Source organism: Euprymna scolopes, chromosome 14 (assembly GCF_053919585.1).
Source record: "Euprymna scolopes isolate OS-2025 chromosome 14, ASM5391958v1, whole genome shotgun sequence".
NCBI classification, from domain to species: Eukaryota; Metazoa; Mollusca; class Cephalopoda; order Sepiida; family Sepiolidae; genus Euprymna; species Euprymna scolopes.
The window spans coordinates 1,478,972-1,623,150 of record NC_136495.1 but is presented as its reverse complement, the minus strand read 5'-3'; the positions used below and the strand labels follow the sequence as shown (position 1 = coordinate 1,623,150).

General features: G+C 34.6%; 1 protein-coding gene across 1 annotated transcript; it reads left to right on the top strand.

Annotated features, from left to right (window-relative positions):
- Positions 1–140,337: 140,337 nt before the first annotated feature.
- LOC145293327 (uncharacterized) lies at positions 140,338–140,853 on the top strand. Its single transcript, XM_080139969.1, has one exon. The coding sequence runs from the start codon at positions 140,338–140,340 to the stop codon at positions 140,851–140,853; it is 516 nt and encodes a 171-aa protein (XP_079996095.1).
- Positions 140,854–144,179: the final 3,326 nt, after the last annotated feature.

The window sequence follows — 144,179 nt, the reverse complement described above, 5'->3', positions numbered from 1 at the left end:
AAATCTAACACGCGTGCAATCTTTCAATGGTGAAAGCAGTTTGAATAAAAAGTTGTCTGAAATATACCCGGAGTCTCTTGATCGTTTCTTTGGAAGAAGTGCTCATTTCAACTTTAGTAGGTTCGCCAATCAAGCCCCCAGATGAATGAAAGTAATGTTTTTATTTGGCAATATGAAACACTCCAAGCAAGATGTTTCTTCCCTTTCTTCTAAGGAATGGTTTGTTTATAAAATGTTATATGCCCTGTTAAAACTGTATCTAGATGTGTAGTATATATTTGTAAACAGTTATACACATATCTAAAATCAACTATTAAACACATAGACGACGTAAAGTAGCGCAATACATACACAAAGTATATTATATACTTACGTTCTTTATATATACAGGTACTTTATATACACGCCTTACACATACGTATACACACGCTATGTAATAATGCTATACAAACATAATTCTAAATATTAGCTCTCATGTCAAAGTAGCAAAATGGATTTTTTGCATATTTAATTTTAAAAAAGAAAAGAAAGACAAAATATCGTGGGGTGGGGGCGATTAGAAGATAGAAAATACAACAATAATACAAAAGGACGGGAACAAGCAGGGTGAGTTGGAGAAACAGTGTAAAACGCGAGCTTAAATATCAATCGACAAAATATCCTTAATATCCTTGAAATAAAAAGGATCGAACGCTATCAAATACTGTATTTTTGTAGTGTTTCTCTGAGAAATAGATAGATGGATACCCTTGCTAGGTAAGGAGAGCGATAGATAGAAAGAGAAATAAATAAAGAAAGATATATATATATATATATAAATATATTTATATATATATATATATATATATATATATATAAAGACAAGGAAGGGAATAAGAAGCTGACGTAATATATTTGTCAAATGAATTTGTTTATTTTATTCGTTGAATGTTTGGAAATAGTTTAAATCCCGCTTCGAAATGGTTAAAGGTCAAATTTCCCCAAATATGAACAATAAAATGAGAATAGAAAACAGAATATAATAGGTATTACACTTATTAAAGGACAACTGTATTTTAAAAAATTGTTTTTATATTGCGTTTAAAATAGTGTAATTGTTATGTCTTTTTAACAAGCTTTTTTCAAACTGTGTTCTTAATTATTTTCTTATCGATTAACTTGGTTGTCTAATTGGTTATCCATTAATTTATTTTGTCTAAAAAAATCCTGTTTGTGAATATAAATTTAATTGTGCTGTAGTAGCAAGCGGGTCAAACAAGTTTTTAATAACAGTAAAATTGCAGTGACTGTGTTATATCATTTTTATCCCAATTCTATATCGAAGAATTTTCATGCGATTTCATCTGTTTTCTCATCATTTCCTCATAGAATGTCTTCTTCTTGAGACTACTTGCTTTTACTTTCCTGCTTAACGGAATTACAAATGTTCTTATAATATATCCTATCAAGATTAATACTATATATTCTGAGATATACGTCATTATTAGCTCCAGGTAAAAGTAGTACTCTAGGCGTCCTTGTACAGCAGATATTGAAAAATATTGTTACTTTGGGCCATCTGTAATAATAACCTAATATCTAAATGCGCATTCCCTTTATTTGATTTAATTTATGGTTAACGAAGTAGCCTCTGTTATTAGACAACATAAAACATTATCTACTCTCAACAAATAATTATATACTATTAATTAAAGGAAACTGTGTTATTCACATCAAGTAAGACTGTATTAAATGGTATAAGTATGTAAAAAATATTTTTTTGTTTGGGAAGATCTTAACTAAGTATACACCGTTTTGTTGAGCACAACAGTCATAATTAAGTCTTACACCCCCTACAATGATTATTATAGGCTAGTATTTAGTATAAGTGTGTTCATCTGTCTGCGAAAATGCTGAACAGCAATTATTTATCTATTTAAATTTCTGTTTTTTCTCCTCTTGTGAAAACGAATTTGTGCGCTAGATTTTTTTGTTGGCTTATTATTATTCAACATCATAACCTAACTTTGGTCATTGTTCTCGTTTTTCAATTAATACTCGTATTATTCTCCCTAAATATATGTTCATGAAATTTTCTTGACTAATGCATTACTCCATAAAAAACTATTTATTAATATGCTGAATTGCCTTCATATATACGATAGTACAGTTCTGAAGTTTTTAGTTGAGGCTTGATTGTTTCTATTTTTTCTTTTGATCAGACAGTTGCTCTCATCTTGAGTTTTATTTACCAAACACATTTCACAAATAACACTTAAGATCATAACAATAGTCCGATTAAAACAATAAAATTATATAAGAGCTTTATAGTGTGAAGTAAGAAAATCTGCCCTGCTAGCTTTTGGCTAAGAGCAATCTTTTCATCTGGCCGGGCTCCTTGCCAAAACCAATGCCATTATCTCTTTTAAGATGTCCCTGTCTTCCATCAGCGACCTCAACTCTTCAAGATCACATGTGCAATTTACTGGATAGATATGGATCTAGGTCTTTCTATGCTCGTTGGCTCGATCTGTGGAGTCCACAGCAATAACTTTCTCACTAACTCTTGCTTTCTTTACAGGCAGTAACCAGCAAATCGTAGATGTCGCTTTTTGATGGTAATATATATGCCAGGTTTGCTACTTTGTGGGATGATCTTTCCAAGATATATGTAACATTGATTGTAGAATACGGGTGTACGTGTCGTTTAGCTTTCTTCCTAATCATTTGGTAAGTGCTTCAGTTGTAGCACCATAAAAAAGGCAGACTTCAGCACTGATCTGAAAGACTGCCTTTTCACTTTGTCAATTAGTCTTGAAGTCCATATTGAATGCAGCTTATTCACTATAGCCTATTGTTTTAGATGCGAATTTGGATACCTATCTCCATAGAACATGTGTGTCTGCCCAGGTACATAAACCCAATTACTTCTTTCAGCGTGTATCTAGAGCTTTGATCTCACCCTCCGCATTGAAAGTCGTATACTTTGTCTTATCCGCTTTAACAAAAAGACCATACAAAAATTAAATGGCCCTCCCAATGTCTTTTGTATGTATCACCATAAAGGAAGATTACACGTGGCTACCTCCTATTAAAAGGAGATCACCCTTTGTCGCTTCCAGTTATCAGGAACATATCAATCTTCTACTTTTATTGTCGTGGTTACTTTTGCGTGCACCAAAAAATTCGTGTGATTTTTTGCGTATTTATCGCGATAAGTTTTGTGCTTTTGTTTTGCAACATGAAGTATTTTTTTAACTAGGGTAGGGGTTGACCCTGTTGTGTACATCTTCTTGTGGATTCAGGACTTTCCATTTCTTCATCATCATGTTTGCTGGGCAGTGTTACGAGATTGCCCTTGTTTACTCATAATTGGTACTTGAAATTGTCGAAGACTCTTGAAAATTCAGGATGTTCTTGCTATGCACTTTATGAGATTACTGGCAAATATTAATGAATTCAGATACAATAACAGCTACGGCAGGAATTAAAATACACCCTATAAAATCCTGATTGGCACAACTAATGAATTTTTAAAATGCCATCTGGACGTGTGGGCACGTTAAAAAAAACGTATGCAAAAGAATACTGTTTAAAACTTTTTAAAAATACCACAGAAACGTATGGATTGTTTCAGAATTGTTTTAGACCATCTTGCATGAATCGAGCGCCAGTTTTGTGAGTGGCATAAGAGATTCAAGGAGGACAGCGAGTCTGTAAGGGATGATGAGAGATGTGGATGGAGTGAGACACGTCAGAACACCAGAGTTGATTTGCCAAACAAAGCATTACATGGATAAGGACTGTAATGTGTTCGTAGAGACACTAAGTGCACAATCTGATGTCAGTGTGGAAATAGTACACACAATTACTCGCGAAGAGTGAAGATGCAAAGGATTGGTGCGAAATGACCAAGATGGGCACCAAGGCAGTTCCACCCTCTCTTATATAGTCAACACGTTTCTCCCTATTATATTTGGTTATTATATTTGGTTATTCCTCAAACTCAAGGGAAACTCTAGAGGCTTTATAAGACAATTAAGGAGATGAAAAAAGCTTACGAGGGTCATTGGCACGCTCACACAATACGTCTTTCATAGAGTCTGCGAGAAGTTGCTGAAACAGTACAAGGGTATTGCTAAATTACTCCGAAAAAGACCAGCGTTTAAGTGTGCACTGTTAATAATTTGCCTATACGAATAAAGTCTGGAAGCATATTGATGGCACCTCGTATATATTTTATAAGATAAGCAGATGTTCCTACGGACGTGAACTTACTATTCATAGACATTGCATTTGACATTAAGCGTGCATAGAGAAAAGTGACTTTTTTCCAGATGTGGTAGACATCAGTATTTGCTGTGGATGTTATATTAGGAGAAATAGGTTGTTCGTGCAAACTCGACCAAATTTCATGTGAATCAGTAAGGGTTAGGGAAAGCAAATTAAAAAAAAAAGGCGTCGATAACAACAGATATATTTTCAATCTCTACTATAATGTAAAGGTTACTTTCTGTGTGTGAGTTCATAGGTTCCGAAGCTGCTGGGCCTACCTTTTGTATATTTCACACAAAGCTAATGTATATGTCTGGCAGTATTCCTATATATGTTTTTATACAGATATTTATGCGATAATATCCAAAATGGGAAAAAATCCGATCTTCAAAATAGTTTTTCTTTCTTAAAGATAGAAAGGGATATTTTTTTTACTTTTACGTTACACTGACCAAGGCGAAAATAAAATCTTAGCAATGTGCGGGGGGGGAGTAAAACAATCAATCTTAGTAATAGTCCGTTGTTCTTATATATAAAATAAAAAAACATTTTTTACAGGAGAACAATTTACGTTACACCGGCGAACAGAAAAAAATAAAATCTCAACAAATCATTTCTTAAAAAAAACAAAAACAAAAAAACCGGATTAATTGCCATCTACAAATGGAATGATTCTATGTTCAACTCTTGGTTTACCTCTTGGTTTATTTTAATTTTTTATCAATGAGTTCAATTTACGATAAAAGAAAAAGATACATTTTAAATCGCCGCAACTCATTTCTTCATTTGCATATTTAATAGTAAACATTAATCAGAAGTGATTTTTATGCCATTCCTTGTCGAGCCAAAATATCAGCTGACGTGATATTGCACACAAAGGCAGACGGAATTTAATGAACCTCATTGCTAATATTATTATATTATTTTATTTTGCGAATTAGTCCACAGGGCAAATAATTTCTCGCAATATATTATAATCAATGAAGGATTGATTCTATAATAATGCATATGCAATCTGCATAAATTAAAATATCATGTTGAAGCATATTGCACGAACGGGCAACGCCGGGCGGTAAGCTAGTTAGATAATATAAAAATAGAATTAATGGAGAAAACATATGCACTACATGTGATGAAATTACATAAGAAATCGACACATAGGGCGAAGATACTAAGCGAACTCTATTATTTTAAATACATTCTAAAAGTAAACATAAGGATATTTTTTTTTACATAGGCATCACTACTTAGCAAGGTCAAGAGGTCACTCGAGGATAATAGTGGACAATTGGACAATATAGTAATCGTTAGGAATGGAAATTCGGTCAATTTCTTAACTTAAGTGAAACGGCTCATAAAAACTTGTTTACGTTAGTCTTGAAGACAATCATATTGTAGTCAGCTGGAAAGCAGGAAAACGGAAAACAATTCCATAGGCGTGCAGTTTTAAGAAAGAAGTTGGACGATTAATCGGAATCGGAATAGTAAGAATCGTGTATTTTGTGGGGAGTCGGAATCGGAATCGGAATCGCATCGTTAAAAATACCTTAGATTTACGATTCTTTCATTACCATCTCTTATATATTAAGTTGAACTGTTTGAAGTGAAATCAATGCTCTCAAAAATTTATGATGAAAACGTCATAGAACTTTTCATAACATATTTAATATGATGTACAAGAATTTTATTTACTACTCTAAAAGTAATTTTTATTTATTCATCTTAATGAGTTTCGACATTTCTTTGAATTTTTTCTTTTTTTAATTCTTCGAATTATTATTTTTTTTTGTTTTGTTACTTTTAGCTTAACTTGCTTTTATATTTCACCATTTCCTTTTGGAGTAATACATGTTTCTCTACATTAAAAAATTGGATCAATGATGATAAAACAATACATTCACTGATGGATGATGTTGACCAACGTATTGCAAAAAAGTCACTATAGAAAGATAAGCAACACAGCCTCAAAGTTGCAACAAAACACACTGCAGGAATAAAACAAAATATGATAATATTCGAAAAGAGGGGAAGTTTCTCGCAAACGGTAGATTACAGATTAAAATTTTAAGAATACAATAACTTTATTGAATACGGAGTTTTTTTAAGAGAGCTGAATATCTGCATAATTTAAAAACTGAAGATTAACGATAATCGATGTGGCTTAAAATCTGAAAGAAAAAGAAAAACATTACTCAAACGAATTATTAACAGCAATCCAAGAACAACATTGCTGAAAGCAGCTTACGTATTAAGTAAAAACTTTACACGGAACATCGACAGTAAATTTCAAATGGAAGTATATTTCGCTTCGGTGTCATAAGCAGAAGTATATAGCATTATATGAATTAAAAATAGTTACTAATTATTGTAGAAACATCGACATAGCTTTATAAATAAGTGACCCTGAAGAGTTCAGAAAATATGAAAAACTAAGAAGGAATAACATCATTCTTAACAAAACTAAAAGGATAGGAGAATACTAAAATTATTTATTGCCACTAAAATTTACTGAGAAAATTACTAGATGTTATTGATAACTAAATGATAAACGGTCTGTATCGGAAGAGCACATCCTTAAACCCATCTTTAACTTTATTTGACTAATAAACTCTTATTGTTCTGACTTTATTACTCTCCCCAAACCTCTCATAATCCTTAACAAACTCCTTGCCTTTCTTGAATCCCTTATGTCACCCAATACATGATACTTGATCCGTGCAAGTTTAAAGTATTGTATATGTTCCTGTAGCATTGTTTCCAAGTTAAAAACACAATTTTATTGAATATCGTTTTTCTTAAGTGTCTACACGTCGTATTTTGATATTCACCAGCGTGACGATGAGGCTTTAATATAGTGCATTCTAATCTCTGCTGTAGCTGTTCATTTGAACTTTAATTCATTCATATTTGTCATTCATATAAAAGGGTGTACAGCAATAACATACTGAATTTTTAAGAGTCTTCGACAATGTTAAATTCCTGCAAAATAAAGTCTGGAAACTTTTTGAAGGCACCTCGTAGATTTAGTTTCGTTCTACTTTAATGAACACAAATATTGAAACTGGACTCTCAATGATTCTTTTTAGTTCCATGAGGCATGTATTGCCACAAAAAATCAACTATCATCCGTCATTTGTTTAAAGGTATCTAAAACAAATCCGTATTATATAAGTGTGTGTGAAGATTTATTCATTTATATATATATATATATATATATATATATATATTGATATATATATATATATATATATATATATATATATAAATGAATAAATATTCACACACACCCACTTATATGATCTGTATAGTTTCATGTCGCTGTTTTTGCTTTATATACATTCATATATACATACATATACATACATATATACATATATATATATATATATATATATATATATGCGCATGTGTGTCTGTGTGTATGTGGATGTGTGTGATTTACGTGAGTATTTCAGTTTAGGTTTACGTGTTTATACATTTTCCAAATCCAGACTATTTTTATTCATTTTAAAATCAAGCTGCGGGCGATCGCTTGAAATGTGATGATTATATCTTACTGTCTGCTTTCTATTCTCACAAACAATATGTCATCTTATATTTCCAAAATAAAGTGTGAACGCAGACGGGATGCCTCGAGTAAATATCGAAAAAATAGTTTTTTCAACAGACAAGACTACCGGGATATTTGGTTGCCACTTTAATTTAGATGTTTCTCTTTTTGTAAACGCAGGTTTTATTTTTTTATTAGTTGGACTTCTTGCGATTCTTTCCTGGTAATAAATAACATAAATGTACTTGAAAAATTACTGCTATTTGATGGGCCCTCTTACTGATGTTGATCCATGGTTGGGACCACGGAAGGAAAACACGGAGCACGGATAGGGTGTAAGCAAGATACATTAACCAAAAAAGTTACAAGGATAGGACAAATTGTAAGCGGATCTTACTATCCAGTAGTGTGCGTTATGGGTAGTCGAATCCGCCGCCTACTACTAGTACTTCTGCTAATTCTACGGTATAACTAGAGGCTTACTGAGAGTGTTATTTCACATAGAAATATAGCACTGAAAGAATCTATGATAAAGTTAACTTTCGGCTTCGAAACCCTTACTAGTCTTATTTACGTAGTCATTTTTTTTACGTTTAATGATTTTGTAATCTGACTGATTACGTTCTGACGAGCTATATGCATCCTGTTTTGTTCTCTGATGTCCTTAAGATGTCGATATCACGGCATTATTCGAATTTCTGTATATATTAAATACAATACAATATGCCTTCTAACTTATGGCAAACATGTAAATTGCCTCTTAAATTGAAAGAGAACAAAAATGGTGAAAGATGGAAAGACTGACGAGAGAAAACACTAGCCAGACCTCCGCTAGTCTGGGCTTATTGCCACCCAAACCCTAGTGAATGCCAACAGCTGCTGCAAACTGGAAACAAAAGGTAAACGGCTGTTGATCTAACGCAAATTCTTTTGCAAACGTTATTTATAGAGGTTTAGAGTACTGGCAGTCTGTGGAGACTTGCAGTAATTACGAGCCTATAGAACGCCACAAGATGTCCTCAAAGAGCAATGTTGGATTTAGACTTTGATTATGCGACTATTCCTAGTGAGTAAATAATTATAATAATAATGTATATAATTATAAAACTCAAATAACCTTGTAACGGGTGTTGTAACCCAACATCAGGTTCATGACTTCCGGTTGCACATGCGTACATAAACAAATAATCAACACAGCAATAAAATGTAGGTTTTCAGCGTTCCAATTGTATTTTTTCGCGTTTAAATAATCCAAATAAACAAATTGTTTATACTTTCTGCTTTTTTTACATCGTTAATTTCCGTTTATGTTTAAGTTATTTTAACGCAATTTCTCTCACAAATGAATCTACTTTAACCCGTTGACAACAATAAGAGCATTTTACAACGGCGATTTACCCACTACCATCGTTTTTTAAAGTTATTCTCCACTTTTGATACACCTTTCTTAAAAACATTCATACATTTTTTCTACACTACCAACATAAATAAATAACCCCGAAAATATGTTTTTTTTTTAATTTGCGTTACAAATAAATAATCAACGCGACAACAAACCGTATTGTTTTACTGTGTACGTTTTCAGCGTCCCAATTGTTTTTTCCGCGTTTAAAGATATATAAAAATTTGAATTTTACTTAAAATATCTGTTCAGTGCACATTTATCTATAAGTATGGCAAATTCCTTCTAATTCAATATCTGTAAGTTTTTTTTTTAAATAAACAATTAAAAACAGAACGCCTCATGGAAATCTATATATATTCTTTTTTTCATTTTAATATACCTTCATAGAAATGTTTCTGTTATGTCACAAAATACAATTTTATTTACGTTACAAGTGTCATGCTTGTACATTAATTCCATAGCTAATATAACATGTTGACGCAACGGGTAACGGGTAGTCTAGTAATCTATATATGTATATATAGAGAACGATCTAAATAGAAATTTCCTATATACAGCTTCTCTCTACATTTCTCTAGCTCACTCATTCCCACTATATATATATATATATATATATATATATATGCGTGTGTGTGTGTGTGTGTGCATGTATATATATTATTATATATGGACATTCTGAATCACGTTATTATTTATTTACAAATTTTAGACAAACATTACTAAGGATTTTAGTTTTCTCCTTAATTGAGAATTAAATGTAAAATAATGGCGTGAAAAGGATAATGTATGGTTATGTTGATGAGAACGCAGGAACACTTGTTATATCGGAAACAAGGAATTCTGCTATATTCTAGAATGAATATAATTTGGTTTAGATTGATTTTGATTCGTATTCACTGAAGTAGTATCGTCTAGACTTAGTCATTGAGATCACCATTATTAGGTTTATTGAGAAGCTTACTAACATTGGTAGTTGGGAAATTTAAGTTATTTCTTGTAGTTTAGAATGTTATGATCATTGGCTCGCAATCAGATGGTTGTTCAATACGGTAAAAGAATATATAAAATCTTTATGGAGGGAATCAATTTTTAGTTGGCAGTATTTTGGCAGTTACGACCCATTTTATTGACGAAACAAACTGCCTTATTAATAATTTGAGACACATCAAATACCGTGGATTAAGCAATTACGATGTCAAGTTGTTTACATTACGCGGAACAGTACGAAAATTTCACAGTATGCGCAGTTCAGCATTGCCAACGTTTCCGAAGCTTTGATACGTGACGTTAAATGAGCTGGTAAACAGCAACACAAAATAAACCAAATACAATACGCAAAAGTCCAGCTAGATTCGTCACTGACAACTTTCTCTCTCAACTTCCAGCACGTCTCTCCTACCTGTATCTGCCAACAGACATTTTATCAGAAAAATGACCCCATTCCATTTGCATACATGTGCAGTGGAAGATGAGAACTCATGAGATTCTACGAGAGTACGCCTTATAAATCCATGGCTGCCATCTTTAATTTCTCTTTCTCTCAGATCCCATCTGAACGTAAGTCGTATGACAGCACGACACACACACACATACGGGGCGCTTTCCTCAATTCAATTCTACACTTCGCCCTGGTCTCCAGACCACACATTTGGCATGGTGAACGCGGTCGTTTGTTGCGGGCACTCCTACGAGCTCTCAGAAGATGTGTCAGAACCATTAGCATCAGCGTTAGAGCGTACAGCCATACACTCAGGCTGGACTTCTTCATCTTCGTCGGAGCTCTCAGAAGGGGTGCTGGAACTATCGGCATCAGCGTTGGGGTTCACAATTGTACCATCGCGGGGAATAGGTCAGATCCACAGGTAACCGTTGGATTTCACCATTACTGCTACTCTCCAACTGGTTCGTATTCAGGGCAGGCCGGATATCCTTCACATAGCGTGGGGTACCATCGAATAGCACGGCTTGCTCACTGATGATGACAATGATTCGCCCTCTTTAAAAGCTGTTGGTACATCGATTATTCGAAGGCTTAACCCAAACAGTGCCCCCTAACTCATACGGCCCTCGGGTTTCCTGCCGATTAGGCAGACGGGCATCAATGTCTTTGATGCGCACTCGATAGCAATGGATCGCATTGGTGAGTGCGCTCGCAGCACTCATGCCATCCTTTGGTGTTGCATTATATCTATAGACCACCTCTGCGATCGTGCATTGTTTTCTTGCCGCGATCCTATTCACGCTTCGATGGCACCGCTTTGCTATGCCGTTGTCACTTGGTACAGATGCACATCTGTGTCTGAGCTGGATCTCCCACTCGTCTACGAAACGTCTGCATTCCCCACCGCAGAGGGCCGTGTCATTGTCTGTAAGGACCTCTTCAGGCGGCCCCTTTCATAAAATATGGACTCCAATTCACGGATTACACTGGAGGAATCCTGTCTTATTAACGGGAGCCATATTGCAAACTTTGTCGGCCCACAATCGATCAGAGTGAGGAAGTGCTGGCTGCCGTAGTAGGTTATGTCCATACCCAGGCGGCTCCAAGTCGCGCTTACTCCCAGCTGACCTTTCCGCCATTTGGCCGGGGCGGGATCGATTGACCGGCATGTTTGGCATTCCCTGACTACCGCTTTCACTGCACTTTTGGACAACCGCACAAAATAATATGTCCGTCTAACCCCGGTATGTTCACTGAGGTGGTGTATCTTCCTGATTTCATCCGCCACCTCAATAGAGGCGGCACATAATGGTACTGGCTCGGCTTTCTTCTTCATGGTGTCATACCATCTCTGTGGCACCCAAGATAGCCTATCAGCAAGGTCGCAATTTGAAGTGACCAGCACCGCATCCACAGACAGTTTGTACTCTGTTACCAGCTTTTTTACGGTCTCCAACCTCCATCTGATCAGCATCTCGCTGGCTGCCTTAGTGCACACCTTAGTTTTGCCTGTCAGTGTGTCTGATATCCAGTGGTACATGCATAGTGAATCTGTGTGTATGCGTAATATCCTGACTTTCCACTGGAGTGCCAGGTTAATACGTTTTATCCCAGCATCGAGCTCTGCCAGGTTGATATGAGCAGCGCCACTCGCCGGTCGCAACCAGCAAGCGTCCTCAATCGGAGCACCATTCTTCTCCAACAGCACACCAATTGCCAGAGAGCTCGCATCCACCCACACATTTAGTTTGTATCCACACACCAGTCTCCTGCACGCACCAGTCTCCTTGTACAAATACTTTTTGTTGTTTTATTCTGTGCTTACCAGTTTTATATGGAGAACATAACTGAACTCACAAAAACAATGCAGTTGGCTTTGCAAATGCAACAAAATCAAATGTAATATTTACAAGAACAACACTTAAAACAAAGTAAATTATTACAAACTATATTAATGAGGGAAGTAGAAAAAATGTCAGATTACACACAAAGTAAATGCAAACTTATATCAGAATTTTTGTATGAACCAACAAATGGTCTGACTTTTCTAGCATATTTTAGAAAATATGAAAGCATTTTTTCTAAAATATGTCAGTCGTCGTTCGACGAGGAAAAATGTTTTATTGTTACAAAAACTTGCTACTCAGGAAAATACCAAGTATACAAATTTCAGTCTCCCAAAGAAACCTGAAGATATTTATTTTAAAGAAACAATAGATATATTATCGAAATTTGGGGGGGACGGAGGGGTTTATTTTATACGCATCATAAGTGTCTAAACATTGAGAATCAAGAGCAGGAGGATTGTTTTGCTTATGAAGGAAAAGTACATGTCAAATATGAATTATTTAGGATAAAATACCGCAAAGAAGATATGTTTTAATGTTTAATATTTGTTCAGGGTTTAACAGCCGATAAAAATAAAAAGAGATCCGTTTAAGGATATTATCAATCATGAATGTAGATACTGAGATAGCTTTACAAAACGTTACGGAATATTGTTAAAAGCTATTGAATTCAAAACACGACAATAAAATATCGAAGAAAAAATATAGCCAAGGTACAAAGAGTTAAATAACGTGTCTACTAGAAAAAATACTATAGAATATAAGGAGGTAAAAATCACTTCACAAAAGAGTGGTACTTTGAAAAAGTATGCTATGAGTGCGGACATAAAGGTCACAAATCAACGGTATGCTAAACAACCCGTAAGCCTGAAAGAATAAATACCATCGGATCTAAAAAAGAATCCATGAATTTCAAGAAAAATATATTGATTAGCAGGAAAGTAAACTGTCTTCTGGATAATAGGAGTGATATATCCATAGTTGATGATGAAACTTGGAAGACAATTTGATATCCAAATTTACAAATACAAAAAAAATATCCAGAGGGGTTTCTGGAAATAGACTAAAATTCAAAGGTGAATTGTATACAAATGTGACTGTGAATGAAAATACAGCAACGATCAAAATGTATATCATACCAGGAAAAATTGTAATTTATTTCGCATCGACTTCATGATACTAGTCAATTTATGGGAGAAACCCATAAAATCGTTTTGTAGAAAAGTAAGTGTTGCAGGGATATACAATTCCAACCTGCCAGAAAAAAAAATTATAAAGGGTTTAATTTATTAAGAGTTTAAGATGAGCATTTTAAAATGTATTTTCTGAGGGATTGGGCTGTGAAATTTTAACTAGAAGGACAAAGCTTAATCGGTTATCAAACCTTAAAGGAAGGCTGCATTGTTTAGCTGGGAACATAAGATAAAGAACAAAAGACACTCAAAGAAAATGGAATTATTTTAAAAAATGGACTACTCTTAGTGGGCCTTACGCACAGATCAAAGTATGTTCGGATTTCTACATTAAACAAAATGATTGCTTAAAAGATCATAATTATCTGCTCCCTACACCCGAGGAATTTTTTCTAGGTGTAATGGGGGGAATTTTTTCTCAAAAATTGATTTATGAGGCATATTTGTAGGTCATGGTCTAGGAAGATTGTTTAAAATACCTAACAATAAATACCCATCAAGGATTATTAGTTTTAAAACAGTTCGAAAGTAAACCCAATTTATTCCAACAAATTATGGATACCACGTTAGTAGACCTAGATTTGGCAATGGCTTACTTAGACGACATTCTAATAAGAAGCAAGAATTTTGAAGAACATAAAATCCAGATTCGTGAGGTATTCGAGAAAATAGTAAATTACAGATTCAAAGTGGCTATCGAAAAATGTGAATTTTGTATGGACTAAATTGAATATTTAAGAAAATAATTGATCAGAAAGGTACTAGATTTAACTCATATAAGACGTAAATAATTAGCGATATTAATAGACCGGACAATGTAGAGAATTTGCACTCATTATTGTGTCTAGCGACAACTATAATCCTTATATCCCAAATATGCATGCATTAAGAGCATTAAGAGTTGAATGAATTATTGAAGAAGAAGAAAAATGGCACTAACCAAAAGAATGCGAGGAAGCATTCCAAACAATAAAAAAGTTTTAGTTATCGGATCTAACTTTCGCACATTACGATCTGAAGGAGTTAATTGTAGCAGCAGACCCGAGCGAGTACGGTTTAGTCGCCGTGCTTCTACACAGATTAGAAAATGAGTCTACTAAACCAATTACTCGTGCCTCAAGGGTTTTATTACCCGCAGGAAGAAATTACAGTCTAATTGAGAAAGAAGGTCTGGCAATTGCATACGCTATGAAAAAAATTTATAGATCCATTCATCAAATTTTAGAACTATTGTGAGTCACTGGCCATGGAACATATCACAACACCAATTCATAACCCTCGGTTTAACGGACAAGAGAAAGGTGTGTCGATACCGTCAACAGAGCATTGAAAAAGAATAACAACAAAGTTTTCTTTAAAAAGCTATTGGGCAGGAAAGATGGAATACTCTTAAAAGGAATCGGGAGAATGGTGTATATCATAAAAAGGCGCACAATTTCCTATAAAAGACATATAAACCAATTGAGACCAAGATACATGAAAACGGTCCAAAACCGAGAGCTAACACTGGAAGTGCTGTATGGCAATTTCCAAATTAGACCTCCAAACAACAAAGAAATACTAAGGGAACGATCAGTAACTCAGAAAACTAAATCGAAGAATTCACAAATGAAAACTGAAAAATGATAAGGAGAATGAAAAGAAAAAAAAGGTCGGAAGCTTTAATTCAAGCTAAAAAACAACTAAATGGTAAAGCCACATTCTAGGGAAGAATTAAGCTTGTGGAGAAGGTGTTATAATGGAATGATCTCGCACCCTTCCGTACAATAATGTATAGATAATGTAGAAATAATCCTCCTAGTTTTAATATTTATTGCTTTGAGCTTTAAATTCTGAAATGTTTTTTTTAAATTTTTTTTTTACATAGGCATCACCACATTATCAAGGCCCAGAAGCCACTCAAGGATAAGGGTTAAAGAGTGTACTGTAGAAATTGGTCAATATAGTAATCATTAGTAATGAAAATTTGGTAAATTTGATAACTTATATGGAACGGCTCATCAAGAACTTATTTACTTTAGACTTGAACACAACCATATTGTAGTCAGCCGGAAAGCAGGAAAACGGAAGACAATTCCACAGGCGTACAGTTCTAAGAAAGAAGCTTTGTTCATGGAATCTACGTTTAGGTTTAGACACAGATAAAGAGTGGGGGGAATTATTGATAGTGTTTACCGCTAGAGGAGTGTTTCTTGTGAAAGTTTGGCGAGGGGGGACCATAGATTGAAGCTCAGTCGAACACTTTCCATGAAAATAACGATACATCAGAGACAAACTCGCAACATCTCTTCTGTGAGATAGAGGTTGCAGCGAAGAGAAAAGGACATCTCCTACGAGGCTACGAAGTCTATTTTGAACTCTATCAAGGCAGGACAAGTCCTTTCTAGCAGCTCCTGCCCAGATGTGGCAACAGTATTCCATCTTTGGACGTACCTGGCTCTTATATAGATAGAGAATAGCATCAGCAGTGAGACATTTACCGGATCGATAGAAAGATCCCACCATTTTTCCAGCGGCCTTGGCAACAGATTTGATGTACGTGTTCCATTTAAGATCAGGAGTAATGGTCAAGCCCAGAAGCTTGAAAAATGTCTGCGCACTTAGTTTTTACAGCAAATGCTATATCTACACTATTGTTTATTTCTTTGGTAAGTTCTCCGTGTGGTATTTTTGAAACAAGCTACTAAAGTCATAAGTTGTTTTGAATTCTTTTTGTTTTTCGAAAATTAATTTAGGATTTCTCTTTAACCGGATATGAATTGTTTACCATCCAGAATAGATTTATATTGCTATAGACTTTTAATTTTCTAATGTGAATTTTCTATATATTAATACGATAGCGTTTATGTTCTTCTGTGTGTCACGCTTTCCTGCAAATGTTATTGGCTCAGATTTAAGAACACACGGTACCGTAATAATATAAAGAGTATACTAAATGTGAGTTAATATATTTGGTAAGTGTTTAATGTGATCCCAGGCATAATCTTCTCCTTATTTTCGAGTAGTGGGGTGTAATAGTCTAACGTGTTTACTTCCAGTGATGCCGTCATTATCTTCTGTTAAAAAGATGTATATAATATATTTATGATGAACTACATTGGCGGAAGACGTCATATTCCAAAAATCACATGGATGTACTGCTGATTCCAAAAATCAGGTAAATCGATCAGTGCACGCTAGAGGCTTATTTGTAAGATTCCAAACATCACGTAAATATGTCAAGTAATCCTGGGTTTATATTTTCGTCCTTGATATCCCCATGGCAGTAATTGCAAAAACTCTTCTTAAGTCACTGGAATGTTGAGACTGATACTACACTCAGAAATTCATGTTGAAGTGATGGTTTCCTAATCCTTAACCAATGAATATCTTTATGTATTAATTTCGAAAATCTGCTGAAACCGTTTATGATTTAAACATTACTTTATTTCGAGTATGTTTTAAACAGTAAGGTGAGGGATATGAATCAGTCACAAAAATGGCTGCAACCATTAACCTTTTAGACATTACTTTATTTAATGTATATTTTTACCAGTGGGTTGAGGATATAAAGGCAGTCCCATAAATGACTGAAACAGCTTACGATTTAAACATTACTTTATTTGATGTATTAAATAACAGTGGAAAGGCGACATGAAGTCAGTCCCGGGATTAGATGAGGTAAGTAAAAATGTATACTAGCAGAATACCCAGCGTCGCCCGGGATCGAATGAGATAGGTTGAAGATATATACTAGCAGCATAAGCGGCGTCACTCATGATTGGATAAGATAGGTTGAATATATATACTATGAGAATACCCGAAATTGATTGATGTGTTTGTAATGAAATAATTAGTCCAGACAATATATCAAAGTTGTTATTTTAGAAAGGTAGACCATAATGCAGGTTAAAATTATGAAAAATTATTAAATGTGAGTAATTAGTAACATATCCAAGAATGAAATGTGAGTAATTAGTAACATATCCAAGAATTATAAAAAATTATGAAATGTGAGATCATTGATTGGTGTGTTTGTAATGAAATAATCAACCCAGACAATATATAAAAGTTATTATTTTAGTAAAGGGAGTGATAAGAGGGTAAAATTATGAATAATTCTAGAAATTAGAAACATATCCAAGAATTATGAAAAATTATGAAATATGAGTTAATTGAGTGGTGTGTTTGTAATGACATAATCAGCCCAGACAATATATCAAAACAATTATTTTAGTAACGGGATATAATGTGTGTTAAAATTATAAAAAATAATTGTCTAAATTAGTATTACATCTAAGAATTATGAAAAATGATGAAATTTGAGTTAATTGATTGGTGTGTTTTTGTAATGAAATAATAATCCCAGACAATATATCAAAGTTATTATTTTAGTAAGGGGGATAATGTGGGTCAAAATTATGAAAAATGATTGTCGAAATTAGTTACATATTCAGGAATTATAAACACTGATAAAATGAGAGTTAATTGATTGGCGTGTTAGTAATTAAATAATCAGCCCATGCAATATATTAAAGTTATAATTTTAGTAGGGACCGATACAGTTTTAACAAAAGGGTAAGAATAAAATGGTGGTGTCGTTATTCATGTTTAACGCCCACAGAGTGCCCAGGAGCAATATGTTACATATGAAAGATGCAACTGTGGAATTTCCACAGGTCCTGCTAGTTTAGTTATAATTAATTTAATAAAAATAACTTTAGAGATAGTTTAATTCATAAGTTTTATAAAGTGCATTTTCGAAACTGCAATGATCCGACCACTAGCTTCATTTTGTTCATATTGCGTATCTAAAACATTCATGCTTCCCCAGATTTTATTGCTAAATTTTCACAAATATTGCAGTTATTCGAAACAATGCTATCAAATCCAATATTAGTTAATTTATAGATACCTCGAGTATTATCATAATTTCTACTTATAGCAATAATCATCGCATATAATATATTTTGCATATAAAACGATAATATTTGTTGCTTTGTCAATCTTTATCTGTACGTATTTGAAACCTCTTAAGTGCTTGTTTATTTCTATGAAGAGGATTAGGTTATTAGAATATTTTATCTGTTTAATGGTGTAACCATTTTATTCACGAATTTTTCATCTCTATTTCTTGCGTAGAATGTACACTGTGATCATCTATATTTTTGTCATATAATCAAACTATTTACTGCTTTATTTACCTTTTAACATATTTATTGTAATTAGACCATTTAGTCAAACAATTATTAATATGTAAAACAATTCTTAAGGAGTTTTATAAATTTAGCATTTGAACTATCTTCAGATTACTTGTACTTACACGTCTTTTCTCATTATTAGATGAAGGGGGGAAATCACATTCACATTCTAGAATATGCATAGTATTCTCTTTATTCATCTTTATGTTCGCTTTCACTCTTCATAATTAACACCTTTATTTCGTATGGTTTTCCCTAGCTTTAATGTAACTGTTGGAAGTTGTTTGTTTATTCTTAGTTAATTTGCTAATGGTTGCATTATTAATGGATTTTTATTTTGGATTATACACGCACACACACATGCATATATATATATATTTATATATATATATATATATATAAAGTAGATTAAGAAAATATAGAGTATAGTTACATAAGAACGTAATTATATTATCAAGTAAAAATGGTTAAAGAAAAATGAATAGGAAAGAGCTTCATTAGACTATGGTATTTGTAAGTTAAATTCGTCTTGTATGAAAAGGACAAAATGTCGGCATTATAAAAATGTAAAAAAAAACACAACATCGAATTTTCTAAGATTCAGATGAGAAATGGAAAAATTTTGCACATTAGAATTGGAAACTATTTTTATAGAGGAGATATTACAATGAAGAGTAAAGAGAGAAATAAACAACAATACCAACAGCTATGTATATATATATATATATATATATATATATATATATATATATATATATATATATATATATATATATGTATATATATTAGTCCTCGAGCGAAAGAACAGGAGACAAAATGTTTTAAATAATAATAATAATAATAATAATAATAGAATAACAATAACAAAGACTTTCGCTGGCGAGGACTACTATTGACCGTAACCAGTTATACACTCCTTTTGAAATTTTCATCTCTATTTTTCTCGTTATGTACTGAATATGTGTTTATTAAACCAATATGAAATATGTTCCTTATTCAATTTTTAAGATTTTGTATTCTGAAAGAAGTATAAAAAAATTAAGCTTTTGTTTAAAAAAATAAGATTCTCTTATTATTCAGACCTGTATTACAAAGAGGGGTGTGCAAAAAATGAGTTGTGGTGTGAGGAGAAATACAAACTGAAACAGAGAGAATATTAAGACCTGTAATAATACAATAGGGAGGTACAAAATGAGTTGCGGTGTGAGGAGAAATACAAACTGAAACAGAGAGAATATTCAGACCTGTAATAATACAATAGGGAGGTACAAAATGAGTTGCGGTGTGAGGAGAAATACAATCTGAAATAGAAAGAATGAGAGTTTAAATTATAATCTTAAAAAGGTAATAAGATACAAGTTAAAAAACATTTCGTCCGAGGCATGAAAGTTGTTAAACAAAATGTTTTTACTATAGACTTTAAAAATAAAGGTCCAAGATTCAATTTGAAATGTATTTATATTCAAAGTGCACTTTTATAAATTTTACAAAGTAAGGTATAAAAATGTAATTTAAATTGAATCAAAAAATTACCTTGGATTTATTTTATGTAATGTACATTTTGGTGCACTTTAAAAAAATTAGCTTTCATTTAGTAATTAATGATACGGATATAAAATTTTCAATAATAGATTTTCGTGATCGCTTACGGAATACAATGGCAGCGCCCGAGAGCTCAATTGATGAAAATAGAAACTGCAATGAGACCCATTCAATAAATAACTAAAACAAAAACAGTATTTTACATAAATGTATGATTTCTGTAGATAATAACTTAGGTAATAAATACCTAACAAGTGAGAGTAGATTTAATTTATGTTCAATGTTTTTGTTCAATGTTTTTGTTCCTGGTAATAATATTTAACAATTCTTACTTGCAATATATCGTAAACTCAATTTAATATATACTTGAAGTATCACATAGCAATAAATTTCATTTACTATTTCTTAATTCTTAGAAAATTAAAGTTAACTGCAGCACATTTTTTAATCACGAAACTTGAACAGCATCCTCTAATTTGAACGAAGTGGATGTTCAAATTATAGGAGTTATACTATATATATATATATATATATATATATATATATATATATATATATATATACGACAGCTAAGGAAGATAAAAAGTACAGTTACATAAGAACTTTATTATATTATCAAGTAGGAAAAGAGTTTAAAAATAGGAAGAGGAAGAACTTCATTATACTATCGTATTTAGAGCCTAAATGTTTCTCGTCAGTAGTGGACAAAAGGCCAGCATTATACAAATTTAAAAACACCAAAAAGAAACCACTTAATTTGCTAATATTCAGATTAGAAATGAAAACATTTTGTAGATTTAAATTGGAAACTATTTTTATTGATGAGATAATAGGATAAGGATAAAAGAGATAGAACACAGAAACAAACAAACAAATATATATGTATACATACATATATATATGAATATGTATACATACATATATAAAACAATATACGACAAAATAAAAATATAAGAATATAAAAATAAAAAAAATTAAAAAAACTATTTTACATTTACAAAACTCTAGAAGTTAACAATAAAGTTCTCACAAAATAATTTAAGACAAAATAAGTGGAGAATAAGTAACATAAAAGTAATTTAAAAAATCCAAAATTAACTCCAATTCTTTAAATATATTTCATCAGCAATTGTGTGCACTTCACGATAAAGATAGAGCCTTTTTTTACTTAGACATGTTTACCTTACTATTGAACATTTACTTCGCAGCTGATTTTTATTACTATATCTATCTATCTATCTATCTATCTATCTATCTATCTATCTATCTATCTATCTATCTGTCCGTGTATAAATCTCTGCGTCTATCTATCTTTCTATCGATCTATATAGTAATATAATTCTGCATTAAAATTAAAACATGTAGCAAATTGAAAAGGAATTGCAACTTCTCTCCAAGTATCGGACTTAGTAATCATTTCAGTATTTAATTATTTTATTTTGCAGTTCATTAGTTATTTTTTCTTCTCATACGTTATAGGCAGAATGAATTAAAAAGTTGTAATAATGATTACATGAATGATTCTGCGCTACAAAATATGTGCTGTAAGAATTGTGCATTTCAACGGACATCTTCAAATTTTTTTGTCATTTATTTATCATTGCTCTGTAGTTATATTGAGCTTCAATAAGTGAATGGACTAGCATAATATAAGGTGAAATATAATTAAAGAATCTTATTTCCCGAATATATATATATATATATATATATATATATATAACAAATACGTGTTACTGTACCTAATATAATTTACTTTGAAACATACCAGTGTAATAGTTTGGTGTTCCAACTTATTTGTAAGTGTTTATTTTTTCTCAAAAGTAGCGTATGGTAAGTCACAGTTTAGAAACCTAGAAAAAATATGAAATTTAATTAAATTGTAAACAGAAATAAAATTGCCAAACAAAAACAAATATAGCATCATTAAAGTCTCAATAATCGCCCAATAAATAAATGGACTTGCATAATATAAGGTGAAATATAATTAAAGAATCTTATTTCCCGAATATATATATATATATATATATATATATATATATATATATATATATATATATATATATATATGGTTTAAACAAAATCAAGATATCAAAGAATGGATTGATAGCTACAAATTGTTGATTTCATCGTTCCTTACAACTGTTTCAAGACCATTCGGAGAAATTCAAACCCTTTATCGTTCGAAAATTTCCACAAAAAAGCCTATCATCAGACGTTTTGAAAGAGAAACACTTTTACAATGAACAATATGGAATCCGTTTCCCTTTTAAGGAGAATTATCAGAAACTATTTTACATCATTTCTTTGCAAGGGTTTTTAAAGAGATTTTTATATTTACCTATTTTCGTATCTCTATTTTAAAAAAATTCAATCGAATTATCATATAACGTTGCAACCAATTACCTATCTTCACTTAATATATTTTACTAATATTACTCACTAATTTATTAAATTAAATTCACTTCTTTCTTTATTTATTTTATTTATTTATTTATTTTTTTATTCCGGACTAATCAACTATGTTCCTGTCATATTGTTTTGATTCTATGTTAGTTTGCTATCTAGAATTTGTTTTGTCTATTTATAAATATATCGGCATACTTATTCGTGTAATTAAATAAACCGGTTGTTATTTAAATTTATTCTATAAGGAGCATAGATATACTGTTACTCTTTATTCAATGCAATCTCATTTTTTATTAAAAAGTTTGGATTTATTCTTTTTTAATTTTTAAACATTTGCTTTCGTTCAAATCTATTTTGATTTACGGCTATCCGTTGGTTTTGACGTTGAAAGGGAGGTAACTCTATACATTATAAATTTTAATGCTTTTATCGAATTCTAATTTGATAAATTCCTAATATGTTGTTATGATTTATTAATTAGCTAATCATCATCGTTTGATTCTAGGCGAACCTGATCAAATTTTAAGTTTGTAATGCACATCTCTACCGGCATTACGATTTATTGCTAAAGTTTTAACCTAAGTTTGCCAAAAGGCCATAATTTTCTGAGGTTGCAGATGGCTCTAATTTTCTCTTTTCTCAATAATATCAATTCAGGATTAAAGTTCGTAAATGCTTATCTAATAATAAACATCCTATTAATAAATATTCTATTTATAAATATACTATTTAGCTCCATTCCGTTTTACTCCAATGAAAGTGGAGATCCACCTTGGGTTTTGAATGAAACAGTTCAACACAGAAATATTATTTAATAAGCTAGGATTTTTCAAGTTTTACTGATCTGAAAACAGTATTGATTAGTCGCCATTTTTCATAACTAATATTGTTTTTCTAGTGTTGAATTTATATTGCGAATCTTTGTTGAGTTGTTTTATTGATCTAAAATTCTTAACTATTAATCCATTGTCCTTATTTGTAATAATGTTTTCCTAGTGTTGACTTTTAGATTTCCGATTTGCTTACTGTTGCGGACCAGGATATAATACCCTAGCTCGCCACAAGAAAATAATGAAACGAATGAAATTGAAGGAAACAAAGACTCAAGTGATGGATAAGATAAACGTCGTTTATTTACTGTCATAACATGTGTTCATGTCCGCGCGTGTGTAACCAATGTTCATTGCGGGACTGGTGTCGTAGCAAGAAAAGGAAATGTGTGTTCATCTCAAGTTCGGGTCACTATCGTTTGTTCGCGCGTGGGAAGAGAAGTGAGTGTTCTAGTGGAAATTGGAATCATAGTCCAGCGTGTAGACAAAGACAAAGAATGGAGAGTTGACGCCAGTTAGCAGTCAGCTACGCGAAGGTGTCAGCTACGCGAAGGTGTTCTCAGGGACCAGTAGTAGATAGAGAGAGAAAGAGTATAGGTACTGCCTGTTGGCCTTTTGTCCCACATAGATAGTAGTAAGTGGGCGTGACGCACGCGGTCCGGACCGTAGGCCGACCGACTCGAAAGCTCAGCCTAAAATTTATACTCGTTTCCGGAGTGTCTTTTGCGCATGTGTATATTTTCTTTGAAAGCGGAAGTGACGTCGTCCATGTGTGCGCTCGTGTGCGCGTGTGTGAGTACATGTGTATACGTTAGCGTGTGTGTATATATACGTGAATGTGAGTGTATGTACGTGAACGTGAATATATGTACGTGTGTGGACGTGGGCGCGTATGTTTGTGTGCGCGTATGTATGCGACAAGTAATATCGCTTGCTATGTGAACGCGTGTTTTTATGTGAGGCTTGAAAAAGGTTCGCACATTACTAAATTTGAATCATTTATCAAATCTATTTTACTCCATTTTTAACTATTTAACTCCATATTAACTCTGGCCTTTCACTTAAAAAGGTTTTTTTCAGTTATTTCATTCTGACTTAAAATCTATTGGTATATGAACGTTTACCGAATGGTCAATTATATAAAATCAACAAAATTCAGAATAATATAATAAGATGTGTGTATATATATATATATATATATATATATATATATATATATATATATATATATATATATATATATATATATATACTAGCAAAAGTACCCGTCGTTTACTGGGTTCGAAAACAGCCTACAAAAATTGGACTCTGATTTATGAAAGTATAATAGGTTATGAAAAGGAAGGGTTGTTAAGAGATAGCTCCGTATTTGGGAGTATCAAAACCAAAGCAAAATATGATGAAAGTAAAAATAAAATAGATAAACTCCGTAATTTATTATACCATACCTGCTAACACTGAAACACTTATCATAATATTCTGTGGATCTATATAAAAAAAACTTGTTAAACTTTGTGACATATTTCCATTCTATGGAGGTCAGGCGCGAACGAACACCCTATAATTTTATTATACCATATTTCTTCAAACTGAAACATAATTATCAAAGCATACTTTGGCAGTTACATGTATTGAAAAAATACTTACGCAGATAGATATGAAAAGTTTTATTAAAGTGTGTGCCTATTTCCATTCTATGGAAACCAGGCGCGAACGCAGACCTCACAATTTTATTATACCATCCATATTTAAGTTAAAACATACTTATCAAAGTATTCTTATGTACATCTATACCAAAACACTTGTAAAGTTTTTTTATTTTTTAATTTTTATTTCAAGACTTCGTGGACCATGCGCGTACGCAGACCCCAAATTTTAATGAATCATTATTATGCCAGATCAAACATACCCATTCCTGTGTCTCGATACGTCTATCATTATATGTGATCAGTTTTCTCTAATAGTCAACCATATAGAAGCCTATTCGTGACCAGATACACACACAAACGTTCAGCTTTTTTTGGAAAATTTTCAAACAATATAATGTTTGAAATTGTTCGACTGGACATGGAAACCATTGTAACGTAAAATGAAATACACTTTTTGCTGCCATCAACACCCTATTTGAAGTCTTGAGTTTGCTTACACAGTATATTAATGCTCAAGTATGAAATATGATAATTTTGTAGCTTACTCTTTAAGTCAACTCTTTTTGGCCTAAAACTCATTGGTATATGAAGATTTACTGAATTACAAGAACTCAGTATATTACATATAAGTATATATATATATATATATATATATATATATATATATATATATAGAGAGAGAGAGAGAGAGAGAGAGAAAGAGAAAGAAAGAGAAAGAAATAAATTAAGAGAGATGTGTATTAGATTACAGAACTAATAACCAAGAATGATGTGTTTAGATAAAATAACAAGCCATTTCAATTGAAATGGTGATGATCTCTTAACAATGACTGAGCACCATACACTCGCTTCAAAATATTTCGAAAACTTCAAGCTTTAAACGTGACGTAAGAACGTTATACATTTCAACTCCACCAGGTCTTGGTTTGTCTCGATGCCAAACCCAGGGCCTTTGTACTGTCAAATATTAATACTGAAAATGATTCAATAAGGCAACTTGCTATACGCCTCGTGAAATCCGATCAGCAATAAGCGTTTCGAAAGTAAATATTTGACAGTTTGACATGTTATATGATCGTATGCTCTTGTCATCTTCATCATCTTCGAAATCAGGTAAATTATGTCTTGGGGGGTAGCCTTGTTTATTTAATTCTTTTTCGCCTTTACTTACTCTCACTCGTTTTATATCTTATTATTTAAATTATCAATGCGCAAATACTTATAAGAAAAGCAAGCACGATAACGTTTAACTATCTTTACATACAAAATCGTATATTACATTCTGTTAATTACATGAATTACTCATTTATAAAATGGCTAATGTTTTGCCATAAAGTACGCAGTAACAATTGATATTGTACAAATCAAGTAGGTTCATACCTTATGCTCTTTCGCTTTTTCGATAACTTTTTTCTTCATTTCTTAAGTTTTAAAAGACATGTAGGAAGAAAAACCGAGAATGAAGGTGTATGTCTGCGATGAGTATTTGTAGTTCGAACTTCCTATTGAGTCTCCTATTACTTGCATCTACATTGTTGAATCGAGTAATCAATTAATCTCACTTACCGTCATTCCCCTACATCGTAATTGCGTTTTCCAATTGGCATGTTTGTCAATTTGTCAAAACGATATCTTTCACCGTTCTTATAATGGGTTTCATGTTTTATCTTCCTTTTTATATTATTTGTAGCGATCATATTTCGTCTATAATAACGACTATTTCTTGAAATAAGACACATGTCGCCATTTTAAGATGTTTAATTGAATTTATCCTAAATACCATTCTTATCGTGTCCCTTTATTTAATAGTATTCTCTAATAGTTATATATATATATATATATATATATATATATGCATAAATATCTATAATATATATTTATATATATATATATGTGTTTTGTATTTGTGTAGATTCGTAATGTTACTGCATAGAAACGAGGTGTCGTCGTTTTTCTAAATATTCTTTTGGTACTTGGACTGCTATTAAGTAAATCGAATTCTTTGTTATTCGAACACCCATTTTTTTTTTTTTTTTTTTTTTTATTCAATTTTCACCCCAAACAAGGCACAGTGCCACTTTGAAGCAGGGGGCTACTATTAGGGAATTAATTAGCGGGGTCATTATGAAGGGAGAAGAGTAGAAAGATGTTTGTTAACATTACACTTGAACTTCTGCATATCATTGCAGTTGGGAAAGCAGAATCCCGGAAGGGAGTTCCAAAGACCCGCAGTTCTGGGGAAGAAACTATTGGAGTAAAAGGCTTTCTTGCACCTAGGGATCTCCACTGTAAAGGGATGAGACTTAGTAGCTTGTCGGGTTTGTCGGGGGTAGTTACGTCGGGGAGGTACAAGTGTTTGCAGTTCGTCAGAGCATTCACCATTAAAGTATTTGTAGAACAGGCAGAGGGATGCAACATCTCGTCGATGGGACAGAGGTTGAAGCCCAGATGACAGTTCAGGACCTATCAGGTTTGCGACTCTTTTTTGAACCCTGTCCAGGAGCGAGAGACAAGCAGCAGATGCACCAGCCCAGATGTGACAACAGTACTCCATACATGGGCGAATGGTTGCCTTATAGAGGTATAGGATACTGGCAGGCGTAAGTAGTTTTCTAGCACGGTAGAGGGAGCCAACCTTCCTTGCAGCAGCCTTGGCAATGCTCTCAATGTATCTATTCCAGTTCATATTCCCTGTAAACGTTAGGCCGAGGAGTTTAAAAGAAGTACTTTCAGGCAATGTGTTCTTGGCCATTGCTATTGGTGGTAGAGAAGGTTTCTTGTAGTTATTGAAGGAAACAAGCTTAGTCTTAGCAGCATTGAATGAGACCAACCATTTTTGTCCCCATTCCACTACGGATTGGAGGTTGTCCTCTAGTGTTTCTGCCATTTTCTTGGATATGTGTTCATTTGTTTTCCCCTCATATCTGTTATAGAGAGTGGTGTCATCGGCAAATATACCCATCTCCGAAACAATATTATCAGGGAGGTCGTTTATGAATATCAGGAACAATAGAGGTCCAAGGATAGACCCCTGAGGCACTCCCGCATTTATGTCATATTGCTTGGATGTACGTCCGTCGAGGACAACTTTGATTTTTCTATTACTTAAGAAGGATTTAATTACGTTATGAATTCTTCCAGTGATTCCATATGATCTAATTTTCCTTAGAAGACCATCGTGCCATACCCTGTCAAAAGCCTTAGATATATCAAGGGCCACCGCTCTACCCTCCCCCGTTTTATCCAATGAACGGTATATACGTTCAGAAACTACAGTTAAGATATCTGCTGTTGAACGGGCTTGCCTGAATCCATATTGTTTGTCAGTCAAGAGTTTAGCAGCTGTTAGGTGCTGGACTAGGGCTTTATTAACTAAGGACTCAAATATTTTGGCGAAAAGCGGGAGGAGGCTAATGGGGCGATAATTTAGTGGGTCAGTTCTTTCACCAGAATTCTTGAAGACTGGTACCACAGAGGCGGTTTTCCAGCAGTCGGGAAAACAAGATTCGTTAAGGCATTTATTGTAAAGTTTGGACAGAACTGGAGCAACCTCGGCAGAGCATTTTTTTAATAGCACAGCCGGGATGAGATCAGGTCCACATGCTTTAGAGGTGTCTAGGTTTTTTATAATAGCATGTACCTGAGAAGGGGTGATTTTCAAGTCGTCAAGTGTGGCGTCTGTTCGCAGAGGAAAATCAGGGAGTGAGTGGTGTACCGAGTTCAGTGTGGAGTTTGAGGCAAACCGACTGGCAAGCAGATTAGCCTTGTCAGTTGCCGTGCAAGCAACCTCATGATTGTTTGTTAGTGGGGGAATAATTGACTGTCCATTATTAACTACGCTGTTGTAGATTTTCCAAAAATCCCGGGTTCCTAATTTCTGTGCTTTAGCCAATGGGTGCAGATTTACAGGCAAAAGTTGCACTTGGCCTCTAATTTACCTGTTATTCGTACTTTTGAGCGGGGGCCACGTTTCGTTTGGCAGTTACATATATTTTCTGCTTGTTTTATTTACATTTTAATTTATACTAGTGCATTTGTTTATGAATATGTTTTTGTATCATAATTTTAATTATCATTTTTTTCTATTCATGTTGCTATTATTATTATTTATTTATTGTGCTTGTGTGTGTTAGTATGCCAAAGTAAAGATTTGTTGCGTATACATACGATCATTTTTAACTTTTGTGAATAAAAAAATGTTGGTCTTCTTTAAAGTTTAAGGAAGATAATTTCTCATTCGAACATAATCTAAACGGGCCGTCTAATTTTTTACATCTGCAAGTTTACCGTATTATTTTCCACGCTACTATTCGTCATCGTTCACTTTCTTTGAGCTTTCAGTGAAAATGAAATGTGGTTAGCAAACTGTTCAGCTGTGAATAAACACCTATTTTTCTTTTCACCTCATATATTGAAAATGTTATTTGTATGGAGAATAATAGTTATAGGAAAAGGAATGTCGCACCAGTAAGAATTGTATACTCGCTAGGACGATGCCATCCAAAAAGCTAACATAGCGAGCAATTAAAAATAGATTTTCAGAATTTGAAAGATTATATAATTTTTCCACAACGAAACAAGGTCGCAGCTCACAAGAGCCATGACAGCCAACAAACCGTTATTTCAAGACTAAAGTGTCGCCCTTATTTACGCTTATCAGTTGGTGATATCTGAACTTGAGATTCGAAACTAGAGCAACTTGCACTCTAGAGGTGCGCTCTGCCACGTGAGCAAACTCGCCATACACACAAAAACGTCTATTAACTTACACAGATAAAGCAAACCCCGGCGAAATCCGACTATAGAACTGACGTACTGTGTCTGGAACAAGATACGTAATCATCCAACCAAGCTATAACCCAGGCCGATGTCTTACAAGTAGCAATTTCATACTCGCTAGGACGATTTCATTCAACAAGCTTACCTAGCGAACAATTATCAATAGAATTTTTAGACTACGAAAGATGATACAATTATTTCAACAACAATACAAAGTCGTAGCTCACAATGACCATGATAGCCAGCAAACTAAAAGTCCAAACTCGTGTTTCGCCCTCATTTGGGCGCTTCAGTAAGTCATATTCAAACTCGGGATTCGAAACCTGAGCAACTAGCATGCAAGGCGAGTGCTTTGCCACCTGAACTAACCATCACACATACAAGAATATATATATATATATATATATATATATATATATATATATATATATATATAATGCTAATAGTCCACGTATGTTTGGAGGATAGTGATTTAAAGGTTATGAGGGGTTTTTTGAAGCATGATAAACGATGTTATTTTTGTATTGAATATTTTTATTGTTATTTTTTTATATTTCAAGCCGACCTCCACTCTTGGTCACAAAAAGTATAGAAATGAAAAAGAAAACGAAAACCGTTGAAAGAACTGGAAATTTGTAGTGTGTACAGCATTCATTCGTAGCAATTGTGTTAAAAAATGTTCACGTGAACTATTTTAGCCGTTTGTGGAAGAATATTGTGTTTTTTAATATTTTTTTTTAATGTTGCAACGTAAAAGCGTTTAATTCAAACGGCAAAAATGAGACGCAATTGATTATAATATGTATTATGGAATTGAAATGAAATTATTAAACGGTAAAAATAATGTAATTAATAGTTATGAATAATAATAATAATAAAACTACTGAAGAGGGCAGGGTTTAAGACAATGTCGGCTTTTTTAATGGTGAGTAAAGTTCGTCTCTCCCTCAATAAACATGTGACACAGGACAGGGACGAACATAAATAAATAAATGAATAATAATAATAAAATATCTGAAGAGAGCTGAACAAGGCTTGGAACGCGTTATAAAAATATTTTAAAATATTAAAAACATAAGAAAAGTCTGAAAAAACCTACAATTATTGATGGGTTCACTCTTTTAAATATATATATATATATATATATATATATATATATATATATATATATATATATATATATATATGATGAAAATAATGGAAATAGTATTCCGACAAAATAGAGAAAATAAAAAGGAACAAACCGTATTATGTGTTCATCAACGTTTCGTCTTTATTTCGTTCAGAGGAAGTCTCGAAATAAAGACGAAACGTTGATGAACACATAATACGGTTTGTTCCTTTTTATTTTCTCTCTCTCTCTCTCTTTCTCTCTCTCTCTCTCTCTCTATATATATATATATATATATATATATTTTTTTTTTTTTTGTTTTGTTTTTTTGAAACGGTAGATTCGATTAATATTGGCTTCGCCTCGAACATCGATTTTGTTTTGTTTATTTATTTTAGAAAGTCGCCCATGATTTGTTTGGACGTATATATATAACATTTTTTATTTATTTTTAAAACAGTAATCTACGTACACGCGTGTTTCGAGTTAATTATCTATCATCAGCGTAGCTCAACTGTTTCTAGGGATCGAACTTCATACCATGTTTCCACAGTCCAGCACCCGTTAGGCCACAAACCCTAGATGAATTTACTGTTAATTTTAATCGCTTATAACTTTAGATTTGTTGTTGTAGATTTTTTTCAAGTTCGACCCCTAGAAACAGGTGAGCTACGCTGATGAGAGTTAATTAACTCGAAACACGCGTGTACGTAGATTATTGTTTTACAAATGATAAAAATAAATAAACAAAATTTTATATATACGTCCAAAAAAATTAGGGGCGACTTTCTAAAATAAATAAACAAAAAAAAATCGAGCTTCGAGGCGAAGCCAATATAAACCGAAATTTTCGTTTGAAAAAAAAAAACAACAACAACAACAACAAATCTAAAGTTATAAGCGATAAAAATAAATAGTAAATTCATCTAGGGTTCGTGGCCTAACAGTTAAGGCGCCGGACTATGGAAGCATGGTCTGAAGTTCGATCCCTAGAAACAGTTGAGCTACACTGATGAGAGTTAGTTAACTCGAAACACGCGTGGACGTAGATTACTGTTTTAAAAATAATAAAAATAAATAATATATATATATATATATATATATATATATATATATATGTGTATATTACTACTTTAGAAAAGATTCTGAATATTTTCACATTGCTATATGAAAAGTATGCTTGCAAAATACAAGTGTTATCATAAATGAATTTTAGAATTTCTAGCGGCTGTAAAAATCGTTGAAAAACACTGCTCAATCACTGTTTACATTTACTTACACTTCCAAGTACGCGAATTTTCTTGGTTGTTATTTTTATAATTAAGGCATGAGTATTCATATAATCTTACTTTTTACATTTTCTGTAAACCTGATCTTATTTGATTGACCTAAAATGATATGGAATATATACTCATATATGTATTTAAGATTAGGATGATGGAATCGTAATATTAATATATATATATATACATATATATATATATATATATACATATATATATATATATATATATATATATATATATATATATATATATATATATACTAGCCAAAGGACTACATTTTAACTTTCGACCTCGAAATTACCTTATGTAATATTAATATATATATATATACATATATATATATATATATATATATATATATATATATATATATATATATATATACTAGCCAAAGGATTACATTTTAACTTTCGACCTCGAAATTACCTTATTATAAACTAGCGGGGGTACCCGGCGTTGCCCGAGTGTTTGTTTCCGGGACGGGGGGGAGTTTTAAAAAATGTTATGGTAGGTAAGTAGGAAGGATCAAACCCGGAGTCATGAGTAAAAGTAGGAAAATAAAGTGTGGAAAAAAAAAACATCTGCAACGTTAACGGTTCGGCCACCAAGAAAAGTCCATTCCAGTTGTTTAGGAAAAAAAAACCCACTATGGTATGTCGGCGCGAACGTGAAAATATAATGTGAATTGTCCAGCACCCTAACCACTACGCCACAGAGCACTGCAGCTTAGTTTAGTGATTTTAAATAACTTAACATGATAGAACTACGAAGCCAAACCGGTGTTCTCTTCTCAACTGTTCCTTGTGAACGATCTCCAAACGGTGTTAAGTGGTGGCAGGGGGAGGAGGAATTTTTAAGAGAGAAAATATTTTACCACTTCCATTGATCTTAACCGATTTTGGCCGTGACTTCTCAGCAGAAAAAGTATAGAAATCTAAGATTATCGAGGAATTTGAGAACTAATAAGCCTATAACAAACCTCAGATATTGTTCTGCCGTTTGTGCATAATGTATTTGCATGAAATATCTTGATTTTTAATCCTATTAAGGTCAAAATCCCACGGGAAAAAATGAGTTCATTTTATTTATATATATATATATATATATATATATATATATATATAGGGAGAAGATTAATAAACACGTTTAAACCTAAATGAAATACTGCTTACAACAGTAAAACATAGAAAAAAAGTGTAATTATAAAGTTATGTATTCAACTGGATTTGACACTATGTTTTATCGTATATAGTTTAACATCTACAGTACCTATCCGCTTATAAAAGTTGTTAATGTTATCAAGCATAATCATATTAAAACGGATTTTCCCTGTTTATTGTATAAAGCGCGACGTGATCTATACTTTGGAGAATTATGTCCCTCGTCATCTCTAAGTTTAATTATGCCCTTATCTATGGTATTTAACTTAAAAAAATTAAGTCAAATTCACCAGGTAAACTTTTATTGGATGTTATCATTGGAAATATTGATAGCTAGGGAGGCCATTTTAAGTCGAGTTTATTAACGGTTTCTTTACATGTGAGTGCGTGCTAATCTACTATTATATAAAAGTTACTTTGTGTGTGTGAGAGTTCTTTCCTCATAGGTTCCGAAACGACTGAGACTCTCTTTTGCAAATTTCACACAAAACTAATTTATATGTCTGGCAATGTACTGAGATATGTTTTGTACAGAAATTCATTCAATAAGTGTAAAACTTAAAAGAAATTCTACTTAAACATAGTTATCTCTTCTTATAGATAAAATAATAATTTTTGCAGTGGAGTATTTTACGTTACACCGGCTATAGTAAAATTCAGCAAATTATTTTCGAAAATCGGAAAAAATCTTAGAAATAACCTTTCTTATAGATTAAAACAATGTTTTTAACAGGGGAATATTTTACGTTACACGGACCAAGTCTGATAATAAAATCTCAGCTAATCATTTCTTCTTAGAAAAACAGATCTCTCGTTATCTATAGATACAGCTCAGTGGTAAAGCATTCGACTACAGATCGAATATCCCCTATTCAAGCCGGGTGTTACTTACCATTTTATTTTATATTATTTTTTATTAATAAATTAATTTACAATAAAAGGAAGACCATTTAAAATCGCCGAAACATTTTTTTGCCTTTTTTAAACTAGACGTGACTTTTCTCAGAGCGTTTATAGTCAAGCATAAATATCAGCTGATGTTATACTGTAAACAAGCGCAGAGAGAATTTCATCTACGACATTATAATTATTAATAATGCTTTATCCAATGTTTCCAACGGGCAAACGATTCCTCGTAATATATAATACTCAATAGATGATTTATTCTATAATAATAATAATAATAATAATAATAATAATAATAATAATAATAATAATAATAATAATAATAATAATAATAATAATAAGATTAATAATAATAATAATAATAATAATAATAATAACATTAATAATAATAACAATAATAATAATAATAATAATAATAATAATAATAATAATAATAATAATAATAATAATAATAATAATAATAATAATAATAATAATAATAATAATAATAATAATAATAATAATAATAATAATAATAATAATAATAATAATAATAATAATAATAATAATAATAATAATAATAATAATAATAATAATAATAATAATAATAATAATAATAATACAGACTCAATCTGGTTAAATTAAAATGTCATGTTTAAGCGTATTGTACGACCGAGCAACCCCGGACGACCAGCTAGTGTAAATTATAAAAAAAGGAAATATATCATTTAAATCATTAACATCAAGATATCTTGTTGCTTTATTAATTTGTAGAGTAAATGAGTTTTCATGTCTGGATGGCACCAACTTTGGAGAAATAGATCCAATACAGACAGCAGTGGACTATCACTAATAATGACTGCCCTACTGATTAGTGACTAGAAATAACGCTCATGGTGAGTGATGTTGCTCGAAAAGTCAAGGCTGCATGTATCTTTCAGAACCCAGTTATTTTATTTATTCAACTATTTACGAGAAATGTATTATAAACTAATTTATTTATATGACGATTTCAAAGAAAATCTCGGACAAATTAATCTTGTGTCGAAAAATTTATCGACAACACGCAATGTTATCCATCACAGATGTCTAAAGTATAGAGAATTGGTGCCAAAGAGTATACGATTCAAATCGATCTGAAATGGAATCACGATTAACCATTTGTTTGGAGCTTTTATCATAGACGCATCATCGTGTTATCACCCGTGTTTCTGGCAGAGACCGGTTGAAAGATATCTATGTAGGCATTAATCATTTAAATATCGGTTATAATATACGCAGACTAAGTCGACAAAAGCCAATCACGTCTGGTTCATATCAACAGAGAAGAATGCCACTAATTCCGCTGCATTTATAAAGCTACCATTGAATTTACAAGAAACAAAGGATAATTATGTGAAGCATGAATTATTTGATTTAAACCGGATCAATTCAGAATTTGATCCTAATTAGAATAACTGATAATAAGTTAGGATGCAATGCAATGAAAATATTACATTTTGCTAACATATTGCATTCATTGCTTGACTTAATCTTCGTGCTGATAAATTATTATCAATTATTTTCTCTGAAAAGAATTGCATATGCAGACATCGATAATTTCTAGAAGTCTCGGCCTTATTTGTAAGTTTGATTAATATCCGTGCTTTAATAATTTACTACCTGTTTTCTATCGATCGAATCTAACATCGGCCCTGTGTAGAGGAGTAAATTCTGTTGTATTTATAGGTGGCTATTTATTTGTAAACGTATTTGAATATAGCTACACAAATAAAAAATAACAACAAAAATTTTGAAGCAAAAAGGATAAATAAACTTTTTGCAACAAACCCAAGAATTGTCTATAGGAGCCTCGTTAAAGAAGAAATAAAGGTGAGCTCCCCACCAATACAAGAAGAAGTTGAAAACTTCTGGAGGCCACTCTATGAGGACACTAAAGTACATAAAGAAAACAACTGGATAAATACCATCAAAGAGGAGTACAAGGAGAAAGAAAAGATACCAGCTCTAAAAATTACCAAGGAGGATGTATCCTGGAAGGTAGCTCAATGCAGTAATTTCAAGACCCCCAGGAATAGACCAAATACCAAATTTCTGGCTGAAAAAACTGAGCGCACTTCATCATCACTATGGCAAGGCATTCAATAGAATCGTCAGTGGAGATGAAGAGCCGCCTGAATGGCTTACTGTAGGCAGTACATCACTTATTCCCAAAAACGAGGACACCCACACGGCAAGCAAATATAGAGCAATCTGCTGCCTCACAACAACCTACAAGATCCTAACATGGATAATCGCTGATGGAACATACAACAATCTGATTACTGGTGATTACCTTGAAAGTGGGCAGAGGGGGTGTACGAGGAAAAAGCTAGGCGCAAAGGACCAACTCCTTGTAAACAGAACCATATTAGAAGACTGCGGAAGAAGACAAATAAATCTGTCAATGGCCTGGATTGATTACACAAAGGCCTTTAACAGTATACCTCATTCCTGGATACTTCGCTGTTTGGGGTTGTGCACACTGATATTACATCATTCCTTCAAAAACAAATGGTCAGATGGTGCACATCAATTACATTACGGCACACAGAAGGAAGGATACAGACCCCAAACATAAAAAAACGAGGAATATTCCAGGGAGACAACCTCTCACCACTCCTTTTCTGCCTCACAATGGATCCACTAAGTATCCTACTTAAGCGATCCAATGCTGGATACAATCTCAGCATGGGCAAAAAGAAGGAAGAAAATAAAAGAGTAAACCATCTACTCTTTATGGACGACTTGGAACTCTATGCAGAATCCGAGAAACAACTTGTCTCTCTGATAGGCATTGTTAAAATTATACAGAGGACATCTGTATGGAATTTGGATTCGACAAATGCGCTAAGTGCACCATAAAGAAAGGAAGAAAGACAGCATCAGAACATCTTAATCTTGACAATGGCTCTATTGAAGACCTTGAAGAGGATGCTGTCTATAAATACCTGGGAGTAGAGGAGAATAAGACACTTGAATATGGAAAGATGAGAGAAAAAGTGCAGGGATATTTACTTCAAGCGACTTAAAAAAATTCTCTCATCAGAACTATCACCAAAAAAAACAAAATTTCTGCCATCAATCAATTGGCAATACCCGTTGTCTCTTATGGATTTCACATAATCAATTGGCCACAAAACTGCATCAATAGTCTTAATGTAAAAACTCGGAAAATGCTGGCCCTTCATAAAGTCATTTACGAACATCAGTGCATGGACAGGCTTTACTTACCACGGAGAGAAGGTGGTTTAGGCTTAACTGAAATAAACCATGCATACCGAGCTTCAGTGGTAAGCATGGGCCAATATATCAAATTTTCTTCTGACCTGAAAATAAAAAATGGTGAATAAACATCACACCAAATGTTTGCCCCAGCAGACATCAACTACAAAGCTCGGTGAAAATTTCAGTGTTAACACACTGGACAACACAATAGAAGAATATGACAACCCAGCAACTCTAATCGCCCGAAAGAAGAGAAAGGCGTATACAAAAAGGAAGCTGAAGACAAGACTAGAAGGATGGCAACAGCATAAGAGAGCAGGCAGGTTCATGGAAGAACTGAACCAGAGCCACATTGACAAGGAGGCCTCACAACAATGGCTTAAAAGTGACAAATATCCATTTGATGAAGAACGATTAATTATGGCTGCACAAGACCAAGGCTTATTCACAAATAGATTTAAGAAAATGGCTGGTCTACAAAAAAACGACCAATGCAGATTCTTTCACACAGCTGTTGAAAGCCCAAGCCACCTAATGTCTGGATGCAAGCTCCTTCTAGCCGATGGTCATTCCACTGCTCGCCACAACAAAATATTTAGATACTTACATTGGAAGATCTGTGGAGAGATGCAACTAGATAGGTCGTCGAACATCTGGGAACATGATCCACCACCGATAACATCAAATGGAAAAGTGACAGTGTTCTACGACTGACATACAGGCATGCAGATACATAAAAGACAAGGCCATGAAGCCAGATATAGTAATATGGAACAAGCCCGAAAGGACTGCACTCATTATCGATGTCACAGTTCCAAACGACTTTGGCCTTAATAGAGCAGAACGGGAAAAGATAACAAAATATCAGAACCTTAATAATGATCTAAAAGCAACATGGTCTCTGAAAGAAATAAACATCATACCAGCTGTGACAGGAGCAGCTGGCATAATAAAAAAAAACCTTCAAAAATACTTAGAAGCAATCCCTGGAAAACCAAGCTGTAAGGAAATACAAATACAGCCATAAAGTGAAAAGTGTCTATTCTTAAAAGAGCCCTCGGATATAAATTTAAACTATAATATAACCTAGTGTTAGCCCCAGGAAGGAGCCCCTTGATCTCTTCAAACTAACAAAAGTAAAAAAGAGATGAATATATTAAATATTATAAAACACCTACATACTTAACTAGCTGTGTATATATAAATCTGCCTTCATAGGATTTTGAAATAATATAATTTAGAGAGCGCATAAATAAAGATGGATTATAAGAGTGTTGTATAATTGTGTCCTCTTTTTTACAATTGCTCCTCATTATATCTTTATATATATATATATATATATATATATATATATATATATATATATATATATATATATATATATATACTAGTATGCGTACCCGGTGTTGCCTGGGTTGACAGGAAGTTTTCATCATGGGTAACGTAAATACCCCCACAACAATTTCCAAAATAAAAGAACGGATAAAAACATGTAAACGTAGTCGCCCCCAAAAAGAAGTATCTGATACCATCTCGACAAGATATTTCGGCAGAAGGGATAGCTGTCCTAAGAAATTTCACGATTTTTTTAACATAAAAAATAACGTTTTTAAACATTACTGCGTGTGTTTAATTCATATTTTGGTAAATATGTAGTTTAGAGGCGTAAATTATATGCCAGACAAAAAAATATGAAAACTATTTATTTTTATATAAAACACATTGTTAGACCCAAAGGGTGAAATAAAACCAGGAAAAAATTAATTTTTATTATTTTTTTATCATTTATATTTATTAGTCGTGGCCGCTATATTGCTTTTAAAATTTGGCCTTTCTAAGTATTGGCAGATTTACCTTTTAAACCTCTTTCATGAACTATGTTTTTCGCAGCCATATTTTTTTGTAATGTAAGAGCGTAAAAAAGTCAAAATTTGGCCTTAAAAAAGCCAATCTTTCAAACCTAAAACCGTGCAAGGCGTGCACATTTAGTCTAATAAAAAATGATAAAAGACATAAACATGTTTTTTTTTTGTTTTATTTCAGCCTTTGGGTCTAATTTATATAAAATAAATAGTTTTTATAATTTTTTGTCCGTCAAATAATTTACGCCGATAAACTACACATTTACCTTTATTTTTTGTTAGGCCACTTTTTTTACTTGCTTTTTTGTAAATAAAGGACATTTTTGATTTGCTTTTTTTAGGCGCATGCTTTTCGATTTGCTTTTTATTTGTCGTTTTATGTTTCTAATGTAATCCCTAACCCCCCAAAAAATGAATTTGTCATATTTTGGGTGTTGTTTTGTTTATTAAATGTTTAGGTGAAAGTAGAGAATGGTCTCATAAAATAATTAAAGTTATCGTTATTTTATGTTTCCAATGTAATTCCCGCCCTCAACAGAAACACAAATTGTATTTGTAAGATTTTGCCCTCCCCCTCAATCGCCAAACTTGAAAAAGTGCTAGATGTGACATGTCTCGTTGAAGGCTTGTTGGCCAAAGATTATGCTCATTTTACGTTAAATTTATATAGAAAAGTGATCCCCCATTAACATGTTATTTTATTTTATTCAAAATTTCTTCTCTCATAATATTTATTAAAGCTGTTTAAATGTATTAGGCTGAAAAAAAGTAGATCTCCATTTTTTTAGAGGTTAAACGCCGCTGGGTTACGTCGTATAAAATTACCTTTTTAATTAAAAAATTGTTTATAATCGATGAAATTAACGCAAAAAAGAAAAATGTGTAAATTGTGAAATGTAGGGTGTGCATATATGTTCATTGTTTTAGGTATTAAACGACGCCCCGTTTAAGGAATAAAATAAAACAAACAAATTAAAAATTTTCAGTTTTTTTCGTAAGAGCTTTTTTTAATATTTAAAAAAAAAACAATAAAAACCAAACATTTTTCTATATATACGGACTTATTTTTCCAGCTAGAAACTTGATTGAAATTACCAAGTGCTATTTGGTGAACGTTTTTTCTTTTGTATGGATAGCATTTAGGGGCAAATAACTCTACAAAAAATTTAATAAACGGTCGCTGTTGGAAATATTAATTCAGAAATAAATTAAATTAAGTATATTATCAATATAATTGTTGTTTAAAATTTATTAAATAACAATTTTAAATAGGATACTTAAAATAATTCTCTCACTAAACACCTGTACTAAGATACCGCTATTTAGTAAAATCGAGTTTTCTTAATGTCATATGCAAATGAGGTGATCTCTTAATTGTATATTTTTGAAAGTATAATACTATATATAGATATAAATGAAAGATTAAAGGAAGACACGTTTTGTATATATTAATCAAATTGTGAACAAACAAACAAACAGACATATATATATAATTATTTACTATATTATTTATTATATACCTACAGACAGGAATGGTTCATCCTCATAGGAATCAACAATGAGGGGTGTCACGATTAATACCGATCAATATATTTGAACCCACAACAGAAGCCATCTTAGGCTTCATTAGCAAGGCCCTAATCAAGTCGGCCACCATTAACAACTTGTGTTTCATCCTTGCGGGAATCATCAGTGCATGATGTCACGATAAAGACCGGTCGATAAATTCGAACCCGGCAACAGAAGCCATCTCAGGCTTCATTATATATATATAAAGAAACACCAATAAACCTAGAACCCCCTTCTCCAACGTAGACCCCTACTACCAGGTCTCCTTCTCCAACATCAGGGGTCTACGTCCCAAAATTCCAGAGGTTGAAACACAACTACAGGAGACGAAACCGGACATATTCTTTCTAAGTGAAACTGGCATAGGGCCAGCCACTTCTCTAGACGAATTCATAATTAAAGGATACTCTTACTTAACATCTAAATCTGACCCCCAAGATCCCCATGGGCATGGAATATGTGCCTACATCAAAGATGGCTTTCCATGTGGTAGGGATCTCTCCAGAGAAGACCCTAATTTACCTTACATGTGCTTCCGGGTTGCACTAGCTTACACAACTGCATTTATATTTGCCCTCTATCGCCCTCCACAACAGTGGGTTACTATCTTTAAGAGCATATCTGGGAAAATTGACCACATCCTGTCTGCTCATGCTTCGATAATATTCTCATTTGCAGTGACTTCAATGTCCATAACGTGGAATGGCTAACTAACTCAAATAAGACAGATGATTAGGGGAGGTTCTGTCATGACTTTGCCATTGCCTATGACCTCACTCAGAGTGTTCACGAACCCACCCGTGTGCTCGATACACCCGGTCAATATGCAAGTCTTCTAGACCTTTTCCTCACAACATCCCCTGAGCTGTGTTCATGTTCCGTTCTATCTCCTCTAGGATCCTCTGACCACTCCGTTGTAACGGTTAAGATAAAAATGAAATGTTATAAGTCTTCAGACGTACCTCTCCACCGTACTGTATATCGATACTCTATGGCTGACTGGTACAGCTTCCGTACATTCATATCTGACCTACCTCTGCATTCCATGTTTTAAAAGGGTGTGTCCTCTATAGTATCAGACCTAACCGAATTATTAATTGTAGGCATAGATCGATTCATACCATCCAAAAAATTCCAACAAAAACCTAACAGCCAGCCATGGTTCTCCCCTGAATGTGCAGCTGCCATCACGCACAGAAATCCTTTTTTCCATAGCTACCAACGTAATAGATGTACTGAGACTAAAGCTGATTTCAGGACTGCCATCAGCCACTGTAAAAGAGTAATAAAACAAGCAATAGAGCTATATGCTCAGTCTGTTAAATCAAAAGTAGCTGAGCAGTCGCTTGGTTCCCACCAGTTCTGGCAAATAGCAAACAGGATCTTGAACAGAAGCGTGCGTTCTGTCCCAACTATCATCAATGGACCTGAGGTCATCTTGTCAGCATCAGACAAGGCCAGATTATTTGTCAAGAACTTTGCAGCTAATTCTATCCTATGCGACAATGGCCTTCAACTACCTGTATTTCCTCCTATAACAGACAACACTCAATGCAACATACAAATATCTGTGCGTGAGGTCGCCAAGCTAATCAAGAACCTTGATTCCAGTAAAGCAACTGACCCTGATCGCATTCCAGTTATAGTGCTGAAAAAGCTCAAACCAGAACTTGCCCCCATACTTACAAAACTGTTTGAGCGTTACCCTAAGGAGAAGAGCTTTCCAACACCTTGGAAAACCTCATCAGTATGCTCTGTATTAAAGAATTCAGGTGAAAAGTCATCTCCCTCTCAGTACAGACCAATAAGTCTCCTGTGTGTCATGAGTAAGTTGTTGGAATCCATATTAATTAAAGAAGTAGTCAAACACCTCAACAGAAACAACCTTCTTAGTAACATGCAATATGGTTTCCGCTCTTCAAGCAGACGTGCTAACGGTTATATCACATAGGATTAGTGAATCTCTTGACAAAGGTTTCCTTTCTAGGGCAATTGCTCTTGACATATCGAAGGCCTTCGATAAGGTATGGCATAAGGGCCTACTTCACAAGATTTTCAGCTACGGTATTACTGGAAATTTTTTCTCAATCATTAAATCATTTCTCTCTGATAGGTTCATAAGAGTAGTGGTTGATGGGCAGAAATCAGAGGCCAACAGTATTAATGCTGGAGTCCCTCAGGGGTCCATCCTGGGCCCAATTCTCTTCCTGATCTACATCAATAACCTCCCTAAACACATACTTAAATCATTCGTTGACATCTATGCGGAAGACACGACCATCTATGGCAACACATCAAAGGCCGTAAATGACAAAGTTCTCTCTAATTCTCTCTATCCTCTGATCTTGAGCACGTGGTACAATGGGGAAGAGGTGGCTGGTCACTTTTAATTCATCCAAAACCAAGCTTCTATCTTTACATCATCAACGCTCTGATTCCCATCTGGCATCAATTGAAATGGGTGGCTCTCGTCTTGGGGATGCTGCATTTTTTGACAAGCTTCTGGGTTTGACCTTTACTCCTGATCTGAAATGGAACACGTACATCAAATCTGTTGCCAGGGACGCTGGGAAAACGGTGGGATCCTTCTACCGCTCCAGAAGATATCTCACTACTGATGCAATTCTCTATCTATATAAAAGCACGTCCGAGGATGGAATACTGCTGCCACATCTGGGCAGGCCTATCCTGCCTTGACCGAGTATAAAATAGACTTCGTGGTTTAGTGGGGGGTGCCCTTTTCTCTTCCCTGCAACCACTCTCCCACAGGAGAGACGTTGCGAGCCTGTTTTGGTTTATCGTCATTTCCATAGCAGTTGCTCGTCTGAGCTCCACTCCCTCGTCCCCCCTCGCCAATCTTTCACGAGAAACACCCGTCTGGCTGAAACTACTGTCAATAATTTTCCCCACTCTTTGTCCGTGCCTAAAGCCAAACGTAGATTCCATGAGCAAAGCTTCTTTCATAGAACTGCACGCCATTGGAACTCTCTGCCGCTTGCCTGCTCCCCACCTGACTACAACTTGGATGTCTTCAAGTCCAACATAAACAAACTCCTGACAAACCGCCCCCTTAAGTAAGGCACTCTATCAAAATCCCTAATACTAATGATTACTACAATACTATCTCATTGATTACTGTACACGCAATAACCCTTGTCCCTGAGTGGCTTCGGGCCTTGATAATTAGTGACCGTTTTTTTTCTTGAAGTGTTCGCGTTTTTTTTTTAACTTTTAACTTTTCGTATGCTCATTTACACATCTTCAGGAATTTATGTGAAAGGCTTGCTCGGAATTATGGATTCATATATATTTAAATAGTAGTTGGCCCGCGAGTGAAGATGCGAGTGAAGGTCAATGGATCTGCTGGCGGTTGTGGGGGATTAGTAACATGGGGAACAGAAGAGCGTGCCAGTTCTACGGGCAGTGGCATGAGCGGGTTGATTGTGAGTGGCGGGGAGTTATCCAAGGCATTTAAGTTCGTTGGAACTATTTTTGAATGCGACCTGATTTAGGGTAGATTTTTTAATTTTTATATAATATTTTGTGTGTCTTGAATTATAATTCATCTGAAATTCGAGGAGGGCAGTGATGCATTTCTTGTAAGTGTTGGAATATGGCACTCGATCGAACATTATGGAAGGTAAAGCGACGGGCTAATGTAGTATTTATGTCGGCGTAACTATTAGTTGCATTGTTTTGTTGACTAGAATTTCTCTTAAATTTGTAGGAGAGGCAGTGGTATTTTTAATGTTAATGTTAGAAGATGGCACTGGGTTCAACATGTGACGCAGCGTGATAATTTTGTGGTGGTATGTTCGACGTAACTATTAGTTGTAGTGTTGTTATAGAAGTTACATTCTCTCAAAAGGTGTTTAAATTGATAGATTATGTCGGAGCGTTCAAGTTGTTTTAAAGGCACCTCCTATATCTTATTAGTAAATTGTAATGAATTCTTTAATGTTTTTTTATTAAATTAGAAATTAAGGAAAATTCTTATAAACTTTATAAATTTCAATCTTGTCTATTTGTTCACGTCATGTGTTTCTCTTATGTTTGTTTCTTTAATATGTCCTGTCTCTTCTTAACTGTCGAATATTGTTTTTTTCTTTACTGTCTTTCATGTGTGCAATTCCCCATTTTTTCAGATTGAATACAGTACTGTACTTTATTGTGATTTTCCGCTAAAAGGCAATACATAGATCATTCTGAATAGTAAGATATCAATATCTTAGAAGTGTTTTATACCATGTTAAACGTTTGTATATTCACTTAAATAGATTCTCTTTCTTTTCATTCCTGACGAATTTGCATGAATAATAATTGTCTGTATTTTTGAGATGAGGTGTTTTCATTGATTGAGATTGTCGGACTGACTTCCTCATCTTGGTTGTTATTGTCACAACGTTTCGGCCGTTTTGCTCTCCGGCTTTCGTCAGGTGAACCGTTTGTTAGGAGTCTCGAACCCAACCCTTTATTATTATGTCCTAATGGCCGAGTGGTCCTAGACATTGTATCAAAGTTTACAGTTACCCAAAGGTGCTGAGTTCAATCCTGAACGAAGGCAGTGAAAAAGTAACATTGAAAACAGAGAATCAGCAACTATGTCCCAAAGTCTAGCTGGAGTCCGAACATGGTACCTCCGTAATAATAATAAAGGGTTGGGTTCGAGACTCCTAACAAACGGTTCACCTGACGAAGGCCGGAGGGCAAAACGGCTGAAACGTTGTGACAATAACAACCAAGATGAGGAAGTCAGTCCGACAATCTCAATCATTGCATGAATAAATGCACCGAGGTCTTTCACTCACTAATCACTTTCTCGTCTCGAATAACTATATTAAACAGGGATTTGTTTTATTCGTCGCTCGGTTTCAAAAACTGTTAATGATTTTTAAATGATAATACATCAATTACGTTGCCTAATTAGTTTTATAATCTATCGTTTATATTTGTCAGAAACACAGCAAATGGGTCGTTAAATTGTAATTAATCAGTCACAATTCGGCATTAATAAGAAACAAGCTAATTTGCAAATGTTTAAATAGTGCACCTGCTAAGAATACCAAATGGAGAAAGAAGATTAGATCTGAAAAATCTCGATAAAGTAATCTCATTAAAAGATTATTATTATAATACTCCAAAGTGTGTCACTATCATTTCATTACATAGCTGGACAGACATGACTAATCTGGATTTGTTTCTCTTTTTTTCATATTTTATTTTTCGTCTTATTTTTATTGTTTATCATTATTTTCAATATTATCAGCCTTTCTAAACGTGAATTTGCTTTTGATCTTAATCATCTGTTTAAAATCTGCTGATGTTCGACGAATGGTTTCTTGCTCTGAGCTCCTTTACGGTTCATACATTTTCTAGTTTTAATTGTACGTTTTAAAATGTGCCAACATCTTAAAAGATAAGAGAGTATATATTATATGCAGACAAATAAAACTTTTCAAGTACCAAGTAACAAATAAATCAAGTCAATAAAGGAGTAAATAATATTTGCCATTAATTAAGGTGGATGTTGTTGAGACTTGATTTTAGAAATTATTTTTCACGTCTTTACATAAGTCGCTTTCATATTTACGTATGACAAACGATTTCCATTCAAATCTTGTATGCTTATCTCCCCTCTCCAATGTCCCTCCTCTGTTTCCTCATAAGGTGCATTTTTACAAAAGAATTTGGCATTCTGACAGTGTCAAACAATTTGAATTATCTCTTCTACACTCTATCGATACAGTAAAGTTGAATGTATCGGGGAATGAATTGTAAATCATCGGTTCTGATTAGAATATATTTACTATCTCAGTTAAAAATCTAATGCATTTCTTCTCAACCATTCTCTCCAATTAAGTCTCTATTAGAAGGAGACTAGCTTTCATTGTCTCTTATATATTATCTTCATAGAGTTTATTTTATATATTATTTCCATACGGTTTATTTTAAATTTTCAGTTCGAAAAAAAAACGCCCGTATGTTCATTTATACATCATGTTAAACATACCTTCTTCACAAGTTGTACTATATTCGAATCTATCGTTTGGATCATCGCATTTCTCGCCATATTTATTACATAACTTTTTTCTGCTTTTACATAGCATATATTATGAATGAATTTGCCAAACAAACAGGAATAGACGTGTAACTACATATTGAGAGACTGTCATATACTTATGTATCGTAAATCCCCGTTTAGATCATATGAAGAAAAACGTCAGAAAACTAGTCATGTTCTGTGTTTAATTTCCTGTAAAGTAATTTTCAATATTTTATATTTAGAATTCTTAACACTCAAAATTAGCAAACTCACAAATATCAGATATATCACATACATTTTCAATATGATTTTTACAGAAAAATATATAATAATTTTTTTTTAGTTATGTTTATATAATTTAATTTACTTTCATATTTTTATTCAGTTTATTTTTATACTGATTATACTTACGCTTTTTTGTATCTTCTAATCTTATAAAAATGATATTCAAACAATGGATGATGTATAAATTTAACAATCATAAGATTTTGATGAGTTTTCCTGTAAGATCTCTAGTTGCACAAATACATATATAAAAAAAGCTATATAAATAAAACCATAGACATATGTATATGAGTCTTTCTGTGTATAAATAATGGACCGCTAAACGCTTTCTGCTCACATAACCCATAAATTAAAAGGAACTAGTAATCATACACTTAATATAGTGTACGATAAGTAAAATGCTTGTTTGGATTGATAAATAACGCTTACAGAGTCGGTAAATTGAAATTCAAAATGTTTATTTAAACCTGTCGACATTTCTATTAGTTTGCGCATGCGCAAACTAATGATACCTAAAGTAGGTTAAATGTTATAACTTTCTTATCTTTCTGACAAGTTCGGTCAAACGGTAGCAAACGCAACTGGAGCGCTAAATATTTTCGTTTCGAGTCTAGCTGATATCGATAAATCACTTTGTTTTTCAAATGGGTACTCTACATTGGGTAGGATATAATATTCAATAGGAAATTGGCTTTTTAATAATAAATACGAAATTTGCATGGATTAAAATATATTAATCATATTTTTGGACTGGAAAGATCCCCAGTCAACCTTGCCAGTATTCAATAAAGAGCGATATATATCGATTGAATATATTTGACTGTTTTAAAAGGTGAGGACACACAATGAGACCAATTGACTTTTAAATCGTTTAAATTAGATTTACGCGTAAGTCGGTTATATTAGTGTAAAAATGTTCACAAAAATATACAGTGCAACATGATAGTTTACTGTAAGTTTAGTAAATTGTTCAATAGATTTCCAAATTATTAGTTATGATAAAGTTCCCTCCGATTCTTTCTCCTCTGATCTTGAGCACGTGGTACAATGGTGAAAGGAGTGGCTAGTTACTGTTAATGCATCTAAATCCCAGCTTTTATCTTAACGTCATCAACCCTCTGATCCCCATCTGGCATCAATTGAAGTGAATGGCTCTCGGCTTGGGGAGGACATGTTTTGACAAGCTTCTGGGCTTGACGTTTACTCCTGATCTGAAATAGAACACGTACATCAAATCTGTTGCCATATGTCTTAGTGACATATGGCCGAGTGGTCCTAGACGTTGTATCAAAGTTTACAGTTACCCAAAGGTGCTGAGTTCAATCCTGAGCGAATGCAGTGAAAAAGTAACATTCAAAACAGCAATCTCCTAGCTGAAGTCCGAACACGGTACCCCCGTAATAATAATAAAGGGTTGGGTTCGAGACTCCTAACAAACGGTTCCTCAGTTCGATACAAAACACCTGATGAAGGTCGGAGGGCAAAACGGCCGAAGCATTGTGATGATAACAACCAAGATGAGGAAGTCAGTCCGACAATCTCAATCAAGAAACACAACATATCTGTGAAAATATCTCCACGACTACCGCCAATACTTCATTATGTTTCAAGTATAGCTTGTGAGGCAATGTCAGCATCGATTGAGAATATCTTTGGAGTTGGCAGTTTTCCCACATATTTACCAGCGATCGGGTATAGGTAATCCCTAGGCATGAAGGTTAACTGATGTTTGAAAGATATTTTAATAAAAAAAAAAGTTTTTCAGTTCATGTATTTGAGGTCACTCCGTGTGATTGTGTTGGTTTTTACACATTCCCCCTTGTTTCATGCGCCCTGACTTACACTGTAGCAACTATCGCGTGTGAACATTTTTGATAGCAGCATAGACTTTCTAATCTTCTTTTGCTAAGTAAACACTATCCTTTATCGATAAAAACACCATAATCGTTTATAGTTAAGCAATTTGTTGATATGTTACTGGCAGCACCACATATTTACGAGGGGAATCATACACTAGATTAAATGAATAATTAAAAGAGCACAAACTCTTGTCCAAGTAATTGTTTTGTTTTGCGCGGGAAAACATTCATGAAATTTGTAAACATCTATGCATGCAATTCGGAATATACATCCCGAGTGAAGTCCAGAGAAACTAAAAAAGAGAACAACAAAAACATTAATGGAAATAATTCCATCGTGTAGTTATATTTCAATTTATAAACCGAGGATTGAATACTGAATTCCATTCATTCAAACATTTATTTCCTGATTTTGTCTCCTAACTGGAAAATAATAAGCCCATAACGTAAGGCATTACGCCGGGAATCTTGATGTAATTACTTCAACGTGGGGAAGAAATAACTCATAACAAAACTATTTAAATGCAGTAGGTTTATAGATATGCATCACTATCTTTCTGCCTTTTTTTCGCTTCTTTTCCTTCTCTTCCCTCTTTCTCTCTCTCTCTCTCTCTATATATATATATATATATATGTGTGTGTGTGTGGACGTGCGTGTATATATATATATATATATATATATATATATATATATATATATATATATATATTATTGGCCAGGTCATGTCATATGCTACTGGTACCATGTAACCCATTACTACCTGCCTCATAGTCGGGCCACCAGCGACTAAACTATCGCCACCAGACTTGTTTGGTGAGGAGGGCGACTAGTCTCCCTGGAGGATTAAAAACAAGACCTTTCAAAGGGCGAATGAACCCTTTTCGGGGCCAACGGCCAACTAGCTCCGTGTATGTTTGTGTGTATGTATATATGTGTTGAGGTGGAGAGGGCTCCCGTAAGCCGCGGTGAAGGCGACCTTTCTAGGAGAAGCAAATCTTTGATTTAAAAAACCATAAAGCGGGAGACCATTATCCTCATTAAGCTGGTCTGCAGTTTTATTTGTTGCTGGCTATCTTGCTCTTCATTGTTGCTGGATCTCAACATTTTGAACCGAGAGAGAGACTTAGCTGTCGTATAAAGCTAAGACTCTGTAACATCATCTTTGTATAGATACTCCCTCAGGTATTTGAGCTCATGGTCTAAGTGTCTGGGAGAGTGGCACTCGTCTGACAAGACGTTGCAATCATCAAAATGTAATATAATACTTCTAAAAGTTGCAAATATCATTTTTAGGTGGTAATGCATTGCGTTTATATAAGGTAACCATTACAACAGTGTTTATTTCACAAAAAACAGATTTGCAAAAAAAATAGATATCAATTGAAATGGTCTATAGTGAGGAGGGCTAGCACATATAAATCGTATAAAACAAAAAGATGCAAGCTATGTATTATTGGAGTTTACCACATATCAACATATGAGGGTATTTACTAAATAAACCTTACCTTTGTCATTGAAATTTGGTTTATGGTCTTTGAGGGCAAATCTTATTTTTTTTAACCCCTGGCAAATTTTATATGAACATTTTTAAAAAGCGATATTACACAGAGCTTTTATGCAAACACTATTTTACAAATTTAATTATAAATTCTATGACCAACATCATAAAATGAAGTTACAAAAAGTGCTAAAATAAGGTGATTCTATATAGTTATATATATATATATATATATATATATATATATATATAACTATATAGAATCACCTTATTTTAGCACTTTTTGTAACTTCATTTTATGATGTTGGTCATAGAATTTATAATTAAATTTGTAAAATAGTGTTTGCATAAAAGCTCTGTGTAATATCGCTTTTTAAAAATGTTCATATAAAATTTGCCAGGGGTTAAAAAAAATAAGATTTGCCCTCAAAGACCATAAACCAAATTTCAATGACAAAGGTAAGGTTTATTTGTCTTTCCATCTCTGATATTTGCAAAATGAGCAAAAGAATCTTAGATAGAATCATCACACATTTTGTACAAAAGTTTAAGTATCGCTATGGCAAAATTCTGACTCGGTGTATAATTGGTTAAGGATAAAACTAGCCTTAACTTTATTACATTCGATATAAGCAACTACTACCAATCAGCTTCTCCTATTCTTTTAAATGAATCCTCATTTTTTTTTCGAAAAAGCACCAAGGTTTAACAATCTCAGAAACTAAACTAATTCTATTGGTTATACATTCTCTCATACATTTTGACAAAAGAGCTCTGGACTAGGAAGGATACTCCCTAAAATGTTGATATCTTTATAGGATTCGTCGGACCCTTAACAGATAACAGATCAGGTGGGGAGTTACCTGTTAAAAGAAGTAAAAATACATTTTAAGCAGATCAAGGAAGATCGATATAGGAACCATGTCTGTTTCGTCAAAACCTTAAATCTAGGGAATATAACAAATAACTCAAAGTCTTCACTATTTCTTTAATAATTTCAGGCTATCGATATCAGTTGAACGTAATAAGAAACCCTCTAGGATATTTCTATAAACCTTAACTCAGAAAAGTCCAGCTCCTTCCAGAAGCCAAATCTTACATTTCTCTACGTTCATAATTCTCCAATTACCCTCGCTCAATAAATTAATCTTTAATACCATCTATCTCTAATAGAATCTATAATCTGTCGACTGATGAGAAAACTTTCAATATCCTGCAAAACTAAGATACTCTGACAAGATAAATTACAACAATACAAAACGTTTATATTCAGTAATAACACAAAATATTTCGTGTACTAAAAAAAACATCAGTCTATTAGCAATAGAAATAATAACTTGAACTTTTTCATTAATGAACACTCCAACGAAACCCCTACTCACAATACGTCTTGCCCAAGAAAAAGAATAAGTAGAAAAATAACATCTGGTTCAACCCTCTCTTCAGCTCGAATGTAAAAACAAATATCAAAGTGTTCTTCAAAATTGTTGAAAATCCATTCAAATACCCGCATAGATATAGCCCTTTATTCAATAAACACACAATCCAGATCTCATATGCTACATTGCTTAACTTAGCATAGACAATTATATCTTCTAATAAGAAGAAAATCAAAGAGGATCCCGCAATTTCTTTCCTCATTAACCACTAAAGCTAAATGTAATTGCCAAAATAAACGTGAACGCCCCCATGAGAACAACTACATACATAAAGATATGATCTATTCTTGCACCGTAACCAAAATACCCCAAATAAACTCTTCCATCCGGTTGCAACCTAAAACTCCACAAAAGTCGAATAATAATAAAATAGATCAACATTCGCCTACAATTAAGCTACGTAGAGATAATACAAATAGTTCAATGAAGGTTCGTCCTAGACTTTGCCCTTAACAGCTGACAATCAACCCCACCACGAAAACACCAACTCTCCTCCCATAACCTACCCTCAAAATAATAACCGTAGCATTCACATCACTAACAAAAATAACCAAAATGCACTAAAAACATATACTTATATAGATCTCAAATAACATGTAATCATTTAACAATACGGGCACGGAAGAACAACGAAAATTTCTAGCAAAATTAATAAAATAGCTTAAATCTAAAAGCATGCCTTTCTCTATTACATGAACAATTGGTAATTCCAAATTCTATTAACCAGATTCCGAAATTAGTCGCCTGTGCTTATCCAAGTCAGTTAGCGCAATGACTGGCTCACAAAATATCGCTTTGGTCAACACTAGAAGTCGGTTGCTATTCCTATGCAAGCATGATACTAAATACAAGTATAATAAGTTTGAAATCACCTAGCCTCACTGGCACCCTTCCACAGGCTAATAATAAACACTACTTAATCCCCAACTTATTTCCGACTTATCTTAATTTAATTTATATTAAATAATATACTGGCTCTTAATTAGCTTTACTGTCATAATTGAATATATCTCCAGAACATAATCTGCAGTCTTCGTAGCTATCAAACAAACCGTCGGCTTATATTGAGCGAACGGACTTCATTACAAAAACGACGAACGATGTAACTTAATAAATTCATAACTTACTAATTTTTATTATTTACTTTTCTTTTCTTACTGTTGTTTATGTTTTAGGGTGATTTTACATGAAGTCCACCTCCTCAAAATCATTAAAATTGACAACTTTTACAGGTTTCCTAGTACGCTGACCACTGAAAATCTCGATTAGATTTTGCGGATAAAAACTGGCGCGCGATTAATATTCTACTTCTCTGTGACCGGCGTGTTTTTTTATCCGTGTATTCGTGTGTTTGTCATCTACCTAATTTTTGCCGTGTAGCAGTAATTGTCAATCACAAAAATTCACGTAAAAACGAAAAAGATCAAGGTATTTTATTTTGTTTATTCAAGGTTGTTCACGGGTGGACAGGATTGTCTGCTTGTGTTAATGACGATCCCGTCTCTATGTGTATGGTGAATGTATTGGATGGTAAAAGAATTGAAAAGCAAAAAAATCACATAATGACGAAAACAAAACGGTATATATCAGCGAAAGAATGCAGATTTATTTATATGAGAAATATTAAGAATACAGATAGAAAGAATGAGAGTTCGTTGGGATAAAAGTTCGTTGCTTGCAATTGCTGCGAGAGGCTGACGGTTAGTCAAGACCGCTGTTGGCGGCCGATGTCACCAACAGGAGGGACTTTTCGGTACATGTTCGCTGCTCAAGAGTTCAGCGGAAAAGAGAGAGAACTATGAGAAACAGGAAGTCACGTGGCTAGGTTTCTCTCCGAGTTAAAGGGTGACAATCGAATTAGTCCGGGAATTTCTATTCCCACAAGGTTCTGTGTATTTTGTCGGCATAATCTAATAAAAAGAACGCAGCAATGTTCTTGAAGGGGGAAATAAGTATCATTGCGACACGATACTTGATTGGTAGGTTAGTGTTCGTCTATTATGAGGATACCTTTAAGCCGAAAACTTATACTTTAGTCCTGAAGGGAATTTCTTCAATCAAATTATTGTATATTAACATGTCAGCCCGGCATTGCTTGGGCCCTATGTACTGTTCATAACAGTTCCTAAATCTCAGTACCTCTTATGTCAAATCTTAAGTCTGTAGACTGAAAATTGACGGAGGTATTTGTTAGGGAAATGTAGACATACAGACACAGGCAGACAGACAATTTCAATTTTGTATATATATATATATATATATATAAATATATATATATATATTTATATATATATATATATATATACTTTTTCTATGCCATGATGATAAATTGAAGAAAACAAATAGTATATAACTCGCGTATTGTTATTAAGCTAACAAATGAATGAATGAATAAAAAAATAAATAAAAATATAAAATAAATAAATAAATTCCACACCTTACCAACCAACCAACCAACCTTGTTCTCCACGCAGCTGAACTTCACGCCCTGATCCCCTTTTTTTTACTAAATAACCTTCTTTTGCTGAAAGTTTATTTTCGTTTTTCATTCAGAATTCCACTTTTGAATATAAGTGTTGTTGCCTAAAGAGGTCTCTATTTGCTAAATACTAGAAGACCGAAATATGCTCATGACTGTGTAGCAACAAATTACAGCTTGTGTAAAGACAATTTGAAAATGTAGCTTGCTCCACTTCCGTGTTGAGCACTCTTGTATTAACCTCGTTATATTTCACTGGTTACCCTACCTTCGAAAAATAGCAATCTCAAATTATATATATATATATATATATATATATATATATATATATATATATATATATATGAACAAATGATTAATAAAACATGTTAAAAGACATCTTGAAATAGAGTTAAAAACATATTTAATTTTAAAAAAGGAAACACAAGATAAGTGGATAGTCCTTAATCCGCGGAGTTTCGAAGAAATACTCTCCTTCTCATCAGAGGGCGGGAATTAGCAAAATGCATGATCGGATTTTGCATATAAAAGTATTTAATAAAACTACAAGTAAGTCACAGATCTTACTTGGTTAAAAAAAAGGGTGAGGTAAGGGGAACAGGAGGCAAAATAAAAATAAAAATAAAAAGATTTCACATGAATGGATAGTCCGGTGAAGGGTAAAAATCCTAAAATGGTAAAATTCAAAACGGTAGAATTTAAAATTTCAATCACATAGGTAAATTCCAAATGGTTCAAAATAATCCAAAAGGCAGAGTTCCTTGGAAAAAGCGCAAATGGAATGAATTCCAAATCATTAAAAGAAAAGTACTGGAGAGAATATTTAAAAACACGTCTGTCAAGGCTGAATGAATTAAAAAAAAATGTATATATATATATATATATATATATATATATATATATATATATATATATATATATATATATATAGAAGCGAGATAGGACACAGATTAAAATCCGATGAAAATCCTGATAGATATTACTAGAGGTAACGTTTTCAGGGTGATCCTAGCCAAAAAGGAAAAGCTCAATATTTAAGAATAGAGCAATATATGAATTTAGTTGTTAAATTTAAATTCTGAAATCAAAATATAGACACACATATTCCAGTTAAAAATTTTATTGTTTGACAAAAGGAATATATAGAAGGGGTTATATTAATTTCCTTAATCCATGATTTTCAATAATGGCTCATATCATCGGAGGAAATTTCATTTCCTCTGATGATATGAGCAATTATCTCACTTCCTCTGATGATATGAGCTATTATTGAAAATCCATGGATTAAAGATATTAAAATCACCCCTTCTATATATTCCTTTTGTCAAGCAATAAATTCTTAACTTGAATATATGTGTCTATATTTTGATTTCAGAATTTAAATTTAACAACTTAATATATATATATATATATATATATATATATATATATATATATATATATATAACCATAGTATAATATCTGTTCCAACACCTCGCTCCCTCCTCAGTCAGTGGAGGAGAACCCCCTCATGACTGAAACAACTATCATCCCTTCTATCATCCCCCTCCCATACCTATACGCCCTCCAATGACCCCCCTCTGGGGAACAAAATCTTCCCCACTCTAGGAACCGATCCTGGGTCTGGCCATACCCATATGGGGAGACAAATAAATAGAAACATTTAAAAATCACCTATTTTAAATACACCCCTCTTTCTAAACAAACACAATATAAGGAATACCCGAAAAGACTAAAACGTAAATCACAATACTAAAATCCAAGAATCCCAAAAATAAATATCAAAATAGAATGAAAGCACCCCTACTCTTATTTCAGAAGAGCTAGTCCTCCCTCCCCACACATACATATTAGTAACAACCTCGGATCACAGCCGCCTTCCTAAGGAAGCAAATAACCCCAAAATACTATAAAACAATACACACATTCCCAAACCAATAAAAGCAAACACACACACGCACACACACGTGCACAAACACACAAACACAAACACACACACCCTATCCCACCCTAAAGGAAAAGAAAAAACATTAGGAGAAAGAGATAGCGACTACAGCCAGGTCAACGGTCTCCCTCATAAGCCCAATAAAAGAGCAATAAAAATTGAGCATGCCAATGAATAATAAACACTTACAAGCCTCCACCCCTTGGAAAAACTTCAAATTAACTACGAAAATCGCTATTTTTACATCTCCAACACATTTGAAAATAATTTCTGACGAGGGCGCATCACAGAACGTCTGAAACGCGCGTAAAAACGATTTCAATGACTTAAAACATGATTACAATGATCCAGACATAATTCTCAATGAAAAACCAAGACACGGAATAAAATAATGTTTAAAAATACACATTGTTGGTGACTACTCCCTTATTTATATATATATATATATATATATATATATATATATATATATATATATATATATATATATATATAAGGTTATATACTTGTCTGTTTATCTGTCCGTCTGTCATTCTGTCTGTCTCGATATTTTCAAACTGTGTTTCTGCCGAAACTAAAAATTGCAGAGCAGCGGCGCTAGGGGCACCAAATGTTAGATTTTTTTTTATATGGGGGTCACTAATTATCAAGGCCCGAATACCACTCAGGGATAAGAGTTATTGCGTGTACAGTAATCAATGAGATAGTATTGTAGTAATCATTAGTATTGGGGGTTTTGATAGAGTGTCTTACTTAATGGGGCTGTTTGTCAGGAGTTTGTTTATGTTGGACTTGAAGACGTTCAAGTTGTAGTCAGGTTGGAAACAGGCAAGCGGCAGAGAGTTCCACTGGTGTGCAGTCCTAAGAAAGAAGCTTTGCTCATGGAATCTACGTTTGGATTTAGGCACAGTAAAGAATGGGGAAAATTATTGACAGTAGTTTCAGCCAGACGGGTGTTTCTCGTGAAAGATTGGCGAGGGGGGACGAGGGATTGGAGCTCAGACGAGCACCTGCTGTGGAAATAACGATAAAACAAAAACAGGATCGCAACGTCTCTTCTGTGGGAGAGAGGTTGCAGGGAAGAGAAATCCCTCACTAAACCACGAAGTCTATTTTGTACTCTGTCAAGGCAGGATAGGCTGTTTTTAGCAGCTCCTGCCCAGATGTGGCAGCAGCAATCCATCCTTGGACGCACTTGGCTATTATACAGATAGAGAATTGCATTAGTTGTGAGATATCTTCTGGAGCGGTAGAAGGATTTTATAGACCGTTTTTTTAATGGTCCTTAGCCAGTTAATAGAGTTTAAAGGGGTAAAAAATGGGTTCTAATTAGAAAAAAATGTGAGACATTCTGTACATTCATCTTAGTTTATTTTAAATTCACAATTTTTAATTAAGTCATATCTGTGTAATGTAAGTATAATGGTACCGTCACCAGCTTTAAATGTTTCTTTCGGTTTCGATTCTAGCTGATGGCACCAAAATACTTTTATTTTACTTAGAAATCACGACTCTATATTAATATATACGAAAGCTGGACAAATTAAAATATCACATTTAAGCGTATTTTACGACTGGCCAAAGCCAGGCGCTCCTCCCCCTCTAGTCTTACAGATATTTATATATCATCGTATATTTATATGTATGAGAGATAGGAAAATCTGTACAACAACGTATTTATCTATGCGTATATGTGTTATTCGCTGGATTGTATATTATCATGATCTATTTTGTATAATTTTGAAGATTTTAAACCACTATAATATATAATTAAATAGACTATGTCTGTTCGATATTATAAATCATTTCTTCCTCATGGGTACATACATCTATTCTTGTTCTCTTGCAGGTATTTGTATTCCTCTATAAAATAAATCAATGCGCAGCTGTCATATCCGTGTAGGTAGCTCGGAATAATTGATTTCTCATTATGGACCCTAAAATAGAAAGAACATCTCTTAATACAATTCATCTCCGTCAGGAATAAACGCTATCTGCACATGAATAATTGGATGTGGGTGAGTCGCGTATTAAGAAAAAAAGTTCCTGAAAGCAAACTGTTTGCTTGTTATATGGGAATGAGTTCGATCTTCGATCGATGCTCTACACACAGGATTGTCTTTTTGAATATTTGACTTTATGACCTAAATTATGATGTAGATGATTAACAAATATCTGTTGTTAAATTTAGCCTAATGATACTATGTTTCTAACCTTATGATAGTATGATTATAAGGCTTTATACTATGATTTTAAGACGATGATTTTTAGACCATATACTATTATTTTAAGACGATGACTTTAAGACTATAATTGTAGTCTAGTGATACTATGATTTTAAGACTTTTTCACTATAATGATCTTTCATTATAAAATTCAATAGTTAAACTACCATAGATAATTTTTTATTTCATAAATTTACCTTGATTATTATTAGGGATGTGACAACAGCATATTCTTTTCATTCATTCGTCTTTTGAGTATATATCCGTTAATATCTTATATACATATAGACGGATGTGATTCTCGGTTGATAAAGTGCGTCAAACTTTGTCAGATATATACTCGAAAGAAAAAAATGAACAGGATATTCCGTTGTCCTAGCTCTAAGTATCATACACATTGCTTGAAAAAGAGGTATTTATGAGAGTAAACGGAGAGAGATAGCGGCATACTGAATGTAAGCAATGGACAGTATCCTGAGGATATCGGGCATCCATCCAGATACTGAACGTATGCGTACAACGCGTTTTTAAAATTAACACTCACTTTATTTATGCCGTTATATTCAGTTATTTATAGCTGAATTAGTTCAACCAGGTCGGAAAGCGATTATATAATTATACTCGTTATGCTTGGAAATCTAAAACTTATATTATCGTTGTGAAAAATTAACACAGGAAATAATAAGAGGGACAACTGAAATTAATATCCAAACAGAGTTACGTAAACTAAACAACTACTACGTCAACGTACTAAATACAGTGCATGCTAAAAATAGCACCAGTTTCATTATCAACGCTCTGATCCCCATCTGGCTTGAATTGAAATGGGTGGCTCTCGTCTAGGAGAAGCCCCATGTTTTGACAAGCTTCTGGGGTTGTCCTTTACTCCTGATCTGAAATGGAACACGTACATCAAGTCTGTTGCCAAGGTTGTTGGAAAGATGGCGGGATCCTTCTACCGCTCCAGAAGATATCTCACTACTGATGCAATTCTCTATCTATATAAAAGCCAAGTACGTCCAAGGATGGAATATTGCTGCCATATCTGGGCAGGAGCTGCTAAAAACAGCCTATCCTGCCTTGATAGAGTACAAAATAGACTTCGTGTCTTGGTGGGGGGGATGCCCTTTTCTTTTTCCTGCAACCTCTCTCCCACAGAAGAGACGTTGCGAGCTTATCTTTGTTTTATCTCTGGTCCCCCCCCTCGCCAATCTTTTACGAGAAACACCCGTCTAGCGGAATCCACTGCCAAAAATTTTCCCCACTCCTTATCTGTGCCTAAATCAAAACGTAGATTCCATGAACAAAGCTTCTCTCTTAGAACTGCACGCCTGTGGAACTCTGTTCCGTCTGCCTGCTTCCCACCTGACTACAACCTAGATGCCTTCAAGTCCAACGTAAACAAATTCCTGATGAACCGCCCCCTTAAGTAAACACTTCATTATATCTCCACACTAACGTACTGTACTTACAATAACCCTTATCCCTGAGTGACTTCCGGGCCTTGATAAGTCGTGAACACTGTGTAAAAAAATATTCATAATAAAGAACATTTATGCTAACCTGTATATTATGTTATGCCATATCCTTACAGTTGTTTATGAAAATCAAATTATTCCATTTACCGATTTCTTAACTAACCAATGATGAGAAGTATCTACTCTTACTGCGATAATACTTAATCAACAATATCAATATTTGTGTGCCAAGTTTTTATTTAATGCATTCATCAGATACGTTTTTACCTATGGATCTTTGCAGGAAGGAAAACTCTGACACTAAACCTAAGGGGAGAGAGGCCTCTCCAGCCTTGGATGACAACCTTCCTAGAGCTGGTAAATCAAACAAATTACCGGTTTGCAAACCTAAATGTCTTAAGGAGCAGATAGGCACTGTTTATCGACCGACTTCCACACTTCTTCTTTGCATACTAGCTAGACGCAAAGGTACTCTCACAGGGATTCCAGAGAAACACTCAGTGGTCGATCTTGTTTCCTTACTAGGGCAATGAACGTCGTTTTCTCTGCTCTCGACACATTCCATCCCTCTAAACTCGACGCTTGGGAGTACTTGAGTGCCAGTGCAATTAGATTGGGTTGACCTTCGTCTGATGGGTTTAAGGTACCGAATTGATAGTTTCCGACTGGTAGTACAGGTGCCCTAACTCTTTGGTAGCGATTAGAGCGGCTGCTCCATCAACAGTTGTTTAATATCGAGATGTTTGTAGCGCAATGTCACGCATGGAAAGAGACCCTGCACTCATCCTCGGTGGGCTTTCCTGTGGCCACAATCCTAGTAGATAAAAGATTAGCTAATGGTCCACTTGTGTTGTGTCCACTGGTTTTCTACATAACCACTTGTTCCGCACCCCTTTACCTAAACTGAATCTCGTTAAAACACAAAATGATGACAGTACAATCTAAAAATAAGCTTAAACCAGGCTTCAACTCAAACAAAACCAACTTGCCTCCTTCCTTGAGGCTTGGATTTACGAACATCCGTGGGCTTAGAACTAATTTAGACGTTGTTGAAGCAATTCACTTAGCAAACACCCCAGGTATCGTAGCACTAAGTGAGACTAACCTACACTCCTCCATTCCCTCTAACTACATGCCTGGATATCTACCACTCTGTCGTAAAGACTCTGACAGACATATGCACGGACTTGGAGTCTATATCCGAAATACCCTCCCCTTGACTAGAGAAACAAACCTAGAACCGGACAATCAAACCTTAATCTGCTTTTGACTTAACATGAAACATAACATTAGCTACTTTTTTTCTCTACCGCTCCCCCCTCGACCCAGTACTGCACCCTAATAAACAAAATCTCTTACAGCTTAGATACAGAACCCTCCCTCGACACTAGCGCACAAAAGCATGTATCTTGTGACTTCAATGTCCACCAAATAATTTGGCTTTGATTCTCTGCTTACACAGACGCAGCTAGTGGCACAACACATAACTTTTCTATATCTAATTCTCTATCACAGATAGTTTCGGTTCCAACCCGTTTCCCAGACCGACAAGAACAACACGCATCACTTCTAGATCTGTTTCTGACCACAGTTCCTGATTATTTTATAACGAATGCTCACGGCACACTTGGGAACACTGATTATTATTGCCTCCAACTCCACACTGCACCCTGGTAACAACCCGCTCGCTGACTTTTCTTTGCCGACAAACGTCAAACTAGCCGATCTTAAAATTACCCCTTCTAAGTTGCATGCTCTCATAAAAAATCTTGACACTTCAAAAATAAATCCTGGCTGTGCTATTAAAAAAATGCTCCGCCGAAGTAGCTCCAGTTCCTCCAAACTTTACAAGAAATGCCTCAATGAATTTAGCTACCCTGATTGCTGGAAAACTGCTTCTGTGGTACCAGTTTTCAAGAATTCTGGCGAAAGAACTGGCCTATTAAATTATTGCCCCATTAGCCTCCTCCCACTTTTCGACAAAATATTTGAGTCCGTAATGAACTAAGCTCTACTCTATCATCTTACAGATGCTAAACTTCTGACAGACCAATAATATGGATTTAGGCAAACCCGTTCCACATCAGATATCCTGTAATCTCTATACCACTCACTGGACAAATCAGAGTGGGTTGAGCGGTAGCTCTAGATATATCTAAGGCTTTTGACATGGTATGGCATGACGGTCTCAGAAAAATCAGATCATACGGTATCATTGGACGAATCCTCAACTCAATTAAATCCTTCATAGTTAAAAGAAAAATCCAGGTTGTACTTGACGGCCGTGCATCTAAACAATATGATATAAATGCAGGAGTGCCTCAGGGGTCTATGCTTTAACCTTTATTATTCCTAATATTCATAAATGACGTCCATGATAAAATTGTCTCTGAGATGGGTATATATGTTGATGACATCATGCTCTATAACAGGCACGTCAGGAAAACAAATGGACACATATCTAAGGAAATAGCAGAAACACTACAGGATGATCTCCAATCTGAAGTAGAATGGGGACAAAAATGTATGGTCACATTCAATGCTGCCAAGACTAAACTTGCTTCTTTCAATAATTACAAGAACTCTTCTTTACTACCAATAGCAATGCCAAAGACTATTTATCTGAAAGTACATTTTTTAAACTCTTCAGCCTAACGTTCACAGGAAACATAAGTTGGAACAATTACATTAAGAGCATTGACAGGACCGCTGCGAACTAGGTAAGTTCTCTCTACAGTGCTAGAAAGCTACTAACGTTCGAAAGTATCCTGTACCTCTATAAGTCCACTATTTCCCCATGTATGAAGTATTGTTGTCATATTTGGGATGGTGCATCTGCTACTAGTCTCTCGCTCCTAGACAAGGTACAAAAGAGAGTCGCCAACCTAATGTGTCCTTAACTGACATCTAGCTTCACCCCCTGTCCCATCGAAGATATGCTACATCCTTCTGCATGTTCTACAAGTATTTTAATGGTGAATGCCTCGACGAACTGCAAGCACTTGTACGCCCTCGACGTAAATACCCGCGACAAACCCTACAAGCAGCTAAATCCCACCCCTACACAGTAGAGATCCCAAGATGTAAGAGAGTCTTCTACTCTAGTAGTTTCTTCCTCAGAACTGCTAGACTTTGGAATTCTCTTCCGGGTTCCTGCTTTCCCAACTGTACTGGCATGCAGAAGTTAAAGTGTAACGTGAACTGACAACTCCTGCTCAACTCCCTACATAGTAACCCCTGTAACTTAGCTCCCTGATAGTAGCCGCCTACATCAAAGTGGCAATGTGCCTTGTTTCAAGTGAAAATGTAATAAAAAAAAACTTTCGATAAATAAGTTTTGTATAGATTTAGAAATAAAGTTCGTCCCACAGTCAGCTGTTAAACTTTTTTGATATCAGATCTATTTTGATAAATATAGGAGACCACTTCTGAATTTCGGCATTAATTATAATTAATTTTCGGCGTAAATAAGAAACATTGTATATAATAAATGAATATAATATACATTTTTTATATTATGTTTCGTGAACACCAAATTATTTACACATATTTAATGTGAATAATACAATAACTCTGATCCACTGGAATATAAAAAAATCTCACTTGGCTACATTATAACTAGGGCTGCGACAACAGCATATTCTTTTCATTGTTTTTAGTCTTGAGTATATATCCGTTAATATCTTATATGTTCTTTTTATAAAGACGGATGTGGTTCTTGATTGATTAAGTGTGTCTGTGCCGGATATATAACCGAGAGTCAAAATAATGAAAAGAATATTATGTTGTCATAGCTCTAATTATAACATATTACTTTTCTTTCGGGTTTCATTTTGTTTCTCTCTCTCTCCTTCTCTCTCTCTATCTATCTATCTCTCATTTCCTCTCTCTCTATATCTATCTATCTCTCATTTTTTTCTCTCTCTCTCTTTATTTCTTTTGCCTCATTTTTGTTTTTCGCTACCGAAATTATTATAAAGAATGGAAATTATACACATACTTGAAGGTAGATGACTTTATAAAAGATGAATGACAGAATCATGGCAAAACTCCTCTATGTTCGTTACGTTAGAAACAATGGCAAAATAATACGTAAACAGTTTTATTAGTGTATTCATAAAAAATATCGTAAATTATCTCTCCTGCTCTATCTCTTTTCTGTCACCTTTTCATCATCTAATGACGTCATCTAATGTGTACCTTACGTGCATCTTCTTTTTAAATAAATTACCTCACCATCAATCATTACATCCACCTTTTATTTAATTGTTGCTATTAAATAGAGCATAATTCAGTGTGCATAAACAACCAATAAGACAGATCCACAGTGTTCACTTAGCATGAGGTAATATATTATATAATATGGCACAATCGTTGTTTATCTCGAATTTAATACTATTGTAGCGCAACATTGATTATAGAGAAAAGCTAAGCAAATGATTGTTTATGAACATAGCTATTGCCGGTACATTTCCGTACATGTCAACGTAATTAGTCTAGACTATATTCTCCGATAATAACAAATGTTTCGTGCTGGAAGTGTTATATATTTTCTGCAAAATGCAGTTGCGTGCACCTCTACTGTAAAACTTACCAACAATGAAGAAAAATGTTTATTTTTAGAATAATAATGTGCCCTCCCTTGCGAGAAACGCAAAGTGCATATGTTTCCTCAAGTATTACACACACACACACACGCACGCACATATGTATATATATATATATATATATACACACACATATATATATATATATATATATATATATATATATATATATATATATATATATATATGCGCTTTCTCTCGTAGAAATGTCAACGAAATAACACTAGGCTTTTACAACTAAATATATATCTAAACGAAAACTGAAATTATTTCTTCAATCATATATATATATGTATATATATATATATATATATATATATATATATATATATATATATATATATATATATATATATATATATATATATACAAAGGAGTCACCATCAAGAACCGGATGCTACCTGAAGATAAGCGTGGTCAATAGGACAGTATTTTAGTAATTGTTAGTTGAAATTTGGTAAATTGGATTACTTAAGAGGATGACTCATCAATAACTTGTTCACGTTGGAATTGAAGATGACTATATTGTAGTCAACTGGAAAGCAGGAAAACAGAAGTGATTTCTACAGGCATGCAGTTCAAAGAAAGAATCTTTGTTCATAGAATCTTCGTTTTGGTTTAGGCAGAGATAAAAACTGGGGGGGATTAGTGATAGTAATTCCAGAAAGACGAGTGTTTTTCGTGAAAGTTTGGCACGGGGGACCATAGAGTAAAGCTCAGATATACACTTGCTATGAAAACATGAAGCTTCCCCAAGACGAGAGTCATTCATTTCAATCGATGGCAGATGGCGAGCAGAACGTTGATGATGTAAATATAGAAGTTTAGTTTTCGCTGCATTAAAATTAACCAGCCACTTTTTCTCCATTGCACTACATGCTCAGGATCAGAGGAAGAAGAATCAGAGGGTATGTAATCATTTACGGCCTTTGAAGTGTAGCTATAGACCGTAATGTCGTCAGCATAAATGTCTTCGAATTCTTAAGATGTGATATGGGGGATAATTATTGTAGATCAGGAAGGGAGTCGGTCCAAGATAGATCACTGAAGGACTTCAGCGTTAATACCGTGAGCTTCTGAGTTCTGCCTTCAACGAATACTCTTATGAACATTTCAATAAAAATGATTTAATAATTGAGAAACTGGAGCTGGAGATCTTCTGTAATTGATTTTATGGTATATCTTATAAAAGGCATTTGATATGTCAAGAGTAATGGTCCTAGAAAGGAAGCCTTTATCGACGGATTCTCTAATTCTATGAAATATAACTGTAGTACACCTGCTGTAGATTTAGCAGACTGGAAACCATATTGCATATCACTCATTGATGATGGTTGGGATAGAGAGAACGCTTCTTTCCAGGGTCCTTTTTCTTTTTTTTATAGTGGATGCTAGCAGTCCTGAAGGCAGATTTAATCTCAGCTGGCTTTGCCTAATGGATTGAGGGTACCGGATTGACAGTTCCTGGCTGCTGTTTCCGACTGATAGTACAGGAGCCCTAACTCTTTGGTAGCGCTTAGAGCGGCTGCTCCATCAACAGTTGTAAAATATCGGGATGTTTGTAGTGCCATGTCGCGCATGGAAAGGGACCCTGCACTCATCCCCGGTGGGCTTTCCTGAGGCCACAATCCTGAGGGTGAGGACAGCTGATGGTCTACTTGTATTGCATGTCTGGTATTCTGCACAACTACTTGTCCAGCACCCCCTCACTCATCCACCCTAACTGAAACTTTTAAATAAAATAAAATGAAATGACAGCTCAAGCAAAAGTTACGTTTAAACCAGGACCAAACTCAAAGAAAACCAACCTGCCTCCTCCCTTGAGGCTTGCATTTACTAATATCCGCGGGCTTAGAACTAACTTAGATGATGTTGAGTCATTTCTCCTTGTAAACACCCCGGATATCTTAGCATTAAGTGAAACTAACCTTCACTCCTCCATTCCCTCTAACCACTGTAACATGCCTGGTTATCTCCCACTCTACCGTAAGGACTCGGACAGACATATGCATGGACTTGGAGTCTATATTCGAAACACCCTCCCCCTAACTAGAGAAATAAAACTAGAATCAGAGGGCCAGGCCTTTATGTGCTTCAGACTAAATATGCAACACAATATTAGCTACTTGTATTTTCTCTACCGCTCTCACTCAAACCAAGACTGTACCCTAATAAACAAACTCTCAGACAGCATAGATATAGTACTCTCCCTCGATACTAGCGCACAAATACATGTATTTGGTGACTTCAATGTCCACCACAGTAACTGGCTAGGATTCTCAAATCACACAGACGTAGCTGGTAGCGCCACATATAGCTTCTCTATATCTCATTCCCTATCTCAATTGGTTACATTTCCGACACGTTTCCCAGACCAGCACGATCAACATGCCTCACTTCTAGATCTCTTCCTGACAACGGTTCCCAATGACTGTACAACAAATGCCCATAGCCCACTCGGGAATGCTGATTACGCTGTGATAATGGTAGAAATCAGCCTAAATTCTCGCCCTAAAACTGAAGACCCACTACTCAAAACAACGTGGTATTACAAAAAGGCTGATTGGGAAGCCATCAGGGAGCTCATCAGAGATGCCCCATGGCAAAATATCTTTACTCTTCCAGCGGAACAGTGTGCAAATGAGACAACTGAATGGTTCAAAACTGCTATTGAAGCACATGTTCCCGCACGGAAATACTATAGCAAGCCCCACTCCCCCCAATGGTTTACTTCTGCTTGTGTAGCTGCCATTTGTCAAAGGCAGCATGCGTTCCGCAGATTCAACCGACATAAGTCCAGCTCAAATAAACAGAAGTTTATAGAAGCTAGAAATAATTGTAAGAGAGTGATAGACACAGCTAAGTCAGATTACTCTGAAACCACCAGAAAGCGCATCGAAGCACAGAAATTAGGAACCCGGGATTTTTGGAAAATCTACAACAGCGTAGTTAATAATGGACAGTCAATTATTCCCCCACTAACAAACAACCATGAGGTTGCTTGCACGGCAACTGACAAGGCTAATCTGCTTGCCAGTCGGTTTGCCTCAAACTCCACACTGAACTCGGTACACCACTCACTCCCTGATTTTCCTCTGCGAACAGACGCCACACTTGACGATTTGAAAATCACCCCTTCTCAGGTACATGCTATTATAAAAAACCTAGACACCTCTAAAGCATGTGGACCAGATCTCATCCCGGCTGTGCTATTAAAAAAATGCTCTGCCGAGGTTGCTCCAGTTCTGTCCAAACTTTACAATAAATGCCTTAACGAATGTTTTCCCGACTGCTGGAAAACCGCCTCTGTGGTACTAGTCTTCAAGAATGCTGGTGAAAGAACTGACCCACTAAATTATCGCCCCATTAGCCTCCTCCCGCTTTTCGCCAAAATATTTGAGTCCTTAGTTAATCAAGTCCTAGTCCAGCACCTAACAGCTGCTAAACTCCTGACTGACAAACAATATGGATTCAGGCAAGCCCGTTCAACAGCAGATATCTTAACTGTAGTTTCTGAACGTATATACCGTTCATTGGATAAAACAGGGGAGGGTAGAGCGGTGGCCCTTGATATATCTAAGGCTTTTGACAGGGTATGGCACGATGGTCTTCTAAGGAAAATTAGATCATATGGAATCACTGGAAGAATTCATAACGTAATTAAATCCTTCTTAAGTAATAGAAAAATCAAAGTTGTCCTCGACGGACGTACATCCAAACAACATGACATAAATGCGGGAGTGCCTCAGGGGTCTATCCTTGGACCTCTATTGTTCCTGATATTCATAAACGACCTCCCTGATAATATTGTTTCGGAGATGGGTATATTTGCCGATGACACCACTCTCTATAGCAGATATGAGGGGAAAACAAATGAACACATATCCAAGAAAATGGCAGAAACACTAGAGGATGACCTCCAATCCGTAGTGGGATGGGGACAAAAATGGTTGGTCTCATTCAATGCTGCTAAGACTAAGCTTGTTTCCTTCAATAACTACAAGAAACCTTCTCTACCACCAATAGCAATGGCCAAGAACACATTGCCTGGAAGTACTTCTTTTAAACTCCTCGGCTTAACGTTTACAGGGAATATGAACTGGAATAGATACATTGAGAGCATTGCCAAGGCTGCTGCAAGGAAGGTTGGCTCCCTCTACCGTGCTAGAAAACTACTTACGCCTGCCAGTATCCTATACCTCTATAAGGCAACAATTCGCCCATGTATGGAGTACTGTTGTCACATCTGGGCTGGTGCATCTGCTGCTTGTCTCTCGCTCCTGGACAGGGTTAAAAAAAGAGTCGCCAACCTGATAGGTCCTGAACTGTCATCTAGGCTTCAACCTCTGTCCCATCGACGAGATGTTGCATCCCTCTGCCTGTTCTACAAATACTTTAATGGTGAATGCTCTGACGAACTGCAAACACTTGTACCTCCCCGACGTAACTACCCCCGACAAACCCGACAAGCTACTAAGTCTCATCCCTTTACAGTGGAGATCCCTAGGTGCAAGAAAGCCTTTTACTCCAATAGTTTCTTCCCCAGAACTGCGGGTCTTTGGAACTCCCTTCCGGGATTCTGCTTTCCCAACTGCAATGATATGCAGAAGTTCAAGTGTAATGTTAACAAACATCTTTCTACTCTTCTCCCTTCATAATGACCCCGCAAATTAATTCCCTAATAGTAGCCCCCTACTTCAAAGTGGCACTGTGCCTTGTTTGGGGTGAAAATTGAATTAAAAAAAAAAGTACATCTATTACGTTGGAAGCAATGAAAAGGGCTATTTCTGTGTGCAGTTGTACCAGCACATTCTAGACAGAATCACGGCTGACTGTTAGTGTTTTGCTGGAAATTTGTGTTAGTATTAAATGATCTATACCTACAAATAATCATTCTGTCAGGTCTGATACTATAGAGGGCAAGTTCTTTTAAACATGGAACGCAGATGTAGATCTGATATAATTGTCGAAAAAATATCCCAGTCAGCCACAGAATATTGATATACTGTACAATAGAGAAGTACGTCTTAGGTCTTATTACTGTTTGTTTTTGGCTTAAGTGAGACACTCGGGAACGCAGAAAATCCCAGTGGAGACAGAACAGAAGACAAATATAGCTAATATCATAATCAATAGAAAAATCGTGACAGAACCTCCCATGATCATCTGTCTAGTTTGAGTGGGCTAACCATTCAACATTTTTAACATTGAAGTCTCAACAGACGTGAATGAGTAGAAAGAATGTGGTCAATTTTCTCAGATATGCTCTTTAAGATAGTAACTCCGCTGTTCTGGGAGGGTGAGATAGATGGCAAATATAAACGCAATGGTGTGCGCAAGTGGAGCCGGAAACACATATATGGAAATTTAAGATGTTCCTACCACAAGGAAATCCATCGCTAACATAGGCACATATTTCATGTCCATGGCGATCCTGGGAGCATGGGCATGTATATATATAAATATATATATATATATATATATATATATATATATATATATATATGTGTGTGTGTGTGTGTGTGTGTGTGTGTGTGTGTGTGTGTGTGTGCAGCTTAGTAAGCTGTAATGTAAACAATTTCCGTTCAGATACAATATATAATCTTTTAGTCGCATAGTGGAAACACATTTAACGCAATTTCATACAAGAATACACATATTTTTATTCGTTGTAAGATAAATTGCATTAATCAAATTGAAATGTTAACAAATACTTAATAAGTACATGTTTTAATATACTCATTTGTGTCTGATTACAGTTTGGTAAATGTGCTGTCTATGATATTTTTTAATAATGTGTCATGATAATTTGATTACTTATGAGGAAGGTTTATAGCAAGTATTTATTGAGAGTAATTTAAAACCGGCTATGTGATTCTAATCATAACAAATAATCGCGTGGTAACCGGTACTGCAAATGATACTAATATGTAAATAATATCATTTCATGGGTATTAAATTTAATTGAAGGAATATGAAGGAAGATCAGAAAATGTAGTTGATATATTGCAAGGAGAAACTTGAAAGTGCAGCCCAATCGAACACATTTTATTGAAATCACACGCAACAATTAAAGACACATATAAAACTTTAATAAACACATCCACACACACACGCACATAATATATATATATATATATATATATATATATATATATATATATATGTATATTTAAAAGAAGCTTTGAATATAAAACAATGCAAAAATAAAAATAAAGAATGCAGTTTAAATTCCCGGAAGGAAAAAAAACTTTAACCTATCGCAGACTTAGCACCTACATAATGCGACTTCTAAAAAGTTTATAATGACAAAAGAGAATTCATTTATATTACGATGAAAAAAAAAGGCATTAACTAAAGTTGTTGAATAGAAACAGACTTAGCATTTGCATAAGCCGATTTCGCAAAAGTCTTCAATTTTAAAACAGAATTTAACTACATAAGGATGAAAAGAAAAAACCTTAACTAAAATTTTGTAAATAGCAACCGGGGCATCATTATATATATATATATATATATATATATATATATATATATATATATATATATATATATATATATACATATAAAGAAATTTATTACTGTGAGTGCAGAATGAGTTTACATATTGTTTCAACTAGAGGAAGATCTTCAAAGAGAGGAAAAATCAACTTGCATCGTCAGAATTCATAGATGGACTAAGTTATAAAATCAAATAAGAATGGAAAAATCGTAGATGAAGGGGAGTTAGAAAACTAGGGGGAGGTGGAGCGGAGAGAACGTTGGAATTTAAAGTAGTAGGAGTGTATAAGATAAGAGAGGGGTTTATAATTAAATATTAATTATGCGTTAATTCTTATAAACGTTTTTTAGTTTATAACGGTTTAAAATTAAAAGACGCTATTCATATTTATAACGGCATAAGTAACAGTTAATTTAAAGGATCACCATGGCAACAGGTTGGAGAGTTAATGTTAGTGGGCATGGTGTGGTGGGAGGAGGAAGGAACGGGTTGAAAATAGGGTTTAAAGTGATTTAGCCGGTCGGGGAGAGATTGAAAGATATTTATTGTTTATAAAAAAGGAAAGAAAAAGAAACGGAAAAATAGAAGGATAAATTAATGAATTATACGTTACAGGTTTATTTTGATAGTATAATGATAGGTAAGCATATCAGTAAGTAAATAAAATGAATTAAAAATTAAAATATTAATAAATAATTGTTTATAAGTAAATAAAACACACACACATACACACACACATAAATACACATACACGCGTACACCTGTACAACGTACGGAGGCACATCAATGAGGGGGAGAACACATGCATAAGTATATATAAAAAACACAGATACGTAAACATAAAAATATAAATATACATATATACATACATATACATGTATACACATATATATATAAATACATATACATACACGCACACACACACACACACACACACACATATATATATATATATATATATATATATATATATATATATATAAATTAGCCGGGCAGGTAGAAATTATACGTTACAGGTTTATTTTAATAAAATAAAATAGGTGAGAATTTCAGTAAGTAACTTAAATAATAGATTAATAAAATTAAGGAAAAATTTATGATAATAAATAACACACACATACAGATACAAACACACGCATACATATGTACAGCATATGCACATACGTTAATGGGGGAAGATCACATGTCTGAGTATATATAAAAATATATACAAAAATGCGTAAATATACACACCTATATACATATATAAAGATATGTATAAATACAAATACACATGCATACAAATACACACATACACACACACACACACACACACACACACACACACACACACACACACATATATATATATATATATATATATATATATATATAAATTAGCTGGGAGGGGAGGGATTGAAATATATTTTATAAATTATTTATTATTTATAATTTTTTTAATTTTCGGGCGTTGTAGTTGAAAGAAAGAGAGAAGGAAAATATGCGTATAAATTTATGAATTATAAGTTACAGGTTTATTATAATAATTTAGAGATAGGTAAGAATATCAGTAAGTTAATCAAATAATAAATTAATAAAATTATTAGGGAGATGTTTGTGATAAGTGAAAAAAACACATACACACAAAAATACACACACAAAACACATGTGGAAGATACGCAGACAAGTACAAATACATATATATACACATATGTATATGTGTGTGTATATATATGTATTTGTACTTGTATACACACATACACATATATACATATATATACGCATATACATATATACATATACATATATATACATATATACATATACATATACAACACATATACATATATATATATATATATATATATATATATATATATATATATATATATATATATATATATATATATATATATATATATATATATATATATATAAATTAGCCGGGCAGGGAGAGATTGAAAAAATTATTTTTTGTTTTTTATTTATTATTTATAATTTTTTGAATTGTCGGGCGTTAAGTTGAAAGAAAGAAGGGGAAAATAGGAGGCTAAATAGGTGAATTATTCGTTATAGGTTTATTTTGATAAAATAAAAATAAGTAAGAATATCAGTAAGTTAATTAAATAATAAATAAGAATTAATATAATTAAAAAGAAAATGTTAATAATAGGTAAATAACAAAAACAAAAAATACATACACATGAATACACATGTACAAAATATGTACACACATCAATGGGGGAGGAGCATGTGCTTGAGTATATGTACATACGCAAATACGTAAACATATGTAAATACGCTTCGTATTAAAAAATATGATAATTATTATAGAGAGAATTAGTGAGAGGTAAATATAAAAGAAAAATATATAATATATATTATATGTAGATGGTAAATTAAATAATTAATTAAAGTAGAAGGGAAGTAAATGATTAGTTGTTAACAAGTAGATAATAGACCGAGAAGCAAGTCAGAGGATACCAATTGTGATAAGAACGTAATTAAAACATTAGAAATCAAGATCTAACCATGGAAATAGCCAATAAGAAACTATGAGGCGAGAACTCTAAGTAATTGGCAGATAATAAGGATAGACATATTACCAGACGTTATGGGTTGTAAATGTGTGGTAGATATGACTGCGGTTTCGTATATGGGTGTATAGTATTCATGCGAAGGGGCTGTTACTAAAGGGGCTTAGGGGGTAAAGTTAGAAGGGGTTTGGCAGTTATTGTGATAGGAATGGTAAGGGTTGGGATTTAGGTTTTAAATAATGACATAAGGAGTGAGTAAGGCAAAGGGAGATGCAGCTAAAATGGTGGGGATAAATAGGTGGGGGTTCTGTGGAGGGGTTCTTTTAGAATGAATGGGGGACTATATAGTTTCGGTTGTAAATAGGGTGTGTGTAATTTAGGATTAAGTGAGTTGTGTGTTAGTGTTATATTTTAGGGGTGGGTTATAGTTATTTCTAGAAGGGTGAGAAGTTGTTTAAGAGGTGGGATTTATAATGTCTACAATTAAGTGAGGTTTCAGTTTTTTATTTAGAAGTTTATCTCTATCTCTAAAATTAGTAATCAGTAATTTTTCAGTTAAGCATAAATAACATGGGGAGTTTAGTGATTTACAGGTACTAGCTCTATTCAGAATTTCCCAGCTAATAATTGGGGTGAGGTTGTTTCGGGTAACTAGTAGATAGTGGTTAGTTAGTGAAGTACTATTGGGGTGGTTGGGGTTATTTAGGGAACATTTATGCACCCTAATTCTGTCTCTGAACGTGGTGCTTCAGAGGCCAATGTAAATTTCTTTTGTTTTGTGGGTCTTCATCAGGGGCAATAGTTGCTTTGTAAACCACATTTGTTGAGAGACAATTTTGTTGGAGCGGGCATTGGAGTTTGTTAAGGAAGTCACAGTTATTTTGATTATTGTTATTATAGTTGTGGTTATTTAGTATTTTACTGTTGTGTTTTTTCTATTTTATTTTCCAGATTAGTTGTGCAACTGTAGTTAAGCTTAATAGTGTTCTTATTAAAAAATTTATGTAGAATATTACTAGGGGGGAAGTGGTGATTAAGAAGCATGAAGAATTTTTTACCTAATTTAGTTTTTATCATATTATTATAGGGAGGGTTACACCAGAGGGCTTTGCGGGATCTGTTATTCCTATTTGTATTGTTGGGTTTATTAGGGTCCAAGTATGTGATATTAGGGTTGGGATATCCAGATTCCTTTAAATGAGTTAGATGAGTTTGTGCTAAGCATTTTTTTCTATTGATTTAAGGATATGTTTAATAATGTGTTTGGGGTGGTTGGACATAGGGTGTATATATAGGGGGTATGTATTATTTTTAGTGTATGGTTCATAGGTATTATTGGGAAGGTTAAAGGTAACATCTAGAAAATTTACTGTTTTTAAGTTGGAAGTAATTTCAATCTTTACATCCAAATTCTTCAATTCCCTGATGATGTTCTTTTTAATGCCTTCGCACTTTGGGCCGTTTGCGTTTTCATCAATGATAAGGCCATCATCTTTGTAAAGTCCCACGTTGTTGTTAGGGATCTTCCTCTAGTTGAAACAATATGTAAACTCATTCTGGACTCACAGTAATAACTTTCTTATATACTGCTCTGGCTACACATTGACCACTCTAGTCCGGTGTTTTCACCAGTGGTAATATATATATATATATATATATATATATATATATATATATATATATATATATATATATATGTATATATATATAATATACTGGTAATATATATAGCATATATATACATATGTATATATATATATATATGTATATATATGCTGGTGTGTTTTAAGTTAGATTTATAATAATTCATTTTCTGTTAAATACGAGGGACGTGCAATAAGTAATGCCCCTGACCCACTTTCAGTTGTCTAATCTAGATGAAATGTTCATGTGCAATGATTTATATCTCTACGGGTTATGGGGCAAATTACATCTCTGAACTAATTGTGGTTTCGGTTTTACAGGTGTTTGAACTAAGTCCGGTGTGAAATGAAGCCTGTTGAATGTCGAGCAGTGACCCGGTTTTTGTATTTGAAAGGACGCACACCACAGGAGACTTTTGATGAAATGAAAGAAACTTATGGTGATAATGCCTCATATGACCTTGTAAAACGCTAGCATCGTGAATTCAAACATGGCCGGAAGTCTGTGGAAACAGCTCCCAGACCTGGTCGCCCCTCTTCTGCCATTGATGAGGCATCTGTCTGTCAAGTCGAGGCTGCCATTTTGGAAGATCGGCGTATTACTATTCGCCAAATAGCTGAAGATGTCAAGATTAGTACAGGGTGTGTGGAAACTATCATTCATGACCATTTGCATATGCATAAAATGTCTGCCAGATGCATTTCTATGTTGCTCACACCATTTCAGAAACGAGAACGTGTCGAGTGCTTGAGGATGAATTTGGATATGTGCCAAGAAGATGAGTCAAAGTTTTTCAAAAGACTGATTACACAGAATGACACCTGGGTCCATCACTATGATCCAGAGACCAAAGCCAAGTCAACGCAGTGGAAACACTTGGACTCACCACCTCCAAAAAAGGCAAGGGTGCAGCCCTCCGCTTGCATGGCCATGCTCACAGTCTTCTGGGACCAGGACGGAGTAGTGATGACAGATTTTCTACCACACTTACAGGAGCCTATTATGCTTCACTTTTGAGAAAATTAAGTGAAGCTATCAAAATCCAGAGGTGGGGCAAGATCAGCAAAGGTACCCTCTTCCTGCAGGACAACGCCAGATCAGAAGCACGGGTGTGTGGTTAAGAAATCCTACCCCATCCTCCTTACTCTTCTGACTTTCACCTATTCCCAGCCATGAAGTTGTTTTTGAAAGGGAAGCGTTTCCCAGATGATGCAGCCTTGATTTCTGAAGTCACGCCGTGCTTGGAGGACCAACATGGGGTGTTCTACAAAAACGATCTCCAGAGCTGCATCAAACGATGAGAGAAATGCATTAATCTGGGCGGTTCCCATGATGGGAAAGACTAATATATGTGACAAGTTTCGTTGCTCTACTGCTATGGGAAGTGGGTCAGGGACATTACTTATTGCACACCCGTCGTATCCCATTGGCAATGTCTGTGAAAGTATTTTCTTGAGCTTTCTAATAAGTCAGCTAGGTGTACAAGTCAACTTGTCTTTAAATAAGACGATTCGAATTATAATTTTAGCAGCTACAACATTATTCTAGAAAGTTGTTTTAACACTTTGTCCTATTAATGGCATAGAGGATAAACACTGGTTATTTAATTTAGAAACACAAGATATGTAAAACGCGTATCCGGATCAATGTAAATTATTACTGTTCTCAAATTATTCAATGTAAATGAGCATAAATACATCTGACTAGAATATATTTCAAATCATATCAAAAATAAAATTCACACGCGCCAAAGATAAATAGAAAATCGTTCAAAGTTAAATGTTATGGAAATTCAACATCTGCTAAAATTCTTAATCCGATAAATTCTATTTGTACGTAATCGGTTGTCGATCGATAAAAATATTTGCAATAAAAATTAATATAATTCACAAGATACATATATTTTTGTTTTTTTCCTGTTAATAACTTCTACAATTTGTAGGATTAAAACTTTAGTTGAACATATGTTGCATATCAATACAATATATCGTCTTCCTGTCTCCCAGGAAGATTTGCAGTTTTACTCTGCAGAGTTCTATAAAGCTGCTTAAATTGTCTTTAATATTTAGATCAATAATATACATGGATATTAAGATAATTGATATTTTCATTATAATTATCTAAGAATCAGTTTTTGTTTTTAATTATAGGTAAATTTAGAACATATGTCATATCATCTATATTTACTTTTGCTTTAGTGTATCATTTTATCAATAAGAACTATGACACGTAACTTTGTATTAAATTGAATGCGTTTTTTACATCTTTGTGTTATTTTATTAATGCTTATATATAAAATACCGACTGCTTAACCGTTTAAATATGGGACTATATAATTAGTTTTGTATAATGATTGAAGCAGTAATAATTATGTCTATTTTATATTTTAATTATAACCCATTATTGCCAATATTATTAAAACTATAACTTTAAACAATTAAAACAATGTAGAAAATTATTACCATACGGAATGTAATACTAATTTATGAAAAATTGTGTTCAAGTAAATAGATTTTTTTTTAAAATTAGATAATGGACTTATGTCACCTTTATAAGTTTTTCATATCGTCCTTGATTTTTTTACATTTCTAATATTCATAATTTTAGATTGAAAATCGCATCAGACAACGGGTGCAGTCACTTTATGTAACGATATTAAAATTAATAAAACAATAATATTTCAAGAGAAAAATCTAGCCCAAGATAAGTGTTATAAATATTTATTCCTATCCAGATAAGTGTGTTCCTTTGCAAGAAGCATAGCTCATAGAATGTGTGAACTAAAAACAAATGAAAGAAAAGCAATATTTATGAAGCTTTTAAAAGTAAACCTACGTAAAATTTCTACTTTCTCATCTACTACGATAGGTGACAGATTATATAAATATGGTAATTTTTCATAGCAGTTTATTTTCTTATTGAAAATCTTAAAATTACAACCTGTTTTCATACAAAAAATCTACAATTGAACGAGCTAGTTTGATGCCGATGTCTGACATTGTACTTGAAATGTTACGGTATTGCAGTAATATACAATGTGGTCTTCAAATATTAGTGGAAATCTTATTAGTATAAATATTAATTAAGACATTTGTTCAGTTCGATCTGATCTGGGGCTGTAAAAATTACACATTCCGGCATCTACCACGTCTTGAAAAAAGCTTCGACTTTGTGGGCATCGTAAGTTAAAAGGTTAGACGGAAATGGATTCAAATATATGACTCACATAGTGATCCTGTCTAATTTCTACGTCTCCCATGTGTAAGAATACTTGAATATTTTGAATCTTCGGACTACTATTCTCAGGTTGAGTGTCATTTTTACGACGTGTCGTTTAATGTAAAGTCCGACTTTCTTCAAATGTATCTTGTCGAAGCTAAGAATGTTTGCGTAAAACTCGGAAATTTCGACGGAATTGAGAACAGAAAATTCTATTTACTTCGCGGCGGTAGCATGCTCTCGTTCCGTCAGCCGTAACGAGATAAGTTTTTATTTTCGGTCACTTATAATGAGAATTGAACATTCAACCTTCAAGAGAATATCACTTTTACAGTACCCTAAGTAAAGCGCCACGGACTCGAAAATTGAAATATGTGGAAAAGTCTTTCATTGTTGTCTTATAGTTATCGGGAAAAAATCACAAATATTCTTTCTGTGTATTTAATTACCAAAGGAAAATAGGTTCCTAATATGAAATTGAACTATCTTTTTCTGACAAGTGCGTAATACTAAGTAGGACTAATCTTTTTCTGACAAGTGCGTAATACTAAGTAGGACTAATGCTAATATGTATTTAAATCAGTCTAATATGAAAGCCTACGCATACATATACATATATTTGTACATATATACATAAACACACAGACACAAACACATATATACATATACAAACGTCAATACATACGATAATCGAAACAAATACAGCAACCGCCCAACCTTGTAGTCATTACGTATAATACATACACATGCATGCACATATATATTTTGGCATATACATCAAACATATATAAATATATATGCAGACATATAAATATATACAGGCATGCGTATACACCCATAGGGACATACACATATACTTATATTATCAAACAAATAAACTAATCCATAGCATTGCACATGCATAAAGCAAAGTGATGGACAAGTAGAGATATGAAGCTAAAAATGTATAACTGAATATAAATAAATATTGATACATCGATATACTCAATATGAGTACTAATATAATATACATAACAATAAAAAATAGTGCAATTAGAAGGTTAAGTATGACAAAATTAATAATAATAATAATAATAATAATAATAATAACAAAAATAATAATAATAATAATAAAAATAATAATAATAATAATAATAATAATAATAATAATATAAGTTACTGAAAAAAAGAAAACTGGATACGACAGGAGGTATGAAATTACCTAACAAAATGGAGATGAGGGCATTAGGGGACCAATACATATAAATACCTGGAAACAGATACCATAACAGCAACGGATATTTAAAAGAAAATTGGAAAGGAATACTTAAAAAAATTTACAAAAACTATATTATATAGCAAAACCCTAATAAAAGGTATAAATACATGGGCAGTATCATTAGAAATATACTCTGGATGGTTCATAGGGTAGACTAAAGAAGAACTGAGACAGCTTGTTTAGAAGATCAGGATACTGATGACTATTAAGAACGCATAACATCCGAAGGACGATGTTGACCATCGCTACGTGGAATGGAAAAAGTGCGATAGGGAGATAGTATGTATAGAAGACTGTTTAATGACACCAAAAAAGGAACTAGAAAAATACAAAACACAGAAAGGATTATTATGGCTGTGAAAGACACTGAAAATTCAACAAAATATAAGACAGGTAGACAAAGAATAAGATAAGAAAATAAAATACTCGAAGTGCCATTGCTCAAAGGCAGCATGCATACCGCAGATTTAACCGACATAAGTCCAGTTCAAACAGACAGAAGAGCATAGAAGCTAGAAGTAACGTTAAGAAAGTAATAGCGACAGCTAACAGAGAATTTACGGAAACCACTAAAAAACGCATCGAAGCACAAAAACTAGGAACTCGTGACTTCTGGAAAATCAACAACAGTGTAGTAAATAATGGGCAATCAACAATTCCCCCACTAACAAACAATCACGAGGTTGTCTCCTCAGAAACCGAAAAGGCTAACATGCTTGCCAGTCGGTTTGCCTCAAACTCCACACTGGGCCCTTCCAACCACCCCCTACCTGAATTTCCTATGCGGACAGACGCCACGCTAGACGATCTGAAAATCACCCCTGGTCAGGTGCATGCTATCATAAAAAACCTTGACACTTCAAAAGCATGTGGACCCGATCTCATCCGAGCTGTGCTATTAGAAAGTGCTCAGCCGCAGTAGCTCCAGTTCTCTCCAAACTCTACAACAAATGCTTTAATGAATCTTGCTTTCCGGGCTTTTTTAAAATGTTTTTTAATTACATTTTCACCCCAAACAAGGCACATTGCCACTTTAGTGTAGGGGGCTACTATCAGGGACAGCAACTACTGGGGCACTATGTTGGGATTTGGGCAGCAAGATGTCGGTTCACGTTGAAATTGAACTTCTGCATGTCAGTACAGTTAGGGAATTCCAGAGTCTAGCGGTTCTGGGGAAGAAACTACTGGCGTAGAAAGATCTTTTACATCTAGGGAGCTCTATAGAGTGGGGGTGGGATTTAGCTGCCTGTCGGGTTTGTCGAGGGTGTCTACGTCGTGGGGGCACAAGTGTCTGCAGTTCGTCAGAGCATTCACCATTAAAATACCTGTAGAACAGACAGAGGGATGCAAGGTTAAAAAAAGAGTCGCCAATCTGATAGGCCCTTAACTGGCATCTAAGCTTCAGCCTCTGTCCCATCGACGAAACGTTGCATCCCTCTGCCTGTTCTACAAGTATTTTAATGGTGAATACTCTGACGAACTGCAAGCACTTGAGCCCCCATGACGTGAACACCCTCGACAGACCCGACAAGCTGCAAAATCCCACCCCCACTCTATAGAGATCCCTAGATGTAAAAGATCTTTCTACTCCAGTAGTTTCTTCCCCAGAACCGCTAGACTTTGGAATTCCATTCCAGGTCACTGCTTCCCCAACTGTACTGACATGCAGAAGTTTAATTTCAACGTGACCCAACATCTTGCTGGCTAAATCCCTACATAGTACCCAGTAGTTGTTTCCCCTGATAGTAGCCCCCTACACCAAAGTGACAATGCGCCTTGTTTGGGGTGAAAATGTAATAAAAAAGAGAAACAACTGCATGGAAGATTCATAAGGATAAAAAAAGTTGAGGATAAAAAAACCTTGGGCATGAATACGAAAAAGGCCCGTAAACCGAGAAAGTAAATTCCTAATAATGGCAACACAAGATAGCTCGATAAGAACCAACCACATCAAAGCAAAGATTGACAAAACACAAGAATACAGCAAATACAGACTCTGTGGATAAATAGACGAAACGATTAACCGTATAGTAAGTGACTGCCAAAACTAGCCCAAAAGCAATACAAAAACAGGCACGACCAAGTGGGAAGAGCAGTACACTGGGAATTGTGGAAACAACTGCATCTCGAACACACAGACAAATGGTACAACCATAAGTCAGCAACAGTACCTGAAAACGAGAATCACAATATCCTATGGGGCATGGACATACAAACGGATACCCCCTCCAAGCAATAAGATCGGCTGTCGTAATAATTAACAAGATGAAATAGTTCTACCCCAAATCGTTGACTTTGCTGTTCCAACTGACCACGGAATAAATATCAATGAAAAGGAGAAACAGAACAAATACACAGAGAAAACCAGAGAACTGAAAGGGATATGGATGATTAAAAACTCAAGATATTACCTATAATGGTAGGAACACTAAGAGCAATTTCTAAAATATTTGAGAAAAGAATGGGAGAAATTGAAATCAGAGGAATGACTGGAATAGTACAACGGATAACAATAATGAAAATAGCTGAAATATTAAGAAATCGCTTTGAAAGCGGAGACTAATACACACGAGCTACATGCACGGGCCAGACGAACTGCTGCAGCGGCAGATCATGAAGAAGCATAACATGAAACGAAGAACATTGAAGATGCATATTTATAAGTGCTTCATCCCCTCCCCCATTCCCTCCTATTACCTTATTAATGCACATCGCCAAAACATGATGCCGGATGCCAATTAGCCGAGAATGGTTGAGGGGAATGGAAAGACCAGGAAGCGAATACTGATCAGACCTCTACTGGACAAGTGCGAAGATAACTGAGACCTTGGGGAGGCATATTGCCACTAAAACTCCAGTGGAGACCAATTGCCGCTTCTAGCGAGAAATCCGTGGTAAGCTACAGTTGCGATAATGCAAATCCATTTGCAAACGTTATCAGAAGAGGTGGAGAGTACTGGAAAATTGACGAGACTTGCCACTCAACTTCCAGAGAAAACCACATGCTGTTTTCAAGGAAAGAACTTTTATGACCCGTGTGAAATCTCCGCGGGAGCTGCTGCTGCTGGTGGTAATAATAATAATAATAATAATAATAATAATAATAATAATAATAATAATAATAATAATAATAATAATAATAATAATAATAATAATACAGAAGAATATAACAAAATGATATATGAGGCTGCTTATAAAAAAGAAAAATGTAATATACATACTGTAATCAATATTAAAAAAGGACAAATTTGTACATACGTATATCCATGTGTGTATGTGTAGGTAATTATGTAAATTAATTATTTCTTGACAATACTTATATGATTTCAGATGGCTGAGCGTTGTATTGAGACCTATTTACTGTGTGTTGAATCGGAGGATTAATTGGATTTCTTTTAGTTTGCATACTTTTGCTGGTGGGAAATTAAAGTTTACCAGAAGGCATCTAATATTGTCTGGTGCGTGTCCAGTAAAATTCGAGGGGCTCGCTAGTGGAGCGAAGAGGGCTTTTTGACGGATTGTTTTTTATGATTGTTTAGGCGGATTCGAAAAGGCCTCAGCGTTTCTGCAATGTATTCTCTATTTTTACATTATTTCAAAATTGCATTTTCACCTCAAACAAGGCATAGTAACACTTTAATGTAGGAGGCTACTATATGGGACATGATTTCAGTGGTACTGTGTAAAGAGCTGAGCAGCAAGATATCTCTTTACATGTCATTTGACTTCTGCATGTCAGTACAATCGAGGAAAGAGCCACCTGAAAGAAATTTCAAAAGTTTAGCAGTCCTAGGGAAGAAACTGTTAAAGTAGAAGGCTTTTTACATCCCGATATTTCTACTATGTTGGGTGGGATTTTTCTGCCAAACAGGTTTGCGGGGTGTATTTACGTCGGGGAGGTACAAAAGCTTATAGTTCGGCGGATAACTTACCATTAAAATACTTTTAAAAAAGGCAGAGGGATGCAACGTTTCGTCGGTGTAACAGTGGATGAAGCCTAGCCGACACTGCGTGACCTATTAGGTTGGCGACTCTCTTTTGAACCCTGTCTTAGAGTGAGAGACTGGTAGCTGATTGATCAGCCCAAATGCAGCAATACTCCATACATGAACGAATATTGGGCTTGTAAAAATACAGGATACTCTCAGACGTAAGTAACTTTTAAGCACGGTAGGGAGAGCTCACATTCATTTGCAGAAGCTTGGCAATGCACTCAATGTATCTGTTACAACTCATGCTCCACGTAAAGGTTAAGCCAAGGAGTTTAAACGAAGTACTTTAAGGTAATGTATCATTAGCTGTGGATGGTTACTTGTTAGTTATAAAAGCAATGGAGCTTATTCTTGGCAGCAGTGAATGTGACCATCGGTTTCTGTCTCAGATCCACACAAAGGAGGTCTTATTCTAGGGTGTCTGCATTTGCTTTGGATACGTGTTCGTTCGTTTTTTCCTCATGTCTGTAATAGAGCGTGATGTCTTCAGCAAATATACCCACTTCAGAGACAATTTTATCAGGGAGGTAATTTATGAATATCATGAGGAGTAAATGTCCAAGGATCGACACCTGAGGTACACCCACACTTATATCATACTGTTTTGTAGGTAAAATGGATATATATATATATATATATATATATATATATATATATATATATATATATATATATATATATAACTACTTCATTTACTCACATAAAATTAATATACGAAATTATAGATTTATGCGTAAACTTTAAGTATTTACTTCAAAAGTGCTCAATACGTAGTAGAGCTAGTTACTAATTTATAAAATATATATGGCGATTTAGCTACACTGAATTCAGTGTAGCTTAATCGCCATATATATTTTATAAATTACTATATATATATATATATATATATATATATATCCTATTGAAAAATTAAAATGTCATCGTTTGCACCTGATGAGGATGGCGGAAGACGTCTCGGTCTAAAAGAACTCTTTTCTTCGTCATATATATATATATATATATATATATATATATATATATATATATATATATATATATATGACCAAAAAAAGAGTTCTTTTAGACCCGAGACGTCTTCCGCCATCCTCATCAGGTGCAAACGATGACATCTAAATTTTTCAAAAAGAAACTTGGGGGAAGAAACTAAAATTAAGTTGAAAATTAAAAAGACATATTACAATTACCGTAAAATAAAGATGTAAAGAGAATGAGAGAAGAGAAAAAATATATAATGTTTCACGTGTTTTCAATCTATTTACATTATCCTCGCTTTGTAAAACTTCAGTATTTTCAAACATTCTTCGTCGGAATTCGGAATGATGGAAGCCATGTTTTATTTTAAATGTTGCGATATTGAACTGGAGTGGGAGAGGTAGAAAGTTAGTCTTCATTACAACGTGTTTGAAGTATAGCCTATGTAGTTAGCAGTATTAGAGATACACTCTCCTAATGGGCACTTAAATTGGTAAACTACCTTGTTTTTTATCTGCGAATATTGTTTGTACGATGTTAGTCGTCTGTAGTTCTTTAGAATAGATAATGATTTTTATGTTCTTGTCATCGTTGGGAGCTACGTATCGACGGATTATATTTTTTTTAGAATACTTTAATCAGTTTTGGAGTTCTTGTGTAGCTGATTACGGTAATAGATATAAATAGGTTGAGTATTTGCTTGTTGGATATTTGTAGCTTGATTTAAGTTGCTGATAGTTTTATTTGTTTACCTGCAAGAGAGTCTGGGAACTGGTTATTGACTAAAACCTGATTTATATGCTTTAGTATAGGTAAATAATATTTTTGTTTGAGGAAATCACCTTCGCAAGATGTATACGATTTTTTCTTATTGCGGTTTTATTACGAAAAGAACATTTACTTTTGTAATTTAAAATACAGGAATTAACGGATGTACGTATATATATATATATATATATATATATATATATATATATATATATATATATATATAAGCATTTGTATATCTTTGTATATCATAGACAATGTACATAAAACAGAGAGTAGAAAAGTATACATGTGCATGTATAAGTATACATATCTATAGTATATCTCTACAAGTCACCTAAACGGTCCAGGATATTATCGAACCTGTCCTGCCTGCAGGGAGGGGGCGCAATGGAGACGGATTCGAGAGTTTTCAGATCGTGACTCGATCGGCCTCCAATTAGAATTGAAAACAAGTCGTCCTTATATACCAACCTACATTCTGGATTTTCAAAAAAATGTCTAATTGCGGAATCTAAATTATTGTGGGTAGGGTTAAGAGAATTGTATTTATATTTTTATTACGAAAACCACAAGGTACATATTGCCTAATTCTTGTTTCAAGGAAACGCTGGTTCGCAGGACGTAGACAGCATCATACCGACATTGGAATTTATATATAATATTACGACTTTAATGCGAGGCATACTGTCCTTTTCCAATGACGAAAATGCAGGTTTCGTATTGAAACGTCTCGGGTATAAAAGAACTCTCTTCTCCATCATACATGAATTTTGTACCCCAAATGAACTTTTCTAATATATATATATATATATATATATATATATATATATATATATATATGTATATATATATATATATATATATATATATATATATATATATATAATTGAATTGTTACATGTTAGATGCGGCGGTTTTATAATAATGTTAGTTTAGCCTATTTAGAAAAGGGATGATGTATTTATGTGTGTATATGAGACATCGCTGTTAATTACATATGTAATTAACGTGTTGCTGTGTATCTTGTGTGCGTTTTCGTGAGCGGACAAGAATAGTTTAAAGATTAAGCAGTTTGTTTGCTTTAATGGGTTGAAGGTTAAATATGCACTTCATCGTGAGATTATTTTATCGGTTGCTATAATTTTTTTAAAGGGGTGTTGTAATTTTGGGCATGGGTTAACCGTAGTAAAAAAGAAATATACAGAGGTGGTTGTTGGTGTAATTTGTTTGTATTGGCGGAGACGTAATCTCTCATTTTATTAGTTTATTTATAGATTGTTTAATATACTTAACAGGGGTATTGGTTATTAATGAATTCTCTTGTAACCCTAATGATATGGTATATTTATATAGTGTAAGGGGGGCGAGCAGATGGCGCTTTATTCGTACGCATGAATTGTAATTAATATATTGTAAGGATTAACATGTGGTTGATGTAATGATTGATGAATGTACATGCGTTTATTATAGAGGGATGAGGTTAAAATATTGTTATGGGATATAGCAGTAACATTTCAGAATAAAATGGAATTAAATAAGTGTACCATGGTAAACTTTATAGTGTTATGAAAATTGTTGATGGATACATGAATATCTTTTAAGTTAGTTTGTCCATGTGAGAATATGAAGCCAATATCATAAATATATCGGTAATACTGAGAGGGAGTAAGGGTTAAGATTTTAGAAAGGTTAGCTTTTAGCATATGCATAAAATGTTGGCATAGCTGAGGGCCATTTTAGTGCATATGGCGGTGACTTTGTTCTAAAGATAGTTTTCGTTGTTTTATTTATAAAAGTTTTGTGTAACGATGAAGTGTACCATATATATACATATATATATATATATACATACATAAATATATACATATATATATATATATAATATAAAGCTGAATGCCTGAGTGTGTGTGTGTGTGTGTGTGTGCGTGCGTGCGTAATCACGAATAGGCTCTTATCTGGTGGACTATTTTAAAAAACTGATTACATATAATGATAGATGTATTGAGACACAGGAATGGGTATGTTCGATCTGGCAGAACGGTGGTTCATTAAAATGGGGGGGTTCTGCGTTCGCGCCTGGTCCACAAAGTATGGAAATAAAAAATTAAAAAATTAAAAAAAAAACCTTTACAAGTATGTTTGATATGGATGTACATAAGAATATTTTGATAAGTATATTTTAACTTAAATAGGGATGGTATAATAAAATAGAATTGAAATAGGCACAAACTTTAATAAAGACTTTTCATATCTATCTGCGTAAGTATACTTTGATAATTATGTTTCAGTTTGAAGAAATATGGTATAATAAAATAATGGGGTGTTCGTTTGCACCTCACCTCCATAGAATGGAAATATGTCACAAAGTTTAACAAGGTTTTTTAATATAGATCCACAGAATATTGTGATAAGTGTTTCAGTGTGAACAGGTATGGTATAATAAATTATGGGGTTTATCTATTTTATTTTTACTTTCATCATATTTTGCTTCGGTTTTGATACCCCCAAATTCAACCCAAATTTACAACCCTTCCTCTTCATAACCTATCATACTTTCATAAATCCGAGTCCATTTTCTGTAGGCTGTGTTTGAACCCAGTCAACGACGGGTACTTTTGCTAGTATATATATATATATATATATATATATATATATATATATATATATATATATATATATATATATATATATATACTATTATCCAAATTGAATATTGAAATCTATTTTATGGTTAAATTTTCTGAAAATTGGACAAAAAACCTATGTTTATTTAAGCATATATTTATTTCAGACCAATAAAAATATGTCCAAATTTGCTTACATTTGTACGTATAGTGTTCTGCCAGGATAGCTTCATTTTTGCTGTTCTGGGTGACTTTTTCTTCTTTTTTTTGCCTGATTTTCTTCCCTTAGGCCTTACTAGGACACTAATATACGAATAATATTTGATTAAATAAGACGAAGTTTTCTGTTTTTGACTTTTCCGGTGATTTTTCGACGCGTTCTCATTTCGTAAATTGTATATCTTCTTTCTGAGTCTTGTCATTTCGGCACTTACCTGAGGGCTTCAATGTCTGTTTGTTCCTAAGAGTACTTTTTCGAATTGATTTAATCATTTGATCTTGTAGTCCTTCCTAAGTTGTCTGTCGAGGAAGGAAGTATGAGAAAGAGAGATGATTTCGTCTGTATTTATTTCTGTGGAACTCTGCCGTTGTATATCAAATATAGGTACGATATGAAGTCATAAAGAAGGCATTCATCTAAGGGGAAAGTTTTTTATTACGTTGAATTGGGGAATGGTTCGTTGGTCATTTCTAATTATTAACTTAAGGGTTTTAAATGTTGTATGATCTATAACATAAATCTCACCTGTCTATTTAAATTTATATATGTATGTATGCGTGTCTGCCTAAGATCGGTATCGTTTTGAAGCACTACACTTTGTATGACAAATATCGAAAAATTGGCTAAAACATATATTTTTTAACGTTTAACTGGACACTTTTCTATAAGCAGGGATCGCTTTTTTCGCCGATATTTTCGAAAGTAATCCTCTTTCTTTCGATTGGCTAGCCTTAATTTAAACCTTCGCCACTGCCGGTTTGTGGTTTGTTATTGGACGCAACGGAAAACATGTCACGTTTATTTTTCAAGGTTTTTCCTTCTTCATGGTACGGGTTCGAGTTTGCCTGCTTACTACTACCTTTTTTTTTTTTTGCTCAGCACACACTTCCAAAATCCCGGGCAACGCCGGACACCCAGGTTATTATATTATCAATGTTACGTCGTATGTTAATGTGTTTTTCTTGCATGAAGTTGTAGTATGAGGTTGCAGTATTTATTAGCCAACTATTTTCCTGGTGAAATTGTTATTGCTTTGTGTTTGTTCTTGTTTGTTAGTCTTTTATACATCGATATCGCTTATTTCGTTAGATGCTGCTAGTCGATTAATACAAATATATTGATAATTAATGTTTAGTTCAAGTGTAAGAATGGAATGGATTTCGATACGTGTTAAAGATTTCCAATATTTCGTAAGATTCGCTTGCGAGGATAATATTGTCGACATATTGAGTGTATATATATATTGTTTGTGTCGTGGATCAGAAAAATTATATATTAATTTTGATGCTCGTCATATAATATTGTTGGAAGGTGAAGGGACAAGAAACCTTATCGAATTGTGCGTGTGCGTTTTATCTGTGATATTGAATGGGAATTTTGATTTTGTGACACGAGGCTGGGGATTTATTGGTGGAGGAGTTCTCGTAGACATAATTTAGAATGTTTGTTATATTTTCTTTTATGTGGACTTTAGTGAATAGGTCTTCAACGCTCATGAGGACGGTTATTCACATTTATAAAATTTGATTGAATAGGCTGTAAACATATATTTTCTTATAATATAGACCAATCCTTATTAAAGAAGCTGAATGTAATTACACAGCTATACAGAGAATAAATGACAAAAAACTATATTCCATGTTGACCATCTTATAATGTATTCCTTTAATTTAGTTGAGATACAATACAAGAGCTGTATAAGGCAACTGAATTAAAGGAATATTTTATAAGATGGTCAATATCATGAATTTTGGAATATAGTCTTTTGTCATTTATTCTCTCTCTCTCTCTCTCTCTCTCTCTCTCTCTATATATATATATATATATATATATATATATATATATAAGGAAATCCTAGAAAAATCGTTGATCTTCGCATCAAAATATAGAAAGATAAGTGAGCTCGGTAAGGAAACAATCATGCAAGCTAGACAGACCCTTTTATTTTTTGACGATAAAACATAGGTCAAAAAATCAAACCCCGAAGACCCCTTTGACATCGCGATGGGGGAATTAGACAGAGCGGATATCTGCGATTTGGTTGGACCTTTTCTATTGGAGATCATGAAATATAAATTCCCAGATCACTTTTTTTGATTATATAGAGATGATGGACTTTGCCTATCGCGTGACTACAATGGATGTGCACTAGACAGGCTTAGAAAAGACCTAACTGAATTTTTTAAGGAACTAAGCTTTAAAATAATAATACAGACAAATTTAGATAGAGTAGATTTTTTAGATGCCACGCTAGATCTCGAGAAAGAAAATACACAAACCCTTCCACAAACTAAATGAAAAACTTATTTACATAAATAAGGGTTCATGCCACCCACCCACAGTGTTTAAAAATATGGTAGCGAACATTAGCCAAAGGATTTCACGGCTTTCTTCGAACGCTGAAGTGTTCGAGAAAGCAGCACCATATTATAATGAAGCACTGCATCAAAGTGGGTTCAAAGAAAACATAAAATTTCAACAAACCCAGGATAATAGAGAAAATAAAAAACGAAAGAGGAAACGGAAAATAATCTGGTTCTTACCTCCGTTTTCATTGAACACTAAAACTAGAGTAGGGCATTTTTTCTTAGCCTTCTAGACAAGCATTTTCCAAAAACACATAAACTACATAAACTTTTTAATAGAAACACTGTGAAAGTTAGTTACTCGACAGCTCCATCAATAAAGTCGATAATATCCAAAGAACAAAAAAAGATAGATAACGCAGGCTGCTCTTGTAGGACCAAAAATAGCTGTCCATTGGAGGGTAATTGTAAAGCTGAATCCCTTGTTTATGAGGTCACAATAACGGAACAATCCACAAATATACCGGAAATATATATAGGTATGACAAAAGGCAAATTTAAACAAAGATATTACGCGCATATGAGCTCCTTTAGAGCTAAAACAAGGATGAATACAGCATTAGCTGCCCGCGCGTGGGAGCTTAAAGAAAAAAGTACACCCTTTTCCATAAAATGGAGAAAAATAGAGCATAAACCAGCATACGTCCCGGAATTAAGTCAATGCTCACTCTGTAACGCAGAGAAATACTACATCCTCCGGTCCATTCGCCTTTTAGTCTTCTATTATTTTACCTGTCCATATTTATCTTTTAATTGAAATATTCTAGTGTTCACGTCAATTTAAAAAAATTACTTCAAATTGAGGAGGCAAAGTCCGCACAATGGAAATTTGTTATTTAAATGTAAACTTTAGGACATTAATGTAACAGAAATACATCTGGAACTAGTTAATATGTAGTAGCATAGCACTTCTGCAACTTTTACAGCCTGCAATGCTTTGGGAATTCCTTGAATTAGACTTCAGCAATACCCCGAGGAAAGGGCATCCCATATTTCTTTAATTTTTGTCCAAAGTTCTGCCAAATTTGAAAGTTTATCATAATGTAGTTGTTGCTTGATGTGATACCATACGTTTCCGATAGGATTGAGGTCTGGAGATTGTGCAGGCGGATCCAAACACAGAATATCGTTCTCTTCCAGGAACTTCTTGACATTGCCAGCTATGTGAATGGGAGCATTATCCTGCATGAAGATGGGATTATCATTCAAATTCCGACCAAAGTAGGGTAGAAAATGCTCAGTCAACATATTAATGTACTTGGTCGAATTAATTCAACCTTGCAAGCGAACTATAGGCCCTGAACCATTGGTACCAATAATGCCCCACACCAAAACTGAACGTCCATCACCTTGCAGCGTTTAAACTGATCACCTAGGATTAAATTCCTCGTCTTTCCTCCGACGTACGTACTGCTTACCATCACTGCCTAGCCTATTGAACTTGCTTTCGTCGCTGAAAAGCAGTTTCGACCACTATGAAGAGTTATGATCTTCATTGCATCTGACGATGTCCAGAGTGCGCTTTCTGTTTTTTACAGAAATTATTATCATGCGTCTTGCAACATATCATCGGAAATTAAATTCCTTTAATATGTGCTTGACAGTAGAAAGAGAGCATTACTTTTCAACAAGATTTCACTGTTTTTTTGGATTTAGGGAGCCGTTTCAAATCTGTTTCTTATGTTGCGGATCTTGATAACATTGTATCTCCTGTTAGAAGTAACTCTAGTACGGCCGGATTTAGGGGCACCACGGACTCTGTCAATGTTTTGGTGCTTTTGCACTGTCTTTCTTACCGATTTATCATCACATTTGCATCTGCGGCCGATTTCTCGATTGGATAAACTAGAAAGGTGGAGATCACGAAGAGAAAATCGTTTCATATGGACTAAATGTTACGTTGTATAACCTGGAACAACAACAATTTCGATAAGAGATGCTTTGTTGCCTATTAGTGGATATTTTAAACTAATTTAGGTGCGATAATTTAAGTTGGTTCAAGCGAATTTGTTGCTGAGGACTTTCTTTTTGCCTCCTCTATTTGAAGTTATTTTTTTGTAATTGACGTGAACACTAAAATATTTCAATTAAAAGTCGCGTGTATGTGAAAGTATATGTGCCCGCTGCCTGCCGCTCACACAGTGTGTGAGAGCGTATGTCGATGTATATGTTCACGAGTATTGGTATCTGTATGTGCGCATGCACTTTCATGGATGCGTGGGGTGCAAGTATGCCTGAATCAATATGCGCATATGAGCCCGTATATTCGCCTCCTTGGAGGCAGGGGCGTCGATGTGTGTATGTATCTGTATATGAGCACATCCATGCCAACGCCCGCGTACCCAATTTTAGCACCTTAAAGAAAATTTGACGTGAGTGAGAGAAACGCGGGTGTCTACGCATGCAGGCGTACATGTGTGCATATATTTGCACGCCAGGGCGGGGATGTATGTGTACATGTGACCGGTTCTTTTAAGTATATATGTGTGTACCTGCGCATGTGTGTACCCGTGCCCGCGACCGCCAACTAACCCTCTCCAAACAATTAACAACAAAATTAAAACTAAAAATAAATAAACCGAATCATAGCCCCCCCCCCGCCTCCAAACATAAGCGAACACCCGACAGGTCAAGACATTCGTACCAAGAAATCATCTCACCAACGAGACGCATAAAAACTTTAACATTAAGACTCGAATTTTAAAGTAACCCCCTCCTCCACCTCCACATATTCCTCTCCCCTCCATGTATCCCTATGGCGTAAGCCACACCAGAAATGAACTTCCCAGACCCTCCCTCACAAGTTCCTTAAACCCCAAAACTAAAACATTATCGACATACCAAGCGCCCCCTCCCACCTTCCCCATTGTTCCTTTCCTCTATTTCTTCCACCCTCCTCGCACCCCCGACCTCATTCACTCTTTCACTCTCTCATCCCAAAATAGCGAACATTTCTGTAAAAGTCTGAGGATGCTACACACGGCCCAAAAAAAAACGGACAAGTAGCTGAAACAATAATGTAACTTAACAGAAAGATACGGAAATAAAAAATAAAAGGTATATATATATATATATATATATATATATATATATATATATATATATATATATATATGTATATAAGTTAAAATATCCTATATCTGTAATTATATATACATAGTAGAGTCCAAAACTAAGTGCCGACATTATAAAACCTATTTGTTAGAAATAGCAAATGTGAAAAGCTAAAATTTTTACAACTGGTAGTCATTATGATCCATAATAACATACTAAAATTTGAATCATTGCAAAGGATAGAAAAAGAATTATCACAATTATTTTTTTTTTTTTCAAAATAGGAACGTCCAAAAGTAAGGAACAGAATTGAGAAAAACAATGTAAACAGCCAAAAAAAAACAATAAAAATACATGTACAAACAATATTTAGTAAATAGGGCCTTACTCTCAATTACAGCAGCACATCTTCGACTACAAGAACGAATCAGTTCTTGAAAATCCTCGATACTAATTTTAGATTTTTCTTCTTGAAGCTTCACCCACAAATCCTCCGTGTTAGCGGGATTTCTTTTCATAACTTTCACTCCTAAGATCTTTCAAAGTTTTTCTATTGGATTTAAGTCAGGTCTTTGCGGTGGCCAATCCATAATTTCGAAATCTTGCCTGCTAACGTAACTCATTACCACTTTGTTCTTGTGACATTGGGCATTGTCTTGCATAAAGGTAGCCTATCGAAATCTGAATTCTGTATGATTGGCACAACATGATCTTGAACGATGTTTTTATAGCTCTGCGCGTTTACACGAGTTGTAACCGGACAAGAGGCGTTGTACTTTGGTTTAAATTATTTCAAATACCATGACGCTTCCGCCTTAAACTTGAAAGTTTTCCTAGTGCACTTTGTACTTAATCTTTCACCAATACGTCTCTTTGCATTGTTTTTTCCATCATTTCCGAATAAATTAAATTTGCTTCCATCTCTGGAAAAATACTTTTGCCCAATTTTCATATGTCCAAATTACATACCTGTTTGCAAACTCTAATCCCTTCTTATTCTTCGAACTAACAAGTTGTTTCCTCTCTGGGGTCGATTAAACACCCCCATTTCTTGCAGTCGTCTAGAAAAAGTCTGTCTTGACACATAACAAATGAGGTACTATTCATAACCCTTTTAATTTCTGCGCAAGAGTTAAAACGGTCCTTATGACATACACTTTAATATTCTCTTGCTGAAGAATTGCGGGGGCTGCCGGTTTTAAAAGCACTAACAATTTTGTCAGTATCATTATAGGCTTTAGCAACCCTGTCTACAACACTCTTGGAACGCTTCACTTTCTCTGATATCTCTCTAATGACGTGCTTTTCCTTGTGTAGCTTCACAATAACTTGTCTCACAGAGTAATCAAGATTTTGGCGTTTCGATGGCTGATGCAAGATTAACAAATGACTACGTAAGACTTTAAAGGAAATAAAGAATTTGAATACAGCATACTGTTTACATTGTTTTTCTCAATTTTACCCCTTACATTTGGACGTTCCTACTTTAAAAATAAATAAATAATTGTTATAATTCTTTTTCTATCCTTTGCAAATGATTCAAATTTTAGTATGTTATTATGGATTACCATTTTAGTATGTTATTATGGACTACCAGTTGTCAAAATTTCAGCGTTTTTGTTATTTCTAACAAATATTATGTTTTAAAATTGTGGCCCTTTGTTTGGACGCTACTGCATATATATATATATATATATATATATATATATATATATATATATATATATATAATTACAGATATAATATATTTTAACTTCGAATGATAGAAAATGTTCGTAAAAATACTGCTGAAACAGTTTTGAAAAAAGAGGGATTAATTTAAAATGAATAAGCATAAAAATAGATAGGCTAACCGATAAATATATTATTGCCTGACCTTTCGCAGTCGCTGACTTCAAACATGCACAAATTAGACATTATTCAATATGAAGTAAATATGTTTACCGTTCAGAAGTTGCAACGGATCGAATGTTCACGAGTCAAAAAAAATATATATTTTAGCTCCAGACGATGTAGTTTTTAGTCATTGATTTTTAAAGATCTACCCAGTATTTGCTCTTCTTTTATATATTTGTTTGTGCTTTTAACGTTGCTTTATCATAGTGCTTTCTTCATCTGATTTTTTTTCTTATTGAATCTGTAACTTAATACACAGGCATATTTTATCCATGTTTTATGGTTTCATTTTTGTTAGATTTATTTACCCTTATTATTTGCTTATTAATTTTATTTATCTTAATACACACACACACACACACATATATATATATATATGTTAATAGGTGTGCCTCAGCCTATATACTTAACAAATTTGCGTCTCAACCTATATATTTAACAACGTTTTGGTCTCAATACTTGTAAATATAGTATATAGAGAAATGAGACATTTGTAAACATTTTTAATCGGTTGTAATCCGGAAAAAAACAGGCTAGTAATGGATCAAAATAGCAAGTTTCGTGGTTCAATTTTAAATTCTGAAAAAACAACATATAGAACATATATTCGATTTAAGAATTTATTGCTTGACAAAGGAATATATAAAAGGGGTTCATCTGAATTCTATCAGTGTCTTATCTAGCTTATGTATATATATATATATATATATATATACATATTTATATATATATATATTGTTTTAAAAAAATCAAGACATCAAAGAATGGCTTGATAGCAACAAATGGTGTATTTCATCCTTCGTTACAATTATTTCAAGACCATTTGGACTAATTTAAACCTTATATCGTTTGTAAATTTTCACAAGAATGCCCTATCAAACGTTGTGAAAAAATACACTTTTTCAATGAACAATATATAAAATAAATAATTATAAATAAGATATATATATATATATATATTTACTTGATTTGTAAACACTCTTTTATCCTACTTCCGTTTAACTTATTTCATTTTCCTTCTAAAGTAATATAACTAGTAATTGTCTATCTTGTTTTTCGAACTGCCAGACATCATCTCAGAAAAAATACTTAACTTAGTGGCAAATAATATTTATTTATTGGATATGATAACATTATAGCATATTTTATAACCGATTATATTTAGCGCATGATTGATATATATCCATACAATATTTCGGGTAGAAGCATACAGTTTCGGCATTCAAACAGCTAACTGTGGACTTGAGATTCAACGGGAACATAAAAGTATAGGCGAACATCTTATCTTCTGGCAATAAAACTTCCCGATCACAGTGCTTATGAACATTTATGGTTCATTTCATAAAACAAACAATTTATATGTCAAAAACATAAAACATTTCATAAAACAAACAATTTGTATTTCGATACCCTATGACACAAATGTTACAAGTAGAACATCCCTAGTATTTTTATCACAAAAATTTAAATATTGCATAGGCCGATACCCTGTAGAATGCATTTTATTATTACTGCTAAACTCGGTAGTCCCCACATTAAACAAAAATTGTTTGAAAACAATGGTTTGGTTCCTGTAATTATATCCAACTAATTAGTGTGAAATAATACATTTACAAATGAACGTAACAACTATTCTATGAATATAGCTAGGAACATGTGCACAAAATAACCGGAAATATAGAAATCCTCTTCTTCCTCTAAAAGACATTTCCATATTGTCATTCAGCCAAGCAAACCGGAACGAGCTAAGTACTAATTTATTTTTTTTGTTTTCTTAAAATCTCATCTTAACTCCTAACAAATGCACCATGTTGCCTCGTTATAATTTTGTTTTTCTATTTGTTTTTGTTATGTATATTTTTAATTTTTGTCTTGCAAACTAAGATGAAAATTGTTACCCCTCTCCCACTTGAAATGGGTAAGAAACCTGCGCACGCATGCTATATTCAAGTAAACTAGCGATAAAAAGGCTAGGCAGAATTCCAGAATGTTCGACAAACCAGGAATTATTTTCTCCTATAAAGGAAGCTAGGACCTTATTTAAGTAGTATACTTAATATCCATTACAATAAGCTCACTTGTATTGAAATGTTGCTTATCTGCAAGCTATATCAAATCGCTGAACATTGTTTTACTTTCAATTTTATTTGTAACTTAAACGCAGTGACCATAGCTACGTCGCTAGGACTTTTACTGAGCCGTACCAAACTGACTGTATTTTACTATGAATCCCGACGCAACATACATAAATAGTTTTTCTCTCATTACGGTACAAACCCCTGCTGGATTCTATGTATTTCCAATATATATACTTTACCTCCAAGACGACTGCCTATGTCTGATTTGCATGTTAAATTAATTTTGTTCTTCTTCTAACTAAACTTTATTTGACTCTCAAAATTCTACTGTATTCTGTAAGTTTAACCCTCTACTGAAAACTAACAATCTGCCCTAATCCCCAAGCTGCCATTAACACACATACATTACACACGACTTGGGTGGGGGTCCTCAGTTTCAGCCCTTAACCTTAGCATGCTGACCGATTGGAAGTCATGATCACTAAACATCTGTACATTTCTACCCCTAAGACATGCACTAGTTTGTTCTTAACCAGGTAGATACTTACTGACTACGGTCTGTACTTAGATTTACAGCTATCTATATTACATAGCAATAGCTGTCTCTTCCTTAGCTTTGCAATTTTAAATACAAAAACTGAACGGATACTCTGTAACGCAAAATACAACTTCCTGATTTATAAACGAAAGCTGAAGTTATCCTTATTAGAAATGAAAACCCACTTAACACCCATAACACCCATACATTCGCATCTACTGGAAATCTCCCGATATGTTTATTTACTGTATTATACATAATGTAGACGCCATAGCGTATAATTTACTTCCACCTGTACTTATCAAAAATGACGTTACTTGTATCTATTGAATATACATAACCCTTTTGCCATCTAAAATATCCAGAGCTTGTACAGCAATTTTTAGTTAATTCGTAATATCAAGCCATTCTGTAACGCATTGTCCTATTCCTAAGCCAACATAAAATAAAAGAGACAACATTTTATTTTACTTTTTTTTTTACTTATTTATTTATTTATTAATTTTTCTCAATTATAAAGTTAAAGGAAAAACATTAAGCCATATAAACTCCTTCCAACAGACCTGTTTGCAAATATAGCTGCTTCCACTACATTACTTCCCTCCTCCAGTAACAAACAATTGAAATAGCAATGCCCCGTAATCACTTTGAGGAGTATAATCTCTCAGTAGATATATAACCTTTATAAACTAACCCAGTAACAACACTAACGAACCTCGCGGGGTCGCAGAAATACCAGGATAAGGACCCAGGCGCAGAGCAAACCCTCTCGGTACTGATGGACCTATAGATCTTCCCAGGTGATCCGTCTAGGTGAAGGAAACTCTGAACCTAAACCTAAGGGGAGGAAGACCTCTCCAGTCTTGGATGACAACCTTCCTAGAGCTGGTGACTCAAACAAATTACCGGTCTGCAAACCTAAACTGCTTAAGGAGTAGATAGGCACTGTCTATCGCCCGGCTTCCATATTCCTTCTTTGTCTAGGCACTGTCTATCGCCCGGCTTCTATACTTCTTCTTTGTCTATTAGCCAGGCGTAGAGGTTGAACCACTGGGAGTCGACAGAAACACTCAGTGGTCGGTCTTGTTTCCTGACTAGGGCAATGAACACCGTTTTTCCCCACTCCCGACACATCCCAACCCTTAAACTGGGCACTTGGGAGTGCTTGAATACCTTAATGCCAGTGCAAGCAGATTGGGTTGACCATCATCTGATGGGTTAAGGGTACCGGATAGACAGTTCCTGTCTGTTGTTCCCGACTGGTAGTACAGGTGCTCTAACTCTTTAGTAGGGCTTAAATATCCACCACAGCAACTGGCTTGGATTTTCTACTTACACAGACGCAACTGGTACCACAGCATTTATATTTCTCTATACTTCATTCCCTATCACAGATGGTTACGTTTCTAACCCGTTTCCCAGACCAGCAAGAACAACATGCATCACTTCTAGCTCTGTTTCTGATCACGGTTCCCGATGACTGTATAACGAATGCCCACAGCCCTCTTGGGAACGCCGATCATGCCGTGGTTACGGTTGAAATCGCCCTAAATTCTAGAGCCAAAACTAGAGAGCCACTGCTCAAAACAACGAGATATTATAAAAAGGCTGACTGGGAAGCAATCAGGGACCTCATCAGGGACGCTCCATGGCAAAATATCTTTTCACTTCCTGCTGAACATTGCAAAAATGAGACCATTGAATGGTTCAAAGCGACAATTGAAACATATGTTCCGGCACGCAAATTCTATAGCAAACCCCACTCTCCCCAATGGTTCACTTCAACTTGTGTAGCTGCCATAGCGCAAAGGCAGCATGCGTACCGCAAATGTAACCGACATAAGTCCAGTTAAAACAGACAGAAGTACATAGAAGCCAAAATTAATTGTAAGAAAGAAATAGCCACAGCTAAGAGAGAATATACTGAAACCACCCAAAAACGCATCGAAGCACGGAAATTAGGAACCCGAGACATCTGGAAAATCTACAACAGTGTAGTAAATAATGGGCAATCAACAATTCCCCCACCATCCAACAATCATGAGGTTGTTTGCTCAGCAACTGAGAAGGCTAACTTGCTTGGCAGACGGTTTGCCTCCAACTCCACACTGGACTCTGCTAATCACCCCCTCCCTGACTTTTCTTTGCAGACAAACACCACACTAGACGATCTGAAAATCACCCCTGCTCAGGTGCATTCTATCATAAGAAATCTTTACACTGCAAAAGCATGTGGACCTGATCTCATCCCGGCTGTGCTATTAAAAAAGTGCTCAGCCGAAGTAGCTCCAGTTCTCTCCAAACTTTACAACAAATGTGTTAATGCATCTTGCTTTCCTGCTTCTGTGGTGCCAGTTTTGGAACACTGCTTCTGTGGTTCCAGTTTTCAAGAATTCTGGCGAAAGACCTGACCCCGTAAATTATCGCCCCATTTGCCTCTTCCCACTTTTCGCCAAAATATTTGAGACCATAATTAACCATGCTCTAGTCCATCAACTTACAGATGCTAAACTTCTGACTGACCAACAATATGGATTTAGGCAAGCCTATTCCACAGCATACATCCTAACTGTGATTTCTGAACGTATATACCAGTTACTGGACAAAGCGAGGAGGGTAGAGCGGTAGCTCTAGATATATCTCTTTTGACAGGGTATGGCATGAGGGTCCTGTAAAGAAAATCAGATCATACGGCATCACTAGAAGAATACATAACATAATAAAATCCTTCTTAGATAAGAGAAAAATCCAGGTTGTCCTTGACGGTCGTACATCTAAACAATATGATATAAATGCGGGAGTGCCTCAGGGGTCAATCCTTGGACCTCTGCTATTCCTAATATTCATAAATGACCTCCCTGACAAAATTTTCTGTGAGATGGGTATGTATGCTGATGACACCACGCTCTATAAAAGACACGACAGGAAAACAAATGAACACATATCTAAAGAAATGGCAGAAACACTAGAGGAACACCTCCGATCCGTAGTGGAATGAGGACAAAAATAGATGGTCATATTCAATGCTGCCAAGACTAAACTTGTTTCCTTCAGTAATTACAAGAAACCTTCCCTATCGCCAATAGCAATGGCCAATGACGCTTTATCTAAAAGTACATCTTTTAAACTCCTCGGAAACATGAGTTGGAACAATTACATTGAGAGCATTGCCAGGACTGCTGCGAAGACGTTAGGTTCTCTCTACCGTGCTAGAAAGCTATTAACGTCTGAAAGTATCCTATAACTCTATAAGGCCACCATTCGCCCATGTATGGAGTATTGTTGTCATATTTGGGCTGGTGCATTTGCCACTAGTCTCTCACTCCTAGACAAGGCTCAAGAGGGAGTTGCCAATCTGATAGGTCCTTAACTGTCAGCTAAACTTCAGCCTCTGTCCCATCGACGAAATGTTGCATCCCTCTGCCTGTTCTACAAGTAGCTTAACGGTGAATGCTCTGACGAACTTCAAGCACTTTTGCCCCTCGACGTAAATACCCCCGACAAACCCGACAAGCAACTAATTCCCAGCCCTTCACAGTAGAGATCCCTAGATGCAAGAGAGCCTTCTACTTTAATAGATTTTCCCCAAGAACAGCTAGACTTTGGAATTCCCTTCCGACTCTCTGCTTCGCCGACTGTACTGACATGTAGAAATTCAAGTGCAACGTGAACCGACATCTTGCTGCCCAACTTCCTACACAGTACCCCTGATGCTTATGTCCCTGATAGTAACCCCCTACAACAAAGTGGCAATGTGGCTTGTTTGGGGTGAAAATATAATAAAAAACAATATATATAACTAGATTATAAACAGAAATTATAAAAATAACAGGAAGAATCTTAAAAGGATACGAATATGTATTATGGACAAGAAAATATAGAGAAAACCACTTTGATGTTACGATAGAATCTCTTGATCCTATTTGAATAATGAGTTGTATGTAAATATTACTATACGATGTGCTAAAGCGCTCTCCAATTTGTTGAACTGTATACGCCTTCATTGAAATAGAAACCAACCAGTAAACATTTTTTACAAGGTGATCACCACTTATCAAGGCGCGGAAGCCACTTTAGGATAAGGGGTATTGCGTGTATAGTACGTTAGTGTTGAGATTTGATAAAGTGTCTTACTTAAACATATAACATGTAATAAATAATTACACAGAGTTCACACCTGAAGAAGAATGAAGTTGAATTTAATATACGATAGCCATTTTCCAACATTGTAAAACAGTCACAAAAGATGATGGATCCGAAATCAGCCACGTACATTACGTTACATACAATAGATGCTGATACAGATTTTCATTTATGAAAAACATCTTTTTAAAATGTCTTTAAAAATAAATGAGAACGCTATTAAATATTCTGCATTTTAAGCTCATTACCTTACGTGCTATTCGTACGTTTAAAGTGTTTTCACTCATGAAATTTTAACACGATTAATGATTCTTCATTCCAGCTGCATAATCTTACATGCAATACGTGTCCTGAAAATTGTGTTACATATGAATGCTTGTGTTTTTTTAATAAATCACAACGATAAAAATATTCTTCAATGAATTCGCTCATTATCTGGTTGTCATTTTCATAGTAATTAATCATTTTTCCTTTCGCATACTATGGCACAGCCAATTAAGCTTGTCAAATGACCATATGTAGAACTTAAAAGGAAATGATTTGGGCGCTTGTGTGAAACTGAGATAACACAGGCATTGGTTGTTCATGCATATTACATTAAGCGGTTTTCACTGATTCTCACTAAAATTTAAATCACGAGAAGTAACATTTATTGTAATGTCCACTCGCAGAAATGAACTGACGTAGAAATGGTCTGTAGAATTATAATGAACCAATCCGTTGTTCGTGGGTTGGACCTAGTGATACGTGAAATGAATAGAAACCAATTGGTGATAAACAACACATTTCAGTAAAAATAGAGCGATCTTCGCCGTTACTCTTTAGGTTAATGGGGTCAATTTGCAGAGTTTTTTTAGAATCATCCAATAATCAACGGAAATATTATATATGTATATTAACGTATATATATATATATATATATATATATATATATATATATATATATGACGTTAAATTTGAACTCAACTTCAGATCAAAAGTCTCAAACTAAAATCCAACTCCAACTGTTCTCTTCTCTCTGCACTTTCCACACTGACGCCCAAAATAAACACGGCTCTTTTAAGGAGAGACCCAACCACATCTTATTTGCATAGCCCCCCTCTCGCGTCACATCACGTGATACTCAGTCCATAAATACCAGGGGGCAGCCATTTTTATTTTCTCTTTTTTTCTTTCCTAACACGAGCCGCACGAGGCATGAGGTAATGTTCTTTACTTTTAACCACAATATATATATATATATATATATATATATATATATATATATATATATATATATATATATATATATATATATATATATATATAAGAATATTTCCATTGCATAAAATTAGCCATTTACCTTTTTCTCTGAATCCTGTTTCTTAATTTCATTCTGGGACTTTCACGTGCGTATTTAAGTTGACCTTATTATTAACGCTAACTTTCGCGCTTTTTGTCTGGGTAATTTTGACCTTGCTTTTCAAATTTAAACTTTCACCGTTTTTCCGGGTTTTTTTTTTTTTTTAACCTTAATTTGACTTGATTCTTCCGGCCTTGGCAGACGTGTTTTAAATATTTTCTCCAGTGCTTTTCTGTGCACATTTGAACTTTTCTTTTAATGATTTTGAACTCATTTCAGTTGTGATTTTTTCCAAGGAATTCTGCCTTTTGGATCATTTTGGACCATTTGGAACTTACCTGTAGGATTGGAAGTTTTTAATTCGACCGTGTTTGGATTTTACCATTCTTGGATTTTTTACCCTTCACCGGACTATCCATTCATGTGAAATCTTTTTATCATTTTTCTTTTACCTCCTATTCCCCTTACCTCACCTTTTTTTTAACCAAGTAAGGTCTGTGACCTACTTTTAGTTTCATTAAATACTTTTACATGCAAAATCCGATCCCGCATTTTGCTAATTCCTGCCCTCGTATAAGAAGGAGAGTGTTTCTTCGAAACTCCGCGGATTAAGGAATGTCCACTTATCTTGTTCTTCCTTTTTTAAAATTAAATATGTTTTTAACTCTTTTTCAAAATGTTTTTTAACATGTTTTATTAATCATTTGTTCATATTATAAGCTCTATTTCCTTTTTTGTTTTATGGAGCTTTTACATCTGGTTGAGATTACTTTACTTGTAAATATTAACTCTTTAATATTTATAATATATTTTAAGTTTACCATTTTGATTACCTTGGTAAACTTATTGTAATGCTTATTTTATATATATATATATATATATATACATATATATATATAAATATATAGTAATTTATAAAATATATATGGCGATTAAGCTACACTGAATATTCTGCGTTTCATCCAACTATAGGATTCGTAAGGCTTATGCGCGAATTCTGTCGTTGCTTCTTGTTTTTATATATGTTGAGGATTTCTAGTTGGCCAATCAGCTTTCTAGTCTCCACCGCGCCCCTTCCTATCAGCCAATGGCCATGCATTTTTTCAAACAAAGTATCTGTTTTAGAACTAGGTTAGTGGTTTTAGGTGGCCGTTCTCCTTTTTTTTTATACATATAAATATACCTATGTGTACACAATAATGCGCATATATATATACATATATACATATATATATATATATATATATATATATGTGATCGCTATCCTAGAGTAAGTTTTATTTTGTGAACACAGTTGTTTGCTATTTCCCGCCTACAGTTTAATAGATTTTGAGGTTCTTTAAAGTACAGGATAGAAAATTTTTCATGGAGGCATAATTTACATGGGTCGTCTAGATGTCTGCATGTGGTAGCTTGTCTCCTTATTTTCCATTCGAATGGATAGCGATACAAAATAGCTCTAAAACTAACAATAACAATAGAAAACAAACAAATAAATAAATTAAATAAACATGAATATACTTAAACGATCATACACATACATGTATATATATATATATATATATATATATATATATATATATATATATGTATATATGTATATATATGCGTATTATTTCCCGGTCGTACACAAACGTTACATTTATAGAGAAAATGGGACATATGTATGCAAGTATTATGTTTTTCTTTTTAAACAGTTCACTTCTGAGACTGAAACCCAAACCTAAAGAAAGCGAGTCAAGTACAATCACCATTAGACACGATCCTTCCAAAAGTTTTAAACCTTATTATTCTTAACATAAATAAGCCGTCATGTTTCACAGCTGCGCATGTGCACTGGCGAAACAGTTTAGCATTGACAAAAAAAATCCGATGACTCCCACGTCGCAAATTTTAAATGTTTGTTCGTTAGAAGTTCTATTTTCATGAAAAAATGAATAATACGTTTCCACACGTCTAATTATCTTGTATATCATATTCAAGTACGTAGATTTTTTTTTTTTACACAGTGATCACACCTTATCAAGGCCCGGAAGCCACTCAGGGATAAGGGTTATTGCAAGTACATCCATTAGTGAGGAGATTTTATGAAGTGTTTAATTAGGGGGGCGGTTCATTATGAATTTGTTAACATTAGACTTGAAGACATCCAAGTTGTAGTAGAGGGAAGCAGGCAGACGGAACAGAGTTCCACAGGCGTGCAGTTCTAAGAAAGAAGCTTTGCTCATGAAATCCGCGTTTTGATTTAGGCACAGATATAGAGTGGGGGAAATTTTTCACAGTGGATTCAGCTAGACGGGTGTTTTTCGTGAAAGTTTGGCGAGGGGGGACCAGAGATTGGAGTTCAGACGAGCACCTGCCATGAAAATAACGATAAAACAAGGATAGGCTCGCAACGTCTCTTCTGTGGGAGAGGGGTTGCAGGGTAGAGAAAAGGGCATCCCCCACTAAACCACGAAGTCTATTTTGTACTCTGTCAAGGCATGATAGGCTGTTTTTGGCAGCTCCTTCCCAGATATGGCAACAGTATTCCATCCTTGGCCGTACTTGGCTTTTATATAGATAGAGAAAGATAAAAGATTCTTTGAGTATATAAGTTTAGAAGTGCACTCACTCGCATATATTCTCACTTGTATATATATATATATATATATATGTATATATATGTATATATATATGTGTATATATATATATGTATATATTTTTAAAGCCAAAAACAATGCGGAGGAAGACCGGAAAGGATGAAGTAAAAAAGAAAAACAAACAGATATAGACGAGTATGGCTGAATAGAAGAGGGTATAACCTTTGTTTGGCTATCATTCTTCACTTCAATGTATAATTATTTATTACCAGATTACTGGTATGTCCGGTGTATGTAAAGTCCGTGGGTGGTGTGGAACTTTGATTAATTTCGAGAGAAAGGTACCTCTCTTTTTCAAAAAAAAAAAAAAAGAAAAGACAAAAGTGGATTCAACATGGCAGACAGAGCGTAGCAGTCCTGCAGAAATATTTTATTTTACTTATATATTTATTGTATTATTTCTGTTGTAAGATTTGGTTATATATTTATATATATGTATATTTTTTTATATTTTATTTTATATAATATTGCATAATTTATTATTATTGTTGTTACTGTTGTTTTTTTATGTTTTTGTTTTTTTCCTCGTTTATCCGGTGCTGTTGTTGAAGTTTTTATTTATTTATTTATTGTGTTCTGTTTTTAGTTGTTTTTTTTATGTTTTTATTTTGTTTTACCTTTTATGTATCTGTATTCGTGTGCTGAGAAGAAGCCATCAAAATCTTCAACATATTTAACAACGCTGACCCCCACCTACAGTTCACCATAGAACACCCAGACAACTCCGGCTCTCTCTCACTCCTTGACTTCAAACTCAATATCAAGGAAAATGGCTCTATATACACCGAATTCTATAGGAAACCTGCCTTACTCCTCAAAGACAAAATGAGCTATGCACACGCAGAGATTATACGCATACGCAACAAGTGTACCAATACACCTGACAAAATGCTGCACACTAACAACTTCCTACACACACTCTCCATAAACGCTATCATAATTCCACCTTATCCTCACTCCAAAAAAGAAAAAAAAACGCCAACGCCAAGCTCTCTCTAACACCTGTTTCCTCAAGCTCCCCTTCTTCAATGATAGAATCTCCACTACTATCCGCAGAGCCATACACCACGAAGAGCTAGACATACAACTTATCCACACCGGCACCACCTTAAGACAGCACCTAACCCGGAGACACCCATTACATACACCCGACGCTTGCTCCTTATCAAACTGTCCCATCAAGGATACAGGCATATGCTTGCACACCCACGTGGTCTATAACCTGCAATGCACTATATGCAACAAATCATACATAGGGAGTACTACTAGACCACTACACCAACGCATTAAAGAACATATGAACACTAGCATCTCATCATTCCACAAACATATAATCTCATGCAACAGCACCAAACATAATATTCGCGTTTATATCCTCGCCTCAGTCAGAAACGTTGGAAACCTTAGAATTGCAGAATCTCTCCTTATCTCTAAACACGAACACTCCTTGAATAACAGACAAAAACTGAGCTCTCCCTTTATCTTAAATAAGGGTTAGACACTCCTCTATTCAGCCATAATCGTCTATATCTGTTTGTTTTTCTTTTTTACTTCATCTTTTCCGGTCTTCCTCCGCATTGTTTTTGGCTTTAAAAAATATATATTTCTTTACCAACAATGCTTCAAGCAAACTGCTACGTACTGATATATACATATATATATATATATATTTATATATATATATATATATATATATATATATATATATATACAACTACTTCATTTACTCACATAAAATTAATATACGAAAGTATAGATTTATGAGTAAACTTTAAGTATTTACTTCAAAATACTCAATACGTAGGTAAAGCTAGTTAGTAATTTATGAAATATATATGGCGATTAAACTACACTGAATATTCGGCGTTTCATCCACTATAGGATTCTTCAGGCTTATGCGCATAAGCCTGACCAATCCTATAGTGGATGAAACGCTGAATATTGAGTGTAGCTTAATCGCCATAAATATTTTATAAATTACCATATATATATATTGCCCTGTTCGAATATCTCGACCGACGTTAATCGTGACACCATGCACTGGTGATTCCCGAAGGATGAAACACCAGTGTCTGTAGGGACTTAATAATTATTATCGTAAATAATTATGTTGTCCCCATTAAAAAAAAAATCGTTTCTTAACGTTGAGCACATTCCAGTTGAAATCAAGTCGGTTACTTTAGTACGTATGTCAGATAATCACATAATTATTAGATCACTTTGACAGACGTTAAAAACATTTAAAAATAAATGTTTCAATTTCGACGATATTTCTCGCAGTTGGCGCTGGCCGAATGGATTTGGTCCTATCTAATAGAGTCAGAGAGTGCTTCGTTGCTGCGTTCGAATCTCTCAACCGGCTTTAATCGTGACACCCCGCATTCATGTATTAATAATGATTATAGTAAATAATTATATATATATATATATATATATATATGCTCTGTAGTTACATTGAGCTTCATAAATTAAGGATTACCATGAATGTGAAATTAAGGATTGGGATAAGTGAAAAAATGTATTTCCACAGAAATATATATATATATATATATATATATGTATATATATATATATATATACTAGCAAGAGTACCCATCGTTGACTGGGTTCAAAAACAGCCTACAGAAAATGGACTCTGATTTATGAAAGTATGATAGGTATGAAAAGGAAGGGGTGCAAATTAGGGTTGAATTTGGGGGTATCAAAAACAAAGTAAAATATGATGAAAGTAAAAATAAAATAGATAAACCCCAATATTTATTATACCATACCTGTTCACACTGAAACACTTATCACAATATTCTGTGAATCTATATTAAAAAACCGTGTTAAACTTTGTGGCATATTTCCATTCTATGGAGATCAGGCGCGAACTAACACCCCGTAATTTTATTATACCATATTTCTTCAAACTGAAACATAATTATCAAAATATACTTACGCAGATAGATATGAAAAGTCTTTATTAAAGTTTGTGCCATTTCCATCTTACGGAGGCCAGGCGCGAATGTATACCCCTCAATGTTATTATACCATCCCTATTTAAGTTAAAAGATACTTATCAAAGTATTCTTATGTACATCTATATCAAAAACACTTGTAAACGTTTTTTTTTAATTTTTAATTTTTTTATTTACATACTTTGTGGACCAGGCGCGTACGCAGACCACCAATTTCAATGAATCGTCATTATGCCAGGTCAAACATACCCACTCCTTTGTCTCGATACGTCTTCTATCATTATATGTGATCAGTTTTCTATAATAGTCAACAATATAGGAGCCTATTCATGACCAGACACACACAAAAATATTATATGTATATATATAATGCTCCTCACCTTGAGTTGAGCATATTGAGAAGTGATACACGAATTACCATTAGCATATAAGCGACGCTCTTTTTGTAAACAAATCAAGCGGAGGTATTTCAGACGATGCCAAAACATCGTTAAATTCACTACTCGTTCAGCAGCCGCCAATAGCGTAATGGTTAGGAGCCTTGACTGCCGACAGACGGTCGGGTTTCTATCCTGGCTTTAGGTAGTTGCATGTCTAGCCGCACTGATGAGCTGTGAAACAGCGAAACACTACTTTATGTGGATGACTATATACACACACAATCTAAGACAAATTGACGATGATTTATATGTAAAAGTTCTTGATTTCTATGTTTTATATTTCACGGGTATTTATACAGATTGGATGACAGTCCTCAAATTTAGGTTACTGTAGAAGCTCATGTTTGTAGAACATTCGTGTTTAATTATATCTCGTTTATAGTAGGCCAGACAATAAATTGATATAATGAACAAATATAATTCCATTCGACCGCATACAATGTTTATACAAACAGTAGGAGTTCGCTTACTCATGGCACAAGAATTATGCCTAATAGATAGAAACGTTGGTTATGTATGAGAAGATTAGTTTTAGATCACAGCTCAAAACATCTTGTCTGACAACGCCAAGCACTATGCTACAACAAAAACGAATGATTATAGATTGCTTAAGTTGAGCTAATTACAGCGTGATAACTATACTAAATTTGGGAATTCATACGTTTTAAAAATACATTTACATTCTTTTAGCTAGACATTATTTGTAATAATAGTAACACGTCTACGATTACGGTGTCAGTTATTTTCGTTCTACTTTCTCACAGCCTACTGTCTCCATTACTCATTAATGAGCATTAATATTAATAGTGACTCTTTTTTGTCCAATATTTACATAGAGTATCAATACACACTGTAAACCCACATGTAAACTAATAAACATTAATTTTATACGATTATTTCGTAATCTTTTCTCCTGTGAAATATTATCTAATTAACCATCAATTAATGCTAAACGTGAATTTTATTGTAAACGTCTTATGATATGATTTTTTGAACACCAATTTATATTTTAGCCAAATCTTGTAAAATATTTTTACTATATTTATCATACATAGATCACCACACAAAGCAGATGTGTATGTACTACACACATCGGTAGTTCAGAATAAACAAAATTTAAATGTAATATGTCTTCAAATGAACTTAACAGTATGTTCTAGTAATCAGAAACTATTAAGAACATTTTCTTTTCATTTAAAGCCTGTATAAATTGATATTACGTCGTATGACAGGCGACTGATGACAGTCGATGTGAATAGAAAAGTTTCTCTGTCATTCCGTCGCTTATAAGAACATAAGCATTTACAAAACCAAATTACAAAACCAAGTAAATATTATTTGACAGTTACATATAGCTAACTAACAAAAACAACGAACGGTATGATTGATTATAAATAAACATTAACGCGTGGTATCAGACGTTTTTTAGAGGACGAGGTAGAAGACAATGGCAAATAAACTTCTCTTGTCCCATGATTTTTCCATCTCTACTAATAGTTTATTTGTATTGTTATATTACATAAAAGTCACGTTGTGTGTGTTTTTGTGTGTGTGAGAGAGAAATAGTTCCTTTCTCACAGTGTACGAAACGGCTAACCCTATCCTTTGCAAATTTCACACAAAGCTAATTTATATGTCTGGCAGTGTTCTTAGATATATTCGTACAGAAATTAATCCGCTAAGTATCGAAAATCGAAAAAACATGATCTTAAAAATAATCTTTCTTTCTTATTATTGAAAAAGAATAATTTACGTTACACCGATCAAGAGAGATAATAAAACTTCAGCAAATCATTTCTTCTTTAAAACGGATTTATTATAACGTTGAGATATCGCCTATATTCGGATGTACTTCACCATTTATTTCTATTTTTTTTATTAATAAGTTTAATTTACGATAAAGGAAGAGGTACTATTTAAACCGAAAATAATTTCTTCGTTTTCCTATTAAAAAAAAAAAAAACATTAATCAGAAGTGACGTTTTCAGTGCATTCATACTTACCCCATATATAAGCTGACGTGATATTGTAAACAAACACAAATCGACTTTTTTAAACGATATTATCATTATTATTTTTAATTTAATTTATTTATTTATTTATTTGCGAATTAGTCCACCGGGCAAATTATTCCTCGTAATATATAATTATAAACAAAAATTTATTCCATAATAATATATACGCAATCTGCATGAATTGAAATATCATGTTTAAGTGTATTGTACGACAAGGCAGCTACTCATTAATAAACGCATAACATGTGAACAAGCTTTTTGTATAATTGTGTTGGATGATTAAATCTGCAAAAAGGGGATTAAGTAATCTAATATTTGTAGTTTTCCTCAAACAGATCGACTTCTTATTACATTTTCACCCCCAAAGATAGCACAGTGTCAACGTCAAGCAGAGGTTCGCTAGTCACAAATTGAGTCCAGTAGAGTTCGTTGTTCACAACACGAGATACACGTCGACGTTCTCTATTCGCATGTCTTAAACGCTTCGTCAACTCCTCCCAGCGACCCGCCTTTTATAATGTTTCGGGTACACCCAATTCGAATATACCACACGAGGTTGCTCGACATCTACATGTGACCGGAGGCTTTAAAAGACAACAGCCGCCATCTTGGACCTCTTTTTTTTCTTTTTCTGTCTTTCAGCCTGATGCCAAGACAGATTCTCGCCCGTTTCTGAGGTAGGTCCTCTCTATATCTATAACATTAAATTTACTGGATTCGTCTTAGTCACCGTAATAAATACAAATTGCATCATTTCCTGACAAACTACGGGATTGTTCTTACTCGGAAGATACGAAATAAAAGAAAAATGGTTGTTTCTATGTGTAAAGTATATCATTCTAGTTCAAAGTAACGTCTGTTTCGTATGCATTGTCGATTTTTATAGCAATCATCCGAAACTGCCCAACTGCTACTCGCTGTAGTCAGTGCAGTAAAAAAAAATACATATACTCAAACAAGTGCAGTATGTTTTATGCTTTACATCCTCTTATCTTTGTCTCTTCAAAACAAACAGTGAATTAAAAAGAAAATTTATTACATTTTATAAAATCATATTTTCAGTTAATTTTATAGCATTTGTAATTCGTAAAAGAAGGTTTATTTAAAACAGTAATAAAATAATACGTGTTTGACAGAAGAAATATTAACACTGTGTTTGTAAAATGTATTAAAGAAGATCACATAATAATTTAATATATCAGACCAAAATTTCACTTATACAACTGTATGTAGTACATATTACGCTAAAAACCAACAGTCGTTGTTTTATTTAAATGTGTGCGTGACATCAAAGAGTCAGATATGACATCAGAGCGGAAGTCCACGAAACTACGCGACTTCTGTGAGGAGATTTCTTAAGAAACTTCAGCCGGAGAAATATGTGCATGGCACGGACGCACACAGCGTAAATAGGCGTTTATCTATGATTCTATTCTTTTTATTCACACGCAACAAAAAACTTCTTTTTTAATAAATTGTTAATAAACAATTTTTCTAAACGAACCTCAACGTCTAACTGCTTTTGTTATCATGGGCTCCAGAACATGTGTTGGCGGAAGATAGCTGACTGTTTATACACGCATCGGTAATTAAAAATACAACCATATGAAATTATAGAAAACGTAAAAGTTACTGTCTGCTATTATTGTGTTGTACAAATATAGTAAACAAATACATAGTTCATATTTGCTGAAACAGTATAGTTTGTATCAATCAGTGGGAAGAACTCAAGATAAATATTATGTAGAAGTTAAGCAGCTGAATAAAAAAAAGTACACGTACATCAAGTCTGTTGCCAAGGTCGCTGGAAAGATGGTGGGATCCTTCTACCGCTCCAGAAGATATCTCACTACTGATGCACTTCTCTATCTATATAAAAGCCAAGTACGTCCAAGGATGGAATACTGTTGCCATATCTGGGCAGGAGCTGCTAAAAACAGCCTATCCTGCCTTGACGGCAAGATTATATTGAACATATGTATTAGACCAATTTTTAACCTGTTGTTGATCAATACAGCTGAAAATAATCTGCAATCTTCTTTCTCAATATTTAGTTAAATTAAGTGGTACACACAGAGTAGTTTCACGTTTATTCGTGAATACTTCTACTAAGAAAAGCAATACTCTTACTAATCGGTGCTTAAAAATGCGAAGAAAAAGATCGGATATGTATAGAACAGGAATGGAAATAACAGGTGTTTCAAAATTTATAGAAATAGATCGAAGATGTGTAGATCGGGAAAAGAAATAACAGATGTTTGCATATCAATTTTGCGAAATAAAAGCTAACAAATGTCGGCAGTAGGTATATAATCGTTAATAAAAAGTTCAATTAGCACTACAAATAAGATAAGAAAGCTATTTAATAATTACCTTTGTATGGATAATCGGGAGCCATTAAAATGTTTTCTTAATGTCTAACAACGTCGGGTCAGTATTTCAGTATTACTGTTTCCTCTATCATTTCTATACTATTTTCACGCGCTGCCTGTATCATTATATATATATACACGCAAAAACACACACACGCGCCCCCCCCACACATATATATCTAATTTCAACTTTGTAATTAGAATTATTTTGTTTATTTTGCTTATTTGTATACGAAAATACTCCTTAAGGGATAAGTTAAAAATGTATTTTTTATGAGAAATTTTAATTTAAACAACTCAGCCTTTCCAAGCAAATCTTACCCAATTTTATTTTTATTTATTTATTCTTTTTTTTACATGGGGGTCACCACTTATCAAGGCCCGAAGGCCACTCAGGGATAAGGGTTATTGCGTGTACAGTAATCAATGAGATAGTATTGTAGTAATCATTAGTATTGGGGATTTTGATAGAGTATAGAGGGTCTAACTTAAGGGGACGGTTTGTCAGGAGTTTGTTTATGTTGGACTTGAAGACGTCCAAGTTGTAGTCAGGTGGGAAACAGGCAAACGGCAGAGAGTTCCACTGGCGTGCAGTTCTAAGAAAGAAGCTTTGCTCATGGAATCTACGTTTAGATTTAGGCACAGATAAAGAGTGGGGAAAATTATTGACAGTAGTTTCAGCCAGACGGGTGTTTTTCGTGAAAGATTGGCGAGGGGGGATCAGAGATTGGAGTTCAAACGAGCACTTGCCATGAAAATAACGATAAAACAAAAACAGGCTCGCAACGTCTCTTCTGTGGGAGAGAGGTTGCAAGGAAGAGAAAAGTGCATCCCCCACTAAACCACGAAGTCTATTTTGTACTCTGTCAAGGTTGGATAGGTTGTTTGTACTTGGCTTTTATATAGATAAAGAATTGCATCAGTAGTGAGATATCTTCTAGATTGGTAGAAGGATCCCACCATTTTCCCAACGTCCCTGGTAACAGATTTGATGTACGTGTTCACTTTCAGATCAGGAGTAAATGTCAAACCCAGAAGCTTGTCAAAACATGGAGCCTCCCCAAGACGAGAGCCATCCATTTCAATTGATGCCAAATTGGGATCAGAGCGTTGATGATGTAAAGATAGTAGCTTGATTTTGGATGTATTAAAAGTGACCAGCCACCTCTTCCCCCATTGTACCATTTACTAATCTCTTAGATATATATATATATAAGGACTGTGTCAAGCTTTCTTAATGAGTATCGTACTGTACTTGCTGTCTTTAGATTTCGGTTTTGATTTCACCACGAGTATTTTCTTTTCTTTTTTTAATTGTAAGTGGGCTGTTTAGAAAAAAGAACATAATACTCGCCTGCATATATCCCAGTTTCTCTATGAAATCAAATATAATATTTACGTATATTTTACGACTTGGGCAGCTTGCGAGTATATAGATAAAGCTAGATTATTCGGCGTTTGTTTTATTAGTTTCTTTTTACCTTAAATATGCACATTCCTTTCAACAAAAATTATTCATACAAACCACAATTTTTTACTCCAAAGTTATTAAGTGTCTATCTACTATTTACACCATTTACCATTTGTGTTTCTTATATGTTATACAGTCCCTGTCATTATTGCCCTCATAATCTATTTGGTTTTGTTAACTTTTGAATTTTCTTAAGAATAAAAAGTCACACAAAAATGTAATTAAATTAGTAATAAGTTATTTTTAAAATATTTTTTAAAAATAGCTGTTTAGTAACAAAGGAAAGAAATTGAAAGCGGGAAAGGCGGCAAAATGAGTAAGAAATAAGTATAAAAGTCATTGTTGCTATAAATACAATCGGATTTAGATGTCAGGTATTTTGCATCTAAAACCAAACTCATATCTTTACATCATCACTGCTCTGATCCCCATCTGGCATCAATTGAAATGGATGTCTCTCGTCTGGGTGAGGCCCCATATTTTGACAAGCTTCTGGACTTGACCTTCACTCCTGATCTGAAATGGAACACGTGCATCAAGTCTGTTGCCAAGGTCGCTGGAAAGATGGTGGGATCCTTCTACCGTTCCAGAAGATATCTCACTACTGATGCAATTCTCTATCTATATAAAAGCCAAGTACGTCCAAGGATGGAATACTGCTGCCATATCTGGGCAGAAGCTGCTAAAAACAGTCTATCCTGCCTTGACAGAGTACAAAATAGACTTCGTGGCTTAGTGATAGATGGCCTTTTCTCTTCCCTGAAACCTCTCTCCCACAGAAGAGATGTTGCAAGCCTATCTTTGTTTTATCGTTATTTTCATGGCTGGTACTCGTCTGAATTCCAATCTCTGGTCCCCCCTCGCCAATCTTTTACGAAAAAACACTCGTCTAGCTGAATCCACTGTCAAAAACTTTCCTTACTCTTTATCTGTTCCGAAATAAAAACGTAGATTCCATGAGCAAAGCTTCTTTCTTAGAACTGCACGCCTGTGGAACTCCGTTCCGTCTGCCTGCTTCTCACCTGACTACAACCTGGATGTCTTCAAGTTCAACGTAAAAAAAATCCTGATAAACCGCCCCCTTAAGTAGACACTTTATTAAATCTACACACTAACGTATTGTACTTATAATACCCTTTATCCTTGAGTGGCTTCTGGACCTTGATAAGTGGTGACAAACTTGTAAAATAAATTTTGAAAAGAAATTATAGTTACTAAAGAAATCTAAAATATAAGTTAGGTTTAAACGTACGTATTTAATTAAAATTTAAAGGAAATTACGAAATTTGACGACATTAAATATTATAATATAAATAATATAAAGTGATAGAACAGTTTGAATTTTATGAATGAATAGAATGGAAGAAAAAGTATAATATAATAAGGTGAATTTTGAGATTCTTTACTAAACGTGGCAATTACAAATATACCCACACATACACGTACACCTTCCGATATATTAATTTTGAAAGTATACTTTGTAATCAGAAACATGTCATATATGAAAAAAGTGTTACTATACAGTGAATATATCTAAAGTCATATGTAATTTCTTTATATGATTTGCCTGGTAGATAAATGAATATCTTGTATTTAAATATAATAAATTCTTACTTCTTTTTATGAAGGGGGTCACCATTTATCAAGGCCCGGAAGCTTGGAGGATAAGGGTTATTGAGTGTACAGTAGTCAATGGAATGATATCGTAGTAATCGTTAGTAGTGGAAATTTGGAAAATTGGATTACTTAAGGGGACTGTCCACCAAAAGTTTGTTTACATTGGACTTGAAAACTACCAAACTACTGCTAACGAAGAAATCTAAGCGGCGGAACTGACAGTCGAATTCAATTCATAAGAGTCGATGTACATTCTATCCAACACCCCCTAACATTAGATTTTTTTACTTAAACTGACACTGGGCATAATGAAGCGCCTATAGTCACCAAAATCTATTTTCAGATAAATAAAAACAAAATGGAAAAAGGAATTCTATACAATACAAGAATATTATATCTTGCTAAAATAACATTTTTAAATGTAATTATTACTTGTATAATATAATAACTTGTAACTACATTGTTGGGAAATATTACATTTCGAATTTAAAATTAAAAAACGTTGGCAAGAAAGTTCTTGCGGTATTTAACTTTTAAATTTATATATACATACCTTGGCTTGAATAAAAATCGGTACTTGTACAGAATTGTAACCAGACGCAACTAAGTGGCCACCTGGCTTTGCTCGGAACATGATATCAACTGCCGATTTTCGCCGAGTGTCGCCAATTATCAAAGCGTACCATCGCTATTCAAGGAAAACACCAAAGAAAACAATTTAAATATAATAAAATCTCCATCTTTTATATTATATAAAAGGCAAAATGTGTGTTTGTGTATGTGTGTGTGTCGCAAAAACTTTTCACACAGGCGACGGATTTTAACAAGATCGGTATTGTTTTGAAGCCGAAGCTTCGGACGACAAATATTGAAAAACGGCTAAAAATATGTATTCTTGCACCCTCATTTGGGCACTTTTCTACAAGGAGAGGCGGATTTTTCGCCGATATTTGCAGAAAGTCATCCCCTCTTTTCGATTGACTAGCCCAAACTTAAACCTTCGCCACTTCCGGTTTGGCTCTGAACTCAACGGCAAAGACGTTACGGTTTCTGCCATGTTTTTTTCTTCCTTCGCGGTACGGGTTCGAGCCTGCCTGCCTGCCTACTAACACTTTTTTTTCTCAACGCATACACCTCCAAAAACCCGAAAATGCCGGGCACCCAGCCTTGTTAAATATAAATAAAAAATATTAAAGAAATAATAATAAAACAACAACCTACGTTAACAATTTCTGTTTTAATCTTCGTAACAATTTCAATCATTTTTTCTCAAACAAAATTGAACAAAATTCTAAAGATTAGCAATTTTTTGTGTTTTTAATTTTTGTTACAACGACTTAAAAAAAAAACACTTTTCATGTGTATTATACGATTTTTTTTCTAATTTTTAATTTATTTTTGTAAATAAGGAAATAGGTTTCTGGTTACTTTAAAGCATTAAAAACCAAGTGTCTATCTTTACATTACCAACGCTCTGTTCTCGGTCTGGCATAAATCGAAATGAATAGATCTCATCTGCAAGAGGTTCCATGTTTTGACAAGCTCCTTGGTCTGAGTTTTACTCCTGATCTAAAATGGAACACGTACATCAAATATGTTGCCGATGTCGCTGAGAAAATTGATGGGAAAATTCTACCGTTCCAGTAAATATCTTAATGCTGATACAATTCTCGACTTGTATAAGAGCCAGGTACGTCTAATAGTACGTTCAACGAGGAGTGCTGTTGCCACATCTGGGCAGGAACTACTAAAAAGACCTTATACTGTCTTGGCATAGTCTAAAATAGATTTGTAGCCTATTGGGGGATACCTTTTTCTCTTGACTGCAATCTCTTTTCCAAAGAAGAGACGTTGCGAGTCTGTCTCTGCTTTATCGTTATTTTTTGGCAAGTGTTCGTCTGAGCTCCAATCTATAGTCCTCGCTCGCCAAAACTTCACGAAAAGCACTCGTCCAGCTGAAACTACTGTCAATAATTTCCTCCACACTTTATCAGTGCCTAAACCTAAACGTAGATTCCATGAACAAAGCTTCTTTCTTAGAACTGCAGGGTTTGTTTTACTGTACAAACAGATTCGAAAAAGTTGTCACAAAACAAATACATAACTAATAAATGTTATCAAAGGCAAGATACGCTACGTTTCTACCTAACTGGATATGTTTTTAATGTTTATATTTAATGTAACATGTTTATTCAGCTCGAAAAACATACAGTGTTTACCGATGTATTGGAACATTTTAAATGGCAGCCAACTCTCTCTTTGATGCGGTAAGTTTGGGAAAATGAGTTATAAATAAAAAAAAAACAAACAAAATACTGTTAGAAACTTGCCCAATATATCTTACCGTGACATAGGCTGACATATATTCGGCGATTTGTTAACAGTATTTGGACTGTTTTTTTTATTTATAGCTCCTTTTCCCAAACTTACCGTCTCCGAGAGAGAGTCGGCCGCCATTTTTAATTTTTTAATACATCGGTAAACACTGTATGTTTTTCCAGCTGAATAAACATGTTACATTAAATATAAACATTAAAAACAGATCCAGTTGTGTAGGAAAATAACTTATCTTGCCTTTAATAACAGTTTTTATTCTATATTTGTTTTCTGACAACTTTTTCGAATCTATGTGTACAGTAAAACCAACCCGAACTGAACGCCTGTGGAACTCTGTTCCGTTTCCCTGCTTTCCAGCTGACTACAATATGGTCGTCCAAGTCCAAAGTGAACAAGTTCTTGATGAGCTGCCCCCTTAAGCAATCCAATTTACCAAATTTCAACTACTGTCGATTGATACGGTAGTGTCCCATTAACTATTGTACACACATTCACCCTTATCCTCTAGTGGTCTTCTGGCCTTTATAAGTGATGATTCCGTTGTAAAACAAAATAATGTAAAGCGAACTTCATTATTGTTATTTTTCTTTTATGAACAACTTTTTTTCCTTTGGGTCTGAGCAACCAATCTTTTGTTTAAAATTAATTAAATCAAACCAGCCGGGATATGTCTTTAGGTTTAGGTAGACCTTCCCATCGACGCATCAGACGATGTAAATGTTGGTTTAGAAGAGACAGTAAATATGGGAAAAACTTCGCCAAACGGGTACCTTTCCGATATATGGTTTACGATGGAAACAAAGGAGAATTACCAAATTTCTGTCTCAACAGAACCTCGGAAAAAAAAAAAACTGTCGAGAAACTCCTGACATTTGCAACTGACTGGAGATGTTTATTTTGTATAAAGTAGTTAGTGGCGGCCGTTTGAAGGTTTTTTTCTCCCCTTTAATATGATGTTTTTATTTTTCAATATTTTCCCCAAGGATCATCTGCTCCTGTGCCGTGTATTGATCGGCTAGCCGGCGTCTTACGTCAGATTACAGTCAAACCCGAGTACACGACGTCATGTCCCGAGAAAAGTCGAGCAGACGGTTAGTTTTGTTTTTTTAATCGATTTTCACCCCAAACAAGGCACAGTGTCACTTTAAAGTAGGGGGCTACTATCGGGGACATAAATTGCAGGGGCATTATGATGGGAGATGATTAGCAAGATGTCTGTTCACATTAGTCTTGAACTTTTGCATGTCAGTACAGTTGGGAAAGCTGAATACCGGAAGGGAGTTCCAAAGATTTGCAGTTCTGGGGAAGAAACTATTGGAGTAAAAGGCTTTCTTACACCTAAGAATCTCTACTGTAAAGGAGTGGGACTTGTCGGGTTTGTCGGGGGTAGTCACGTCGAGGAGGTACAAGTACTTGTAGTTCGTCAAAGCGTTCAAGTATTTGTTGAACAGACAGAGGGACGCAACATTTCGTCGATGGAACAGAGGCTGAAGCCTAGACGACCGTTCAGGACCTATCATGTTGGCGACTCTCTTTTGACTCCTGTCCAAGAGTGAGAGATAAGCAGCAAATGTATCAGCCCAAATGTGAAAACAGTACACCATGCATGGGCGAATAGTGGCCTTATAGAGGTACAGGATACTTTCAAGCGTAAGTAATTTTCTAGTTATAGCTGGTTACAATTCTGCAAAAGTACCCAAAGATTTGTTGATCGAAATAAGGACTATCCGAATCAACACACCTTTGCCAACGCAAACAAGTGTATTTATGCCAGACACGTATCCTTCAGTGACTTTCTGTCGCTAAGATTTTAAAACATTTCTCATCAAAAAGTTGACGAGATGCTTGAAAAAGTGGTACTCGGTAAGTGAGAGGTCTTGAGAGTAGAGTGAATGAGACAGAGTTTCATAGTCAAAGTTTTTAACTTTTGCAGAGTCAGTTTAGCAATGTGCGATCCGATCTGGCATTACTGTAAATGGGAATTGAATCTTTTTCTGTTGATTGATGCTGGTTGTTGTTGTCGAAGTTTCTGATGTATTCCATCCATCTGTTGGCAGTACTTCCTCGCCGTAATGGTTTCGCCGAACATCAAAAAATTTAATGGACGAGACCGGTCGCAGACCACCAAACAGTCAACATGACCTCTTTTGATGCCATTCCGGCTCCGAGAAGTGTTCTGAAGCTTCGTCGGCGTCTAACCACTGAGCTGAACGTCGTCGATTGTCGTAAAGAACCTTCCTTTCATCGCCAGTCACAACCTAGTCGAGAAGCAGGTTGTGCTTGTTACGTAAAAGAAGTGAAAATGACATTCATAACGGCGTTTCTTTTCATAATCGTTCAAGTCGTGAGGCGCCTATTTATCATTTTTTTGTCTTTCTAATCACTCTCAAGTGGTTGAAAATCGTCGTATGCGTTACATCTTATTAAGAAACAAGTTATTTAATAGTCGTGCGTGGGTTCGCTTCGACTAAGACTTTTAATTGATCGCTGTCAGCATCCGATAATCGAGCAATACATTCATCATCTTCAAGAGTCTCGTTGCATCCACGAAATTTCTCACACCACCGTTATGCTGTGTGTTCGGCAGTGGTTCCTGGGCCAAAAGCTTTGTTGATATCACGAGCTGTTTAAGCAGCATTTCGGCCTAGCTTTTTATTGAAATACGAAAATTTTGAAAACTTTCTTTTTTTTTCATCTTTCTTTCCATCTCGTATTCAAGGTCCTGAAAAAAAACATACACAAAATGAAATTCACTAAGGAAAGTCACTGAAAACATTCCCGAGTTTTTTTAAGTTCACCATAAGCGTTGTACAAATATATAATGACCTAAAAATATGAAATAAAAATATCCTATTATACTGCCATTTAAATCTTTTGTGAAAAATCTGCCAGAGAAATGGATGGGATACCAAGTGATATAAAGATAATTTATGAGATAAAAAGAAAGAAAGAAAGAAAGACGAAACTTACACAGGAAAACAGAGAATAATAACTTTAAAGTAATAAAATAAATAAAAATGCTGCAAATACTGTAAGGACGTAACATAGAAATAAATAAAATGAACGACAAAAAATAAGAGAAAAAATAACAGCAACAGTAAAAAAAAAAGTTAATGGAAAGAATATAAATCTATAATAAAATATAAATATATATACTTAAGAGAAAAGTCAACACGCACATACACCCACAGAGATACACAAAGAAATATACATACATACAAACATATACACACACATATACACACATAATGCATATATATATATATATAATATATATATATATATAATGCATATATATATGTATATATATACATTTTATATATATATATATATGTATATATATATATATATATCGGTAAATGGTTGAAAGCATTAAGTCGCTGTTTTACAGGAAACGCGAGGAGTCAAAATCACTCAGTGATTTCATCTATCAATCGAAGTTCATATAATTGTAAACCGTTGGCGTCTGTTTACTCTTACGAAGGCTTTATGTGCGTCACGCAATAACAGGAAAAAGTACGCACCGCCATTTTATATCTTTGTATTGTTACAGGTGTTCGTTTTGCTTCACGCGCAAACATATTTATATAAAAAGGGAAACGGATTTCGATCCACGTATTTATTAAAAATACGGAATGCACATGTTAACAAGTCTGTTCCCTCATACGGAAAAATATAAAATAAAGATTAAAGCAAAGAAATATCTTCCAAAGCTTTCAAATTTCAGAAAATGAAAGCATTATGCTAAGTGCGAAATCCTAGAAGCATACATCGATCGGATTACTCTAGGAACAAAAATAAACAATATCGTGTGGTTAACAATATATAAACACGCCCCCCACACACACATATATATATGTATATATATATATATATATATATATATATATATATATATATATATATAACTACTTCATTTACTCACATAAAATTAATATACGAAAGTATAGATTTATGCGTAAACTTAAAGTATTTACTCCAAAGTGCTCAATACGTAGGTAGAGCTAGCTAAAATCCTCAACAGAAGAGGACCATATAAAAACGAGAAACAACCACAGAATTCACGCATAAGCCTGACGAATCGTAGAGTGGATGAAACGCCGAATATTCAGTGTAGCTTAATCGCCATACATATTTTATAAATTAATATATATATATATATATATATATATATATATATATATATATATATATATATTGTAACGGTAAAATTGTCGCCATAAAAGAGACGACATGATTCCATTTCCATTTGATTAACACCAGTTTACATTTTTTTATTCAGACCATCTACTAGTTGACCAGTCGTGTACAAATCTCAAGAGTTATATGAGCCGTCTATAATGTCTGAAAGTGATACAATGTTCAACGATCAGGATCGGAGATGCGCCTCTGTACAACTCATGTTCACTACTGATCAAAGTTATGACAACTTTACGCTCAAAATGCATCGCTGGATTGCCACGTGTCACAGGGACATGTCCAGGATGATGAAAACAAAGTTCTTAGCATCGTTTATGGTATTTGGTGTGGTTTCACCTGAGGGCTACATCGTCCACCTTACATCTTCGAAGTCAGTTTGAAAGTCAAGACCAAAGTTTCCTTAATATGCTGAAAAGTATGGTGATCTCCTGTTGCAATCAACTGGCCACTGGCAAACCCTGCGTGTAGCAGCAAAATTCAGTGCCGGCTCCACAGTCCAAATAGACCAGAAAGAATATTACTACTTATACCCTACTCTCACTAGTCTCCCTTCTCCCCGAATAGATCCCGCTGAAATAATTTGTTTGGTCATACGTCATACATCAATAACATAACCTCTCACGACACCAAAGCCAGCCTCGTCTCCGCCATCCGCTGAGTATGCACCGAGCTCCGACCGGCGTTTGTGGAAAAGGTATGCTCCTAGTTAAGGACCCGTATCGAGGCTAATATTGAGGCTTAAGGCGGCTACATAAAATAGATGTCAGCTTTACTACATAACCAAGTTACCTGAATTGATTTTATCAATAAAAATTTAAAATAAAGATGCAGCGTTGTTTACTTTAGGACGACTTTAAAGTTCCATCCTGCATATATATATATATATATATATATATATATATATATATATATATATATATATATATATATATTAAGTTATAAAATACATATGGCGATTAAGCTACACTGGATATTGCGCGTTTCATCAACTCTAGCACTCTTCAGGCTTATGCGCGAATTTTGTGGTTGCCGTTTTTATATACGCAACTTCTATTGAGCTTTTGGTTAGCCAATCAGATTTCTAGTATCCACCGCGCCCTTCCTATCAGCCACTGAACATGCACTTATCGGATAAAGGCTTACTTGACCTCTGGTTGACCTGTTCCTTTGTGTGTGCTCTATTAAGCCTGGCTATCTAGATGATTGACGTGTTTTAAATCTAGGTTATCTTTTTTATGCTAGTTTATATATAAATATATATATGTACATGCATATATGCACATGTATATATACATATATATACATATATATATACATATATGGGTGATGGTTTATGTATATTCATGTTTATTTAATTTATTTATTTGTTTATTTTGTATTGTTTTTTTTTAGTTTTAAAACTATTTTGTATCGCTATCCTAGAGTAAATTTTATCTTGTGAACACAGTTGTTCGCTATTTTTCTTCGACAGGTTAATAGATGTTGGGGTTCTTTAAAGTACAGAATAGCAAAACATCGCTTTTGGGTAGACATTTATTTTGAAGTGGGCAAAATGTGCGGTGTCTACAGTTGTATTTATCTTGTTCGTTATTAGTATTTTTATTTCTAGTATAGTTGTTCTTGTCCGGGGTTGGTTTATTATTATTATTATTATTATTATTATTATTATTATTATTATTATTATTATTATTATTATTATTATTATTATTATTATTATTATTATTATTTCTGTTAGTGTTATTATGTGCTTTAATTATCATCAAACAAAATATTAAATAAAAACAATGTAAACAACAACAAAATAAACAATAACAAAGTAGACACCATGACAAAATAAAACTAACACTAGCAGAAATAAGCGAAGGGACAACACTTAACTATGTAGAAACGAATTTAAATTCCTGACGGCATTCATCATTTCGGCCGGTCAAATGGAATAAAGAACATTATCAATTTTGTAACTGTTGTCTTCGTGTCATCATTCAGCAATTGGAGGTAATGTGTAAGCATCTCTATAATAAACTTTGTATAAAACCCTTCAATGTGTGCCCCCCGCCATCATAGGTAATGACTCTCCCCGTTCTGTGTTAAAAGAACTAATCACCCTCTCTCCTCGCTAATATATGTTATAAGAATCCATAGAACTGTAATATGCATAAATGGCTTCTCTCCCTCATCATAATCGTATATACGTACCCGTCATCTTAAATATGACCCCTATGTAAGAATACGTAATTATGTGAAATTTATCAAGAACTGGGTTGACAAAACTTTAGAAACTAATTAAAAAAAAACGTTTTCAAAACAAAATTATCGGCACAAATTTACTCAAATAATGTGTTGCTCTTCCATTGTTTGTTACAACTCCACTAATTCTGTCCTTCATACTGGAAACCAGACGTGCAAACTAATCCGCAAGTACGATCCTTCATGCATCAAATATTGCGTTACTTAGGTCATCAATGGAATTGTATTGTTTTCCATTTTTGTAAATAATTCTTACAAGATATCCCCACAAATTTTCAGAGACATTCAAGTCAGGTACGCACATTGGCCAAAGCATAACTGGGATTTCTTCATCCTAAAAGAACTTGCAAGTACAACGAGCAGTGTGGATTGGGGCATAATCATGCTGATAAATCCAGTTTTCTCTACATAACTTTTCCTCGTCATCTTTCAGAGATGCATTGCACATAATGTTCACGTATCTAGATACATTCATTCTTCTACCATTGGTCATTTGAAAGTTCGAAGTTTCCGCTGCTGACATCGATCCCCTAAACTATTCCTTCTTCACCCTCACTAGTTCTGGCGAAAAACAACTCATGGATAAATTTTGGATAATGCCAATAATATTGAAGACCATCTGAATCGCCTATGTTAATTTTTACATCTGAGAACAAAACATTGCTGTATTCATTGTCCTATCTTTGGTACCTCTTCGCAAATGAGAGACTGGCTTTTTTGTGGCCTGTAAATCGTCCTGGTTTCTGTTTCTTTTCCATTTTTGTTCATTCCAATTCTATTCGAAAATCTCCTAAGTGTTCTTACTGAAATGGTACATTCATTTCCAGCTTTAATTTCCTTTATGGGCTTTAATTTATTAGCGTTTGAGATCTGTAGAATTCTTCTACCCATTGCTGGGCTTACCGTTTTTTACTATGATCATTAGGGTTCTTCAGGGATTAGTGCACTGACTTCGTATACCTTCCGATTTTTTCAGCTTTTGCAGAAATCGTCAACTTCTTGTCACAATATTAAAGAATCTTCCCACACTTGGATTCTGATAGCTTTTTACCTTTGGCCATGATGAAAATGAGGATAAATGGTTTATATTATACAGTTGAGTATACTCCAGCTAAGAGTGTTCTAGCGCTGGGTGAGTTGACAGACTCAAAAGAGGCTCTCGAGCAACAGTAGTTTCTTTGTTGTTGTACGCATAGAAGTTTCCAGACTGCACCTCCTGGCAGTGTCCTGCCTCTTTTAGAGAGAAAATAGAAGATAAGCCCAGCGTAATTGCGGGAAAATCAAGGTGGCTGAACTGGCTTCCGGAATAGAACGTAATTATCATATCTACATGAGAAATTATAACGTCCTGAGAAAGAACAATCATGAGAATTTAGATTTCAATAAAATTCAACAATGTTACTAAAGTACTGACCAGTAAAAACAACAGGAATTTCTTTAATTACGACACCATTGAGTTCATTGCAATATATATTATTCGTAAAGGGATTTAGTAGTATTCCTATATCTTATACCTAAGAGTGTTCTGAATATTAAAAAAAGTGTGCGTTTTTGTATGTTTCTAATATTTTGTTCAGCATTATATATATATATATATATACATATATATATATATATATATATATATATATATATATATATATATATATTATATTAGAAATTAACAGACGAGAAGAATAAAAGAGCAAAGATTAAATTAGTGTATGAATAATTTAAAAGTGTTCCATTCGAATTACTGCAGTTTTATGGTTAAACCCGATAGGTTTATTTACCTTTAGCTTTATCAATACAGCGGATAAATGTCAATAATTGTGAAATAAGGTTTTTAACAACCCGCCAGTAGTTATCCTACTTTCATGATCAATTTAAATGTATCTTCCTTTAATTAGTGTAAGCGACATGGGCATTACATTTTCATTATCATTGAAATTAAGATTACTGCTATTTGTGTCAATTATAAGAAAAAATATGTTCTAACGATGAGTCTTTGAAATGTTATTACCCAAAGATAAGATAAACATGAAATATTTCTATTCTATAAATTTATTTATGAAATCTTAAGAAATCACTATGCGGCGGATTGTCTATAGAGACATTTATTTGTTTAATTTTTTAAAATATTTTTTTTTCAAATATAATTCTTTAATTATTTATATCATACAATATCTCCGAGCATAAATACAATATTGTAAATTATTTTATTATATTCTTTCAGTAAGCTTTAATTTATATAAATGGTGTACTATCTTAAGATCAAAAATGTAATTCATATTTTTCTTTTCTTAATATTTGGCTCTTTAAAGATCATTTAAACTTTAGTTCAATTTTTCTCCAATGCATTATATCATTACTTGGCTTTAACAGAATACCCGTAAGTATATCTAATATTATTTGGTACTCTTGCATAGTTTGACCCAAATTCTCGTTAATTCCCGTCAAGCACGGATCAGGCGAGACGGGCAATCATTGGTGTCAGCCGGGCGTTGTTCAAATGTTGAAACGCTAACTCGACTTTTTATTTCATTTTTTTCTGTTACATTTTTAATAATTTTTAAGGTGATATTTAGGAGGGTGACTTTTTATTTTCTGATTAGTTACTTATTTATTATTTATTAATAATTATTTTAATTCAATTTCTGGGAGTTTGATAAGCCAATCAAAAAGCGCTATCTAAATGGAAGCAGACGACATTCGAATTGGAAGAAAGCGACTAAACCAACAACAAAAAAGATAACAAACAAATATATGTTCAATCACGCCAAACCGAAAAATGGCAGGCAAGAAAATAAATCTATACATGTAAGAAAAAGGAATGAAAACATCAATGCAGACCATCTCATATTTTCAGAAGGAATTGCTGCCCCCCCCCCAAATGAGGTGCAAAATCTTTACTTAAAAAAAGATCGTGTGCAAAGGATGGTTTCTCCTGGAGATGTACAAATGAGCAGTGCAATCAAAAGAACTTGACTGAAAACAAAGTCTTGAAAATAAAAATAAAAAAGCAAGAAAAAAAATTGTACTTACACCTAACAATTATACGATTAAAAACTCTTTTCTTGGAGAAAAATAAAAACTTTCTGTTTATAAATATATTGCAAAAAATAATAAAATAAATAAAATTAAAAAAAAATAAATACTAAAATGAAATAAACATATTTTCATTTTTCAAGGTAGTTTTTCTTTGTTGTTATTTTTGATTATTTGTATTTGTATTTTTCCGTTTTTTTTTCATTAGTCTTCGTCTGTTACGACGCCCGGCACACACCGATGATTGCCGGTCTCACCCGATCCAGGCTTGACGGGAATTCACGAGAATTCGGGTCAAATTATGAAAGAGTACCTATTATTTATATAAATAACATTAAAATTTAACCCCATAAAAATAGAAATCTTTCTTTTTTGTTTTTTTAAAAACAATTTCTTGGTTCACCACAGTACCCACTCCAATACACTAGTTTAATTTTGGTGTCTTCCCATTTCTCCTATATTCATGATGACTACAATACAATATCCAAAATCTTTATTTGTTAATACTAATTAAATAAATGGATATCGTTTCTGACAATATCCTACAGTCACTTTGGTTTTATTTAGTTACTTTTTTGAAACTGAATTATAATTTCAAAATTATTGATATTTTATTCTCTCTCTATATATCTCTCTCTATCTCTCTCTCTCTCTATATATATATATATTCAGCAAGATGATTGATAATTTATAATTAAAATTAAAAATTAAAAATCGGTTTCAAAAGAAGGAACACAACAAAGCCGATAACGATGTTTTATTGAGATAGACATTACGTCATGGACAATAATTTTAACATAGTTTTTCGAAACAAAATCTCCTTGCCAGCAAAAATATCATACGAACGGTAAAAAAAATAATCAAAATACAATACAAAACAAAATTAAACCGCAAGTATTAGCCACTAACGCAAGTAAATAACAAACCAAAGTCCGTAAAAACAGACATAGGGAGATCCTATGGTTCAACCCCACATATTCTACAAATCTTGAGACAAACATAGCCAGGGAATTCTTTAAAATATTAGAAAAAAAAACTTTAAAGCCCCCTCCATAAATACAATAAAATATTTAATAAGAACACGATTAAAGTGTCTTATTCAATTATGCCAAACCTTCATCAAAAAAATAATTAGTTCTAACAATAAAAAAATTAGTAAGATACAAAATACAAATATAGAAACTATAGCAGATTGTAACTGTAGAAGAAAAAATAAATGCTCCCTACAAAATACCCACAAAATGAAAAAAATGTGGTTTATAGCTACACAGTGTCACAAACCCCAAATATACATGATGTTAATGGCAACCATAGCTCCAATAATTGCACCCCATTCTACCAATCTGTCAATAAAATACAAAAAAAAGACATTACATACCAACGCCACTCCTAATATACCTGACGACACTTATATTAAATAAAACGCAATCTACTTCGGTTCCACATCTGGACTTATTAAACATAGGATTTCAACCCACAAGCACTCTTTTAAAATCCATCCCTGGTAAACCAAACTACTCTACCTAAAAATATTTGGCGACTCAATGCTAAAAATATTACCTTCAATTTGAAATGGGAAATAATTAGTGATTTTACTATCACATCAAAATACACTCTGCTCTTTAGACTATTGCTCTAATCCTCTTTAAATATATATATATATATATATATATATATATATATATATATATATATATATATATATATATATATATAAATGCTTGGGTATGTAATTTTCGTTATCTAGAATAATGCATGACGTTGATAGTAATCAACTAAAAATATAATATAAACATATTTATAAAAGTGGAGAAATATTTCTTTCAATGCTTAGGATCTTCATTTTCTTCCAATAATATTTTTATATTATATTATCAATCTTTCGTATGAAAGTTCAGACAAATTAAGCAATGAAACGGTACATATTATACAATAAACTATGTAATTGAATAAATTATTTATTTATTAATACATATTTCTATGTATAAAATTACACTGTTCAAAAACAAATTGATTGTCTGCGTTTTTTTCATCCGATTTAGAGCGAATCTTGTGTGCTGAATCCAAAATTTGTATTTTATATTGCTTAATCGGGTGTAGCTTTTTAGTTTTGACCTCATGGCGTTTTTTTACGTATTAGTTCAAATGTACGTATGTGTGGGGCATTTTGAAGAAGTTGGTGTTGCTTAAATACCAGGTTTTCAAAAGAAAATAATTTTTAATGACAAGATTAATTCTGATCTAATATCCCGATGTGATTATGTCGAGAGCGGATCAGCTTGAAGTCATAAAACTTCGAAACGGCGAAAAGTTGGTATAGCATTCAGCTGGCTATTGCGAGAGGAATACGTGCCTTGCAAAGCAAGAAACTTCAACAATGATCCTAACGTGGGCATATATAAAATACTAATCGAACCATCACGCAATAAACTCAGCTTACTGAAGCAGTTAACCAAGACTCTGGACAAAAATGGTGTGTTTGCCAATCTGTTCAATGAATTAACCATGTAGTAGTTTAAAGTTGGCATCTTTGATCGTCCTCAAATCGGTAGTACTTCAGAAATCTAGATTTCGAAAACTACAACCAGTTTTTGAGAATCTAAGTTCAACTAATGGCGAGCAGGGGGTGAGATTCCATCAAGACATGAAAGAGATAGAAACCAGGTAATCAGGGTCGCTAGGAGGCAATCAGGAATGATAACGGCTGTTAGAATTTCTTGACGCAGATCATTCCAGGATTTCCTAAGTCATTTATTTTAACGAATCGTATTATTTTTTAACTAAATATTTTTATTAACGAATTTTGATTTATTCATATTTTATTTCCAACAGCATGCATTTCGATTACTATAAGAATAAGCTGACTATTTTGATAAACTATTCTGTAAAATTATATTTTTCCAGCTTTTCATTGTATCATTGCGCTCATTCTATTTACAGGTAATTAATGTGGTGAATAGATCAGCTAGAATACTATAGATGACAGTAGAAACTCAAGGCGAGTTCACACTATGGAAACCCAGTTTTATATAGTTTTTAAATTTTATAGGTGAAGCAATAAAATTGTCGTCCTGGAGAAGACGACACGATTCCATTCCTGTTTTATGAACGCGTATTTTTCTTCTTTTTTTTTGCAAACAATCTACTGGTTGACCAGTTATGTACAAATCCCAAGATCCATAGGACCCCTCTCTAATGGTTGTTCAACGAGCAAGATAGGAGATGCACCGCTGTACAACTCATGTTCTCTACCGATCCAAGTTATGGTAATGTGACCATTACCAACACTCTTGAAATGCTGGATTGCCACGAATTACAGGGATATGCCCAGGGTGATGAAAACAAAGTTTCTGACCGCGGTTGTGGTCTTTGATGTAGTGTAAAGTGAGGACCACATCAGGCAATCTCACATCTTGGATGTCCGCTAGAAAGTAAATATCCAAGTGTACCTGGATGTGCGTGGAAGTCTGATGATGCTCTGATGTGATCAAATGGTTGCTGGCCGATCCTGAGTGTGGTAGCCGACCCACAAGTCTAAAGAGACAGGGGTTCGCTTTACAAGGAGTGCTACGACTTTGTACCTTTCTCACTGGCCCTTCTCTAATCCTACCTGAACATGCTCGACTAGTTCTTTGGTCATACGTTAAGCAAACACCCAGCATAGCCGTCCATGACAAAAAAGCCGGTCTCATCCCGTCATCCGCCGAGTATTCGCCGAACTCGCGCCGACGCTTGTGGGAAAAGCATGTTCCCAATGCCGGACCCGTATCGAGGCGGTGATTGAGGCTGAATGCGGCTATATTCAATCGATATCAGATCTACGACGACATACTCAAATTATATGAATTGATTTCATCAACAAACGTTTTAAAATCAAAATGTAGTGTTGTTTAATTAAATAATTTATCGTATATATATATATCCAAAATATACAACAAAGCGATGTTTGAAAACTTAATGTTCTCCTGGTCTCGCGTGTTTCTTTTTTATTACATTTTTACTCAAAGCAAGGCATAGTGTAATTTGGTGTCAGCGGGCTACTATCAAAGGCATACGTTTCAGGGATACTAGGTAGAGAGTTGGGTAGCAAGATGTCTGCCCACATTACACTTGAACTTTTGCATGTCAGTACAGTTGGGGAAGCAGGAACACGGAAGAACATTCCAGAGTCTAGCAGTTCTTATGAAGAAACTATTAGAGTAAAAAGCTTTCTTACATTAAGGAATTTCTACTGAGTAGGATGGGGACTGTGCTGCATGTCGGGTTTGTGGGGAGTATTCACGTCGAGGGAGTAAAAAGGCTTATAGTCCTTCAAAGCATCCACCATTAAAATAATTGTAAAACAGGCAGAGGGATGCAACATTTCGTCGATGGGACAGAGGTTGAAGCTAAGATGACAGTTCAGGACTTACCAGGTTGGCGACTCTCTTTTAACCCTCTCCACTCTTGAAAAACTAGTAGCAAATGCACCAACCCAAATGTGACAACAATACTTCATACATAGGCGAATAGTGGCTTTGTAAAGGTAAAGGATAATTTCAGGAGTAACTTGCTAGCACGGTAGAGAGAGCCCACTTTTTTCGCAGCAGCAACATGCTCTCGATGTATCTGTTCCAACTCATGTTCCCCGTGAACGTTAAGCCGAGGTGTTTGAATGAAGTACTTTCAGTTAATGTATATTTAGCCATAGTTATTAGTGGTTGAGAAAGCTTCTTGTAATTATTAAAGGCAACGAGCTTAGTCACGGCAGCATTGAACGTAACCATATAATTTTTTACTTCATTCCATTGCAAACTGGAAGTCTTCCCCAAGGGTTTCCGCCATAGCCTTGAATATGTGTTCATTCTTCCCCTCGTGTATATTATAGAGCACTGTGTCGTCAGCAAATATACCTATCTCGGAGACTATATTATAATTTTTCTTGCATGTTTGAACAATTTATATTCTATTTTGTTATGGAGTCTATGACATGAATAGCGCGATTAGTGCAGGATGTCTTTGAGTGCGGTGGAGGTCAAAAGGTTAAAGCCCATCAAATCAGGCGACATCGCTTGGAAGTCTTGGGAATGAATCAGGTGCATCCGGTTGGAGATCACGCACACACACAGTACATTTCCAAAATAAAAGTGAAAAACGCACACGTGTTCGGGGAGTTCGCTTGAGAGTTTAGTCGTCAAAGCAGTTAGGAAGCAGTGAGTGAGATTCGAAGAAGACTGGTCACCTAGGAAATATGAAGAAAAAAAAGGAAGAAATCAGAAATGGGTTGCGTGCGGAAAACCTTTCCAGAAAGTGTGAAAAACTCCATGAATAAAAATAAGAAACGCGTTATGTTTTTGAAGCATGGGTTTTGGTTCCAGATGAACGAGCTGAGATGGAAGACAATGGAAGCAGACAGAGAAGGTAAGTTTTTCATTATATTCATATATGTTACACACATCAACACACACACACACGAAATAATAGCACGCGCAAAGAGACAGAGGATCACGGACATGTCACAATTATATATATACCACAGTCACGAGAATATATACATTTCATGATCATCATCATCTCCCGTCACATAAGAAAATGTCATAAAGTCTTTTAATGCTATTCGATTGTTCCATTTCATGAAAAAACTAGCATTCAACGTAGTGTACTTCGTTTTGGTGTAAACTATATCCACGTAATAAGAAGTATAAGAAAGGAAACATATTTGCAATTACTGGTTAAAATTGAATCATTTGCAGTTTTTATCTGCAGGTTTTACTTGTTTGCAAATCTCACAAGAGTATCATCTTACGCGATTCAATTAGTTCCTCTTTTTTGTTTCTCTTCAATTCTAGTTGTATCGCTTTCCACCGACGTTTGCAATTCAGATAAATCTTATTCTAAGAAAATTGATTTGTTTGATTCTTGTTTTTATTGTTTTCTTGTTTTAGAATTTCGGTCCTTACTTCAGAATAGGATTAAATGTCGCGTTTTCCATCTCAGAAATGTAATAGGAAATAAATCGTGTATATATATATATATATATATATATATATATATATATATATATATATATATATATATATAACAAAAAAAATAGTTTTGTATTTTGGTAGATAAAAAAGACAAAATAATTAATCGGTTTATTGGATTGATACATTATATTATTTTCGAGCAGTTATTTTCTTTATATTAGTCTTATGTGAATATTGCTATTGTCGTTTCTAAGACAAGTATATTTCCTTTTCTTTTAACAATTTCCATGAATTAAAAGTGTTTCATTTTATAGATTTTTAACGTCGTTATAGTTTTTATAATCACAGTGCGATTCTCAAGCTATCTCTCTTAGCTGGCTGCGGGGATGCGCTTTAATATTCGTGACTACCATAGTAACATTAATGCACTCAACATATCAATTTTTTGGTGTAAGTTTTGATGTTACACTAACCATTTTATTCGGGTTATAGAAATGGTTGAACGTCATCATCATCAGAAGCAGCAGTAGCAGCAACCCTGTTCATGTCTATGATATCCTAAGGCGATCATGTGAAATTTACTACATTCTGTATAAACATTAGTGAAGAAATAAAAGTTAATTTGTTGTAGTAGTAGTAGTAGTAGTAGTAGTAGTAGTAGTTTATAGATTGTACTAGTACTAGTTGTAGTAATAGTACTACGGGTGCCTGTATTAATTATATGTTTTAATGATCTATTTGATATTTAAGGGTTATTTTGATAAAAATTAAGTAAAAATATGTCAAATATGTTTGAAGTTATTCCTTTTCTGGAGGGGAGTGTGATTACCAATGCATTCATTTCTAAAACAGCGTAGTGAACTCTTTTACACATTCAAATGTGAAATTTTCGGATTCGCAAAAATAGTGAATAATTTATTGTTGCTAAATAAGCTTTACGTTACGAATATTAAATTTATGCAATAATCCATGAAAATATATATTATTGAGACATAATAAATATCCGGATTGCCTTTATTATTAAGTTTACGAAGAAACAAAAGGAATAAATATTATGACAACAATAAGCTTAGATTATGCCAGTAATTTGTAAATTATAAGGGTTTTTCAGCTAAAATTTTTATAATACTTAAAATCTAAGATTAAGAAATATCAAATGTGTATTTTTCACAAGGATATATGGAAGACATCTAAATTAATAACACTGATATACACCCAAAAACTAATTTAACAAAAGTAAAAAAGTATTCCATCTTTACCAAAAATCTCCGAATAATAATATTGATTGTGAAATCAGTAATAATGTTTTAAAAGGCTTATTGTATTTTATAACGTAATTACTTGCGCACGGTATTTACATTATTAACCTCACTCCTGAATAGTTCGAAAATATTCTTCTGGCGTCTTACTGTCTTCAAATGTTCACCAACTACTTGTTAGAGTTATCTTTTTACATCAGCCTTTTACATCTCACCCAATGATAATTTTATTAGGCATACAAAACAGTCGTGACGCATAAAGAACTGTTTTTATTTTTAATTTTAGTACGAAAGGATCATAAGAAAAATTGCAACAAATAAAAAGGGATAATAAAGAAAAATGTGTCTGTTATTTATTTATAATGTTCGCTTAAACAGGAAAATATGCTGCAAAAATAAACACAATTTACAACCCTAATATATATATATATATATATATATATATATATATATATATATATATATATATATATATATATATGAAGGCGGTGGCAGCAAGTGTCGCCGGAGCATCCAGAGCAGGATGTGACACCTAAAGCATCCTTGTTATCCACTGCAGTCTGGCGGTCTCCCGTCGTAACGGTTCTTTGTGCCACTGGATCAAGACTTCCCAGGCCAAGAGAGTAGGATTGCCCCTGTGCACCGGCCTTCTCACTAAAAAACCTTCACGCACAGGTCTGTTTTGCAACTCATCACCGATTACCGATCTCTCTAAGGCACACTCTTAAAGTCCTGCAGCGATGGGCACGTGGCAAAAGCAACAGGTGTGGATGAACACTGGCAGTTGTAGTCACAAACCTACACGTAGACGGTCCATGGGCAACAGGAGGGTTCGGCCGCACCTGTGGGCGACTGGGCAGCCTCTTTAGGATAGCACTGCCCACCCTCACATGAGGGAGGGGTTAGAAAGGTAGGCTTACTCTTCTAGTGTCTGGCAGCTTACCGCGGTTGACGGACTCATCCACATAGCGGTCGAAAAACAAAAACACAGAAAAAAATTATCATCGGGACATGGAATGTTCGAACTTGGATAGAGCTACTTCCTCAGGACCTGAAAGAAGAACAGCGCTCATCGAAAGGGAACTCCAGCGTTACTACATAGATATAGTCGCACTTAGCGAGACCTGGATTGTTAACGAGGGATCTCTGAGAGAAAGGGGAGCTGGATACACCTTCTTCTTGGAAAGAAAGCCGCAAACAGAAGACCGGATTATGGTGTCGGGTTTGCTATCAGGACAGCTTTGCTGAAAAGCATGCCAACGCTACCAGTTGGAATCAACTAGCGCCTCATGAAACTGCGCATCCCTCTCAGCAGGATCAGATATATCACAATGATCAGCGCTTACGCCCCTACACTCACAAGCCAGATGATGCCAAGGAGTAGTTTTATGAACAGCTTGACCAAGCCATCAGGTCAACCTCACCAGGCGACAAACTAGTCACCCTTGAGGACTTTAATGCAAGGGGGGTCTACAGCAGCTGGGAAGGCGTGCTGGGCAGACACAGAGTAGGCAAGATCAATGACAATGGTCTGCTCCTTCTCAGCAAGTGTGCAGAGCAGTCTTTGCATCACCAACATCTTGTTATGAATGGCAGACAAGTATAAGACCACCTGGATGCACCCAAGGTCAAGACACTGGCACATGATTGACTTCATCATCGTCCGCCAACGAGAGATCAAGGACGTCCGTGTGACCTGTGCCATGAAAGGCGCTGAGTACTGGACTGACTACAGATTCGTCAGAGCTGTACTGACACTACACATTGCGCCACCCCACGGAAACCGACCCAAAACTGATAGGCCCTCCTACAATGTTGCCAGGCTTAACGACCCATCCTATCAGGCACGATCCATGCAAGTGCTAGATGAGAAACTCCAAGATCGTGTGACCACTGAAGGCGGCACATAGAAATGGGTCTCTTTTAAGAAAGTAGTAAATGGAACAAACACCAGAACCCATGAATACTGGTTCGATGAGAACGAGAAAATTATCAGAGAAGCCATAATACCAAGAACAAGGCTCACTTAGAATGGCTAAATGACCCGCCATCCATCTCCAAGCATGAGAAGTTAAAGGTTCTCAGGGTCAAAGTTCAGACCGACCTCCGAGCAATTCAGGATGGTGACAAAACAAAGGAGTTGAAGTCCAGCACTATGCTAATACTAATAACATCAAAAAAATGTTCAGCTCATTGAAATCTGTTTTCGGCCCCTCTGAACCCGGCAGTGCTCCACTACTGACGTCAGACGGGAAGACGCTCATCAAGGACCAAGAGAGTCTCAGCAGACGCTGGCAGGAGCATTTCAGCACTTTGCTGAACAGGCCCTCATCAGTTGATTCAGAGGCCCTGAATCAGATCCTCCAACAACTTATAACGGATTCACTCGCAAACCTCCTACCATCGAGGAGATCAAGAAAGCGATCCACCAGACAACCTTTAGCAGAGCATCGGGAAAGGATTGTACCGCTGCTGAAATCTACAAGGCAGTGGGCCCCAATGCTCTTGGAGCCTTCTGTGATGTCCTTCTAACTGTCTGGGAAAAGGAGATAATGCCAGACGATTTTCGCGACGCCCTAATTGGCTCCCTTTATGAGAACAAAGGAAGTAAGCCGGACTGCGGAAACTTAGGGGCATCTCCCTCCTCTCAATTGCTGGAAAGATCTTTGCACAGGTCATTCTTAACAGACTCATTACAGTTTCTGAACAAGCACTCCCTGATGCACAGTGCGGATTCAGGTCTGGCAGGAGTACTGTGGACATGATCTTTGCTTTAAGACAGCTTCAAGAGAAGTGCATTGAACAGGAAAAACTCTCTACCCTTTATTAATCGACTTGACCAAAGCTTTTGACACCGTCAACAGAGAGGCACTTTGGACAATCTTTGAGCTAGTGGGATGTGCTCCAAAGTTTGTGTCACTGATCAGGCTCTTCCACGATGGCATGACCGATGAGGTCCTCTCAAATGCTAATATCACAGACACTCTCAGCAACGGTGTGAAGCAGGGTTGCGTATTAGCCCCTATCCTTTTCAACATATCTGGGCAGGAGCTGCTAAAAAAGCCTATCCTGCCTTGACAGAGTACAAAATAGACTTCGTGTCTTAGTGGGTGATGCCCTTTTCTCCACCCTGCAACCTCTCTCCCACAGAAGAGACGTTGCGAGCCTATCCTTGTGTTATCGTTATTTGCATGGCAGGTGCTCGTCTGAACTCCAATCTCTGGTCCCCCCTCGCCAATCTTTCACGAAAAACACCCGTCTAGCTGAATCCACTGTGAAATATTTCCCCCACTCTATATCTGTGCCTAAATCAAAACGCGGATTCCATGAAAAAAGCTTCTTTCTTAGAACTGCATGCCTGTGGAACTCTGTTCCGTCTGCCTGCTTCCCACCGGACTACAACCTGGATGTCTTCAAGTCCAACGTTAAAAAATGCCTAATGAACCCGCCCCCCTTAACTAAACACTTCATCAAATCTCCACACTAACGTAATGTACTTGCAATAACCCTTATCCCTGAGTGGCTTCCGGGTCTTGATAAGTGGTGATCACTGTGTAAAAAAACCAAAAAAAAAACCATCTTTTTGACCTGTATGTTGACCCATGCTATCCAGGATTTTCAGAGGGGTGTCTACATTCCTTACTGCTTGGATGGCTCCTTCTTCGACTTACGGAGACTCACAGCAAAGACAAAAAGCTTGAAAACTCTCATCCAAGAGATTATCTTTGCCGATGACTGTGCACTAGTTGCCCATACCGAACAAGACTTGCAACAGATGCTGGATCGCTTCTCTGGGGCATCCAAGCTCGTCGGCTTGAAAATTAGTCTTGCAAAGACGGAAGGGCTCCACCACCCTGCACCATACTCCAGCCCTCCTCCTCTCACCATCACCATTGACGACACACCACGTGCCAACGTTAATCACTTAAAGTATCTTGGAAGCACCATATCTTGTGATGGCTCCTTGAACAGAGAAATTGACACCAGAATCAGCAAGGCAAGTCAGCTACTGGGAAGACTTCGCAATCGAGTGCTCAATGAACACAACATCCGCCTATCTACGAAGCTGAAGGTCTACAATGCTGTGGTCCTTCCCTCCCTGTTGTGAAACGTGGGCACTGTACCGCAGGCATATAAAGAAACTGGAGATCTTCCACATCCGAGCTCTCCGCTCCGTCCTAGGAATCAAATGGCAGGATCGCATCATAAATATGAAGGGCTGGACACGTGATTTGAATGGACGCATGCCGGATGCCTAAATGCCTGATTTACGGAGAGCTCGAGGCCGCCAAAAGACACCAAGGTCGACCGAAGCTGCGGTATAAAGACACTATTAAAGCCAATCTGCAATGGTGTCGTATCAAACCGGGAGGCCTAGAGGGATATGCTATGGACAGACAAAAATGGCGAGATTAATCTCACTTTGAAGAGGCTCGTAGCCAAAGAGAGACACCACAGAGCAGCTTCAGCGGTGATCACAGCAACTGACTTCAAGTGCCCCCAATGTTCTATACTATGTACCTCTAGACTGGGGATGCAGAGTCACCTCCGTGTGCACAGTTGAGATGTAGAACACAAACTTCATCTTCGGATCCGATAGACAACCACCATATATATATATATATATATATATATATATATATATATATATATATATATATATATATGTGTGTGTGTGTGGGGGGGGGGTGTAGAGAGAGAGAGAGACAGTGAGACAAAGAGAGAGAGAGAAAGGGGAAAAAGAACGGCAGAAAGAGAAACAAGGATGAAAACATATACAGAGAAGTTGAGGAGAGGAAATTGACAGTGAGACAGAGAGAGAGAGAGAGAGAGAGAGAGAGAAATAAAAAAAAATCTGGAATTGCCCATCATGTCATGTGGAAGCCTGTGTTTTGGTGCCTGATACATAACTCATGACACTTTTGTCTTATATTTTTCCATTTCATAATATTGAAATTTGTGGTCGGGCTGAGACATGTACTCAACAATGATTGACGGAAGGTAATATTACTTAAAAGGTATTATATAATATTAATAGCGATCCACATCATTAGCACCAAAGCAGCTTTTCTAGGAACTTACGAGGGGCGTGCAATAAGTAATGACCCTGAACCACTCCCCATAGCAGTAGAGCAACGAGCACAGTTATTAGTCTTTCTCTACATAGGAACCATTCAGATTCATGCATTTCTCCCATCGTTTGATGCAGTTCTGGAGACCGTTTTTGTAGAACACCCCAGATTGATCCTATCAACCACGACGTGACTTCAGAAATCAAGGTTGCATCATCTGGGAAACACTTTCCTTTCAAAAACAACATCATAGCTGGAAGAGGTGAAAGTCAGAGGGGGCAAGGTCAGGAGAGTAGGGAGGATGGGGAAGGTTTTCATAACCACACGCCCGTGCTTCTGATCTGGTGACATGCGAGTTGTGGACCAGAGCGTTGTCCTGTAAGAGGAGGGTACCTTTGCTGATCTTGCCCCGCCTCTCGATTTTGATAGCTTCCCGTAATTTCCTCAAAAGTGAAGCATAATAGGCTCCTGTAATTGTGGTACCCTTTGCCAGGAAATCTGTCATCACTACTATGTCCTGGTCCCAGAAGACTGTCAGCATGACCTTGCTAGCGGAGGGTTGCACCCTTGCCTTCTTTGGATGTGGTGAGTCCAAGTGCTTCCACTGCATTGACTGGGCTTTGGTCTCTGGATCATAGTGATGGACTCAGTCTTTTGAAAACCTTGACTCATCTTCTTGGCACATCCTCGAACACTCGACGCGTTCTCGCTTCTGGAATGGTGTGAGCAACCTGGGAATCTATCTGGCAGACACTTTATGCATATGCAAATGGTCATGAATGATAGTTCCACAGACCCTGTACTAATCTTGACATCTAGTAATGCGCCGAGCTTCCAAAATAGCACCTCAACTTGACGGACAGATGCCTCATCAGTGGCAGAAGGGGGGCGACCAGGTCTGGAGCTGTTTTCACAGACTTCCGGCCATGTTTGAATTCACGATGCTAGCGTTTTACAAGGTCATATGAGACATTATCACCATAAGTTTCTTTCATTTCATCAAACATCTCCTGCGGTGTGCGTCCTTTCAAATACAAAAAACCGGATCACTGCTCGACATTTAACAGGCTCCATTTCACACCTGACTCAGTTCAAACACCTGTAAAACAGAAACCACAATTAATTCAGAGCTGTAATTCGCCACATAACTCGTAGAGACATAAATCATTGCACATCTAGATCAGACAATTGGAAGTGGGTCAGGCGGATTACTTATTGCACGCTTCTCGTATTTCTGACCCAAGCCCTTACACTACCATTACAATTTCCACCATTATCTTTTTAATTTATTTACCTTGTGTGTCACAAATTGCAGAAAGGCGTAGCATATTGTGCTTGTGAATCTGAAGTGAAAATATAATCCGCTCATTCATGCTGGGAAACAAATACAAAAATCGAGAAAAGAGGGACATAATGCACAAGTTTTACAAAAAGATTCTGAACATTGCATGTGATTCAAAACGTCGGTTAAATAAATATAGATGATCTCGTTTTGAATAACATCGAACTAAGTACAACCTCTACATTGTCATTGTCATATAAACTAGCGCCCTAAAATTTAATTTTACAGAATAATGCTTCTTCGAAATGTGATATCGTTTTGGAAATAGAAAAAGCAACAATGTTCTTTTACATGCTGCAAATCACATTAATATGAATTATGCAGTAATCTAATTGCTAATTACTGATATGCCCGAAGAAACTTAAATTTCTTCACATTAATCGGTGATGAATTCGATTTTCTTATTAAGCAGCAAATCAGCAATCATTTGTTTCCATATTAAAAAAAAGAATTTATAACGTGGGTTTAGCCTATATGCAATTTAAAATCTTTGTTAGAATAGTCCATGTTGTTTTTTTCTTTTTAATGCGCTGAAAGTTAAATTTGTAAGTAGGTTGTGACATGAATGTGAAACAAAAGACAGGTTAATTATTGTTATAGCCTTGTTAAGGGTTGCAACGAAAGACAGAACGACAAACTAAAGGAACAGCATGTATTGTAAAGCATAAAATAGCCGATGAACGACCTAGGTCGATTCACCTGAAATCGACCGGTTATTTATTTGTTTCTCACGAAAGAAAATGTGACACAAGGTCGGTTTTATGTGGGAGATAACCAGCCTCCATCAAAGGGGATACTTCAAAAATAAAATTGCTTCAGTAAAGATGGGTTTCCCTCTTCATTGACTAAGGACAATAAATTTTAGTGCAGGATCAAAGCAGGCACCATACATCAGTGACCAGCCTAGTACAATTACCGGATGTCGATTAGTTATTCATTTGGTCTCCACGAAACAAAATGTGAGACAAGGCCGCTCGCCTAAAAGGGGCATTCTGTAAAAATAAAATGTCCTTAGTATAG

Bases quoted from the DNA above. Each gene is read 5' to 3' on its own strand.
- LOC145293327 (XM_080139969.1), top strand. From the start codon at position 140,338: ATGTTGACCCATGCTATCCAGGATTTTCAGAGGGGTGTCTACATTCCT.